Source organism: Stegodyphus dumicola, chromosome 9, assembly GCF_044657685.1.
Source record: "Stegodyphus dumicola isolate Sdum_Otavi_A_Nest chromosome 9, ASM4465768v1".
Taxonomy (NCBI): domain Eukaryota; kingdom Metazoa; phylum Arthropoda; class Arachnida; order Araneae; family Eresidae; genus Stegodyphus; species Stegodyphus dumicola.
Genome location: NC_140776.1, coordinates 70,704,582 through 70,834,056, shown reverse-complemented (window position 1 = coordinate 70,834,056; position 129,475 = coordinate 70,704,582). Strand labels below are relative to the sequence as shown.

Genomic DNA, 129,475 nt, shown 5'->3' with positions numbered 1-129,475 from the left:
TCTTTTTTATCCTACGGAGCGCTTGACCGTGAAATTCGTTCATTATTAATTTAAAAATAAAGGAACCTCTCCAAGCAAGGCAACGTAATTGAACTTCATGCCATTAATAGTCAGTTTTAAAAATAGTTGATGTATAATGGAAGATCTATAGAAATGAAAGAAAAACAAATTTTAAAATAAAGCTTAATTAAAACCTAAATTTTATGACATACCTTTAATATGAATGTGATTTTAGATGATTCAGATTTTTAATAACAATTTAAAAAATTTTCGAGTTTCTGTTTATAAAACTTTCCATTATTCTTAGATTACTAAATTTCATACGGTGGAATTAGAATTATAGAATTAGAAACAAACTCTTTAAATCATCAAAACGTATTTTAAATGCGTATAATGCAAAAGTGTTTTACCTGAATTGTCCATAACGTGATTTTGTTTGGTATTAGGTATAAATGTTACATAAATATGTGAAAAGAGTTTTCCTAACAAGTTTGATAATAAGGTAGTTTTTTATCTTGCGAAATAAATGTGAAGAGAGAAACATAAATTGACATATTAGATATGTGACCCAAATTTCATTTCAAGCATACAAAACTTCAAATTTATGTAAATGCAATATTTGAAAATTTGAATGAATATGTAATTTATTTTTTAAACATTAGTTTTGTAATTACAGGATGGGATACCAATAAGGCATAAAGCAATGCATGTTATAAATAATCCCAGCATATTTGGTATTATATTCGGCATCTTGAAGCCTCTGTTAAGTAAAAAATTGAGAAGTAGAGTAAGTAATCTATATCATGTTTTAAAATATATATATATATATATATGTCTTTTCAGACATCAAATGCATACATGCAATAACTTTTGCTGTCTTTTATTTTCTTTTTTTTCCTGCATTTATGAAGTTAATATTATGGATATGAATTGTAATTGATAAAGATAAATTTTATATGTCTACAAAATGTTTTTTTATTTATAACTATTTTATATAATTTACGAAATGAAGTTATAAGAAATTTTGCTTCACAAAAGTATACAAATATGTAAAAATGTTAACTAAAATTTTATTTATTAATTCTTTACATTTTTGAAAACATAAAAAAAACCTGAACAACCTAAAACATAATAAAATAGTTAGAGAAGGAATTTTTCAAGTTATTTCAGAGCAACTTTTCTCAGAAGTGGATGAAGCATAAAAATATCAGAAAGTTTAGTTTCTGGAAAAAATTTCGAAAGACAACCTTCGCCAAAGAAATCTTCAAAAAATTTTACGTTTACGTTAAATTACGTTTACATCTAAGTTACACTGACGTTATGTCCTATATGTTAAATTTCTAAAATAAATAACATTTGACTTTGAATAATATTTCTATTATTAATAGCAAGTGTGGTAAAATATCAAGCAAAACTGATCGTATGGTTTCAGTATTTACACAAAAATATTAAGAAACTCAAAATAAGGAACACACATGGAAAATAATTTCTGCATTCATAGTAAAAGTTTGAAAGTGCATACACTGTAAAATTCTCCAGTGCATGCAAATATTTGGGTATAGAAGAGAATAAAATATTTCATCATTTATATTTTTTAAACATTTACTTGGTTTAAAATCCTTAGAAATATTTGATAAAAACATATGAAAAATGTAAAAATACAGTATTATAGTTTTGAAAATCGTTAGTGTTCTATTTCATTTAAAAAAGACAAACATTCATTACAAAATGTATAAATCAATGCATGAAACTTTAAAGGAAAGCATTTCTTTAATCATGTTATATGATCAATTTTTTTTTTTTTTTTTTTTTTTTATAAAATGACTTCGATTTATAAATATAGGCTTACACAGATTTTTCCTCTTTAATTTTTCCCTCTTTTTATATACCTTAAATTGTATAATTTAAGTGCATTTTATTTACCTCAAATATTTAACAGTAACAAAACATTTTGCTTTATTAAGCAACAACATCATCAGTTATTTGAGACACCATTATAAGATATCGTTGCGAAATCCCCAGCTGCGGTAAGATAGCTTCCCACAAAGCGGAGTTAAGGTTGCCAGAAAGTGGCAGGGAAAAGCAGAATCGCCAGATTTGTCACCAAACGTTGCCAAATAGGCGATTTTTCGCCAAATCTGCAACTTTAATCTTGCTTTACGAGGAAGCTAACCGCAGCTGGGCATTTCATAACAATATTTACTGCATCAATATGTATACATTAGCATCATGTTAAGTATGTGATACACATCGGAAGCTGTTTATTAAATAGACAGATACCATTGGGTGTTGTACGTATGATAACATTCTTTTCTTTAGCTACCTTGTTTTATATGTGACCGAAATTTTTAAATTATTAGGACATACGGCTGAATTCATGTATATCTTCAAATGCTGCAGGAACGTTTTAACTATTAATTTGTAATCACATTGTAAAACTGATTTCAGTCACATAATATACCTGTCCATTTGAATAAAGTGTTCTATTAGAAAAGACATTCAGGCAAAGCTAATTTTCCCCATATCCATAAAAACAAAAATACAGATCCCATTATCTCAATTAAATAGAAGGTTATGTAAATTATCTTTTATTTTTATGCAATTCCCTCTACATTTGTATCACAAAGAAATAAAAAGAGAAAATAACAGAAAAAGAAAAAAAGAATATAGAAAATTGTTATATATAGAAACATTTTCGTATATAACATAATTTGTTAATAACAAAATCTTTTCACTTTGAACAAAACTCAGATTCTGAATATACTTATCTGATAAAGAATTTGTCTAGATATTGCCTTAGATGAATTTAGTGTAATGTCAGCTAAAATTCTATATCAGATCAGTATACTCAGAGTACTGAAATACAGATCATATTTCAAAAGAACTACAAGGCATCCTAGCTCCGAGTTGTACAGCTGCGAAAGAAAATATTTTTAAAAATTTTAATTAATAAATATATTGTGTTCATTCTGAAAATGATCTGAATTGACATCCGTAGATAGGTTCCTACACGTAGATAGGGTCAAAAGTTTAAAATGCTTTTATAATAAACAGAATAGAAGAGGCTCGTACCTCTGTCTTTCCATTAATCCTACACTGATATGTGATCTTACATTTCTCAAGACAGTTTTGGAAAATTTGCTATTTCTTCGCGAAAACCCCGGCCTGTTAGAGGGCTAACAAATTTTACATCAAATAAAGAGTATAGCATTCAGAATGATCTCATTAATTATGAAAAAATAATTAGTCAACCCATTACTACTAAGAATTCAAACGGCGTCATAACTCATACTAGATTTATCTTCCTTTCAGATTCATCTTCATGGAGACAATTTGAGCAGTTTACATCAGTTTATTCCTCCTGACATATTACCTGAAGAATTTGGTGGAACACAGGGTACATTTGGAAATGAAAACTTTTATCAGAGGTTATTGGCTAGTGAAGAAGAATTCGAAAAACGCCAGAAATATGGATATCATGTTATTAAATAAAGAGGAAGGAGATGTTGAGACTTCACGTGCATGGGATTTGCTTTCTTACTTTTCCTTGTAATGCTTATAATTTTTGAAGTATTAATATGTCTAGCCATACCAGACTTCATTGCGTTGTTACCTGAAGCTCTATCTTCCCGATCCGTAAATGGAAGCTGATATGAACTCAAAAACGCAATAATTTCAACAATTAAGAGAAGCATTATATAAGCAAGGGTGATTAATTTTCTTAGTTGCAACTGTTTATTTATTTTTTAAAGAAAAATTTTGCATTTTAAAATATAGTAACACTCTGATATTAAGTTGTAATTTGTCCCTAAACCAATAACCACAGTCGAAAAAACGTAAGTAGGGCAGTTCTGCAGACACAATGCTGAAATAGAATAGACCGTACAAGATAAATTAATTTTCATTTAAAAAAATAAACAAGGACATATTCATTTATTTATAATGAAGTTTTTAATATGCATAGAATTCAAATTTTTAATAACTGAGTATGATACAAAAATTATTGGTACTCGCGCACATATTTTTTTAGTAACTTTTATTACAATGATGAAATTGTTGTTGTTGCTGTTACTTATGCTCACTTATCTAACAGTAACATCAGTCAAGCCCACGAAATTCCTCGCGGCAAGGAGCCAAAATTACGCCTGTCGTTGGCAACAGCCTTAAGCACCTTACAGGTGACAGTGAGATTTAGCTCAGTTCTGTCCCGAATTTTGATGGAGAGGAGACGGGTCCGAGAGTCTCCCCCTCCCTCTCCCCTTCCACCAAACCGCAGGAAAGGACTTTCGGCTCGCCGCATATTTAGAGTGCCGCCATGCAGCATTGACACTATACATTTACAAAAATCCATGCCTTCTCCGGGACTCGAACACGGGCCCTTCAGTACGACAGTGGGCTTCCCTAACCACTATACCGTCTGGGTGGCATATTGACACTTCTTTATGTGACATATATTTTTCTGCTAAATGAGATTCCAAACATAAGAGAAGTTCTTACAAAAGAATTGGTTTCGAATTACAGTCTAATCATGGAGACAAGTTTACACAAAATATTTCTTTAAAACAATGCAGTAAAATAAATTTTCCATTAAACTTTCATTAATTCCCTTTAAACATTGATATAATAATGTTATGTATTTGGTGTTGAGAAATAATAATACAAATAATGTCTCTGATTGATACCAGATTTGACATCATGTGTATAAAACATTTCATAATTGCAAGAATTTATAAATGGCATGAATGAAATTTGATAGCAGTAAAGTTTGTAATGTAGCACGTTTCTCCTATAATTTCACCCAGTAAAAGAAATAAACTAAAATAAAGAATGAACAACACACAAGATAAATGTCAGCGACGCTAACCATTATACCGACATATACAATACCGGTTGGTCGGCAGGATGAAATTAAATGAACTTGTTGTTTTAAGTCCGAAAAATCCTGTATAGAAATCCGAACTGAAAAAAACTTCATTTTTACTGTAAAAACATCTGATAGAAGAGCTTTCAGCAGGTTCATTATAAGAATTTAGCAGAATTTTTAACAAATTCAAAGCAGGATTTTATCAGACTTCTTTCCCGGTGCTTTTTTTTCTCTAGTCGACGCTCGTCCGAAGCGTTGTCTGCAAAGATGTTCGTTCCAGTATTGCTGGGAAGTAACATTTCGAATAATTTTAAAGATCGCATTTTTTGTTTTTACAAATGAAGAAAAAAGATGGAGGAAAAAGGAATGGGGTCATTTTTCTCAATTACTTCCAGAACATTCTAGTTCTGAAATTCCAGAATCGTTGAACTTCAGTTCTTGAGCCTTGTAAAAATTATTTCCGAATATTTCTAATCTGAAAACTAATTCTAAAAACTAATTGTAAGTCTTCTTACAGTCAACCTAAGGACGGGATCCTGTAATTCAAAGCAACGTATGCTGAGATATTATCAGATTAAAAATAATAATGTTTCTCTTTATATATTCTTGAACGAGAGTAAGTATAAAAATCCAAAATTTCAGCTATCCAGAAAATGACAACTATCCAGAATCTGCATTAAAAATTACAAAACCACGTCGTAAGAGTCTCTGGCATCAGCCTTGTTTTAAAAATACTGACATGGAATGCTTTCAAACTTCAGTGAAGATTTTAATAGTATGAACTCTTTTGCCAAAGGAAGCATTTTTTGGTTGGACTTCTACCAGTGTTGTTACTACAAATTTTACGCCAATGAATGAATAACTTGAAACGCTATGCATTACACATTGCGAAAATAACTTGGAGGTAAAAAAAAATCAGGAAGCAAAAAATCAAAATTATTTAATACAGGGAAAGAATATTTTTCATGAAATACCGATAGTTTGAAATAGCAGAATGGCTCAGAAAAATTTTGTTGAAGCAAAATTTTCAAATGGGTTACTTAAAAACTTATTTTTCAGTTAATATTATTACTAACTTCTCAAAATACTTTAGGTACTGAAGTTAAATTTTTCAGCAATATTTTGTTGGTTACCGACTGTGTTTTTAACTAGATGATAAGCTCTACAAATTAATTTCAAGGATTTTACAAGTATTTCTATATAAAATAATGAGTGTATTTTTTTAAATTTTTTTTAAAAATTAGCTTTTTTTCATATCATTTGAATAATTTCATTAAATTTTGAAAATATCATCAAATGTGTAGTTCATTACTTATATAATTATTCTGATCGTATGGTGTTTTGAAGGAAATTAAAATACATTCATTTGAACTGAGCACAGTGTGCCGACATAAACATCAAATTTTATTAAATATTGGCAAAATGTTTTCCCTTTTTTAATTTTTCAAATTGTGCTAAACTTGTACTTATTTTAGTGACTTTGTAAGTTTAAAAATATTTATAGTTAATTAATATTCTATATTTTCAAAAAAGATACTCCGAAAATAATCAAACTCTTTAAAGAAGGAAAAAGGCTTACATTTTTTAATGTAAAAATATATATTATATGTAATAAATCATACATCAGTGAATACTTTTTAAGTAAGATTTTGTATATATATGTTATATAATAAATTCATACATCATTCAATGTTTTCATTCTTTTTGAAACATTAAAGGCAAACAAAAAATATCTTAATTTTTTACAGTTTCAGAAACGTAAAAATAGTTATTTTATTTTCTACACGGTTACAGTTATTTTTCTTCATGATGTGTCTTATTCACTTTATATCCTCTGTTATTCCCTAGAGCTTATTTCTGAATTTTTAAGCCAATATTAAACTCTGGTATTATTATTTCTTATTTACATTTATCAACAGATTCTGGAAACGGTAGTGGCTTCTTTTCATAGTTCCTTTACCTACAGTACTCTCTTTTTAAGGATTAAGTTCCAGTCATCGTGTCGCTCTCCTTTCTAGCTGCGTTGTAATGCCATAGCACTTTCACAGAAAAACACTAAGTAGCAAAACATCAAAAGTATAAATAATTTACAGGGAATTCTTTTCTAACTTAAGAGGGGACGAATATTGATATACTACTGTGTTGTGACTTATCTCACCTGTCTGAGAGTAACATTAGAACAAGCCCACGAAACTCATCGTGGTGTGGAGAGGAAGACTGCGCCTGTCGTTGGCAAGAGGTTTGAGCACCCTACTACTTTTCTCAGTTCCGCCCCCAATTTTGATAAGAGCACTTCACGGGGGAGGGTCCCGAGGGCCTCCCAATCCTCTTTCCCCTACCACCAATCCTTCGAGAAGACTTTTCGGCTCCCCATATATTTATAATGCCCCCATTCCGCAAAGACACTATACATTTACAAGAATCCATGCCTTCTCCAGGATTCGAACACAAGCCCTTCGGTACGACAGTAGGCTCCCCTAACCACGATACCGTTTGGACGGCATATTGTTATACTTCTTTATGAGACATACATTTTTCTGCTAAATGAGATTCCAAGGCATAAAAGAAGTTTTTACAAAAGAATTGGTTTAGAATTAGAGTCATGGAGACAAGTTTACACAAAATGTTTCTTCAAAACAATGCAGTATTTGGTGTTGAGAAATAATAATATAAAGAATGTCTCTGATTGATACCAGATTTGATATCATGTGTATAAAACGTTTCATAATTGCAAGAATTCATAAATGGCATGAATGACATTTGATAGTAGTAAAGTTTGTAATGTAGCACGTTTCTCCTATAATGTCACCCAATAAAAGAAATAAACTAAAATAAAGAATGAACAACACACAAGATAAATGTAAATTAAGACGTAAGAATATAAACTAAAATTGAAATTATTTAGTGACCAATTTAAGATAACTTAAAATAACATATAAAAACGCTTCTTTGTTAAAAACAAGTTAAAGTTTCAATTTAAAAAAAGATATCTTTGTTTTATGCATATTTCCATGATATTTTTCTGTACATTGAACAAATTATAAAAGCATTACGATCTATAAAACATGTTTTAATCAAATTTGTAATACTGAAATTGCTATTAAATTTCAGAAATATATTACGCCAAATCATTTTTTTTCCAATTTCTCTTATAAGTATTCACCATTATTTTAAGCTTTAAATTAGGCTTTGTCCGTGAAGGACTATTGTTTTAATATCAAATTTATTTCTCTCACATTCATTTTTATAGTTTGGGCTGGCTATTAAGACGAAAAAATAAAATTTTAAGAAGTAATTTTTAAAAAAATGAGTATTTCAAGCACAGAAATTGTTTAAAGAATTAAATTACAGAATAGCATTAAAATGGTCACAAAAGTAAGAAATTGGATCTCTATATGTTGTTTTCAAAAGTAATTGAATAAAACCTAACTTTATTGGCTGATAAATAAGGTCTGCCTCACGTGTTGGGATACAGTGCCTTTAGTCCGACGATAATCATAATGATGAACTTTTCAGTTCCCTTCTGTTACTAAGCCTATTTTTAGATTTTACTGTAGTCCATTAAGAACACTTTCCTCTAAGAATGCATTCTTAATCAAGTAACCAATTATTTTAACATTTAAGAATGATGTCTTTGTGCGTTTATATATAAAACAATTAACACATTTGTCGTCTAAAATTATAAATGTATCATTCTGATATACATTTCCTGGCAATCTGAGAATCGCAATCATTACGGGGTTTTTCGTTATTTAAATTTTAACATCTGTGTTTAAAGTTAATATTAGTCAGATCAGTAAATAAGAAATAAATCCTCATTTTGAAACATTTTATTTACCCCAAAAAATAATGCTGGGCATTAATTTTCTTTTCGCAGCGCAAATTATATCAGAAATATCGCTATTAGGTTACATTAGTTACTAGATTTCTTTCAACAAGATCTTTCCACGAGAATATAGCTCTTACCCTCTACATGACAGTACTTCCCGCACTCTGCATCTATGCCATATATATATATGTTAACGTGAAAGACCGAAATTGGAGAATGTCGACTTTCACCGGAGAATGTTAACATTCACCAAATACGTTGGTGAAAGATCGAATATTGCACTACATTCTTGTATATTCGGACCCTCACCGGTGTATGTCGACAATCACAGATATGCTCTGGTGTAAGTCGAAAAGAGAGGTCATGAAGTGCCATAATAGTTTAAGTTGTTGCAATAAATAAGATTTGAATCACATAATTTAGTAAGTTTTTTATTACTTTTATTTTATTTTCTCATTTAGAACGTACTGTATAATTAAATAAGTTTTTAACTTCTATTGTTTTCCTTTCTCATTTTGAATGTATTGTGTGTTTTAGGTTCTCATGTTCTTAAGTTCTTATTTCAAGTCTCAAGTGCGTTTATTCGCGACTGAATTACGGACAAGAAAATATAATATTGTTATATGTTCAACATTCACCACTAGTACATGGTGAATGTCGACATTGACCGGTGTAAGTCAGAAATAAGAGTATTTGGAAAATATTTCGGACATACACCAAGAGACTATGTGAATGTTGACATTCACCGGTGAAAGAAAACATTCTCCAGATTTCGGTGTTTCACCGTAACATATATATATATATATATCAGACTCATAACATTGTATACAACGCAGATACACATTCACAGGTGTCATCTAGAATAATCTTAATTTAATATACTCATAAGTGCATGCAGACCGAATGCAAAATCTGAAAACAGCTAATAGACATTAATTTTTGTGACAAAATAATGTTTTTCAGCAAAATAAAAATATTTTAATTAAATTTTAAATTTGGCTCCTAAATATTTATTAAAACAATAATTTATAAAAACAATTAACAGTGATAATAACAATAAATCAAAGGAAAAGTTCAAATTTGTAATTATTTTCTATATGAAATCTGAAGGGCTGCAGGAACATTTGTTAGTTACATATTGTGTAATGCAAATATACTGACAGCTAAAAACTGAATTTGCAGCTGACATCAATTTCAGTAATTCAAATTATTAAGTGTTTAATTCAATAACCTTAACCACTAAAAAATTCCCTTTTTAAATGAATTTAGATTTAAATGAATGAACGACTTCTAAAAATTCTCCAAGTTTCCTGAAAAATCTTTCCAATTAGCACAAAACTTAAGAATAAATAATAACAATCTATTCTAATTTTTAACTTTTTAAATATTGCAGACATAAAAAATACATATGATGATATGTAAAGGATTGCAAACTTCCTTATTTCTAACAAGATGCTAACATTTGATGCCATTCCGATTTTGATAAATTTTGTAGTCTTCTAGAAAAAACATGCAATTTCTTTCAGATTATTACGAATAAAATATACTGTTTTAGTGCCAACATTTATTACAAAGGTCCATTATTTCTATTTGTCTTGAAAAACAACTTGATTTACATTTGTCTTGGAACACGCCTTTCCCCATTTATCCTATTTTAAGGCACAGCTTGGGGAGTTAAATTTCTTAAATAAAATTACTATTCTAATTTTAATTGCAACTTTAACTTCAACAAAATGAATTTTCGCATGAAAAAAAAAACATTCAAAGATTATAAACAATTCAAAAAAGGAGGTATTTATATAAGCTCTATCCACATCTCTAAAACTAATAAGTTTAGTATTTATACAAAAATGAACTGTATTCGTGGCCCGTGAAAAATTATTTCGAAGACGCTATTCTGAGACCATTGCATTAATATACTGTGATTCAAGTTCTATAACTTTTCAACAGTTTTTATTTAAGTATAAATATTATGAACAGACAATAATACTTTTTATTGCGCTTTATAAAACTTCGTATTAAACGTATACTCTTTGGAAAAGTTAATACATGCCTCTGTTTTTTATTATTCATTAAACATTTTGATTTAATAATTTTAAATTGATTATAATTTTGCCTAATTAGAAAATTATTTTTTAGAACAGTCATCGTTAATCTCAAGAAGATAAAAACGATATTTGTTTTTCGAATTTCCCTTTAAAGTATCATTGTTTTTCTTAAGAATACTTCTTAATAATCCTTTTCAATCAAAGTTAAAAAGTAAATAAGTAAATATACTTTGCAGTCTAAAAATTTCATACTATAGATAAAGACCTCAAAGAAAATTTTATCAAAACTCTTTCAAGAAATTGGCAAATACAAAAAATTAAATAAATTCAACTTAAGGCTGATATTATGAAAGCAATTCAATATTTTAAGTTACATTAATAAATTTTGCGTTTAATATACTCGACTTAGTAGTCAATGATCTAAACACTCTTAACATTAAATTTTAGGTGTATTTAATTAATTATGGCAAAGCACACTAGGGCTATCTGCCTAAGGAGAGGGATGCCTTCGTGGAGGACTTTCTAAGGGAAACTAGCTGGTGTACACGTTACACATGGGGAAAACCACGAAAACACCCATGCAGCCAGCCCGTTCGCGGGATTCGAACCTCGGACCGAACTACTAGTGTTCAGCGTCTTTACCGCTCGGTCGCTGGTGAGCCTCTGTGACTTCTAACGGAGAAAATGTTATGTATTCCTTGGCCAAATAACTAGTCATCAAATTCTTTCTTTCTAATCTACATTAATTCTTTCTCCATAAGACGTTCTGAATGAATTGGTGGGTGCATTTTTGGAAGACTTGGAGAAGCAAATCGTGCTGTTTATGCAGTGCCGGAAATTCATAAAATAATAGTAGGGGTATCGATTTTGAAGGGTTAGGCTTTTTAACTGATATAGCTCTGTCATCAAGGCATTCTTAGGCCCCTTCAGTGCACTGAGTTTAAACAGGCCATATTAAAATTATTCGGTGAAGAAAAGGATCAAGTTAGAAACTGAGTTGCAGAACAAATTTCATTTGGAAAGGAGAGGTAAATAAGTAACTCAATTCATTTTACGGAAAATGAAGCTCTGTAAATTTTTGTATGGCGATGACAGAACATATATCCAGTGGTGCCCTCTACTTCAACATGACGATGAAGAATGTTAGTTTCCGATGTGCGTTTCTTTCGTTGCTTGCATACGGATATAATTATAAGTAAAAGTGGGATTCATCAGACAAGACGACATTACGTCACTGATGTTTCTGGAACGTTGTTTAATGCTCCATTGTAGCTTCTGAGCCCTGTGCTATAGCATCAATGGAAGCAAAATAATGATCGCCGTACAGACCATCCGTGGCGTGTCAAACTTTGTCGCACCGTGCGAGAAGATATTTTGTGCTGCATCTAGTATTTCTCAGTTTCCTATCCCAACCCTCCAGTAAAATCCCCAACAGTAATGAGAATAAAATGCCAGTACTTGCAAGAACTGGTGAATGAGGCCTTTAAGATTCCGCACATCGCTCAGTGTCGCCCTGTTTGCATTTAGTTTTCGAATTTTTATAACGATCTGTGGATCACGACCAACACAAGCAGCAGATGCACGGTCCGATAATCCTCAGTCTCGCTAGCCTGTGAAGTTTTTAAAGCGCTAGTATGAATTAAGTCTTCTTATACGAGGACACAATTTCCTTCACAAAAAGACAATGACTAAAATGCTCCTCTGCATATTCCAGCATGTCTAACTCTCAGACAGATTTTAGATTTGTTATACTGTTACTTCGTGTCACAGCAATTTTATTGACCAACTGTCATTTTAAAGAAATGGAATAACTAGGTATCTTAAAATTTGGACAAGAGTATGTACTATTGCGAAATTTCCAGCTGCGGTCATATAGCTTTTTCCGCAAAGCGGGTGTAGGGTTGCCAAAAAACGGTAAGGCATGGTCGCCATATTTGGCGAGGAATCGCCCATTTGGCGAAATAATTGGCGATATGCTATAGACGGATGAAAAACCTTCTAGAACAAATTCTTACCGGTTTGTACCAGAAGGTTCTCGAAGGCAGCCCAAAAGCTATATAAGCACTGCCTGTAATCAGTCAGTGCCTCATTTAGAAAGCTGATCGTCAGTCTAGTGTCGAGCGGGTCGTCGAGAGTATCGTGAGTCTATGGAGTGTCTTGTGGTCTACCGATTTGATCGTCAGTCTAGTGTCGAGTTGCTCGTCGACTGTATCGCAAGTTGGTCCATGGAGAATGTGCATCGTTGAGGCTATCCAGTGTATTGTCGAGTGCATCGCGAGTTGTAGCGTGGAGAGTCTCCAGAGTACAAAGAGTTCCGAGAACGACCGAACCGAGTCGGGACCTGTACTCTGGTGCTTTGCCGTGAAGCTGTCTTCACCGTTATAGCTGATAGCCTGAAGGTTGTGTTGCTGATTATTTCAGCATGTTTGTCGTAGTTTTTCGAAATACTGAAGTTTGGGTAATAAATTGTCTTTCATTCTTCATCAAGTGTTGTCGTTAATCACTCCAGATCCACGAACCCGTAAGAACGTAACGGTACTGTCTTTCATTCATATAGTTGATTCGCATGTGATAGCTTCGTTTGTATTTCTCGTTCGTATGGTTGAAGTTGTGTTTAGCCATTAAAATATTGACTTTAAGGTGATAAATGTGTTGAACTTGAATGTAATTCTTTTTACGATGATTAAAGCTTATAAATTGGGAATTCAGTATAAGTGGTAAAAACGTTAGAAAAAAAGTCTTTCAGTATAAAAATAACAATGTTTAGATCAGTAGTAAACTGTCATTGATGATTTGGAAATATGTTTCGAAATACAATTTATTTACATTAGCATGATTATTATTATTCTGGAGAGGTTCACGAGGAAATCGCGTAAGGAAACTTTTCAGTCATTATATTGATCGTATCATTTGAGTAGGGATTGGTTGTAGTGAATTTCTGGTGGTAGCTCGTTTTCCGTAAAATTTTCCAAATTACTACCATGTGTATTGTTTCATAACTCTCGTTATCATAAATAAATATATCAGCTCACTGCTTTTATTTTCACTCTGAATTTGAAACGAAGATTTCTGATAAGATTTCTTATATATGGTTGTAACGTAGTGCCAGTGTATCAGTATGTTATCTCCTACTGCTGACCGTCTAATACCAGGAAAAGATTTTGCTGTTAGCGTTTTCAGCTGCCAAAACAAATTGGAAAAAAAAAATGAAAGAAAAAAAAAAAGTAGAGACTTTTGTTTAAACATAAAATTCTAAAGGGCGACTATTCAGATATCAGCAGCAAAGCCAACTAAATGTAAAGAGTGAGTAGCACAAGGGATGCAGGTCGCACTCAAACTGTAGTATTTGATGTGAGCCTGTAATCCTGAGTACTTTTTTTTATAAGTTCTTTTTATTTTAATATATTTACCTTCAACAAAATTTAACGTCTGTGCCTATTTTTTAAATGAAAGTAATTGTTGTTCCAAGTATAATGCTGTATGTGTTTTAACCGGCATGGGACCTAGAAATTTTTTATATATCACATTTGGCATTACCTACTTACAAAAGAGTGTGCTCATAAGTAAGTGAAATATGAAGTATTCAGTTGAATATAAGATTTTAATAATTTGAATATTTAATTTCTTCTATGGTATATGCAGTTAAATGTTTGGTGATGATAATCTTACTGGAAGTATTACGTGGCAAATAATTAACATTTCCTTATCCTCAGTTACTTGCCATATTAATTTAAGTATTTATAGCATGTAAAAATATTTCCTTTTTTATTTAAATTTTAACTTTCATCGTGATTTTCATCTGCTAGCCCTAATCTATGGGGTAATAATTTTGTTGATATTATTCTTCTCAGCTCAGTTGTCCAATAATTATTTTCATGTTCGTTCTTGTGTTGCAACAAATCTATATCGATTATATTAAAAACTGAATATAGCTTATAAAGCAAATGTGCTTTATATAAACTACACTCAATTTCAATAATCATATCTGTTCTCTTGAGCTTTCACTGTCAAACAAAGTTGCTACAGATTTATAAATTGTTGGAATTCATAAGCAAATCATAATTTATGGATATACAACTTTATGAGATTCCGAACTCTACCAGCTTTGATAAAATAGAAACTGACAAATATTTCTCTCTTTTTAAACAGGAATAATACTGATTCTTGTCTAATAAAAATAGTTCTTGGTGTTTAAATTTAAGTTTAAAGTATCTATACGCTAGTATTTTTCAAATGGTTTTCGCAATCCTTTGTGTTTGAAAAGTAGCTTAGACATTAAAAGTAAAAGCTATGGGAGCTATGTTCACGTTTAGAAGATGACATATGATGTTATTTGGTTGACCTTGATCAATTGTTCTACTGACAATTAGACTAGTTATTAAACTTTTCCATTTTTCAAAACAAGCTTCATGTTGTTCTTAGGTTTCATTGCTGGAAACTAAAGGACTAATTTAAGCTTGAAAATGAGCAATAAATACAGATGTATTACTCAAACTTGCATTTGTGCTAAAAGTCTTAGAACACCAGAAGCAGTACAAGGTTTGCTTTTTATTTAAATATGCTCTCAGAATTCTCAGAATCCAGGCTCTCAGAATTTTCTCATCATTTGCCTGGCTAATACAGAACCAATCAGATTTTAACTATCGTCCGGAAAGCGACTGGACTTCCAAAACTTCTGTTCTTTATTTTATTCTTTGCTGTGTTTCACTTAGATGATGTCGCTTCATGGTTGTATTAGAATATGGAAGCATTCGGGCCCACTGAGTGAACATAAATTCAATTTATGGTCAAAAATCGCTGCAGCGGCAGCAACACTAAAGCAAATGTAAAGATAAGAGAAAATAAAGAAAACAAAGGCAAAAAGAGATGTTATGAAATAAAATAAAACAGAATGAAAAAAATATAATCACGAACCTTCACATATTATACTTGCATCCTGGTTGTATATTTGAAATATGAAAAATTCCAGCCTGTAAATATTCAACCTGTACATTAACCAAATCATCACTTTGGTAACCTATTAATTATAAATAACCATCCTTTTTAATTAGTTTTTAAATCTTTAAAAATTTGAATCGCCGTCACAATCTTCTTCCAAGTTATGGGAAAATGCTATCGTATTCCGATTATCAAAAGCAAGTTTTTCTTTTGTAAGCATTCAATCAGGACGGCATTTAGGGTAGTCTTTAATTCTGTGTTAAATAAATAAAATTTTAGAAGAAGCATTTTTATCTATAAACCGTTCAAAAATCAATATTTTCCATAAAATATAATTTTAGTGATAAACTATTTCTGTTTCTTTTTTTTAACTTAATTCTTCAATTTTTCTTCATGTACACAGGCGTATTATTTTATTCTACATGATGAAAATTATTTCATAGACTTTCAACTAAGATGTAGGACGTAAGCAGAACTGTGTAAAATTTAATACATGTATTATTTTTTAAATATTGGAAAACTGCCAATAAAACGCAGAAAAATAATTAATTAGCAACTCGGTTTGATAAATGTAATGGAATAGTTAAATTTTTGTTTTTTGGAGTGCTGTCAAAAACTGTTTCAAGTATAAGCTGTAATAAATAATTAATGCTCTAATATTTTTGAAGACTACAGATAATATTGAAAATTAATTAAAAACGCAGAAATACGTCAGCAAAGATGTATTTACCATTTGACTGATTTTGATTAAAAGTTGTTCATCCGTACCATTAATGTGGAATTTAAATATAAAATTTCATGCAATTCATTTTCCTGTTCTAGCTGTACACTTGCGAAGGGTCAAATGGATGGACCGAGAGGCGTCATTTTAAAACATCATGATTCTTTTTCTTCTCATGATCTGATCATGTTTGACTTCTGAATTAGTATCATGATTCTTGTTAGAAGACATCTAAATTTGAGCTTATTTGACGATGCCCATGGAAGTTAGAATACGCTATGGAGTGTGTAACATGTAAACCGGAGCAACCAGCTCTGAAAATGGATGGCACTCCAGCGTCGAGCCCACACCAGGCCGCTATGGTAGAGCCGCGCTTAGTCGGAGGCTTAAGTCGTAGTGGAAGGTCGCAGCGAAGTAGCCGGGCGTGAGCCCGCCTGGAGTCGCCGCTGGTGCAGATCTTGGTGGTAGTAGCAAATACTCAAGTGAGAACCTTGAGGATTGAAGTTGGAGAAGGATTCCATTTGAACAGCAGTTGAACGTAGGTCAGTCGGTCCTAAGCGATCGGATAAATCCATTCCGAATAAAAACCGATATTTAAAATCCGCAGAACGGATGAAAAGTTTAAAGCTGGATCTAAAACAATTTTCAATTATATTTCTGCAGAAATAAAATATATATTATATATAAAATCATTCATTTTAGTCAATAAGAAAAACTACTCCTGGCTAAAAAGAGAACACTAATAAAAAAAACTGCTATGTAAAACAAAGTAAATCTATTTGACCTAAATAGTCAAACAAAAGTCGAAAACTATTCTGGAAAGACCACCGCATCCAAGCATGTGTTACTGCTACCCAGCGAATGTTACATGATTTAACGTTATTAACCGCCGTGTCATTGTGGTAAGCACATTCAACCGACTACAGAACCTCAACTTGAAGAAAACTATAATTTATTATATTTAAAATAGGAACACTCAATCCCCCCCTTCAAAAAAATAATCTATAATGATTTTGTTGAAATCAGAGCTTCTCAGAAGAGCCATATATTTCTTGCAAACTTGTATTTTATTCTAGAGACGTAACTATTCTATATCAAAATCTGAAAGTTTTCAGATTTTAACTTTCATCCGAAACGTAAGGTTTCTTACACTCTCCCTGAGATCGAAGTCTACCAATCTGTTGTTACACTCACTCCTATTAGCCCTTTTTTTTTATCTTTTCACCTCTATCATTAAGCATCATTTTCTTCGCACTTACGCCATATATTCAGTTCAACAGAAAAATTACAAATATTTTAAAGCATACATTTTTCTGTTTTTATTGTCTTTTCTTAGTTCATCATACAAACGTTCAGTTTTCTCACTAAGACTTAAAAAACTTTTTTATTGTTTTTTATTATTAATAGTTCGTTTGTTTACTTTGTTTATTCAATTTCACGTTAATCCTCATAAAATTCGATTCAACAGCAAAATCACAAAATATTTAAAAACAGCCTATCTTTAGAATTTCCGATAGACAATCTTGCGCGCTGGACTACGTTATTCAAAATTTGATGGCTCTAGATACCATTGTTTTTTCATAATGCGAGAAATATGCATACATTCATGCAGATTATTCATTATTTAATTTCTTTAAATATTTTGCAGGGCGATTTGTTGGCAACAATTTGGAAACTCACATGTTGTTTCTAGTGGGTTAATGTAAAGTGCCGTTTAGAGATTAATATCCCATTCCGGACTAATATTCCCTCTAGTGCTAAAAACAAAATGGGACATTTCTGTATCTCATGTTCTACTGGGTCGATTAATGAAATATAGCTTGTGTTTTTCGTGTCTCGAAAGCATGATTTAGCGTGTATATTAGATTTATACTGAGTTGTTCTAACATACGTATTTTGGCGCAGAATCAAACATCTTCTGAAATGACATACCAATTTGTCTTTTCATGTTTCAAATCTAAACTCTAATTGTGCTTAAAAAAATAAATTTTGCAAACCTTGGTGGGGAATGTAATCAGCAATTCAGAAATTTACCTTGGGGCACTTTTCTACTTTCTAGCAAGAACAGTTCACTTGGCGAACTTCTCACTTTATGGCAACTTATTTCGATTTCCTTTTCACTCTGTGCGAGCGGAAAAGAGCTATCCGTTTTTCTTTTCTTGCATATTTTTTTACTTTATATTATACTGATCAAACACTTCAAACATTCCAACAAAAATTCGTATATATGTACCCTTTAAATGTTTGAGAGGAACAGTTTTTGGCCCGCACCAACACGAACGAGTTAAAATCTAACGCGTTACATAACTTGCGCTGTTTGTGCCTGAGAATATAAAGAGTCTGTTATGGTTGCTATTTTAACTGAAGACTAGAAATAAAATCATGCAGACCCTACTATACAGATATCGCGACGTTTCGAACAACTGAGAAAATACAGAAGAAGGTTTAAATAACCTTTTTTTATTTTACTCTAAATTTGAATATAAAAGCCCAACTTGTACTACAGCCGAAATTTTCACAGTTTTATGGATGTTTTAAATTAATAAAATAGACAATGAAATTCGAATGTCGATAACGTAGTCTAAGACTACACATTAAATAGAATAAGCTGCTCGTATATTTTACCGGCGCGTATTAAAAGCATTGACTAGCAAAAACCAAAATATAGTAAATATATATATATTCCGTCTATAGTTTCCGGAATATAGTTTTAAACAGAGCTGACTAAAAATATTAGCAGCAAAAGCAATTGCCAGAAACTCTCTCAATTAAACATTCAAAACCTCAGCTTAACTACATACAAAATTAATTTATTTTCTGGTGAAGAACACGTAAAGAAAAAGTTATATTAAAGACCTAAATTTTTATAATAACTGATGAAATAATATAAGATACTTTACAAATCTAATAAACTGTTAAACTGTTAATTTAAGTGGTGGCTCAGCTTTTAATTTAAACGCTGGCTGATATCGGTTCAAGACTGCTGATAATTTGTCCCGAAAATCAACCCAGGCGAATGAGTTGGCAGCGTAGGTTTCCCCACGTGCAACACTAATATAAGCCACTTTTTCTTAGAAAGGTCCTCCATGAAGGCGTTCTTTCCTTAGGTAGATAGACTCCATGGACTTTGCTACATTTAAATAATCAACCAACCTAGTATATGCACGATTTCTAAACTGAGAAAACAGAAACTCATCGAAGCCTAGTGTAATGAATAGAATTCAAGTCTTAACAAATCACAGTTTGCCTTTCAAAAATGTGTTCATTCTAAATCCTATATTTACATGAAAAACATTTTTGCTTTGAAGAAAAAGGGCTTTTGATTATAGTTAAGAGTCTTTTCAAACGTTAACAACGTTTACGAAAGACGTTAAAAGTTTAAGAAATTCATCATGCAATAAAGGCCAGGAAATCTCTTTGGATATGAAAGATCTTCAAAACCCTTATTTGTTGCCTTTGCTACAGAAAAGAAGATACAAATTTTAAATTCTTTTAAATTTTGCCACTTTCAGGCATTTTTGTAGCAGAAGACAGTATGTTTTATTTATATTTTTGATGTATTGTTTGACGCATTCCGAAGTCTTGAATGTGTATATGATGCACAATTTTCAAATCAGCAAAATAAATTTTGTTGCATATAAAATGAAGTTAAGAAAAATAGCAAAGATAAAATGATTTAGGTAAACATTTACTCTTATGAAACACAAAAGAAAAAATCTGATATGTACACCACATGACTTCCTTGTACGGAATATTAAATTATACGCATTTTTTCCTGCATTTCATTTAAACTTATTAAATTGAATTAAATTTACTGCTTCGATAGCTCATAAACCACAGTAGAATAAATGTGTTTTTTAAAAATTCACTGTTTTTATTTACCATAGTGTTAATCTGGCGCTAGGTTCATTTAAAAGCGTTACCTCCCATTCATTTTATAACTCAAAATACAAAAACATCATAACGTCAGAAGAATTATCTAATCGTTGCCACATATTCTATTCAAATACTATAATAAATCGAAAACGATGTATAAAAGAAATTAAACAAACAAAAAAGAAACAGTTTTTCACAGACGAATCAGCGCTGCTTGCCTAATGCGCACGAGCTACTCGTAAACATTCTGTTCTGTCCGAAACAGACTGGCAACAGTATTTTTCTCGAATTTCATTACAGGTGTATTTCTCATTCATTTAATTCAGTTCTCACTTCGCGGCAAGGCAAAAGTAATAAAAACACAAAATGTCTTCATTAAAAGTATAAAGATATAGAAAAACATAAAACACCAAATACAGTTAAAAAATTAATAAAACTATTTTTACAATTAAAATTACAGTTTCAACGCAAAAACAAGCAATTCGGTCAGTGCGCAAGAAGACAGATTTTTCGGCGTACAAACTGAAAGTTTAATTTGTCTCACTCAGCAAAAAGACACGGAAGGCGTAGAAACTGACTCAATTTGTTATGGAAGCTATGCTGAGTTAATATATGGGATAATTTTATAACTTAAATGATAATTCCAGATTGGATTAAGCATAATTTAATTCGCAATGATAAAAGATGTTACTTTGTTGTTGTGAAGCTTAGTTTCTGTATATTGGACAGAAATCCACTATTCTGCTAAGTTTCAAATGTAAACAAGTATGGCTGCTATGGCAAAAAAATTAGGCTCAGCCGCACTTAAACAACTTTTAAATTGTTGACAATTCTACAACTATAACATGTAGGTTAACTAAAGGCATAACCGGAAGATAAGAACCTTAACCGGAAGATAAGAACCTTAACCGGAAGATAAGAACAACATAATTGAATCATTTTTAAAGCAAAAAATGCACTGTTTACAAGCATAAACAAACTAAGCTCACTCAGCCGAATACAGTGATGGCCAAAATTGTGGACACTTTTGGAAATTTTTATGTTTTTGAACTTTGTATGCTTATAGAAAACGTTACGTTTCACAAAATGCAATCTTGTATATATCATTTTAAAGAGAATTTATTACTGAATTCAATACAAAACACAAAATTCAATTATTTGCAATACAAAAAAAGTTAAGCTATAATAGTTATCGATATGCATTAGATAGTGATGATTGCAGTGAGTTATCAGTACTTGGTACCCTTTATTTTTGATTACAGCTTCACATCGACGTTTCATTGAGCTGACAAGAGTTTTAAGCTCTTCTTTCGTTATTACATGATGCCAGGAAACAATTATAGCTTCAATCAGTTCCCTTTTATTTGATGGGCGTCTCATTCGGACAAGAGTTTTCAAACGGTGCCACAAATTTTCGATAGGATTGAGTCAGGCCTGTTTCCTGGCCATGACAACAATTTAATGCTCTTTGCACGAAACCACTCTTTTGATATATTGGCCGTGTGGCAAGGAGCAGAATTCTGCTGAAAAATAAACGAAGCATTGTTGGGAAAAAGATCTCTGATGGAAGGTAGAAATTTTGGTTCTAGAATAGTGTCATTGTATTTTCTGGCATTCAGTGTCCCATCGATGACATGAAGGCGACCAATACCATCTGCTGACATGCATGACCAAATCATAACACTAACTGGGTTCTTCACAGTTGCTTGAATGCAGCCAGGATTTAGTTCTTCTCCTATTCTACATCTTACATATTTTCGCCCATCACTACCGAACAACGATATCTTAGCTTCGTCACCCCATATAACTTGTGACCACTGATCATCTGTCCAATTAATGTGTTCCTTTGCCCACTGCAGTCTTTTTTTCGTTGCTGAAAATTAAGATAAGACTTTTTTCGTGGAATTCTACCTCTCAGTCCAACATCTGTTAATCTTCTCCTGATTGTTCTTGAACTGACAGAAACACCAGTTCAAGAAACTTAACATTTTCTATAAGCATACAAAGTTCAAAAACATAAAAATTTCCAACCACAATTTTGGCCACCACTGTATATATATATATATATATAACTTCCTTGAGAAAAATAAAGAATATATAAAAGATTAAATTAGCAACGTAAATTTCCCTTCTCTATTCTAAAAATAGTAACCCCTCTTTGCAGTGCGTCATTTCGTGAAAAAATCCATGTCATATGACTCTTACGTAATTCTGATGGTGTAAAAGGAGCTAAAACTCAACCAGACAATAGTAATTTTACAGCAATGATAACTATCCAATCAAAATGCTTTGAAAACCAAAAGTAACTTAGTCTGACTTGAGATTTCATCCTGAACATTATGCACTTGCTTTCCACGCTTTGGCCTAGGTGCACTGCTGTCTGTCTGTCTGCTGCTTTCTTTCTTATTGAAAATTTATCTAAAATATAAAATCTCTTGGAATAGGCACAATTAATGTGCCAACTGGATTGCGGCCACATCATGTTTACTGCAATAAAATTTGAATTAAATATACTTTGACTGCCAAATTTCCTATTCATTGTGGATCGTCGTTTCTGCCTTTTAGAACATCAAAATTCCTCCTCCTGCTCTTCAGTTACTTCTGACTTTGTTTTTATATATATACATGTTTATATATTTATATTTGTATATATATATATACAAATGTTTATATATGTTTGCTGTGGCCGATTGCAACCAAAATACGAGGTGCACATTTACATGTTATGGCAGTCCTATGTACAATTTTAACTTTCTAAGGCTACTCGTTGAGTTATGCGAGATACATACATACATACATACGTACGTACGTACAGACGCCATGAAAAAAATATGTTCAGACCAGTTATATGTATTTTTTGGGGGAAACGAGTCCTTTATTCTATAGTTACGTACAGATGTCACGCTAAAACATCGTTAAATAGCATTCGATAGCGGTCAAAATGGATATTTTCGTCGAAATATGATACCCGAAATTTTTCGCAATTGCAATACTTCCTAAAAAGGTCTTCAAACGTTTGATGAATATTCTTTTTGGGAATTTAAAGGGTCAAAATAACTGTTGTAATTCATTGAAGATTAAAACCAAGTGCATAAACCACATTTGGCCTTCTTGTCGTTTATTATAATAAATATGCCAAATTTCAAAACGCTCCAATAATATAATTTCACGGGCGTCTTTTAAAATTTTGGGGAAAAAAATATTTTTTGCACGTAAGAAAGCCTATAAATACATCTGCTTTAAGACGATGGCAAGAATTTTTATAGGTTATAATTAAAAATGTTTTCTGAAAAATTTATAAAAATTATTTAAAAATACAAATTTAAAAAAAAACTTATAAAAAATGAGCGTATTTTATTTGGATTGAAGCTAAATTTTGTATTCTGAAGGAAGGAATCAAGTACGTTTAATAAAAAAGCGGTATTAATATTCCAAATTTAATTAACATACCTCTGCAATTTTTACGAAACTTCACACTTTGGCACAATTTGAAGCAAGAAATCGAAACAGAGAAAAAAAACTGTATGTCATTTCAGATGAAGTCCGATTTTATGTCAACATACCTACATTAGAACACAGTTATGTATAAATATAATATATATACGAAGTCACGCTTTCAAGACATGAAAAACGCAACGTTAATTTCATTAATCAGCCCAGTTGAATTGGAGATACAGAACTGCCCCTCTCCTTTTTTTAGATACGTTATTCATACATAAAGATAGACTTTGATAAAAAGAATCTTTTGAGCTCAGGAAACCCCCAAAATGGAAATTCTCCATACTAAAAAAAAATCTCAATTTTTGTACGATCACAATACTTTCTCTATAATAGTGTCTAGTGACTAGTAAGAAAATAACAAATAAAGAATTATTTCATTTTACAAACATAAATTCTCTATTTACCATAAAATAAAATAATAAGAGCACAAAAACCTTCATAACACATTCAAGTCGTATGAATAGCGTGATGGATGAAAAATTATGTTAAAAATCTGCCGCCCTGGACAAAATACTTCAAATTAAAATCACTGGTATCAATTTCGATGATTTAAATCCTGTGTAAGAATAATTTTCGTCCACTAGCTAATTTATGGATAAAACGCGTCGTGTGCATGGAACAAATTGCATGCACAAACGCAGTGGCTTCCCCGTCATCGTTTTTTATGATTCCAACAGCACAAAAATGATATATACTCCCTGCCGCCCTGGGCATTTTCCCTGTTTGCCCTCCTCTCTAAATCGGACCTGTCAACCTGTTCCATAGAAAGTGAAATTTTTTTGTCCCTATCTGAGAGCTGATACCCGGTGCGGACTGTACTCTCCACATCCACCTACTTACGCTACTGACCACTAGTTTTCGATATTCATCACATACATATCGATCCAAGCTTTTTCAAGAACAATTTTAAGGGACACGTTGAGTGTTATTGAGTATTGACATAGTTTTCGCATAAAATGTCCTAGACATCAATATTATTATGAAACCTCCACTGACTTGAAGTCACTGATTTAAGGCATAGTGCTTTATTGGGTTAAAATTTGACCCTGTCTATATTGTATCACCGAATAATTTACATAAGAATGTTTGTATAATTGTTTCAAGAATAGCGTTAATTCCATGAGATTTTTCCCCACTGTCGGATTTCGATTAAGTTCTGCAGAGAGAAGGTTTACCAATTCATTTTATACTAAAATCATTATCTTACTGTTTTAACTTCTGTTTTATTTTTGCATTTGCCTACGTTATATGTTATTCAACTGAACGCAGCCAGATGACATAGCAAGCAAACTATAGATTTCTTTGAAGGCAGTTAAACGTAAAACGTCAATTAATGATTAAAAAAAAAAAAAAGAAAGAAAGAAAGAAATGCAAAATTTGGCAGGGAAAAAACGGACAACGGGAAAAAACGGAAACAAAAACACCATGCATTTACAAGCATGTAAAAAGGAAAAAAATGCTTACTGTGAGATTCGAAAGCGAGCACATGGCTATGGCAATGATGCCACCATGCCAAAAGGCCGATCTCAGATGTATTTATTAGGGAGAAGAATATTTTTAGACTAATATTTTGTGATTTTTTTAAATTTTTTTGTTCAATGGTAAAATACTTGGACAAACACATATCTTTCTTATAATTGTTGTTTGTATCTATCTATTTATCTACACTAGCCATGGCCAAGTGATTGCCGTTATATTTAAGTATTAAAAATAATTACTTTTCTAAGTTTTTTTCCTCTTATCGTTTTTAAACAGCATAAAACGGTAATATGTAATGGGTAATTCGAACAAAGAAAATAAATAACAGCCGATCTAATGTATGTTATTACGTTAATTAATAATTACATTAATATTTAAATATGTTAATCAAGACCTTCTAATTTCATAGAAACATGCGAGAAAATTGCATTACTTTAGCAACATTATTGTTTTCTTCTGTATTTTTATGAACGACCATTTAGTATGAAGTCTTTTTAAAACTTTTAAAATGTATAGCATAGGTTACATTTTACATATATGTTGATAAATTAAAGATTTATTTTTCATTTATAGATAATCTAGATATCCTGATAAATTGCCTGAAGGCTATGGTTCTAATTATATTATTATAACATTATAATTACGCATTGATGTCAAATGTTTTTCAAGCTATCTAGGTTGAATTCGGGTTATGTATTTTTAAACAGAGATTCTCACTATAGTGTGTTACTTTCAAATAGGTATTTCAAGGCCTTTTCGACTTCCCCCATTTACGATCGTAACGTATGTCATTATCACTGCTCAGCACTTATTTAACAATTCATTTGAGAATGTAGTTCAGGTTTCATTCATGCGTTTTCTTACGAAACGAAGCACTCTAAACATAAACAAACTAAGAAAGAAAAACAGTTAAGGGATAACGCTCTGCTTCAGTTGCCGCTATCATAATTACGAATCAAAGTGGGCGGGAAAAATGCCTTGAAATGCCTACACTAAAGTAATAGTCATAATAGGCTAAACTATTGAAAGCAGAATTTTTTCCCTCGTATATTCTCATTAAATTTGAACTTGCAATTTTAAATTATTATAAAGGTTATTTTTTCTCTAAAGACATCACAATCAATTATAGGTAATAGTGCACCTTCTACTTTGAGATGGGATCCAATATTCCAACTGATGTTTCAGCATTCATACCTTTAGAGTTCAAGTTTCTGACAGAACAAATGATTCGTAAAGCAGAAGAAGAGCTCGGAGAGACAGAGAAAAGACGAAAAGAATGCCTGGAGGAATTTAAAAATATGATCAAAAGTAAAATTTTATAAATAAATTTACATTTGAACATGATAGTCTGATAGATGATATGCGCCAAATATTTTAATTTAAAAACTACAAACAGTGTGCATTTTTACAAAAGTGATATTCCAGTATATTTCAACCTATTGATAGCAAAATTTTTATAGTATTATCTTAAGAATTATGCATAAACTGATGACAAGATTCTTATAGAATTATGCATTAATTTGAATTAAAATCTGAGCGTGCAATGAATTCTTTTTAAAATTTCGAATGCTATTAAAACAACATATTACATTCAAATACTTTCAAAATTCTTTCATGCATAGATATACTCTTCTAACCTCATGAATGATGAAAGGTCCCTCTTTTCTCCTTTTCATTATAAATAGAATTTCATGGTTGCGAATCTCCTGTTCAATATCTTCAGTCCGAATAGATAACATTGAAATAATGTATAAGATTATTTACATTCATTCAAGTTCCTTTTAAAAAATTTGACTTAGACTTTGACTTTCAAAATTGTGACTTTCGTCTTTCAAAATTTTGACTCTCATTTTTTCTTTATTAGCAGTTTCATGATTTTGTATTTTAGTCATATATAATCAAGAATTGTGAAATAGCTTAAAAATTATTTTTTTCATTCTTATTGAATTTTATTCAAATTATATAACTTAATTATACATATATATGCTTACTTGCCTAAACATGCAGTCCATTTCTATTTCAAATAAAATAAAAATAATGACTTTGTTAATACGCGTTCAAACTAAATACATAACTGCCATTTTAGTTTTACTGAACTCAAAATTACACAAAAGAATATTACCATGGTGTCCGCCGAAAACATCACCGACGGAAACGTCGCGAAGAAAACAACGCAAGGCGAAAACGTCATGGTACAAAACATCATGGAAGAAAAGAAAAGCAAAGAGAAAACATCGCATTTCTAAAACATCGTGGTGCAAAATATCTTGGTCGAAAGTAAAACGGTTCAAAAACATCGTCGTCGAAAATATCGTGCTAAAAAATGAAGTACCTACAAATCATCGCATAACAATAACATCGCACACAATGAGTTTTCAGGTTCTAAAAGTTGTAAATGCATGTTCGCATGATGATTTGGGAGCGCAAGAAGGAAAGAGGGATTCTTTTGCTTCTATATTTTAGATTTTTGAATGAACTAATAATTCTTTGCTGAAAAATAAGAAGGAAACTTAAGAATTTAAAAATGGAAAATGCGTACAAAATTAATGCAACTTATAGAACTTAATAGAATTTTTAATTTACATAGTTAATTAACAAAGGTCATTAATAAATCAACCTCTTTTTTTAAAGTTTTATTGCTAATGTTTTTATGAGAAATACAGTCTGAAAATGCTTAAGAAAGGGAGAATAAATAACTGCATGACGTTAACCCTATATAAATTGCTTAGTTAATTATCAAATTATTTTCTTTCACATTTCTTAATGCGATATTGTTTTAGTGAAAATTTATATTTTGTTTTGTTTCCGTATATTCTTAAAGTGTCGTTGACATTTTCATGTATAGCCTAAAATCAATTTTTTGGATGTCGATTTGTTAGTTATGACGAAAGTCAGTTACATGATTGAAAAACGCATGTGTGCGATGATTTGTAGGTACTTTATTTTTTCCTACGATATTTTCGACGACGATGTTTTTAAACTGCGAAGTTTTTTAACCGCTTTATTTTCGACTACGATATTTTGTATCTTGATGTTTTAGAACTGCTATGTTTTCTCTTCGCTTTCTTTTCTCCTATGATGTTTTGTATCAACACGTTTTCGCCTTGCGTTGTTTTCTCCGCGATGTTTTCGTCCGCGATGTTTTTGCTGCAATTTTTTTGCTATAACTATCACCATTATTTGCGTAAAACAAAATGAAGGACCTCTTTTTCTTATCCTGCACTCTTACTAGCTATATTGCACTCACCATCTGCATTTGCCGTACAACTCACTGCACCTGTCTGCATGATTCAATTTAATGCCATTGCTTATCACTCCACAATTTTTATGATGAACGCCTACTTTAAATATCATAAGTATTAAGATATGCCTGATCACGCAGCTGAATTTTCTTCGCCCACGGGTGTTGGTACTTCCCTAGCACCATTTATTTAAAAATATCTTTGCCTAGTGCACTTTAATGCGATCTACTGGCGAAAACTCTTTAATAGTTAATGACCAGAAAAAAGTTAGTTATAAGTCATAAGTCAATTAACTAAGTCTAAACTGTGTTAAATTCTTATGTCTTTTTTGTTTGTTTGTTTGTTTTTTGTTTTTGTTTTTGTTTGCTGTTGCTGTTGTATATGTTATAACTATGTAATGACTCTTAAAGTCAAAAATCAAAAGTTAATATTCATATGATCACTACTGTTCTGGTGCATAACTGCTTATTTTATACACTTTATGAGCTGAATATTTACTAAATGATATTTGAGGACATATCATTAAAAAGGATATAGGGTAAGGTTGCGCAAGTCGCACCGTTCAAAATTAGACGTAATATCACACCAGCTGCGCTTATTCCGGCAAAACGAGTTACCTCCTAGTCAACCAAATTGTTTCACATTGTGTTCGTCTCTCTGTAATATTTGTGAGGAAGGTCAAGAAGAGATTATGATCCATTGCCTGAAATCCAAAGGATGGGTACACGACTTATGTGTTGGAGTTGACAAGAAAATGGAAAAAAAAATGTCTTTGTGATCGTTGATGTAATTATATGTATAAATAAATTACTTAAGATAAAGAAAGTTTTATTCCAATTGTCTAATTTTAAGCGTAGTACGACTTAAGGTTCAGGTGGTATGACTTGCAATACTGATTGTTTGAGTAATATCAAGTTCGTGTTCATAACTTTTTTTTAAATTTTATCCAAGAGAGTAAGACTATATAGAATTTTATTGTAATAAATATCAGTAACTATAACATAAGATATTATTACCATACAAAATTTTTATTTTTTTTCCTAAATCCTACGATTTATAGAGATTTTTTCTTAGGGTAAACGACTTACGCAGCATTACCCTGCATAATCGAAGTGTTATGTGATAACATATTATCGATATGCGATAACATGATATTGAATAAAGAGATATGCATGTGTATTACAAGTTTGTTTATATTATAAGGCAAGTGGATAAATATATTTTACACAATCACTTAAATTACTTTAATGTATTGTAAATAACATACATTTTTTATACTATGTTTTACCACTTTATATCACTTATAGCAAATAAAAGAATTAAAAACTCATAAATAAACTAACAAGCTTATATTTGCGTGACATTAATAGAAAAACAAAGTTAATACGAATAGTTGAAGTTCTGGTTTATTGATTTTTTATTTTGCTAGAGAAAATGATGGTTTTGACATCGAACTTATCTTCGAAAACAGTTTTCATGGCTACAATCGTGTTTTGTAGTTAAAACTAATTATAATTTCTTCGTTTCTGGAACCGAATTTCTCAAGTATTTCTGAAGTAAAAAACGTACGTTCCCTGCACTGACTCTGAAATTTTTACTCGATTACTGGCATAATAATTTTTCAAATATTTTTCTTGATCTAAAACTTATCAATATCCTTTAGTTAATAGTCTTCAAATGCTAACGAGTACTTTTATTACAGGGGAAAAGAATTTGAATGCCAATACATGTGACGAATTCCTCTTGATATTTTTGAGAGGAAAAAAATTCAGACTTGAAGCAGCATTTAAAGTTCTGAAGAAATATTATTTAAATAGAAAGACTTATTCAAGTTTGTACCAGAAATTTTCTCCTGAACACTGCAGGGAAGCTTTACTGGCAAACTTTTTGAACTTTCTACCCTTAAGAACACCTGAAGGAGAATCAGTCTGGGTGCCAAGAATAGGCAAATAATCTTCATGCATTACTTTGATAAATGCTTTTATTGTAATTGTCTTTATGCATTGTTTCTTAAATACACGCTTTATTTTTAATAACTGTAATACATAATTTAAATACATACTTTAAATTAATCATTGTAATAGCGTTATCACTTATCTATCTAAGTATTTCTTAGCCAAAGTGGTAGTCTTTATATTGCATTCCGAAAATATTTGTATTATAAATAATTAGCTGAAAAGCAAAAAATACAAAGGAGCAGAAAGAAAGGAAAAAAAGGGATAATATGAAAATCTCTTCTTCAAATTTCAGTCGATAAAAGTTTTTTAAAGAAGTATATGACAGATCTGCACATTTTGTAAATTTATTACATGCACTTGCTATGTTAAACAGTTAAAGTACAATAAATAATCTACAGGAACAGAAAAAAATTACAGTTATTTTAATAACCTTCAAACAGCCGAATGGAAATGACACTATTTATCTTAGTTTCACTCAGCTAGTGCTAAAAAAATAGTAATAAATGTAACATGATAACTGTGTTTTTGAGATTTAATAAAATGACTATTTGAAGATTAGTCAAAAAAAAGATAGCATAACAATAGATCCTTTCATAATTAAAAAGGATATAGATCATCTTTGACTAAAGTCTCTAAAATTTGAAGCAGATCAGGATTAGATTTTCATTTCTCTGATATCTTTTAACAAACTTTCCATGTAATCTTGCTTCTGCTTGAAATTGATTTGAATATTTATTTTTTAATTTATTATATTTTGCTACTTAATTGCTTACGAATAATTAAAAATACTTTTAATTATTATTTATTAAAATCCCTAGGAATATTTTACATCAATTTTTTTAATTAATATTCTTTTTCTTACACCTTTATTTTTCGGATCGGAGAATGCACTCAAGTTTATATTCTACACAGTAATATTCTAATCTTATTTTTAGGTAACCACACCTTACGAATAACTTGCTCTTTGAAAATTTCGCAGTAACGGGCACTGTACACCTTTTAAAGGCTTGAAAATTTCTCTCGTCAAACAACAACGGGCCAAGATTGAAGTCAGGATTAAACCACACTACATAGTCATGTAATCAGAATGCGTAGATTGCTCATGCATAATATTGGAAACTGCAGTATCTCGTATTCGACAATTCTGAATATTCCTTTGCTTCGTTTAGGGCAAAATGCACTTCATCTGACCACAAAATATTCCAAAGACATGAATTATCAACAGCTTGCCCAAAACCAGCAAAGATAATCAAAATGCGTTGATGTGGGTCTTGACATGTAGCTTTCGCTCTATGTAGATCTTGTAAGGATAACACATTAAAACGGATTGCAGAGTCTGTCATACCGTAGACCATGGAATAGACAAATCGGGAGACACTGATCGAGCACATGTCAAAGAATATGGGAAAGAGCAAAGAAATAACGACTTCCTTCCTCGCAATCTCGTTTGAAATCTATTTCCTTTCTATTCCTGGAAGCACACTTAACGCCCAATTTGATAAAAATCTCTCATCATTCTCGCAGTTCAGCTAACTTATTACTGCAATTCTGATAAAACAACTTGATCAGTAAACTTTAATCTTTCTTCTCTCACTGAATACCGTTAGTTTAAAGACCTCCTAATTTGCCTAACGTCCTTTCTATATTACATGAAGAACGTCATCTCATGGTTGATATGTGAAAGAAATGTATTATTTACTGCAGCTATCTTTTCTCCGTATCCATATAATGTACATCCAAGTTTCAATAAAACATGTAATTATAACGGTTTCTACATAGGTCTGAATAGGGTCACGTTAATTATAACCACACCACCCTAGGTGACTATCGCTAATTATGACGACTATATCAAGTAAGAAAAAAATAAGATTGCATTGCGTTATTTCTCAGTTTAACAAAGGACTTCATTATCTCAACAGAAAGTAAAAGACTGATTTACATTACAGTAAATTCACAATTAACTGAACTTCACGTAACAAAAACTTGGCATAGTGTAAGTAACTGGGAAAAATAATTTTGAATAAGTAAGATCGAAAATAAGTCATTTTCATTTTTTTAATTAGTTTTTTTTTTTTTTTTTTTTTTTTTTTTTTTTTTTTTTTTTGTTGCTGCGTTATTTCGAGATATTTAAGATAAATAGGAGCGTAATTTTAAAATACAGTCTTAAGTTTTTAAATATAGAAGTATTAGAATATTCGAAATATTTAAACTGATGCATTTATAACATAGAAAGTAAACTTCTGTGTTAAATTTATGAAATATTACTTTGCTTGCGTTTGCTTTTACGTTTGTTTTTTATTGTAAAAAACGCTTCTAAGACACACAATAATTTTTCTGTTTTATTAGCGAATTTAACAACATTAATCCTTTTATTCCTTATTTTAGGTTCTTGGGATACTAAAATATTTACTCCTGAAGAAATTACCAGAGTTGGTTTAATCTGCCTGGAAATGGAGATGAAAAATCCAGTAACTCAAATTTGTGGCATGGTTGTTCTCCTAGATCTCAAAGGGTTTTCTTGTTCTCATATGTTCCAAATTACCTCGACTTCTTTAATGTGTTTCATGAATACTGTTCAGGTGGGATAGGTTTCTTTTATCTGAAACTACGTGTAGCATTTTCTTTAGTTGTAAAAAGAAGCTACGCATAAAATAATGTCTAGTAAATATATGAAAATTACACGAGTTTAAGTAATGTTAATGTCAGTAAAATTACATAACCGGTTGCCAAAATAAATGTAGAATATACCAGACTTAAAGGCAGTTTATGAAACATTTCTGAGGTTAGACAGAAATGAAAAATTTGTAAATGGAAATATTTATAATTACAAAGAGTTACGAAAGCAATATATCAAGTAGCGAAAACTGGCATGACATGTTTCACTGCAATGCCAAAAACATTTAATTTACAAAAAATTGATTTTGTACCAATAATATATTGCATTTTTTATGTTAAAATCATAGATGAAATTTTTAAGCTTTGAAATGATACAAAAAAAATGCAACAAACTCTGCCTCACATTTAATGTGCAATAAAACTTCGTGTTCGTATAAATAGTTATTATCATACTGAAGTGCACGGGTAATAAATATGACAATCGATACATTAACGGACACTAGAAACTTGCTTTATCTAATTCTCTTTTTATATTAAATAATATTTCTAGAATCCCTTTTGAAATACAGTGTTACAGTAACTTCTTAAATGATTGACCTCTTTAGGTTGATAACCAATGCATTTTTAAAATATCGAAGGTAAATAAACTACTTTATGCAGCATCGATTAACAATAAAACGTGTTCTTGAGTTTCTGATCTTTATTTCTAACGGACAGTATTTTATCGGTAACTGCACAAATTAAATATAATAACACATTTTCGTGAAATTCACAAGAAAAAAATAAAACTGATTTATTTTTAATAAAAATTTAAAAAATATTTAAAGATAAAAATTAGATAATAAATGAAATAAACAATTAAGTATGAACTACGTAACTAGTACTATGAATAAATAAATAGTATTTTAGAATTTATAAAAACAGAAATGCACAAACTCTAAGGTCGCATCACCAAGGTAGATATTAATTTTTTGACTATATAAAAATGCTGTATGGTCTTATTTTACATGAAATTTCATTTCGCAGAATCCGATTGCTATGCAAATCATATGAAATCACTAGCGGGCAACGGCCAAAGTAATATGTATAAGTTCTATATAATGAAAAACTGAAACTAAAATGAACTATTAATTTAATGTACTATACACAAAATTGCTAGCTGCGACCAAAGCAAAATTTATGAATTCTATGTACACCTGAAAAGAAAGTGCAGAAAAACATTTCAATATGAATGAAGTCAGTTCGTGCTTTCCAAGCAACAACCATTTCGTAAATGATTTTTTGTTGCTAAACCAGGAAGAGAAATCTTTGGACATTTCAGGTTAATATGTATCATGATTAATATTTAATGTAATATAACAACTTTTTCTCAATATCAATAAAAGAATTAATGGGGCAATAACATACCGTGTCGAATGCCATATCTTGTTAATCTGAAGCAAAACAGTTGCCCAAAACAGCTATGTATTTAAAATGCTGTCATTAACGAAACTTTTTCGACATACAGTGACATCACATGAAATCGAGTGCTTTCTTCAACATCAGAACATGACCTTACATAATAATAATATGTTTAATGTTTAGCAATGCGATTTTTATGTCATGTTTTGTAAAACTTAACAATTTTTTACTGACAAATTATATGATTTGAAAATGAGCAGTGACAACACTTATCAAAATAAAGCAATTATATCCAGCGTGCGAGACTGTTGCCACTCGTAAACATGAGAGTGCATAAATTAGAGTTTTTAGAGTTTTTAATTAATATCTCGGTTCATTAATGTCGTACTAGGATGGGATGGTCGAAATGGCTTCACACGAGTTGTTGAAATCCGGGGGGGGGTACCTCTCTCGAAATTCAACTACCGGCCATTCCGGAGGAGATAATGCCACAAATAGACAGACGCGAACAGATTTTAATACCATACATAAATGAAAATAATTTTCCATTATTGATATTGTGGATATTGTTTCTGATGTACAGGGTGTTTATAAAGTCCCGGACCCATTTTGATGTTTAATAACTCATAAAATAATAAATATAGATTAAAATTAATAACATAAATGGTTAGACAGACTCAAAAAGTTTCATGACCCTTGTCAATGAACTTCCACGTGTGGCCCCCTTCGTCGCCCGGAGAATATCAATTTCAGGGCAGGTACCGGCAAGCATGTCGACATCCACAGAGGCTATTGCGGTTGTAATTCTGGCTTTTAGGTCATCAATGTTCGACACTCTTCTCCTGTAAACATTTCCCTTTACAAATCCCCAAAGTAAAAAGTCCAGCGGCATTATATCAGATGATCTGGGTGGCCAAGGAATTGGACCACCTCGCCCAATCCATTTTCCTGTAAAATGGTCATTTAAAGAGCTACGATCGATGGTACCCCAATGAAGTGGAGCACCATCTTGCTGCAAAAAGACATGTGGCTGAAACTCTTCTAGTTGTGGAAATACGAAGTTTTCCAACATGTCTAAGTATACGACTTATGAGACCGTCTTTTCTGTAAAAATGAAAGGCCAGTGACTCGGTCGTGCATTAGTCCACACCACACATTAACCTTTGGGGAATCCCTTTGTGCCTCACGATATTCATGGGGTTTTCAGATCCTCATATGCGCACATTATGGCGATTAACAATGCCAGAAAGATGAAAGGATGCTTCGTCAGAGAACATTATGCGTTTCAAAAATTCAGCATCATCTTCTATCCTCCTTAGCATATCTGTTGCAAAGGCCATCCTCCTAGGCCTATCGTCCGGTTCCAAAACTTGAACAATTTGAACTTTGTATGCATGCAGTCTTAATTTTTTCTTAATAACCTTGTACACCATCGAAATTGGCATATCCAATTCTCTTGCCGCTGATCTCACAGATCTTCTAGGACTGTGTAAAAATGTGTCTTTGACACGCTCAACATCAAAATCACTTGTGCAGGGACGTCCGGAACGTTTCTTATCTGCGATATTTCCAGTTTCTAGAAAATTCTTTTTCCACCGCAAAATACTGCTTTTGGATGGAGGATCTTTTTGGTAAATTCTTCTGCAATTTCTCTGTGTTTTCATTATAGATTTCGTTTCTATGAACCACCATAGAATCTGTGCTTTGTCTTGTGGTGTATGCATTCTCCTTAATATCCGGTCGAATAAAACATCACATAGAAAAGTACTAGAACAAACACATCAAAAGTAAACATAACATTGCAATAGTTTCCAAAAAAAGAAAGAAAAATGCAATTAATAAGCAGACGATATTTAGAAAAGTAGAGATATTTAGACTGGAAAATGAAATTATCTGAAATTAACCACACGCGCAGACGATATTTACAAAACTAAAGATATTCAATCCTGAAAAGGAAAATATATATGTTATTCCATCAATAAATGCCATAAGTTTGTTTATATCTTCATTATTTTATGAGTTATTAAACATCAAAATGTGTCCGGGACTTTATAAACACCCTGTATAATAGTTTTATCTGCGTAATTAAATGGTTTTAATGCTTAATATTTTTTAAGTATGAAAACTTTGCAAAACTGATTACTTTTATGATTTTATGGTCTTTTTCCATGCATTACAGAAATTACTACTAGATTGAATGTGAAGATAATATAAAAAACCAAATCTATGCTTTTCCATTTTATATAATTTTTCTATAATTAGAATTTCTTTATAATTAACGTTTTTAAATTATAATTTACTAGCTATTCATTAACAATCAATAGCCGTTCAAGAATCTCTAAAGTGAACGTAAATAAATTAATATTATTTTTCCTGCAAATATAATACAATGTTTGTATAGCTTCCCCTCAGAACTGAATAAAAAAGTAAGTTTAATAATCCATACCTTCCTAATAGGATGGCTTACCACTGCGTCTTACGGCACTGCATGTTATTAATAACCCCAGTATATTTGGTGCAGTATTCAAAACCGTGAAGCCCCTTTTAAATGCAAAAATAAAAAAGAGGGTAAGTACTTGCGTTTCCTTTCTTTAAAATGAATGTTCGATGTAATATAATTCTATTATTTCTTTCAATTTGACGTTGTTATTTTCAACAAACTTTTACATTAAAGTCACGTAATTCATTAAAGTCACGTAATATAAGCGCAATAATGTAATCGATATCTAATAAGCCATTCTGAAAATTTGTGAGGGCGTTAAAAATAGAACCAGATTTTATTTGTTTGAAAGTTTAGTATTATTATTTTATAACACAAAATTATGTTATACATCGCCTGAGAAGGAATAGGAGACAGTTTATACTCATGTTGTTCTAATGTTCACTTTTCTTACTGCTAGATGGATCAAATACGCAAGATGTCTGTGTACAGTTCTGTTACCTTCCATAGTCTCCAGAAGACTCAAAGTGTTATTATTTATTAAATTCAAAAATTATTGGTCACTAAATTTAACTATCATTATTTGTTGCAATTATTAATTAAATTACAAATTATAGAAATTTTGTTATTACATATTGGTTATAAAAAATATATTGTTAAATGAAATTTTAAAATATTTATATTATTCTGCAAAAATAAAATAAAAGGAAAAAGCATGAAAGCCGGGACTGTGAGTACAAATATACATGCGGCATTCGAATTCATTTATTTAGATTAATCGCATGCAGTAAATGGCGGCAGTCCGCGATGAAGAAATAATAGTTTCCACGTTCCTCTGAGTTTCCCCGTTAACACCCAGTACAGCAGATTTCTAACTCTAGTAACTAAAAAGTTATCGCTGAAAAGTTACCAGGAGCTGTGGCTCCAAGAAATAGTTCAACGCAGTATTTTTTTAAATATTAACATGGAAGTATTTGTTAAAATATTAACATGGAAAGGTGAAAAAAGAGCTTACACGCGAAATAAAATATAGAACATAAAACTGTTAAAATCTATTGTTGGAAACATGTGAATGCACAAAAAAGAGCAAAACTTATCGATGTGGTATGTGAAAAGTTAACACATATAAAAAACTGATCGACGGAACAAGTTAAAATAAAATTGAAACATAATAATTAAAACATAAATTGCAAAAATTATAAAAATTATAAAAATTACAAAGCGGAAAATGGTAAATTAGCCCAATTGGACCTCCAACTAGGCTTTTCAAGGAAAATTTAGTTGAATGTCGAACTAAGCTACCACCATTACGCTTTTCGCCGAAACAGACAATTGAAGCTCTTGTTTGACGAAAAAAAAAAAAATTTTTTTTAAATAATATGAATTGTCCCGAAAAAATCTTTTGGAGCTTCAATTCTCTGTTCCAATTTCCCGACGCGTCCGCAGAAAAACACATTAAGGTGTAAGATAAAGTAAATGCAACTCCGAACAAAACAAAATTAAAATAAAATAAATAGCGGTCTGCTATTAGTCAAATTATACAATAACGTACGGCCTGGTCCTGCTAGCTTAAAGAATAAAACCTTTATAAATATTATGGTTCTGAAATCAAATTCTAATGAAATTAAATACTAATGAAAACAAACGCCGTGGGTCTTGTTAAGACCAAGAAAAAGATTAAAAAAAAAAAAACATAAAAAACAGACCTGTGGCTGAGCCGTCCTTTTGATCGCGAAACACTTTTGAAAAGAGGTGTAATCCCCTCCGCATCTTACAAAGCCATCCCTTTCGTCGTGTGACGTAGGCGGGTGAAACAATGTCATTTCGTATCAGCCAATGCGCTAGATTGTACTTTGGCGGGAACTCGTATCCCCCCGTGTTAAAGAGGGGTTGAAAGACTCGGAAAGACATGGAAAGAATTCAAAATGGCGTCAGTCAAGTTGTTAGAAGAAAAAAACAGTTTCAAAATGTGAAAATGGCTAATTCAGCAAAGATTACTCAACATGGCCACAAAAGTAAAAGTAAAATGGAAAAAAAGTCATTTGTTAATAAAAGTCGTAATTCTTCAAGCTAGAGGGCGATCAAGCTACAATGAAAAATGAAAAGGCCTGATTTGTTAATAAAAGTAGAATTTTGGCCATCTAAGTAATTCTAAACTATTAAAACAATAGTATTAAAGTATTGTGCCAAAATCTTGTAGGAAAGAAAAAGTAGTGGCAAGAATTATCTGTACCTTTTTACGTTAGATTTTCTGAATCACCATCCACTTTATACCGTCCCATTGGGCTTTAAGTATAAAACTTCATTATCTAAATCAAATTATCTAAAAACTGGTAAGGCTAATGCCAGCTTTTTTAAGGTATTTTTAATTATTTTATGAGGAATTAGGTTATTTTTCAAAATTGTCACGAAGTAAAGTATTTCTACTTGAAGGTGTTCTGTTGCTAAGTAGCTGTGAAAAAATTGTGTTTATTATGATTCTTTTTATGATATATATATATAAAGTGTAAGATAAAAAATATATAAATATCAAGACTATAATTTAAACTAGCAATAGCCTTTAGGAATATGTAAGATAAAAATTATGTAAATCTCAAAATTAAAATTTAAACCCTTAATTCACCCTCTCTATTTTAAAAATAGCAATAACTTTTCTGGACTGCGTCATTTCTAGGTCAGTCTATGTCACATGGCTTGCATAACGCTCATGACGTAGCTAATTCGGAACCTAAACTCAAAATTTCGAGAACTGAAATCTTTCTTTTTATAGGCTACCATATTTAATAATTGCGAAAGTTTGCTTTTAGCTCTTTTATTGCTGCTAAGACGCTGGTGTACTGCTTCTTTTCCTGTCACAATATCATCAAAAATGTAAATTTTCTTTAATGGTCATGATTAGAGTGCCAAATAAATTGTGGCTGCAGATGTCAATCGAAATAAATTTGAATATTTAATATGTCAATCGAAATAAATCTGAATATTTATTAATACTGCATTTACTTTAACTGGATTTGGAGGCGGTTATAGTTCATTCTACACCCTCGAAAAGAAAGCTCTAAAACCAATTGCTGAAGTTCTATAGATGTAAAAAACAAAAAAGAAATAATTTTTAATCACCAAAGGGGCAAACCTTCTCTAGGATTTGCTGCAAAAAGTATAAAACATTTATAAAATGTATTTTTAGGTTTCTAAAAGAATGTTTTCTGTATATTGCTACCGTTCTAGACATTTTAGAAATTAACTGTAGGCATGATTTCATTATTGAAACTTTGGTCTTTTTTTTTTTTTTTTTTTTTTTTTTTTTTTTTACATTTAGTCTCACAGGTTCATTGCTGCACTCATTTATTGATAGATTTTCTTTTAAATTTTGAATTTTACTTTTGTTTATTTTTATGCTTAATTTCTGTGTTAAATGCACTGTGTTAAAGTAAAACTTCATTCTGAATGAATAAAATGCATACGTTTTTATAATTTAAGTAAATAAATGTCATTTACGAATCTAGTAGATGCATTACGCCCGATAGAGGATTACTTTTCATTTATTTATAACGTGCTCTACCATTAATCACTACACGGCAAGCAAGAGATGCCCCGTAGAGGACTTTTTAAGGAAAACTAGTTCGTATTTACATTACACATGGCTCAAACCACGAAAACGTCCTTGCAATCTGCCTGTTCTTAGGCACTCAACCCCGGACCCAACTACCAGTGTTCAGCGGCTTTTATCACTCGGCTGCTGGTAGGTCCCAATAGAAGGATTAAGAATTTTTTATAGCATTTTTAGATCCAGAACATACTTGCACGACTTTCGGCGTGAAAAACATTGCAGACTGTTTTTTTAAGTTAATTATAATCGAATTCCTTGCGCTTTATTTATGTTATCTTATATATATTCACTTAATGCAAGTTGCTGCCACCTGTATTTTAACGTGCAATCAACTTGAATGCAGTCTAAAACTTAGAGAAACATAAATTTAGAATTTTAATTCTAAACTGTATCTTTATTTATGATATAGGTACATATATAATATGGTTTAGATATTTTTAATACCATTTAACAGACAAGTTAAATTAACAGAGTTTATCCAAGAAGATATTAACTGAGAAATCTGATTTTTGAGATTTTAAAACAATATGAAAGTCCAAGCGAAATTACAGTAGACCAAGTAAGACGAAAAATCCTCAACTCATCAGCTGAACAGAATTTCTCTGAAAGCGAATTAAAAGTTTCATCAAATAATTTTTAAAAAAATCTTATGTGTACACCACATGACTTCCTTGTACGGAATATTATATTATACGCATTTTTTGATGCATTTCATTTAAACTTATTTTCTCGAATTTCATTAGAGATAGATATCTCATTCAATTAATTCAGTTCTTAAAATTCGAGGCAAGGCAAAAATACATTAAACCTCAAAATATCTTCATTAAAAACTCAAAGAGATAGAAAAACATAAAACACAAAATACAGTTAAAACACTTTAAAAGATAATTTTTTTTAATTAAAATTAGAGTTTCTACGCAAAAACAAACAATTCGGCCAGCGGGCAAGAAGGCACATTTTCCGATACACAAAACTAAAAGTTTTCTTTTGGTCCCACTTGACAAAAAGACACTGAATTGGCGCAGAAACTGAGTTAATTCACTATTCTGCTAAGTTTCAGATGTAAACAAATATGGCTGCTGTGGTAAACAAGTACTTAAACAACTTTTAAACTGTTGTTAATTCTGCAGCTATTGCATACATATTACCTAAAGGCATAAAAACCTTAACCGGAAGATAAGACTAACATAATTCAATCATTTTTAAAGCAAAAAATGCAAAATTTAATGACCATATTAAAAAAACGGAGCTCACTGAACCGTGTAACAGAGTGTGTATATATATATAGAGAGAGAGAGAGTACAAACACAATTATCCGAACTCCGACTATCCGAATCGCTTTCAGAATTTCTCAGAATCAACTGAAGAAGAAAAGGAAATGAGGAAAAGGAAAAAGAAGCTAAAGAAAAGGAAATGTGAGAGACAGAAGAAGATGAGGATAGCGTGTCACTTGAGGAACATTCTTTTGAAAATTACCTTAATAATGAAGTTGAAGTAGACACAGGACCATCATCTAATGAAGCGTTTGCCGGCCTTGAAACTGCTTTGAAGTGGCTTGAGTGCGACCACATGCAGCTTCTCACTGTCAAGCGGATGCGCGACTTGGCTGCCAAAAACGGACGAAGACACTCAAACAGTCTTACTTTGACCGTTATGTACGTTACTTTGACCGAGATGTTCAGGAAGCAATGACTTTCAGCACTTGTAAGTACTGTACAGTACGCTATATAACATGTACGTAAAAGTGTTGCCTTTACATTTTAATTACTTAAAGCCTCTTTTTCTTTCTGATAGCCAGCCGAAGTTACATCACAAAGGCACGCGGTAAGGAGGGAGAAAATACCTTACGTTCCCCCACTGAAAGAGCGACTAGGGAGGAGGGACCCAATTACCAGGGTGTCACTATAGATTCATTAGGTTTTTTTAAGTAGGAAAGGTGAGAAATAAGCATTCCCCTGGCAGGGATTTGGTTTTCGGACATCTTAATTGCCAGCTGGATGTGCTTCTAATTACACTATGAAGGCACGTGGTAAAGAGAAAGACAATACCTTACAAATACGAGCCACAGTCTTTAGGTAATCCTCCACAGGAACCTCTTTTAAATATATAGCCCTCCTGTGCTTTAGCATGTTAAATTATCCTAACCTAACCAAAGAGTGGCTACCTAAGTACTTACAATAACCATGCATTTAAATAAAAGTGCTTACTGATCAGCATTACTTCGGGATCAACAGGGCCTACAGTGTGCCGGATAAGTAAATTTTCCGCATTATTGATTAGTTACAGTACTGAAATGACATCTGTCAAACTCTTCCAGTTGCAATTGTCTTTTTCCTGAAATCAGAACAGTAGAAAAGAGTTCGGTATAAAAAATAAACATTGCAATTTATTTCAAAAACTAGGAACTTGTTATCATTTGTTTTACTTCTGTTCTCTAGTTAATAAATTTATTTAAATAGATGTGTTCTCTACAGTTTACTGTTAATGCATTTTTCCTTAATCAACGAACCTATTAATTGGTGACCGCGTTCGTTATTGATTGATTGCAGTCTAGAACCAAGAATGCGGGTACAGCATCGAAGAGATTAGCAATTGCCAGGATAAGTCTAAAAATTCCTCCTTTTCGGAAAACCAATCGAAAAATATGTGTTTTTGAGATCGAACTACAATCCCGCAGCGATAGAATAATTACGGCTCATCAAACAAAATACGATTATGTAATTAGTTCGAACGAAGCAGTAATATTGTCATAAGTCGCTTATATCCTCGTCAAACCACCAGACGACGGCAAATATTATTTCATTGAAAATAGGCTTATTAAAAATTTTGCCGATTCTGAATAGCAGAAAACTCAGGACAAGAAGCACCCCACATTCTCTGAAAAATGCGCAACTTGCTGACGGAGCAGGTGTCGGATGAATTTTTGAAAACATTTGTGGATTAAACGACTACCGCTTAATATGCGGAGCATTTTCTCTGTGAGCAGCGATGATCTGTCCAAACTATCGACAAAAGCTGACAAGGTATAGGAATTAAATCCCAGTGCACCTCATGTACCTCGTATTGCTTATCCACCATCTGATAATAATATCACCCAAGATCTATACACGGTAAAAAAAAAAAAAAAAGTTCGCTCTTTACAGGCAAAAGTTTTGTAAAGTTACAGAAATCAAAAAGTTACAGAATAATTTCCTGTAATGGTAACAGGTTGAAAGCAAACTGTAGCGGTAACAGCTGATTTGCTTGTAGCATTACAGATAATGTTTCAGTAGCCGCGCGGAAGAATCACGTGACTGACTGGAAATTAGCCAATCAGGAGAAAAGTGTTTGAAAGCTAGTTGCAGAAAAAAACATGGCTGAATGCATGTTGGTTGTATAGCGCAGGTAAGTAAGAAAATGTTTACAATTACTACTTGAAATATTTTTTGTTCATTTTATGCAGATTATTCTCATGCACTTTGCACTGTTATATGTAGTGAGTAAGTATTTAAACGTTTAAGCTTTGCGATTAATTAGTATCAGTGTTCGTAATGTCTAATGAGTTGAAAGAGTGCAAAATATTTATTCCAAATGCAGATCTAATAGTAGTATTTTGTCATTGTGCATCCGATAAATTACGCCTTAAATTGCCCGTATTATTATTTAAAACTAATTATTCCAAAATTTAATCACTGTTTGTGGTATTTAATTGAAATGGTAATGTGGTTGTTGAAAACAAAACTAATCATGTTAGCGTTCTTTTCCAATCGTCTGACCAAAGAACGTTTGACATCTTTTTCCCGGCAGGCCTTGCGAGAAACGTTTATATAAACATTTAGAATTCTGAATGTAATGTATATATTTTTTTGCTTACTAAGTTTAGTTTATTCTTTTTCTAGGATTATTATAATTAGTTATACCTGGTTTATAATTCAGTCTAATATGTTTATGTACGAGTGTGTTATGAAGTAAAATTACAAAAACTTGAACAACGCGGTCGAGAATCTCGTTTATTCCTTTAGTGTAATAATATTTTTTTCAATGGTATTAATTTCTTACGAAAATATTATAATTCCAAAATGAAGTAATTATATTGATTAAAAATATGCTGTGTCATACTTTTCGTAATGTTTTGTTTTACTAACTAGATGCAACTTAATTATTCCATATATTTTAATATACCAATATCAACAGGGGGAAAATGGAAATGACCTAAAATATTTTTCTAACAATTCGTTAAACTAATTATAAAACAAAACTAAAATTTTGTGCATTATTTCCAAAAATATCATTTCATTAATATTTTATAAATGACAACATATATTATATTGTATATATAACTACCATTGCATACTTATAAGTTTTTAAACATTTAATGTAGAATTTATGTTGATTTTATTTTGCCCAGTTTTAATACAGTTTTGAAGTATGATAGTCTTGTTACTAGGATAGCATGAATCTGCTAATACAAGTTTAATACATTTCTTGACAAATGTTTCTCTTATTCATGTAATATAATATATAAATCATAAAATAAGTTTTCTTAAAAATAAATTATTATTGTTTATTGGAATTTAAAACAATTCTGTATCTGTATGTTGTATTAAAAATAAAATAATAATGAATTTTTAATGAAGCATTGATTTTAGCATTAACAATGTAAATATATATATATATATATATATATACATGAATAAATGGAAATGCAAGCTACTTTTCCTTACAAAACCGCCCATGAATATATACGTCCCTTTAGGCTGATAGCCTTTGCATGCTTTTGCCATATTCAATCAATGATGCAAATATGCAGAAAATTTTACTTTCTTTGAAAGTTAATACCGGAAATAAAATTCAGTGCATTTGTAAACTACATTAGTTCTCTTATAGCTTGGCATTTAATTGCCCAATGATTTACTAGTCCAAACAAAGGCAGAGTTCAGATATCGTTCAAATAAAAGAAAATTAATAAGGTCTGATTTTTAGACGTATATATGAAGATTTATTTTTTTAAATATTATTTTAAGTCAACCAAATTAATTTCAAATTTAAGTAAGTATTCATGCCTTTCAGTAGCATTATTTTTGATATCTTAAATTAAATAACTGAATGCAATATTTCTTGTTGATAAAAGAAAAGCAATGTTATGAAAGACTAGCGAAGTGGATTTGCAAGTTCTAATTACGAAAGGTCCCATGCTTTAAGGGGTCATTTTTAAAAATACTTAATTAAAAAAAAAACATTTAACGTAAAACTTCCAAACTTCACACATGTGGAATATTAATTCTATATATTTTATCTCATTCTTATTTTATTAATTAATTTCATAGCATTTCGTGTGACACTAGTAGTAATTATTAATTAAATTTTATGCTGTTTCTGATCTATGTTTTCATTTTGTTATTAATTACGTTAGTTTACATAAGATTTAAAATTATGTAAGGTACAAAAACCTTCTGCATCTATTAATATATGCTGAAGTGAATGAAATTATGCCAGTGAAATTTTTTAAAATCAAAAACAAATTTCTGTGGAAAATTAAAGTTATAAATTCTAAATGCAAACAAAGGAGTGAATTTGAAAGTTATCAAATAAGCCAAAGTGTTGGTCATTTTTTCAGTTTTGCAAAAGAATTTTTGTACTTTGCAGAATGGGAATATGATGTTTGGTTTTGTTAGTATTAATTATTACAACTGAATTATTGCAACTTACACTGCAACACGTAATTTAGCTTAAAATTTATTTGAACTTAATTTTATAATTTATTTTGATCATGTATATTTCACGTGTCATAAGTCTTTTAAATGAACTTAATTCTCATCCTATTTATTTACACAATTTTTTAAAGAAGAAAAAGTCACATTTGTTTTGCTTAGTTGCACACGAAGATACATGTCTATATATAGAGAGAGAAAGAGGAGTTATGTTTACTTGCAGACTTTTTTCCTCCTTTTATATTATAGTATGAAAATCAAGGGGGAAATTAAGCAATCAATTTAATTTTGAAGGATGTGATTACAATAAGATCATAACCAATCAAAAATATTCATGAATGAACTACTGGTAACTATCATAGTATTATTATTTAAAAGAAACCTACATTCCAATAAGAACGCTTAGTAACATAACCATTTAAGTTATCTGATAAAAGTAATTTTCATTCCTACTTCCTTATACCTTGAATTTCACTCTTAGTATTGCCCACTGCTACTCCCTAGACCTCAAAGCATTTAATGCATCTGGAACTGCAATTTGTGTCTTCTTCTACAGCATGCAAGTTATCACCGTTTAGTTTGTACTGCCACGAGCAATGATCTTCAGAATTACCGTATTGCGTTGCATATTCCACCCCACCCAGCTTTAGAACCAGATTCTGAAAATTTAAAAAATATTTACATAATTTTCCCCCTTTTAATGCATTCAGAAAATGAATATCCCAAGATTTTAAAATGGATTTATCAACATAATAATTGTTTTCGTCATACTAACAAAGGTAAACTTTTGCACACTTAAGGCCCCGTTGAATCTTTCTCTTCTAACTGTTGAATATTATGTTATCCTAATACAAACAATGATCTATGATAGTGAAAGCAAATACCAACTGCCATTCACTGTGCAATTTTGCCATATCAGCTGAATGTTCACCCTAGCAAGCATCGGACCACAACCTTCTCTAATTATTTATGTATGATCTGAGGCCTAAGGATTTGCAAGAACAACAATGAGAATGACAGAAGTTCAAATTATAAAGAAGAAATGAGATAACTTATTAGACGTTGCAATTATGTGTATTCTTATTGAAATAGAGGTTTCTTTTAAATAAATAATATTGTGATAGTAGTAGTTTATCCATGATTACTTGTTACATTTGTTATATTCCTACTGTGACTGTATCCTTTGGAAATTAAATTATTCGTTTAATTTTTCCCTCTTAATTTTCGGAAGATAAAATTAGTAAAAATAAGTGGGAATATGGCATCAAGAGCATTAGATATCCCCATTTTCTTGAAACTGTTCACTATTATTGTTTCATCAATGATAGGCCATGCACCCAAAATCCACTAGCAAATCAGTTAGTAAGATGAAAATGACCACTATACGGACAAAACATTTAGGGTAACTTGTTTTGTGAGCGCCTTAAGGAAGACAAACATTACCTAAATCTTTAAAACATATTCAGAATCCTGTGCTAAAAGAAAGCTAGGGGGAAAATGCTGTCCGAGTTCCAGTGATTCCTTTGGACGAATATGTAATATTGTTTTAGAAATTTAAGGTAATAAATATAATATTTTTCGAATGCTAAAACAGTTCGAGAAATTTATTCAAGTTCTGAATTCTGAATATAAGTATACTGTACATTATATTTAATAACTATGGTGGCTTCATTTATGAAAATATTTGAATATTGGCTGTTTTTGTACAATGAACCTTCTCTAAGCTAATACGTAATTCCTGAAAATTTTGATCTTTAAATGATAGTGGGCATCCTAGAGAAGTTATGTTTACTAATTAGTTATTTTTTGAGGAATGGTGGTTAAATTTAAAAAGTGATTGACTGAGGTAGCTTGTCGTAATGAGAAGGTTCACTGTAATCCAATTTTTTAAAGAATTTAAGCTGTTCTTAATTAATTAAGATATTATAAAGAAATATGATTAAAAGTGTTATATAAGCACATGTTTAAAAAATCTATTAAAATAATTTTATAAGCTTTTTAAGAGCATGATTATGATTTTAAAAGAAATGTTTTTTTCTTTATTTAGGAGACATGGTTTACAAAGAGGGGAAAAACCATTCATTTTTTCCAAGCAGTCGAAACGAATTTTTATGAAATGTTTATTAAATTATATTATGTTATTTTTTTAATTAATTCTTTTTTTTAGGTTTTATGTAAAGTTTATGAATTAAGTAATAAATTATTTTTACTTCTGTATTTTAATTAGCATATTATTTGCTTCATAGTGTTACACAATAAAATTATAAATTCAATAAACTTCTTAATTAACATGCTGTAATATAGAGAGAGCATAAAGTTTGTTTTCTGTTGTCACATGTTTATTTCACAATTTTGTATATGCGAATCTCGAAATTTATAATAACTAGGAATACGTTTTTAGTATCACTTTCGAAATGGTAAATATTAAGCTTAGATTTATTACATATTATGTTTGTAAAAAATTATAGGTAAAATTAAAATGCATTAAATTTTAAGCTAAACTGAAGTATTAATTTTAGAAATAAATTTCTTAAAGGCATAATTGTATTAAAAATTTTAAGGGAAACAAGGCTTTAAAAATTAAGGTCAGTTGGCAAAGTTTTATGCTTATTCAAAAAGCATGACATTAGGTTTTTAATGAAAGACTTCTATCTGTTAATTCAAAGGAAATTATTTGAAGGTAAGTAAAAACGTTATGCATTATTTCAAACAATAGCAGACTGTTGACAAACACTGAGTGCAGATAAGAATAAAAAGATTAGTTAGACGTTGTAATTCAAGCGTATGAACAAAATTTGAATTCCTTGTAGTAACAAAATGAAGTTCATTGCTATGTTGAATTCTTTAATTTATTGAAAATGTCATTTTTTAGAAGGAGAGAATATATTTTTGAAATATGAAGAACAGCTGTTCTGAGTTCTTCATAGAAATATTTCACAAAATGTCTTTTACTGTAATAATATGATCATATCAACATGCAACACGTTTACTCATATAAGTTAAATCTAAAGCAACATATGTCTATTTTAGCTAAAATTACTAAAAAGAAAGTTCTAGAACATATTTTATTAACTGACATTAAAACATGCAAATAAAACATACTATTTTTTTCAGCTATTTTACAGGGCAAATATAAGGAGTAGCATATCAATTTGAACTTTTAAATTAATCAAAATGATAATATGAAAGACCTTTCAATAATATCAGACATAAGTTTCTCTTCATAAAACAAAAATACTCTGCAACAGACTAATGTTACTTTTTGAAAAAAGAACATTGCTGTTGAAAGCATAAATTAATGCTAATCTGAGGTCAAATTGACTAATTTAAAAAGCCAAACTATTATGCTTCACTTGCATATATCTGTATAATGATATACACATGCAGATATTGTTTTACTCAAAACATCTTGATTTCAATATATTTTATTATAATAAGCATCATTTTAGACCAAAAAATCTATTACTTTTATAGACATATCCTTTAGTATTATCTATGAAAAATATATTTTACACACATAATTACTTAATGGGATATTAGAAGGAAATAATCTGAAACCTTTAAAGATACAACCATTGGAATTTTACGTAAGAAAAGTATCTTCTACTCACATAATAACTTGCTATAATAATAATAGCAAATAACGTGTAACGGTTACAGATATATCTGTTGAGATTTTACATGAGAAAAACATGTTCTTTTTACATAATTATTTGCTGTAATATTACACGCAAATAATCTGTAACCATTACAGATATATCGTTTGGGAATTTACATGAGAAAAATATGTTCTACTTACATAACTATATGCTGTGATATTACAAGAAAAAGATCTGTAACCATTACAGGCAAAAACTCTTGTAATGTTACAAAGAAAACACCTGTTTCTGTTACTCAAATAACCCATGGCATCCCAGTTTCCATGAGTTTTCTTAGTAACCTTACAGATTTTTTTTACAGTGATAAAAACAGATATCAAACTTAAGCTCAGATAGCAGAAATGAGTAGACGTACAGATACCAGTCCCCAAAGATGAAGATACAAACTGAATTCAAGAAATCGTTCTCAAAATAACAGTGACCCAAATAATTGTTATTTTCACCAATAATTTGGTTTGGTTTTCACCAATGGTTTAAGTGCACACCACCATGTAAATATCTGGATGCATAACAGGAAAAGTAAATCCACGGCTTTCATTGACGATCGAAAGTGAAGGGGTCCAGCTGAGTGGTCTGTATATTTGTGAAAACGCATCTGCACTTCATCTTTTAGTTGATACTGGAGTGGAAATATCGATTATCCCACCATGGCCATCGGAAACGAGAACTATGTCTAAGCTCCAGCTATTTGTAGGTAACGGTCCAACAATCAAAAAGTATAGCAAAAAATTGTTAGAATTGGTTTTACAGCTATGCAGATCTTTCAGATAGCCTTTTATAATTGCATATCTCAATAAACCTATCGTCGGATAATACTTTCTTTCACATTTTTAACTTATCAGTCGACAGTAAAAATAGGAAATTAATCTACGGTATCACCTCATTGTCGAATATAGGTATTCTATGTAACAACGGTGTCATTCCTAAATTTATTGTTAACACTTTCCAGAACCAATATAGAACCATTTTCAATAAATCCCCTAGCATACTTAAACCCGATATTAAAAATTATAAAATTAAAGAGTATAATGTGCATCGTTTCGTCGACACAGAAGGAAACCTCATATTCTCTAAAGTCAGAAGAAGTTCTCAAGAAAAGTTGCTTACTCCGAAAAAGTAATTCGATTATATGCTTCTGGAAATTTTCTGCAGACCATCTAAAAGCAGCTGGTCGAATCCATTACATCTCACTTTAAAAGAATCCAGTGACCGTAGATCGTGCGATGAATACCATGCATTTGATGCAAACACGTTAACAGGTCGTTAGCCACTACCATTTCTAACGGACTGTAGATAAATAAATTCATAAATACTTGGCTGTTTACTAAGAAGTGAAGTTGCAATAAAAAATGAATTTATTTATTTATTTATTCTTTATCACTTAGAACGTTTTTGGCATGTAAAAAAATCTCTTTCGACCAGCCTGTATTGTTAGTTCCTAAATAAAAGCACATACTTGTCTAATCTATTGGAATACTTAAGTTTTTAAATTTTAAATTTCTAAGTTCTAGTATTTTACTAAATTATACTCTTTTGTTTGCTCTTAAATTGCGTAAATATAAATAAATAGACTATTAATACGTCTTCATTACAAATATTATTATCTTATAAATATTTAATGCCTGTTAAGTTCATTTTCCTTCATTGTCAGGTATACTTCCATGGGAATGACTTGAGTAGTTTGCATCAGTTCCTTCCTAAAGAAATGCTACCTGAAGAATTTGGTGGAACGCAAGGTCCATTTGGAAATGCAAGATTTTATCAAAGTTTACTAGACAATGAGGAAGAATATAAAAAATGTCAACAGTACGGATATGGCGTCGTCAGAATGTAAATAAATATATGATTGTCAAAGTATATGTATACATGTGTATGTATTACATTTTTACATGTAAATGAATTACATTTTTACAGTCTTTCGTATAACTTTAAGGATCACCTTTTTCTTCCTCCTGCCCAACCCATCAAAAAACAAAAATTAGGTCAGTTTTATCAAGAACCTTTTGAATCTGAAATTTCAGAATATTGTGGAATGCGAGTTCTTCATTCTCGAGAAAAACTCCCTTCAAATACTCCTTAACTGTATGTCAGAATATTACTCAATATAAAAATGCTTATAATGTTTTATTTATATATTTCTGAGAAAGACTGAAAAAATTCAATATGTTTAAGATATCTGTTAGATTAAAAAGTATCATTTTATAGGTATAAAAAGTATACTTTTATATAAAAAAGTAGACTTCAGTACCAGGCTTTACTTTCAGGATTCTACAAAGTCAAACCTAATTTAGAAAACAGGAAGTTATATTTTAAAAGAACGAAAAGGACATTTAAAAGGTCAGAAGAAAGCTGAATTATCCATGACATTCTTACTTTTTATTAAAATAATATTTTAATTGTATATTAATTCTGCTTGCTTCTGACAACATTTAATTGATGTCACTGGGGGCATTTCTTTTTGAAGAAAATTATAAAAGAGAAAAAAGAAACATATGGTAAAGTGAAGTTTATTGGCAGATTGCAAAGTAATTACGACGCTGCTGTTCACAACAAATTCGCGTACAACTTACATTGCAGGATAATGAAATATTCTTATAATGCCCCAGCTACGAAAAGGTTATGCATGGACAAAGTCAACAAAGTTAGATAGTCAGTGCAAATACTCAAGTTCAAGTTCAACTCAAGTTCAAGAGTTCAATTCTGAACTTGAAATTTAATATAAATCTCTTAGCGATGGAAAATCTGTATTAAAAATTATAAAACCAAGTTACATATATGAGTTTCTATCATCGGGTTTATTTTTTAAATATGGCACGGCTGTAAACTTCAATGAAAACTTTAGTAATGTGATATGAACTGTTTCATCAATGGAAACGTTTTTGATTGCATTTCTAACAATTTTGTTATATGCATATAACTACAACGTTAACCCTTTAGTTCCTGTTATTTTGAGGTAATAGTTATGTATATTTGACACTCGCGAATATCAGCTAAGTAATTCGTATATTATTCAATTAGATTCATGGCGATTAGTTAACTTGGAACCGACAATGAATGAATAAATTGAAGCACCATTCGTCATTCATTCTGAAAATAACAGAAAATAAAGAAAGATTGGCATTTAAATGTGGATAGTTTTGAGTATGAGCACTGCGCAAAAATAAAGTTTTAAAGCAAATTCTTGAAATGCATTTATTCCAAAATTAATTTTTCAATCAATTTTGCACTAACTACTCAATCCAGTTTAGATATTTCATTAAAATTTAACAACAACATCATTATGCGTTACTGACTGTACTTTAAAAGAGAAGTTAAGGTTTATGTAATTGAGTTAAATATTTTACAAGTGTTTCTGTATAAAATAAAAAGAACATTTTAATTCAATCTACTTTTCCATATTATTTAACTTATTTTGGTAAATTTTGAAAATACCATACAATAATTTATTACTTAGATAAATATTCTAATAATATATAGTTTCAAGGAAATAAAAATACATAAATCTGAACTGAGAGTAGAGTGTTAGAATAAACTTTAAAGTTTTTAAAAATTATAGACCCTCTCTCTTTTTGGAATATAAAGTAGAGAACTCTACAAAGACGTAAGCGACTTATCGCTATGTCTTGGAAATTACAACAGAGACGTGGGAAGGATGCAAAGGACCCTTTTAACTCAGATAAAAGGTAGCAAAAGGCACTGCGCGTTCTTACAGAACCAGCCAGCATTTATGGTGTAAATCAAAAACGTAATTAATTGAAATTAAAAGAAGTTAATCGTAAGCTAGCCGAAAAGGCTACACAGACAAAATGTTCACAAAGTGGCTCACAAACCTAAAGTCGGCGTGACAAGCCTAAAGGCAAGAATAACACAACGCCGCAGATAAACAGCTCTCGCGACAATCAACTAGCAACGGTGCCTTCATCGAGTGGAAAATTCTGCTATCTAAAACCTTCCTTTCAATACTATCCCTATGCTATCTCATTTGAATATATGCGAAATAGAAATAAGCATTCTGGTAGAAAAATGGAAAGCGCGAAAAACAGAAAAGCTAATTAACGTAAAATAACCGGTTAATAAAAATTAATTCATACTTTACAAAACAGTTGCAAAATACTGTCCCTTTTTTTAAATGTTTCCAAAAATAATAGTTATTTTCGTAAATTTTTTTATTTTACATTTTAGTTTAAAAAATTTATATTGTTAGTCAACAGTCTGTATTCGGCAAAATACTTCGATGATAGGCAAACTCCTTTAACTACTACGAATTCAACGTTTTAAAAACAACTTTTATTATGATTTTGCATATATATTATATGTATTAAAACATATATCATTCAATGTTCTTACTCTTTATTTTTACAGCACCAGAACAAAGAATTTCGTAAGCATTAATATAATTATTCACTAAGAAAACCTTAAATGCATGGTTGCGATAATAATTTTGCATCATTGTGTTTGCTTTTCGTTTTACGTGATTTGTCAGTTCCTTGAACTTACTTCTGAATTTTAACCCCATTTCAGAACCCTGATGTTATTCTTCATTCATATCTCACGACAGATTTGGCAAACAAGCAATGCCTCATTTTTATTGTTCTTTTACCTACAGATATTCCATCTTTAACAGCCATCTTATTTTTTAACCATCTTTCCATCTTTAACAGCCATTTTATTTTCTTTAACAGCCATCTTATTTTTTTTAACAGCCATGTCACATTTGTTTTTAAATGCGTTTGAAACCAGACCGTTATCAACAAAACCACTGAGTTACAAAGCATCAAAGTATCAATTATTTTTACAAAAAACCTTAAATTTTCAAACAATAACAGGATGAATATTGATGCATTTCCTTTGTGTCAGAAGATAGCGGTATATTTCTTGGTGAAATTAAATCCGAAAAAAAAAAAAAAAAACATGTAAAGTGCTTAAAAGAGAACTGCTTCAAAATTACAGCCTAATTATAGATACACATTTAACACAACATTTTTTCCCATAAGAAGCCGTAAATTAAATTTTCGATTAGACCTTCATGATAAAATAAAGATATATACACTGAAAAGCCAAAACATTATGAACATCAACTCAATAATGCGTTGCGCGAGATACCACTAGTTTTTGGTAAATGACTGGGGACAGGTTGCACCAAATGCCTAAGCGGTGGTGGCTATGTGTAATTCCTCTGACATGGTGGTGTTTAAGCTCTGAGATGCCGCTCCATGACATCCCAAATGTGCTCTATCGAGAGCGAGCTTAGTGGCCTGGACATTAATTTGAATTCATCCTTAGGCTCCTTGGACCACTCCAACACAATTCGAGGCCATGTGACATGGGCCGTTGGCCTGCTGGAAGATTCCATTTCAAGTTGGAAAGACAGACGCCATATAGGGGTGCGACTGATCCATATTCATGTTCAGATAGTTCGAGCTTTAATGGTTCAAAACGTCCTCCAAAGCATAATGCCAGCACCACCAGCTTGTGTATAACCTTCTGTACGGGTGGGAAGAAACCGTTCATCTGAAAGACGACGTACCCTGACACGAGTATCGATGTGGTGAACGAGAAATCGTGATTCATCCCACGAGGCAACTGTTCTTCCACTTATCCGTGGCCTAATCTCCTGTGCTTAGCGAAAAGAAAAGAAAGAAGTCTAAAAGATGGTTCCGACTGTAGTTCCCACTGTAGGCGTAGTTAACAATGGCGCTTGGTCAACAGAAACACACGAGCGGGACGTCTGCTGCGCAGTCCCTTATCCAACAGTGTCCGCTGAACTGTGTGTTCCGAAACACTTGCACTTAGACCTCCACTGTATTGGTCTGTCAGTTGAGTCACTGTCTGGCGTCGATTTTGCTGAAAGAAGCGGGCCAGTCTCTGAGGTCCTTTTCCTTTGATGGCGCATGGTCGTCCCAACACCTTGACGTCTATTGCTGGTTTCATTTTCATTTATCCCCTTTGCATAAATACTAACAACAGCAGATCGTGAACAACATACCATTCATAAAGTTTCGGAGATATTCGTTCCCAATCTTTGGGCCATGATAATCTGCCCTTTATAAAATTCGCTTAGATCCGTAGCTTTTCTCATAACTCGCGAAAGTAAGTGCAAGAATGATTCCTTATCTTCTCAAGCAACAGTTAAATACCATTCCCACTTAATCACAAGTCCTCCACGTCATCTAGACGAGTTTATTGAAAAGTTTGGGAACGTTCATTATGTTTTGGCTTGTCAGTGTATGATTAATGCTAAGAAATATTAATGCAAAGAATGTTTCTGAGTTGAGACTTTACTTTGTATAATGAAACTTTCATAATTATAAAACATTATAAACTGCATGAATGAAATTCGATAACAATGAAATTTGCAATGTAATACGTTTCTTCTGTAATTCCACAAAATAAAAGGAAAAAACTAATACAAAGAAACGAATAACACCAAACATACATTTAAACTGAAAGACAAAAAGAACTGAAATTATATAGTGACCAATTTATGATAATAAAAAAGCGAATAAACAAAATTGTTTCTTTGTTGAAAACAAGTTACATAAAAAGCATGTAATTTTAAAAAACTACGTGCTTAATTTTTTCTATCTTTTCATGATTCTGTTTTTTGGGTATAAAGCTAAAAATATAACTATTTGCAAAATATCCTTTAGATTGTAATACTGATATTTCTTTTAACTGTTAGAATGCCTTTGATTACTTGAACTTAACACCTTTTATTACGTTTTTCCATTATTTTTCATTTTTCATTTTTTAAATATCAAATGACTTTCTGTCGGGGGGGGTTCTTACAGTTTATGCTTACTGTACATATATTAAAGTGTAAAAATTTGTAAAAATTATAGACCCTTCCTTGATAACATAAAGTAGAGAACTCTACAGAGATGTAAGCGACTTATCGCTGTGTCTTGGAAATTAGGGGAAATTTTAAAGAAAAATGTTTCACATAGAGACTTTTTTTTTTTTTTTTTTGAAAAATTAAACAACAAAATAGCAGAAATTGCCCAAAAAAATGTACGAATGAATCTATATATGTTGTTTTTTCAAAAGTAATTGAAAATAAGCGAACCTTTTTGGAATATAGATTAACAAAAAATGTGTCTACATAAGCTGCAGGCTGCAGGTGTCGAGGCATTGTACTTTATATCTGAAAACTTATCAAAACGATAGACTTTGAATCTCTTTCTATTACAAGGCTATAAGCTTGTTTTTCAGTTTTACTTTAACCCATCCAGTCATCTTCTTCGAGCTCTTTCATAATAAATTAACTAACCGTTTATAAATTTATGTTTCTATGCGGTTTATAAATACGACAGAACCTAACAGCTAAAGGTATGGATACATCATTTAACTTGAGTTTACCCTAAGTTCCGAGAGAGAATTACATTCATTGCTGAGTTTCTTTGTAATTTTCATTTGATCATCTGTATACTTAAGTAATATTATGAAAGTTCATTAAATAAAAATCATCATCGTTTTAGAATATATTTTATTTATGTCAAAAAAGTAATTTTCGACACAGCTTTTCTGTTCGCAATGCCAATAGCCCAATGCCCCAATATGCATTAATGATAAATCCAATAGTCACGTTGATAACTGAAGATCTTTTCATAAGAATAAATTATATTGCCCTCCATACAGTGCTTCCTCATATGCACTGTGTTTGTGTAACATATTCGCATATCAAAATTATAAAAGTTATACAGCTCACTCACTCACAGACACACTTTCACAACTATCACAGAATATCAATACATTGATTTATTAGAATTAAAGATCAATAAATTTTGAAATTTTTTTTTATTTTAGGTTGGATATAAATGTTGTGAATAGAAAATAACACCTTCTTTTGCACGTTATAATACTTCCCATCAAACTTAAACTGTTTTGAAAAATTACTAGACTTATATATATTTTTATTTAATAATTTAAAACTTATCCCTTATTTTAATTTAAAAAGTTATTTTTTAAAATATTCATCATTAATTCCAAAGTTTTATAACTAGAGGCGACATTTATTTTTCAAATTTCACTTTAAGTATGATTGTCTTCCTAAGAATGTATTTAGAAGAAATACCTATTCACTCAAAGTCGAAAAATAAATAAATAAATTATTAGTTGCAATCTGAGAAATTCAGAATACAGCTTAACTTTTCACAGAAAATTTATCTTAAAAACTTTTAATAAATTTGAAAACAAAAAGAATTTTAAACGGATACTAGTAAAATAATAGTTTTTAAGCTAGTCTTTTAATTTTTTAACTTTATTTTCATGAATTTGAATCACTTTAATTTCAGTTATATTTCGACTAATACATTTAACCAGTTGTCGAGAATCGAAAGACTTCAATCAAATATTTGCAGTTTCTTTATTGAAATTAAAATATGCTGTTATTATATTAAAATATTTGGCCTACAGTATAATATACAAAATTAGAAACTATTCAAAATAAATTATCAGCAAGAAAATGATTAAACTCATTTTAAGCTTCGAGACAACCAAAAAGAATAGAAATTTGTTTACTCGAGAATGGAATGAAACTTTCACTTGCCGACAGAAAAGAATTAAGAAATACTGCATCCTGAAACGCATATTAAATAAATAAATAAAAAAGTATGAACTATATATTTTGCTAAACGCGTTATTTACCTAGACGTTATCAATTTTTTAACGATTCATAATTCAAATGAACCTCTCTGGTATTCGCATATAAAATTATCACTATTGCTTACGCAAAATTCACTTTCTGTTGATAAGATTTTTAAAAGAAGATGCTAAACGTTCAAGGGCAGCAGATGTCTTATCAAACTTTTACGCCAAACGCATAATACCCATAATGATCCGAATATATCAACACCACCAGTCCTTTTTTTCGTTACGAGTTTTAAAGGTACCAACATGCGCTGAATGTCAAAGTTAAAGTTAAAATAGCTACTTTTCTTTGTTCAAAGAAACGAAATTCTGCTGTGTACTAGTGAAAACAGGAGAAATGAAATTCTTTGCTTTTGATTTCTTCTAGATGTAAGAAAAATCTCTGCAAAAATCATAAGACGTTATAAGGTACATTCTCCCTTCTTTCAGCATGATTTCGTGGCATAACGGTCGCACACTCGGCGCGTATCCTAGAGGTCCAGGTTCGACTTTCAGCGAGGGCATTGCACATTTTTCATGTACTCCTGCTTCAAAATAAGCCCAACGACTCTACAGTGGCGCCCGAAGTAAAAGGTAGTGAAAATTAATTGGTCACCACAAGGATCTGGTGACTGGATCCCGTAATTCCTAGTCGCCCTTTAAAAAAAGAGTATATAAAGCAGTTTCTCCTTTCTTTCCGCATACCTTAATGGTGTAAGTGGAAGCATACGCGATGCGTATTCGAAAGGTACAGGGTTTGACGGTTGCGAGGGCACTGCACATTTTCACGTCTCTTGATTCGTAAAAAAACTAATGACTCTATCGTGGCGTTCGAACTAAAAAGGTGGTGTACAATAATAAAAGAGAAACATATTGAAATATTAAAAAAATATATTACCGCCTGGACAGAATTTAAACTTGGTTCAAATGGTAGTATGTATACCTTTGCGAAATAATTGTTCGAGATACTTGCACGTGATACTTATAAGAGATTCTTGTAAATGATTTCCATTTTGAAGGTTAAAAAATAAGTTAAGGAAATGTGAAAGACGTGAGAAAAAGTACACGAGATCTGATGTTTAATATAAGTAACTGTTACGAATGACGCAAAGCCTTTTGTTTAACTTCCGCCTTCGTTCGCTCCGGACTAAACTGCTCTTTGAATATCAGACAACTGAAATTCCAAACAAAAATATAATTTTCCTGTTAATCATTCGTGGAGAATTTCAGAACTTGATAAAAATCTTTGATGAAAGAAGAAATTGCAGTTAGTCCTTGAAGGAAAATTTGACTTCTAATTTTATGTTTTTTACTTCTTCGTACGAAGTAAAGGAAGTATTATAATCGCGAAAAATTTCGGGTGTCATATTTAAAGGAAAATATCCATTTCAACAGCTCTCAAAACCATTTGAACGATGTTTTTGCGTGGCATCTGTACGCAAAGACATAATAAAGGACTGTTGACTGTTTTTGACAAAAAGGATTGTAAAATGGATTCAGAAGAGATTTTTTTCCTCGCGACTGTATACGTATGTACGTACGTATGCATCTGGCATAATTCAAGACAAGTAGCCGTAGAACGTTGAAATTTTGTACATGGCACTGTTATAACATATAGTTGTGCATCTCCCTTTTTTGATGCAATTGGCTGCACCTAACATATATAAATATATACATTCCCATTCTATGTGGTTTTTATGTTCCAATTAAGTTTTTTATACCTTTAGTTAATCTGCATGCAATAGTGGTAGAATTTTCAACAATTTAGAAGTTGAAGTGGCGAGTATAATTTTATAATTTAATAATTAAGTGCCGATAATTATTTTGTATGTCTAATGAACCGCCATTTGTTTACATTTGAAACTCAGAAGAATAGTGAATTCAGTCAGTTTCTGCATCTTCGGTGTCTTTTTGCCAAGTGGAACCAAAAGTAAACTTTCAGTTTTATGCGCCGAAAAATCTGCCTTCTTGTCTGCTGGCCGAACTACTTGTTTTTGCGTAGAAACGCTAATTTTAATTGTACTTTTTTTTAACTGTTTTAACTGTATTTGGTATTTTATGTTTTTCTGTATTTTACAATTTTTAATTAAGATATTTTGAGTTTGTATGTATTTTTGCCTTGCCACGAAATGAGAGCTAAACTAACTGAATAAGAAATGTATTTCTAATGAAATTCGAGGAAATAAGTTTAAATGAAATGCAGCAAAAAATGCGTATAATTTAATATTCCGTACAAGGAAGTCATGTGGTGTACACATCAGATATTTTTGTTCTTCTATCTTTATAAATATCTGACCAGAAGTTATTGCTTTCATTTAGCGACTTTTATCTCTGGAACTTAAACAGCAAACAACTTTTTCCCAGTCAATGAGGTCTAAAATTTTTCCTTTATGTTATATAAATATGTTTCTATGTTATAAAAGGATTTTGCTGATAAATCATTTAAAAAGTAATTTTATTCGAAATTCTAGAGAACATTTTGTAATAACCGTTTACAGTCATTATAACATACCAAATACGCTTTTAGCATCTATAATATGACGATTTTAAATTCTTAATCCTAGTTCTTGTGCACATTATTGTCTTAATTAAGATGATTTTTTGCATTAATTTATACACGAAAATTTTCCCTAAGTATACTTTACTTGAATAATAATCTAAAACGTTTTCACACAATAATATACTTTTTAATATTTCGATGTTTATACTGCTTATGTTCAAAACAAGCAGAAACGCCACACCTTTCAGAATTAAAATAAAGTTTTAATTTTATTTTACAGGCAATACTTAATTTTATCAAATGGAAGTTCTATACTTCCTAGCAAAATACATTTTATAGATACTATTGTGCTCAAAAATTGACAGACAATAAAAGAAAAGAACTCAGCAAGAACACATCATTTACTCTCTCAGGCAAGCATTGCCCATTGAGACGAAATATAGTCTTCGTCTTCAACTTATTCTCGTATATATCCGAATCTCAGAGTAAAGCTCGGTGATAATATCCTTCATCATTCACCATTTTTTCACATTTTCTTCAATATAACTGCTGCCGTAATTTATCTGAAGTTAACGCCTTAAGAAATTAAGATTAGATAGAGACTGCCTCATTAAGAAATCGGATAATTGTGGTTTTGGTAATATCTAGAGATAAGTTTAGTATTATCTAGAGATCTTGTGTAAGAAGTTGAATGATTGTATTTGAGTATCATTGGTGCCTTTAGTAGTGTTTTATTATTTGATAATTATTTTGTATGCCTGTATGTTATTTTTTTCATTTTTACTATGTGCATTGCGAAAAAAATGGTGCAGTTCTATATCTCCCTTTCTTTTGGGCCGATTGCCGAAATTGAACTTGCGTTTTTTCTGTCTCCAAAGCGCGACTTAGGATATATATTAGATTTATATATAGCACTGTTATAACATAGGTATTTTGACACAAAATCGAACTTTTTCTAAAATAACATACCAGTTTTTTTACATATTTCGATTCTACGATTCAAATTATGCCTAAATATTAAATTTTGTAAAATTTGGTGCGAAATTTATGGAGCAATTTAAAATTTTATCTAGGCAAATTTTTTTTTCAGTTTGCGCCAGGAATAGTTCACTTGTTGAATTTCTTAATATATAGCAACCTATTTTCCTTTCCTTTCCATTTTGCCAGAGGGAGAAAAAAGTCACATTGCTCCTACCTTTTTAGATTGTTGCATGAGCGGAAAAAAGTCACGTCGTTCCTACTTTCAAATAATTTTAACAAAGTGCGTAAACCGTATTAGATTTTATTATCGCTTTCAACAAATATGCCAAATTTCAAAACGTGGTAATATATAAATTCACGCATATTTTCGGAAATTTGGAAGGTCTAATTTTTTGCAGGTATATTTAGAAATACATCTACTTTAAGGTGACGGTAAAACTTTTATAAAGTATAATTCAATTTTTTTTCCAAAAATTTATAAAAATATTTAAAAATAAGTCATAAAAATATAGTTGAATTTTATTTGGAATGAACCTAAATTTCCAACTGTGAAAGAAGGAATCAAGTATGTGTAATAAAAAAGAGACATACCAAATTGAATTAACATTGAGGAGCTAAAATTTTGAGAGCTAATTGTTTAAAAAATACTCGTGCGATTTTTACAAAACTTGGCAGTTTGGGATAATTTGAGTCGTAGAATCAAAATATGGAAACAAACATTGGCATGTCATTTTAGAAAAAGTCCAATTTCGTGTCAAAATACCTATATTAGAACAATGCTATATATAAATATAATACATACCCTAAGTCGCACTTTCGAGACATGGAAAATGCAATTTGAATTTCATCAATCGGACCAGTAGAACGGAAGATGTAGAACTGTCCCCCCCCTTTTTTTTGCGCAGTATACTTCTGATTATTAACAAATTTTATAATTAATAGCGAAAAATGAAACGTTATGTTAATTTTCTGAATCATCGGAATGGAAATACATTGCTATGAAAGTGGAACTTTCTATCATTTATCGGTATGTTACTGCAAACTATGCAATCAAAAGTTTACGATCTTGACGATAGCAAACTTCTGTTTCATTATCAAAAATCACCCATATCAGCTGAAAACACTATTAGATGGCTTCTGGAGCGAAAGAATATTCATTTACATTCAGATACATCGTGAGAAAATTAAATTATTTATCTGATTACAGTCACACGCAAGGTCCTTGTCTCGGCCTGTACTTGTAATGGTTTTAATTGTTTTTATTAAGAAGAAAAGCAATTTCTCACTTGATAAATATGTGCATGTCTTCATGATTGTGATGAATATCTGCCTTTTCAAGTACAAAGATCATCGGAATGGAAATACATTGCTATGAAAGTGGAACTTTCTATCATTTATCGGTATGTTACTGCAAACTATGCAATCAAAAGTTTACGATCTTGACGATAGCAAACTTCTGTTTCATTATCAAAAATCACCCATATCAGCTGAAAACACTATTAGATGGCTTCTGGAGCGAAAGAATATTCATTTACATTCAGATACATCGTGAGAAAATTAAATTATTTATCTGATTACAGTCACACGCAAGGTCCTTGTCTCGGCCTGTACTTGTAATGGTTTTAATTGTTTTTATTAAGAAGAAAAGCAATTTCTCACTTGATAAATATGTGCATGTCTTCATGATTGTGATGAATATCTGCCTTTTCAAGTACAAAGATAAGCAACTACAGCTGATACTGAAGATGGTGCACTCTTAGAAAGGGGTGAAATTGTATTGTTAATTTCTCTATCTTTAGGTAATTTCATGGAGCCATACATGATGTAATCAAGGCTGAATACCAAACAAAATCTTGTCCTATGATTTCCGGCATTAAGTTATGATCTATTGTTATGTTATGTCTGTGACGATTTGATTTTGCTTTAACTAAGAAGTTATTTTAAATATTTTATTTAATTGACTGATACATCGTGAGCCCTTTTTTCCTTCAGTCTAACATGTGCTGTTAGTCAGTTACTTACATTTTTCCTTCAGTCACGCAACTCGTTCTTTCCAGAAAGTAGATTTTTAAGTGACAATCGTAGGTATATAAAATTCTTAATCGAACCACAGATGTGAGTGAGCGAACGAGAAACTTCTGAGTATCGAATTAGCTGTTGACGAACGTCTCGCAGTAAAAGCTGTTTCGTACTGAATAGGTTGTAAAGATTATGTTAATTTTATTAACAATTAAATTTTGAGTTAAACTTCCTTTCCTATGCCTTCTTAATTTCAACTTGCCACTTCCGGCCAGAACCTAGTTTTAGAATCACGTCTGAATGCTGATGAGGAAAAGCGGTATTTAACCGGGAAGTTCTACTGTCTTAGTAAGAGAGATACATGATATTCTGCCTAGCACGCGTCCGCCTTTTTAGGCTACTCTCTCGTAAGGTATTATTACGCTCGGCCGTACTTTAGACCCTTCATACTTCGCAGTCAATTAGCGTTAAGAGGAAAACTCTGTTAGAGTTTTGATAGCTTCGACTATATGTTTTTTAGTTAAGATTAGTTAAGTTTATTCCTTAGTATCTTAAGTTGAAGCCCGAATGTCGGCTTTATTGTGCAACTCCACGGCGGAGTTTTGTTAAACTTTAGTTGGAATTATAAAGGGTTATTTCACCCTTCTCCCTTGTTGTTTTCTACCTCACGAACTCGAGAGATTATTCGCTTACTAGTTAAAATTCTTCACATTCATCTGTAACTTAGTAGTACACAATGGAAAATCCTACAAGGCATCCAAATGATAAATTGTAATTGAACTTTTAAACACTTTAGTATTTCCTAGGAATAGTGCATTTGCTATTAATCTGAACCCCGAATCTCATTGAGCTTAAATTTTATTCTACATTCAGTTACTAGTCAAGTTACTTTTGCCTTTCTAGTTAAGACTTCAAGTAGAGACTTCGAAAATTTAATTTGATTTTATTCAGTGTTTTATTCTGAATGAACTTCCTTACCACTCCCTTCATGAAATTTTGTGATACTGGATCTGTTTCACACCTGTTAGAATTCAGGCATACCTATAAAGTGATTTTGCTGTGCACAAGTTACATCAAATTTTAAGGTGGGTCAAATTTTAAGGGTTTAAGTCTTGCAATTATAATTATGCGCGAAATATAGGACTTCCTGCAATTTAATGAAAAATATCTCCACATTATTTATAATGTAAGATTTACTGCAATGAGTGCAGGAAATCAGGTTTCCAGAAACTTAGTTGTAAGTGACTTTGGGCACCTTATTTGCTCTATAATAATTCCTACAAAACACTTTTTACAGTCTTAATATGAGTATTTAGATTTGAAAATTCATTATCTCCAAGGCAATAAGTGAGCACTATCTTGGTATTTACCAGATGGATGGTGCATATGAAAAAGCGAAGAAGAAATGACAATTTTTTTTAAAGCAGTTCCTCAAAGGAATGTTTGTAAGTGGTTAACATGCGCGAATATATTATCCAAAGTAGACTGCAAATCACTCTTCTTCATTTAAATGTCTAAAACAATGCAGCAGTTATTAGACTAATATTATACTTCATAAGACTACGTTAAATTTGCCAACCCATGACATAGTGATATGTAATATCATACTGAATCTGTTTTGTTTCATATACGAAAAACTATTTTATTTATTTAATAAAACATAGAAGTTCTTGTGCATACTATACTTGATTCTCCATAAGAGCATTTAAGTTGTTCACTGATAATAGGTGCATTTAGCTAACAAACGAAATGTGTTTCTAAAGCTGCATTTTTTATAACTGGTATGGAATCATGTTTCTCTTAATTTTCATAATGGTATATATTTTTTAGTTTTCATTTGCAAACTCTTTATCAAGGTTTTAGATTGAAATCTGATCATCTAGTCTTGCAATTTCTTTCACTTAATGGTACATTCCTCCCTGACGTGTTAGCCTGTAATATGATGTTTTCAGAACGCAAGGTTTCCTCCTCCCTCCTTCCCGTTGTTGTTACTATTCCTCCCGCTTGAAATCTTCTCGCTATGCGTGTGTCTGATAATTCCGAAAAAGGGAGTCAACAGCAACATTAGTCTAGGAATCATAATGAACAACAGCAGAATTTAAATCGTGAAAGAATTAACACACTTGGGATTTAGGATATGTATATACTGACTTCGATACCTAAGACTGACTTCGATTCACCACGTAAAGAACTCAAGCAATGTACTAGTCACACTGCCTATAAACTTCCAAGGAAACAATTGGGGACTAAATTCGCACATTTAAGACTCTCTATTCAACTGTCATAGAAAGAGTCGTTACATATGCTGCTCCATTCTGGTTTTTTTTTTTTTTTTTTTTTTTTTTTTAATAAAAACATAGCACACAGCATTTTAAACATAACAGCACATCTTGTGGTTAACAAAAAAAGGTACCACATGTGACGCTGAATTTAAAGTAATAGTCAAATTTAAATTAAAGCGTAGGTTAGTATTCTAAGACTACATAACTATATTTATATTTAAGTTGACTCCAATATTCTCACCGGAGTAACAATTTAAATGGCGGCAGCTATAACACAAAGCCGAATGACTATAATCTTATCAGAACTGTCAAAACTAAGTAGCGTGGCTTCGAGAGGCAGAACACGCTCTGCCTTACAATCCAGAAAATCTCACCCTAAATATTCCCTAAAACCATTCACATTTCTGGTGAGAAAAGGGAAAGAAGTAAAGACTGAAATTATAAATAACTTGTTAATTTAAAAAATAAATGCTACCTTCTCACATGATCTCATTTTATTACTGAATGTTCTAAGAAAACGTTTTAGTTCCTAATTCGAAAACTTTTTATGCTATTTATTTAAAAACCCTAAAGAAAATATGGATTACAGTAAGTATTCTATTAATAAGTCTTTGGACAGTGATTTAACATTTCTGATATTGTGAAGCCTGTAATTTAAAAACAAACACAGGATTTTCAATTTAATTTTCAATACATTTAGAATCGTCTGTTCCTAGAATTACTGATCTTAGCAAACAAACATTTAAATTCAGCAAAGTATACAGCAGGATAGCGTATAAGTTACTATCTAAGTGTCCCTTTTAACTTTTAGTGTTGTTTTGTGTAACTTTTAGCTAGATGACATCTTTTTAAGCTTAAAACATTAAATAACCAATACATTAATGAACGGTTAAACGTAAAATGTTAACAAACGATTAAAGAGCGTAATATATGCAAACTTCGTCAGAAGTAGGAATTTCACAAACAGGATCTTGGCGAGTATTAACTCAGCTGCTAGAAAATAGGAAGAGTTTACGTCAAATCTTTTTTTTTTTTTTTCCTTCTTTCTTTTAGTCTTCAGAACTGATTATGTAACATCTTGACGCTGAAGCTGTAAACCAGTCACTGAAACAACTTTGCTTACGCAAGGACTTTCTCCTCGACATTTCAGCTGATAGTGAGTTAATATCAAAGTGATCTTTGTTTCTTTTTTGCAAAACTTTTTATTCATCTTTTTATTTAAATTCATGTTTATCATTATATGTTTATCTTCACTACGCCATTTGATATATATAATGAAATATGATTTTAAAAGACGTTTGTTACCTAACAGATGAAGTAATAATACGTGCGCTTCTAAAGAAAACGGTAAGTAAGTAAAAGTTATTTTGTCCGCTTTTAGAGGATGTACTCTATGGTTATTATTAGAGAAATAGTTTACCATGATTTTTAAAATAATTTTTGATGATCAATATTGCATACCTGATCTATAGATGCGAAAGTGAAATTAAATATGCAAATATAGCTGTATTATTGAAAATACTTAATATCAGTGCAAATGTACTTACTAAGGAATACACAAATAATTTTTTCATATGTTTTTGTTTAATGCTAAAAATATTTGAACAGGCATAGAATTCTTTTTTATCACTTTTTGCATCTCTACATCTGAACTTTCTTATCATTCCTTTTATCTTCATCAGTAATGGCCAGCTGATGCCCTATCATTATATTTATAACTACTAATCATTAATTTTTTTTTAAATCTTTGGTTGCTTTTTCCCCTTTTTCTTGTCATTGTCAAATATTACTAAATATATATATATAATAAATTCAATAAAGAAAGTGAATAACATTCTGCCAAATACATCAATCATTACGGTAGATAAAAGCTGCGTGTCATTTTAATTGCGTTGATTAATTATTTATATACTTTATTTGAAAGAAACATCCAATAAAAGTGCAGTAATCCTTTGATTCCAATATTATTTTCTGCCATACATTTACAAATAACCATTTCTAAAACTTCTATAATGCATAGCATAGATTACTATTCATCGAATCACTATTGATATATTAAAGCTGTATTTTTCATTCAGAGAAAATCTAAGCATCTCGATAAATCACTTCAGATTACATTGTTTAGCCATTATCATTACACCTTTTAGAATATAGTCAACAAATATGCTTCAAGTTATCTCAGATAATATTTAGTTTATGTACTTTCAGCTACAAAATCTCTCTAATGGATTAACTTATAAAAAACTGTTATTTTTCCGTGGTATAAATATACTAACATCCTATAAAATGATGTTAAACTTTTACTTCATTATAAAGAATTTTTATTATATTATTTTTTAGAAAGAAGAAGCATTTTTTTAACATTGCTTGAAATAAATTTTAGGTATTGTGTGCCTTCCACTTTGAAATGGAATCCAGCACTTTACCTGACGATTCAGCATTCTTCCCGCTAGAGCTCAACATTTTGACGGAAAAAATGATTCATAAAGCAAAAGACGAGCTCGGAGAGACAAAGCAAAAGAGAGAGGAATGTCTGGAAGAATTTAAGAAAATGATCAGAAGTAAGATTTTATAAATAAACTTGCATATGAATATGATACATTCTTTTATTAGAAATAATGCTGCAAAATATGCTGTATTCCATTAAGCTTATAAACCGCAAATATACTTTCTCTAACACATACATGTCAGCGCTGTCTCAAGTTGTTTAAATCCCTGCCTATTAATGGCAAGATTCATAATGTAATATGCATAAATTGAATCAAAATCTAACATGTTAAATTTGTTTATATCTACGAGTATTGTTAAAATTGCGCATAAATATTCAAACACTTTCGAAGTTTTTCTTTCAGGGTTATTTGAGCAAATACTTTATTTTTATTTTATGAATATTGAAAAGTTTTATTTCTCTGTAAGATTTGCATGCTTTCCAATTTCCTGTTCATTACCATCTTTTTCCTTTTCGTAACTTCAAATAAAAAAAAAGAAATTCAAATTGTGAAATTCAGTAAAATTTTACTTTTAATTTTTTATTGTCAGTCTTCCTTTACGAATTCTAAAAAAAATTATATTTACTTTTAGAATTTTTGTTTGCGTTACTTAATATTTGCTCGTAAAATGTAATATATAGAATATATTTGGCATCTGTAAATTTAAATGACTTTGCTCGTTCAAAGGTTTGCTAAACGGACATTTAGTAGCTCTGAAATAGCTATTAACATAGAAATGTATTTTATTGAAATATAAAAGTTTAAAGCTACGTATGGTGAGGTTTCGCCTAGCTAATGGATTCATCTAGATTTCGAGTCAATGACTACTTCTAGTCAGCAAGTTTCCATATTCTTTCCTAGACTAGTCTACTACTATATTTTGTTATCTATTTTCCTTCTAAAAACAGTATTTCATAGCACATATATAGGTAGGAAAATATATAGTGTATTAAGTCACATCTTCTACTGCTCTCTATTAAATCAAAACTTGTACTATTTTCTGTCAATATAACTCTTTTAAAATTCACTTTTAATTAAAATACTGCATAAATAAATGGAGACATAAATAAAAGTAAAACATAAGTACACATCTACAGTGATACCTTTCTTCATAATTAACAATCAGTATAATTGATTGTAGTTAATCTAATGAGCAAGCTTGACTGCGTAATGATTGTGTTTAGCTTATGTTTCACTAAATTAAATTCCGTTTTGCAACTAAATCTCGATTTTTATCTTGATATTTCTGTTTTTGTATACTACTTAGACTTTTAAATCGTATCAAGTTTTTAATACTTTTTTATATTTTATATTTATATACAGTTTATCTTTTTATTTTAGCTTACTTCACTAAAACGCATACTTTTACCTTGAAATTTCGTCGACACTTAGAGCAAAATTGCTTGCAGATTTTATTTCTGTTATAGAATAACTTATATTTTAAGTGCAATAGAACTCCAGATATCTAAATCCTTCACACTCAACGGATTTTCATTTCGGCCCGCATACATACGTCTGCTAAGTTATACAGGCCGCAACTTGGTATAACATACCTCATAGTTTAATAATATAAAAAGAGAAAATAAATTTTAATGTTTCCAAATATTTATATTAATATGAATGTGAGGTTTGTGTGAGTTTTGTAACTGGGACTAACGTTTTGCTGTTTTTGACGAATCACGTTCTTCGAGCTAGTCTTAACACATGAAGATGAAAATCAGTAAACCGATTTCTATATAAACGCTTCGTATATTTTATTTTAGAACAGAATTGATTCCCAAATATATGTTGATGTAAAACTCGTGAGCCACTATGTACTCATTTTTATACAATCTGTTATTTTTGCGGGCTTCTAAAATTAAATATATTACTCTTCTTTCTTCTTTCAAAATATCCACCAAATTTGTATCACTTTTGAGCTCAATGATTCCTAAAATAACGTTTCATAATCTTACCAAAATATATATAGTTTTGTAATAATTGTTATTTATACCTTCAGGATTTTCTATTGACAACAGGCAGTTCTTAATACTTCTTAATTTTGAAATCTCTTCGTAAATTTTTTGGATAAAGCATCTAAACAGTTTCAAATAATTGAAAAATGTTCTGGAGATATTTGAATAATATCTTCTTGAATTTTTATTATGGTTGCAAAAACATGCAGTATTTGCGTTTTGTTTTTCCTCGTAATAAATAATTAATTTATCTTCAAAAGCAAATATTTTTTGCCATCTGCGAACCAATTTTATTTTCACCCTATAAATTTTGGCTTCATCCGTTAATTTTTTCTGAATGTGGCGTAGAAAAGCTAAAAGACGCGACCAGACATCGTTTTTAAATTTACTATACACTTTGTTGTTTTCTTATAAAAGTAAAATAATTTGTCGGCGCAAAGAAAAAATCTGGTGTGGGCACCATGTGACTTTCTTGTACGACCTATTAAATTGCACACATTTGTCGTGCGGAATACAAATTTCTTATAATTTTATTTTTTCATAACGAATATAAAACGTTCCAAAATATAAGTATAGAAACCGTGAAATCACATTCAAAGTTAGATTTCATTATTTGTCCAATTTGTTTTTAATATGACATCTGGCACAATTCGCAACAAATGGGATAAGCTTCATCTGGAACTCGCTAATTCATATCCAAAATTCACTGCTCTTGAGCAAAAGTCTTGGTCTAGAACGGAGAATGCAGTAAACCGTCATAAAAACACCCTTGCAGTTAAATTCGAAAAACTTCTTTTACAGTTTTCCAGTTCAAGTAGTTCCAAAAATCTTCCCATTGTAAACATTAAGCCAATAGTTAATATTTCTAATGTTAGTTTATCAGAAGAACAAGAGAGAATTCTAAAATATAATTTTAACTTCTAACAAACCTCTAAACCTTCGATTTCAAAGATTTTTGCTCCTATCGAGAAAGCTTTCAAGTTCAGTAAAGTTTCAGATTCACAGAAAGAAATGATCAGGCATCTTATCGCTCATAATGTGAAATTCAATAATAAACCTTTGAAACCAAATCTAACTGCGAGAGAAAGAGCTACAATGCGCGAAATTCATTCTAACCCGGATATTATCATTTCAAAGGCCGACAAAGGTGGCCAGATAGTCGTCATGGATAAGAACGCTTACATCGATGGTGTCATTAAACTCTTAAACGAAGGACCATATAATCCGATCCCTAAAGATCCTTCACCTTCGAACCTGTCAAAAATAAAAACTGCGATCAAATCTTCACAAATCTTTTCAAGCAACTTAAAACATTCGCTTATCCCATTTGTTGCGAATTGTGCCAGATTATATGCTCTTCCCAAAATTCATAAAAGTGGTATTCCTTTTCGCCCTATTGTATCAAATTTAGGTAGTGCCTCGTATCCATTAGCTAAATATTTAGTTTCTAGATTTTCAACTCTATTAGACAATAGCATTTACACCATAAAAAATTCATTAGAGTTTGTAAAAAAGGTTAAAAACATTTCTCCTAGAAATTTACTCATGGTTTCTTTTGATGTAAAATCCTTATTCACCAATGTTCCAATGGAGGGTGCATTAAGATGTCTAGAAACCAGACTTCGCGAATTTCATTTCTCTTGCATTGAAATTGATGAGCTAATTTCTTTCACTCAACTCTGTTTGAAACAAACGCATTTTGCTTTCAAAAATAAATATTACAAGCAAACTGAGGGATTAGCCATGGGAAGCCCCCTCAGTCCCATTCTGGATGATATCTACATGCATTATTACGAATCAAAATTGTTTGATACTTTAAACTTCCCGTTATGGTTCCGCTAAGTAGACTACACTTTTACCCTGTTTGAAAGTAATAAAGATGATTTAATTAAAGTTCCTTTAACAATGAATTCCATTGATCCTGTTATTCAGTTCACTTTTAAATTTGAGACCTGCAATTATCTTCCATTTCTCGGCATTCTGGTCACAACTTCAGTACTACGGTTTACCGTAAACCATCCAACTTCAGTACTACGGTTTACAGTAAACCATCATCGGTTTGCCTTCCACCACACTTTAAATCATGTCATCCGACAAAATAAAAGTTAGCTTCATTTTATTCCTACGTTTTCCGTGCTCTTTAAGTTTGCTCCACCAAACTATCCCTTGATGAAGAACTAAATTATTTAAAAGAAATAGCTATTGACAGGGGCTTTTCACCCAACATTATTATTTAAAAGTAATAGCTATTGACAGGGGCTTTTCACCCAACATTATTAATCAAGCAGTTAAAAAATTCTCATCTCAACACACTGAAAGGCACACTCTTGTTTTAGGAGATTATAAAAATTCTGTTGTCATTCCCTTCTTTCCATCAATTAGCTATAAAGTTGCACATATTTTGCAGAAATTTAACTTTCGGCTCGTTTATTCTTCCAGCAATAATATTCCAAGGTTCATACTCAAGGACCCCATTCCGGATATGAATTCCTGGGGTATTTACATGATTCCTCGCCAGTGTGGCTTAATTTACATTGGCCAAATTAAAACAGCCTTAAAATTTCTCATTAAGGAACATGACGTATATGTTAGAAAAAAGGAAAAACAGAGATCTTCTGTTGCCCAACATTGTTGGTCCGAAAATCACACTTTCAATTTTTCTGCTGCCAAAATTATTCAAAAACATCTTCAGTTGGTTAACTGGATTTTCTAGAGGCATTTCACATTCAAAAAAATCTTTCTGTTCTATTTAACGACCCTAATTCCAATCCATCTTTGCCTTCAGCCTTTAAAGAAATTATGTTTTAGTTCTGGTTTCATCAACAGATGGCGCCAGTGGCTTACCTCCTATCCAGGCTTCCTTATCTTATCTTATCTAATCATTATATCTTATCTTGTTCATTTGCGCTTTTGCAGCTGAGGATGATGGTTCGGTAAAACCGTCGAAACTAGTCCTGTGAAAATTTAAAAATATAACGCTGATTTTCGTTGTTTGACTTCTAAATTAATATTTGTTCGGCGTGTATCTTAATCGGTCTCTGGTTAGCGCAGCATATATATATATATATATATATATATATATATATATAGTTTTGTTGCTCGCAATTGCAATACAAAAGGGAGGTGCACAACTAGACGTTATAGCAGTCCCATATACAAAATTTCAAAGTTCTACTGATAATCATTTTTGAGTTGTACGAGATATATGCGTACGCACAGATGTCACGAAAAAATACATTTCACATCCATTTTGGAAAAGTCCTTTATGCTGTCAATAGAGACAGAACTCTAGACATAGATCCGCCTCAAGGATTTTTAAACAAATGACTCTCGCGGTTGTGATATCTATGGTCCAATGGCCCTCGTCCAAGCAAGCGCAACCTCTGCAATCCTCGCTCGGCTTTATACAAAGCATTGGGCAAAGCTATAAAAACGAAGAGAATTTGATTACGCTAGTCATCTTGCCTCCGGCCACCACTTCATCGGCAACATACTCTATAGGGTGCTCTGTCCCCGTCACGAGAACCGAATGGAATCAAACACTCTAGGACTTGGTCGGTGATCTCCGATCTAGCTCCACAACAGCCAAAGGAACGGACACGACGGTATCAGTACAGTCCCTGCCAAGGACGGTACCAGTACGGTCCCTGCCAAGCCTGAACCAATCTTCGAATGAACTTATGCTCTAGTCCTGTGAAGGCTGATTATATACCCCTGCGGTTGAGACTGCCTAAGTACAAATCCTAGTTAGTACTTCCCAGGAATTCTGAGTCAATCCCCGGAGATCGTCAGTAGGGACAGTCGTTAGGAAAAAAAAAAAAAAAAAAACAGTCAAAATGGAATCAGGAACGGTTAAAATGGATATTTCCGTCGAAATATGATACCCGAAATTTTTTCGCTATTGCAATACTTTCTATAAAGAAGTAAAAAAAAAAAAAAAAAGAGCCAGAACTTCCGATTATCCATTTCATTAAGGGATTAAGGTATTCAAAAGAAAGTCGCTCTAATTACTGTTGACTTCTAAAACGTTTTTAAATTTTCTGTGATTCAGTTCTAATCTAACGTAAATAAATTCACAGTATTTTATTACATGTGTCGTCACAGTTTCTAAATCAGGCACACAGACACGTGCTATGGACTTTGTGAATGGTGAATAAGAGATTTGTTAAATCATATTTTGCTTTTAATAAGGAAATAAATCCATTTTCCCCATCATTAATGAAAACTCATATATGCGCACACGCACACTAATTTCTTACACCAATAGAATTCTTTTTCAGAAATCTATTAATAGTTTTGAACCTTTGGAGTGATGCTTTATCGAAAGAAATTTTAAAAAAAAACTTTCTTGAACATTGCTCACAATAGCGTGTAACGAAATAAAAAAACACTTGTAATAAATTTCATAAAAAATAAAAACATGCAATAAATTTCATTCATTTCTTGTCACCGCTATACACTGGTGTGCAAAAATTAAAGACGAAGTCGAAAAATTAGCATATCAGCTGAACGAAGAGGCAGAGCGGACAGAAAGACCAATCAGGAGATTAAGTAAGGTGATGTACGGTAGCACATGCGCAGATATGCAGGTAGACGTAATGGGGGAGTGTCTGAGTAGTATAAAGCATGTTGTCGGTGTAAGATCAGTATTTCTGGCAAAGAGATTGCACGCCATATAGCAGTTAAAATCACACCGAGTTGCTGCCTCAGCGAGAAATGGCGAATAATCAATCTGTTAGACGACATCTGGATGCTTTTACCCGAGGTCGAATCATTGGGAAGTTGGAGGAAGGCCGCAGTGTGACAAGTGTGGCTGCAGAGTTCGGAATTGCTCACGGCATCGTTTCACGACTTTGGAGACAATTTCAAACTACAGGAACAACTATCCGGGGGTTTAGTAGTGGTCGTCCACGAGGAACCACACCCGCAGATGACCGGTATATTGCCTTACAGGCCAGAAGAAACAAGCGGAAGACAGCGGGAGAAATCTCTAGACACACGACACAGGCGACTGGACGACCGATATCGCGTTTTACCGAGGCCAGAAGACTGCACGGTGGTGGTCTGTTTGCACGACGCCCTGTACGGTGTGTACCTCTAACGCCTGCCCATCGGAGAAGGCGTTCTCTGTGGTGCCGGGAACACCGGAATTGGAGAGACAATGAATGGAGACGAGTACTCTTTACAGATGAGAGCAGATTCAGTCTGAGTAGCGATTCTCATCGCATACTCATCTGGAGAGAGAGGGGAAGCCGCAATCATCCCTCGAACATCATTGAAAGGGACAGGTATGGAGGTGGCAGTGTTTTCGTTTGGGGAGGCAGTTCCTTTTCATGGACGACAATGCACCATGTCATCGCACAGTAGCTGCCGAACAGCTCTTAGAGAGTGAGGATATTGAACGTATGGATTGGCCGGCACGATCTCCGGACCTCAATCCCATCGAGCATGTATGGGATTTTCTAGGCAGACGCTTGGCAGCTCGTACCTTACCACCAGTAACGATTCCGGAGCTTCGATTGGCGCTGCAAGACGAATGGGCAGCAATGCCTCAACAACTCATTGACACCCTCATTCTCAGCATGGGCAGACGCTGTGAAACCTGCCTAGCCAGTCAGGGGAAATCATATCCGTGCTACTTTTTCAATAAAGCTTCTTTTTATCCCTCTGATTTCTCTTTTAGTAAGTGTTGCTTACATTACTCATGTCATTACGTATTGGGGATCTTACGGTATTAAATGTGTTGATTTGGAAAGCTTTTGTACAAAGTTATATTGAAAAAACCGTCTCGTCCTTAATTTTTGCACACCAGTGTATGTCGTGAAATTGACATCTATTATATTTTAATTACACATCGTATTTATCACTTATAAGATTTTTTAAGAAAGTTAATTTTTCATTGCTTATCAAAGACTTGCTAGGAAAAGTGTCAATAATGATTTATGTTTCATTCACAGTAAAATAATAGAAATTAGAGTAATGTAAGTGCTAAACATAGACGTAACAACACATTTGTAATTGATCGTACAAGATTAATTCGGATCTTGACAACATGAATCGTGTATCCACATTCATGTATTCGGCATTGATCAGTATTTTAATAGTTGTACCAGGAGCGTCAAAAAATTAAAACTTTTCAAGATACATAAAACCTGAGCATGCGTTTGAGAAACTGAAAACTTTTCTATAGCGCATGCCACTCGCAATATTTGCGTCCATAAACTGTACTTAAATTTCGTTTGGGGATGCATATATAAGCTCATATACAAATAATTATGTTGTTGTTTTATCTGTAAGACAAATGCGTATTTATTATGATGCAAGCAAAAGGAATTACTTTTTTCTTCATTTTTGGCTCATCCTATTTTGTTTCAATAAGAATATACATTCAAAAAGAATAAAATATTTGTATTTCCGTTGAATAAAATGCAAAATGGACTTATTTCAAAAATTTAAATTATGAAATTATGTTTACAAACCTTCATTTGACTTTGTCCCTCTGTGAGGGATTACCCCTCTCCGGGAGTATGTTTTGTTTTTTGTTTGGACCAAATCTTAAAATCAAATATTGACTAGCTTCTATTGAACAGATTTTTTTTTATTTTGCACAAACTTGTTTACAATGAAAAAACAGTATTTTTCGGAAGTTCGTTTTGTCAATGTAATGCAGAATTTTTAATGGCAAAATTTTCACGTGTGTATTTGTTTAATGATCAGATCCATCATCGCAGTGTTTCAATTCTTTCGTTATCGGAGAGACTATAAAACAACCTTCCAGCTGAAATTTATTGATAATTTTTAGAGCAATTTATAAATTCTTAGCTTTTTTTTTTCAAAACTGATTAACGGTGGTCTGCTTACAATGATGGAATTTAAATCTAAACTGTCCAAGAAATATTTAAACGCATTATATATAATCTTACACCATTGTATAGATCGCAAGACCTGAATAGAAAGGTGTCATCACGTCTTCGTTAGTACTGATTAGGGAAATAGTTTTCCTATGATTTCAGGTAGCGGTTGCCTTTCTTTATTACTTTTTATTCCTTCTATGGTAAATTGTTTAAATAAAGAACAAAAAAATTCATTCATTTAGATCATTATGTCTCATATTTTAGTTATCAAAATATGTCACTGTGACTAAAAATAAAACCGAGAGGCGTCTAAAAAGTAAATATTTTTGGATATTAACAGAATTTTAAGGAACAAGAGAACTGTACCATGATAGAGACATGCTTGTATTCATTTCATCTAAATTTCTTTTGAAAGTATTGATTTAAATCCAGAATTGTTACCAGTTTCATATTTAATCATACATGACTAAGAGTATTGTGATAGTTAGGAAAACTATTTTATACTTTTGCTTCAAATAGAGTAGCCTAATTTTTTTATATTTATGTTTATTTAGGTAAAGATAGGATCCAGTTCTATTTTGAGCAAAATAAAAAAATTATTTTATATTAAGTGTCTCAAAATTAAAATTAATTCTATTTTTATATTTATTGAAATCAAAGTATACAAGAAAATTACTTTTTATAAAAATCGGAGTAAATCAATACTTCGAACTTATTTCTTTTTATCTAAAATTAAATAAACTGTTTGTTAACCGTGTTTGTTTAGTGTGTTTTAAAAAGGCTGCATTTTGTGGCTATACAATGACTCGCAGTGTCAAGAAATATATGCATACATACGAGCATAACCGCTTTTCTTTCAATGGTTATATAAGCAAATGATATATGGTGACATGTTATTTTAAACCTGCATCTTTCTTAAACAATATACACTTTATATTATTTTATCTTCTGTGCATTACTTAAATAAATTTAAAAGATTAAAGTGCATAACGAAATATCATGTTCCTGTCTTGCAGATTCCTTTATGCTTCAAACTTCCATGCTTTCGTGCAGTTATTATCCCTTTCTTCCCCTTCTTTCAAAACTAAAATCGGCTTTCTGGCCTTCTTTTCTGGAAGGAAAGTTTTCCGAATATTGCTGCATTAAAAACAACAGTCTCGCTACAGTGATTCTCAAAATTTGACTCTTTTACTGTACACAATAATATTAAATTATTTCTCTGGCGTAAATCTTGTCAATGTTTGGATATTTATCAACGCTTTCCTTGCAGAGGAAAAGAATTTGAATGCCAACACATGTAACGAATTCCTCCTGATTTTTTTGAGGGCAAAAAAGTTCAGGCTTGATGCGGCGTTTAAAGTTTTGAAAAAATATTACTTAAACAGGAAGACCTATTTAAGCCTATACGAGAAATTTTCACCTGAGCATTGTCGTGAAGTTCTACAAGCCAATTTTTTGAACTTTTTGCCTTTAAGATCACCTGAAGGAGCATCTGTCTGGGTACCAAGAATAGGTAAGGGATAGAGGTATACAGTTTATTACAGTATAGTTATTATAGTTATATACTTTATTTATAGTTACTGTATTATCGTTATGTATTGCTTGTCTCCATCAATATTTCGTAACCAAAATTATAGTCTCTGTTGCAATTAGAAAATATTTGTTGCGTAAATAATCCAGTAAAAATAAAAATAAAAAGATAACGTAGAAAAGAGCGATAATGAAAAAAAAAAAAAAAAAGAAACTTGCATGTTGGGTCTTCAAATTTTAGTTTATAAATACTGTTGTTGAAGAAATATATATAAATTCTGCAGATATTGTCAATGTATCGTAGGCATTTAGTATTTAAATAATGCAGACACAATTAGTAATACTGAAATCATTTCAGTGTCGGATTAAGCATTTAGCGGGCTCTAGAAGAAATTTAAATTGAGGTTCCATTTAGGTATGTTTTTACTTCCTTGTACGAAGTAAAAAGGAAGTATTGTATTCGCAAAAAGTTTCAGGCAGCATATTTCAACGAAAATATCCATTTTGACCGCTATCGAATGCAATTTAACGATGTTTTTGCGTGATATCTGTACGTAAGGACAGAATAAAATACTCTTTTCCTTCAAAAAAATTATAAAACTGCTTTAAAAATTAATTCTGAAGAGAATTTTTCGTGGCGTCTGTACGAACGTATGTACGTACGTGTCTCGCATAACTCAAAAACGAGTTTTGTATATAGGACTGCTATAACATGCAGATGTGCACCTCGTATTCTGGTTGCAATCGGCCGCACCAAACGTATATAAATATGTTTATATATATACGTTTTACTGTTACCCGGCTCAGTGATCTCAGTTTCTTTACTATTATATGTTTGTGAATTGTACATTTTTTGCTTTAAAAATGATTGTGTTATGTTATTTTTATCTTCCGGTTAAGGTTTTTATGCCTTTAGTAAATCTGCATGGAATATTTTTAGAATTATCAACAATTTTAAAGTTGTCTAAGTGCCGCTAAGCCTTTTTTTTTTTATGGCTGCCATTGATGTTTACATTTGAAACTGGAGACTAGTGGATTTGTTGCTAATCTAGAGAAACTTAACTTTGCAACAATAAAGATAACGCATTCATTTATTATTGCCAATTAAATCATGCTTAATTCTTTCTGGAATTTTTTCGAGGAAATAAGTGTTTCGGATTTACTTCGTAATTTTTAATGTAGATATTTTGAATTTTATGTATTTTTGCCTTCTCGCGAAGTGAGAACTGAATTAATTAAATGAGAAATACTCAATCGTCTGTGAAAAACTGTTTCTTTTTTGTTTTGTTTGCTTAATTTCTTTTATACATCATTCTAGCTTTATTATAGTATTTGAATAGAACATGTGGCAACAATTAGATAATTCTATTCTTTAAATGATATAAAATTTGTGCCTTATGAGTTATAATATGAACGAAATATATAAGTTAACTGTTATATAATTATTGGATTATATAACAGTTAACTTAGTTTCCGTTATATAATTATTATATAAGTTAACTGTTATATAATTATTAATACTGTTAAGTGAATCTATGGTAAACAAATACTAGAGTGAATTTTAAAGAATGCATTTATTCTATTGTGGTTTATGCGCTGTCGGCGAAGTAGATTTAATTCAATCCAATAAGTTTAAATGAAATGCAAGAAAAAATACGTATAATTTAATATTCCGTACAAGGAAGTCATGTGGTGTACACATCAGATTTTTTCTAAATCAATGTTAAATGTCACTTAATATTTTTTAATTATACAGAATATAAACACCGATGTATTAATAATATTAATTAATATATTAGTTTTTAATGATTTTGACTCCTTTTAAAACAGAGAAAGATCTCTCTCCTGTTGCATTATTCAAAGATATAATTTAAGTCAATTCTTGACACTATTTCAGCTTTCGGAAAAGACGAAACAATGCTGCTACTTTTTATGAACTTATAAATAATCGTTCGGACTGCTCAAATTTTATTTTCGCGCCATTAAAATAAATTATTGCTGTCTAAACGTTCAGCACGAATGTCACTGTTTTATGGCTCTTCCTACGACAGATTATTACCTTTTTAATTCTTGTTTTAATAAGATATTACTTCTCGGTTAATAATTATTTTAGTAGTATAAGACATGAGTTTAAAAGGTTTGTAAATTTGAATTTTTGTATTAGTAAATTACATATTTTAGCATTATACCTTAACTTTGAAAAAGCGAATGTATTTAATTTGAAATTTATATTTTTTAGTAATTTTATTATTTTTTCGTATAACTTTTTTTTTTTTTTTTTTTTTTATTACTGAATATGAAAGGAAAATGACTGTGTAGAAGAGCCACTCACAATCAGACTCAACTGAATCAGATTTTAACTGTATTCCTTTTCCGTTTTTTTATGTCAAGCCTTTGAATGGGTTGGATCAAAATTATTTACTCTGTTAGTCTTTAATTAATTAATAATTTTTCAGTAGCATTTTGCGCAGAAATAATTTTAAGATCTTTTTGTTTAAAAATTTCTACAATACATATATATATATATATGAATTCTAATTCTACATTTTTAAGTTTTTTGAAATTTTTTATTTGAATTTCAATTTTTGGTGTTTGGGAAAAATTGGTTCTAAATTTCTTTATATATATATATTTACATATTTGAACTATTTTGTCAAAGTCTTGCTATTTCATGTATTTCGTATCCATTTTGCTACAAATTTTATCATAAATAATATAGAATTAATTTATTTCAAAATCTACTTCACCAGTTAAATTAGTATTTTCACCTTTTTGGTTTCCATCAAAAAACATTTACATTTTATAGGTCGTTTTTGAATATTAACGTAAAATATGACATCATATTTTAATGGTACCTTATTTTCAGTTTTGTTATATTTTCCCTTTTAAAATAAGGTATGCATTACAATGAACTTTGTAACAAATTGTTAAATTATTACTATGACCATGTATGGATTTGCTAGGTATATTCATCTTTCTCAACACTATGTCCAAACAGCAATCATTAGAGCAGATTCCATTTTGCAATTGAAAATAATTATTTTGAAAAATTATGCTGCGGTGTAGAGAGCTGCATGGGCACCAAAACAAAAGTATTTAAATGCTACAAATTAATTATTCATAGTCATTAGCTTTGTTAATGAACTGTTTCCAGCACTGAAATCTTTTCCATGGGATAATGGTTAAAATTTTGAAATCCTAATCGCTGTTTATTTGCTGTTCTTTGTAGAGCACATTATTCATCAGAAAATCTAATGAATGGGAACGTAATTTTAAAATATAATCTTTGGCTTTTAAAATGAATGTACAGAAACTTTAGAATATTTCAAATAATTAAATTGATGCATTTATAAGTATAGAAAGTAACATTTTCTAGTGTTTGTGTTATGTATGCAAAAATTACGTTTGCTTGTTCTTGTTGTGCGAAAACTAACTTAAAACAGATAATATTTTTCCTTATGTGTTGATGAATTATTAATAAGACTTTATTAATAATTAATCTTTTTGTTTCTTATAGGCTCTTGGGATACTAAAATGTTTACTCCTGAAGAAATTACTAGAACTGGCCTAGTCTGCCTAGAAAAGGAGATTAAAAATCCAGTAACTCAAGTGTGTGGCATGGTTGTTCTCATAGATCTCAAAGGGTTTTCGTGGTCTCATATGTCTCAGATTACTCTGAAAAGTCTCAAGTGCTTTATCGACACTGTTCAGGTGATATAGGTTTCTTTTAATCCGCATATAAAAACATAATTTTCAGAAATTATATAAAGGAGCCACGCTTAAAACAACCGTTAAGCAATATATAAATTTTTTGACTTTATGTAATATTACCGAACACAAAATTGCATCAAGCGGTTGCCAAAACTAAGGGGAATGTATGCACATTTGTCTAGTTTTGTACAATATGAGATTATACAGTGTAAGGATTATGTTAATTTTATTAACAGTTAAATTTCCTTTCCTATCGCTTCTTAATTTCAACTTACCATTTCCGGCGGGAACGTAGTTTTAGAATCACGTCTGAATACTAATGAGGAAAAGAGGTATTTAACCGCGAGGTTCTACTGTCTTAGAGATACAAGATATTCTGGCTAGCACGCGTCCGCCTTTTTAGGCTACTCTTTCTTAAGCTATTATTACGCTCGGCCGTACTTTAGACCCTTCATACTTCGCAGTCAATTAGCGTTAAGGGCCCAACTCCGTTAGAATCTTGATAGCTTCGGCTACATCTTTTTAATTAAGATTAGTTAAATTTTAATTCTTAGTTTCCTAAGTTCAAGCCCGAGCGTCGGCTTTATTGTAAAACTCCAAGACGGAGTTCTGTTAAATCTTATTTGAATTAAAAAAGGGTCTTTTAATCCTTTCCAAGTTTAATTATTGTCTCACGAACTCAAGCGATTATTCGCTTACTAGTTCTTAAGATTCTTCACATGCAACTGTAACTTAAACACACAGTGCAGAATCTTTGCAACAGAAATAAGGGAATTATGGTTGAAGTTACGGAATTATGGAAAAAAATAATTGGAACAGCATCCTGAAACTAATACCTTACTCTAAATGTTGCGAAAATGAAACATTAGCAAAACCTTTCATGCAGAATAATTTTTTCTTGCTAAAGACAAGTGTAACATTTAAAACTTTCGTATTTGTGCACCTATTTACTTTCTAATTGCTATAATGTATTTGGCAATCGATGTACTAAATCCTGTTAGAAGCGTATTTTATCTCTTTACCACTATTGTATAAAGCAGCACTTGTTGCAAATGTTAAGTAAGGATAAGTAATTTTTAAATGACTGACATTCTTAGGCATTTTGGTAATATCAAAGATTTTGTAAAAATTATGCCTTGTCTATGGATAATAAAGTTTTGTTGTGCTTCAGATCTGTAACTGTACCAGATAGAATTTTATGGTTAACTAATGTAAGTGAAAACAAATTATACGTCTTTAAGAAATTAATAAATAAAAAAACAGCAATGAATTTTAATGCAAGTAAATTAAACCATTAATGAGAAAAGTAAATAAAAAGAATGAAGAATTAAGTGTTAAAGTACCATACATAAATAAATATTTTAGTATACATAGAAAAACAAAAATGCAGTAGTATGTATATCCCTCAAAAAATACAGTTATTAGTTTCTTAAAAGTACCAAATAAAAGTGCGTACTTATTTTTTATGAATTATTATACTACAGAATCCAGTTGCTTTGAGAATTACATGAAATTGTAAATGAAAATTATTTATCATTAATGACACTATTTCTGGATTCTATTTGTGATGTATAAATTTTTCCTCTGAGTGATTAATTCGTTCTAATATTCAATAGTGTTTAGTAATTGCACATGCATTACTTTCATGTTTTTAAGATCCTCTTGCGAGTAATATTTAAATGACTAATTAAGTTAATGCAAACTTTACTAAAAAATTGCTATATTACTTAAAATATTAGGCTGTTACTTGTTACTCAGTCTAATCTTACATAAACATTGTAAAGAACGCTCCTGAACTCTCTACTAGAAAGACCTATGATGCTCTTGACTAGAGAGAACGTCGTTAGCAAACTCCTCACACTACGAGTACTATAATTCATTTTAACACCTTATTTAAAGAACTGTGAATGGCAACGACTTAACTGAGAATTACGCATGCGTAAAGAGATGAGATTTCGGTGAGACGCCTGTCAGAGAAGAGAGAGTTTGGGAAGCTCCGCCAGCGAGATGAGGTGTGGAGACTTTGTTTGTCGAGTGATGACGAGTACCATCTTCGTCAACGTCTCTGATCGTGTCACCAGCTCGGATATCTACTAAAGTTTTCTAAATGTATTAATGTTGTATCTGTGATATGCTGTGTTATTAAAAAGTGATGCATCACCACTATCAGTGTTGATTCTGTTCCCACTGAAGCATCCACGACGTCACAGACGAAAAGAAATAAAAAAAATTGGAGGTTCCACCGAGATTTGTGTGACAAGAGACCAGGTATGTGTTCTCCACAATATTCATTTCCAGGCCTGAAGTGTATAATGTAGTTATTTATTACTTATTCGGGAAATCAATTCCCAAAGCAGAAGTAGCACATCAGTGCATAAGAGTTTTAAACACTCAATGTGTTTGGTTTATAGTATATCTAACAAGATATTTTCCTTTTGTGGTATATTCGGGAAAACATTTTCCCATTAACACGTAGCACATCAGTGCATTTTATAGCACGTCAGTGCATAAGAGTTTTTAAAACAATCAAAGTGTTACATTTATATATCTAACGAGATATTTTTCTTTTGTATGATAATGGGAAAAATCCATTCCCGTAAATAAACAGCACATCAGTGTATTTATGTTTAACGTTTCGCTATAAATTGGTGTGATAGAATCTGAACTGTTTATTTTGTGTATATGTGAAAGCACATCAGTGCAATACTGCAATTTTCATTTCTAAGTCATTAGAAGAAAATTTATGTTAAATTCTTATGAAAGAAATAAGTTGTTGAATATATTAAAAACTTGTTACTTTTGTTTTCTCATGAAAGCACACCAGTGCTGTATTTTAATAGGATGCGTATTTTCTGAGAAGTAGAATGTTAAATTTTATCATTTCATTTTACATTTTAAAGCTTTGAGCAGTAAAGAAAAGTTCTAATAGTGTTCTGATTTAAACCTGCGCCTATCGAATTTACGTAGTATTTGCGTTGGCCATGTGGTTGCTAACAGAAGTATCTGAAACGATAGTTAATTAAAGGTGTTTATATTTATTGGCGCCACTCTGGTTTTTTTTCTGTCTGGCTGTACCAAATGAAAAGAATTTGTTATTATTTTTTTTATACGAAGTATTCAGTAAGGTTGTTTATTCGTTTTATGTTTGAATGGAAATAAATCCAAAATGATTAATGTTTTTATTAACCTTTTATTTTTATTTGCTTAATTTTGTAAGAAAGAAGAAAGTGTTTTTTATGTGTATGATATATTTTTATGTGGTCTGATATATTTTTATGTGTATTATTTGTGAATAACTATGTAAGTTCTTATTTGTTTTGAGCAATTACTTTTGTGAAAATGGCATTTTTGGGAAAAGCTAAGAAAATGGATCTATTCCTTGTCGCTTCAGAACTTGGGGAAATAGCTTTAGAAGATGTGAAAGTGATAGATTTAAAACAATTAATAACGAATAGTAAAAATTATGAGGAAGAATTTGTTAAAAATTTGTTAGAAAGTATTATGACTGATAGGATAGAAAAGGAAAACTTAGAGAAGCAAACAAGAGCGAAAGAATTACAGTTAGAACAGGAAGCTAGGGAGAGGGAATTTCAGATACTACAACAAAATAAAGAAATTGAAAAGCAACAGTTAGAACTAGAATGCCTTAAAGCAAAACAGAACACTGAATCTGCTAAACCTGGAGGTGAAACGGTATTTAATCAGAATTTTCAGAAACTAATGCCCAAGTTTAATTTAAAAACTGATGATATCAGTTTATTCTTAGAACTTTTTGAGAGGCAAGCTAAAGTTCTAAAATTGCCCACGGATCAATGGCTGTCATATCTCATTGGTGTCCTTCCGGTTGAGGTAAATAATATAATTGCTAGGGAACCTGAAGAACAGGCTAGAGATTACCAACATATTAAAAAATTACTACTTAAAAGATTTAAATTAAGTGCGGAGAAGTTTCGGCAACTTCTTGTTAAGACTCAGAAAAATTCGGATTCTACGTGGTACGATTTTTATCACGAAATTAAGACATTTTTAGATGGGTGGCTCAAGGGATTAAAAATCGAAACATTTGAGCAACTCAAGGATTTAATGTTGGTAGATCAGATTAAAAGGCGCACGCCTAATGAGTTTAAGGAACATTTTATAGATGAATGGGCCACGATCACTTCACCAAAACAGTTGGTGGGTAAAATAGAGGAATTTGAAGATGCGAAAAAGACGATGGTTGGGAAAACGAAATTGGGTGAACTGAAAACGAAAATATCAGGTAGACAAATGGGTGTTTTCAGTCCACTGGTAACGTTTTCAAAAATAAAAAAAAAAACTCTCAAGGCACACAATTTAAAAAAGATGATGATGCACGCAATGTTGGGAAAAAGTCGGACTCGAATTTTGATAGAAGAAAAAGACTCCAGTGCTATGAATGTGGATCTTTAGATCATTTACGTCCTCAGTGCCCTAATTTTAAAACTAAAAAGGCAGATTTGTATCGGATAAGCGGGAGATCAGAAAAGAATCTGTTAGATCCCTATACGTTAAATGGAAGAGTAAATGGTTTTGAAGTACCTATTCTAAGAGATACAGGAGCAACGGTAGATATTATTTGTCAGAAATATGTAGACAGAGATAGAATGAAGGGAGAACATGTATGGGTTCGACATTTGTTGGATGATCATATGACTTGTTTACCTGTTGCTGAAGTAGATATTGAATGCGATTTGGGTACAGTAACCACCAAAGCAGCTGTTATAGGAGACCACTTAGACCAAGGACGATATATATTAGGCAACCAGACAGCGGCTCTTCTCAGAGGAACTGAGAAAAATTATTCGTCGTATGTCGGTAATGTTAATGCGGTCGTTACTCGATCTCAAGCACGACAATTTAAGGAAGCGGAAAATTTAAGTGAGACGAATCAAAATTCTGAGCAGAATGAGTTAGAATTGGAAGAGGAGGACGATGCTCATGAGAGGTCTGAAAACAGAGAGATATTACCTTCTGTCAACCTTTGTGTCCCCACAAGTCCTGCGATTCAAATAGACTCAAGTACTTTTATTGATGAACAACAAAAAAGTAAAGAACTTGCGCCTTTATTAAAACTAGTAAAAAGCGGAACAAGTTATGGGATTAAAAATGGGGTTTTAGTAAAAAAGAAGGTAAATAAGTTAGGAGGAGAAGAACATTTAATTGTTGTCCCAGAAAACCTCAGAGAGCAAATTAAAGCAACTTGTCATGAAGGAACTTCAGGTCACTTAGGAGTGCTGAAAACAAAAGACCGGTTACTAAGATATTTTTTCTGGCCAAATTATTATAAAGACATTGAGGAATTCGTTAAAACATGCGACTCCTGTCAACGTGTAGGAAAAGCAAGTGACAAAAAGAAAGCACCGTTGGTAATGGTACCTGTGATATCTGAAGTCTTTAGTAAGGTTAATGTAGATGCTTGCGGGCCTATGCCTACATCTACTGAAGGTAATAAATATCTTATTACAGTTATGTGCTTAGCATCTAAATATCCTGGCGCCGTCCCGGTACCGGATATAACGTCGAAATCTGTTGTAAGTGCACTCTTGCAGGTATTTAGTCGGATGGGTTTTCCAAGGGAGGTTCAAACTGATCAAGGAAAATCTTTCATGAGTCGCTTAACCGTTGAATTTTTGAAGAGGTTTGGTATAAAAATTTCCAGAAGTTCGGTTTACCACCCCCAGAGCAATCCTGTAGAACGGTTCCATAGGTCAATAAAAAGGGTCTTAAAGGTATTATGTATTGAAGCTGCCCCAAATTGGGAGGTACAATTACCTGCCGCTCTCTTTGCCCTGCGAACAGTAACGCATGATAGTACAGGATTTAGTCCAGCTGAATTAGTGTACGGGACCAACCTCAGAACACCTGTCGCATTATTGTATGAGAAATGGTTAGATCCTCAGGAAAAAGAAGATACCGTAATAGAATATGTTTTCGAATTAATCAATAGGTTAAAGAAAAGTAGAGAATTAGCTACAGAAAAAATGGAAGAGGTGAGGGACAAAAGGAAGAAATGGTATGACAAAAATGCCGTGAAAAGGGAATTCCAGCCAGGAGATTCCGTATTAGTATTAGCAGTGAATCAACCACATAAACTCGCTCCTCAATGGAAAGGGCCGGGAAAAATAGAGAAAAGATTATCAGAAACAAACTATGTGGTTAGTTTTGAAGGGAATCAGGAAGGGAATAAAGTGTATCATATCAATATGTTAAAACCTTATCATAAGAGACCTGAACTTTTGAATATGGTGCTCCTTGACAACGAGGAGATAGTTGAACCCTCGGAATTAGAGGAGGATTTTCCTTATATGTTAACCGACCCCAATGTGTTTGATTTTAATGAAATAATAGCAAAAGATAATCTTAAAGAAAGACTTAGTGATGAACAAATCTTGCAGTTGGGAAAGTTGTTGGTAAAGTTTTCTGCTATATTTTCGAATATTCCAGGGAAAACAAATTTAGTCGAACATGATATCGAACTAATCAGTGACAAACGCGTACAGCATAAGCCTTATAGAATGACAAATCGACAGAACGAAATTCTTAAAGTCGAGATTGAAAAAATGTTAAAATACAAGATTATTGAACCAGGACCCTCTGAGTATACTTCACCCATGATCCTTGTTGAAGCACCAGGTAGGGATCCTAGGCCGTGTATTGATTACAGAAAGTTAAACGAAATAACTCGTACTGAGTTCTATCCGATCCTCAATATAGAGCAACGTGTCGAAACTATTGCAGCAGCCAAATTTATCACCTTGATAGACTTAACTAAAGGTTATTGGCAAATTCCGCTGACCCCTAGGGCTCAGAAAATCGCTGCATTTGCTACAAATTTTGGCGTATATAGGCCTTTGCGCATGCCATTTGGGCTTAAAAATGCTCCTTATTATTTTAGTAAAATGATGAGCGAAATATTGTGCGGATGTGAGAAATATGCTACCCCTTATTTAGATAATATTGCTATTTTTTCTGAAACGTGGAAGGAACATTTACAACATTTACATGAAATTTTAGAAAGAATCAGAAAAGCCAATTTAACTATTAAACCCTCTAAGTGCAAGTTTGCACAAGAAGAAGTGCAATATATCTGTCACATAGTAGGTCGAGGAAAACGTTCTCCAGCAGAACTAAAAATCGAAGCGGTTCAAAATTTTCCTGTTCCCACAACTAAAACTGAGATTAGAGCTTTCTTAGGGTTAGCTGGATACTACAGACAATATATACCATGTTTTCTGCTATAGCCGCACCTTTGACAGATTTGTTAAAAGGGAATAACAAAAGGGGTAAAATTGTTTGGAATGATGAATGTAATGAATCATTCAAATCGTTAAAAGAAAAGCTATCTAGTAGGCCTGTGCTACATGCACCCGATTTTTCTAAACCATTTATACTACAGACAGACGCGTCAGATCAAGGATATGGTGTTGTTTTAGCCCAGAAGGATGATAAAGGAAAAGAACATCCCATATTGTATCTCAGTAAAAAATTTACTGATAGTGAGTGGAAGTATTCCACCACTGAAAAAGAGTGTGCCGCAATTCTGTATGGAATAAAAAAATTGAAAGGGTATATAGATGAGCAGACTAAATTTTCAATTCAAACGGACCATAATCCACTAGTATGGCTAAAAAATAATGCAGGTAGAAATGGTCGATTATTACGCTGGGCCTTAGCCTTACAATCTTATAATTTTACGATACATCATAAAAAGGGAAGTGACAACTTAAATGTAGACTGCTTAAGTAGAAACTCTGTACATGCCAGTTAAATAGACTAGTTATCATTTCTTTTAAGTTGTCTTGTTATTTGATTATGTATATTGTATTTTTTTTAATTCATACTATATAGTAAATTGTTAGCTTTATTCTTAAAGACAAAACTTTTTGTTTTGGTTTTTCATATATTGTATGTGTATTTTTAAATGTGTTTTTTTTTTATGATGGCCTGGTTATGAGAGTGGAGAGCCTTTGTAACAGTGTAGTTTAAAATGAACTGGTAAAATGTTGGACAATCTGTATTGAAACCAGAAACTGTGAACTGTGAAGGTTTACTTCTCCTGTGTCTGGAGAAACAAAAACTGGAGGCGGAAGGTGTTTGTTTGTAGCGAACGCCTGCCTGAACTTGTATTTTATCCTACAAATAATGTTTTGTTTCCTCTGTGTCCGAGGAAAACAAAATCTGGAGGCGGAAGGAGTTAGTCTGTAAAGAACGCTCCTGAACTCTCTACTAGAAAGACCTATGATGCTCTTGACTAGAGAGAACGTCGTTAGCAAATTCCTCACACTACGAGTACTATAATTCATTTTAACACCTTATTTAAAGAACTGTGAATGGCAACGACTTAACTGAGAATTACGCATGCGTAAAGAGATGAGATTTCGGTGAGACGCCTGTCAGAGAAGAGAGAGTTTGGGAAGCTCCGCCAGCGAGATGAGGTGTGGAGACTTTGTTTGTCGAGTGATGACGAGTACCATCTTCGTTAACGTCTCTGATCGTGTCACCAGCTCGGATATCTACTAAAGTTTTCTAAATGTATTAATGTTGTATCTGTGATATGTTGTGTTATTAAGAAGTGATGCATCACCACTATCAGTGTTGATTCTGTTCCCACTGAAGCATCCACGACGTCACAGACATTTACTTATTCTTTTCCACTTCACATAAACTGTCTTGCCTCCAAATGTCATTCTAAAATATACTTTTAGAATTATCATATTCTGCGTTATTTAAATCTTTAAGTTGAATAAAAATGATATTTCAATAAAAATCTTTATCTTGCAAATAGGATGGCTTACCAGTGCGACATAAGGCAATGCATATTATCAACAATCCCAGTATATTTGGTACAATATTCAACACCGTAAAACCCTTTTTAAGTGAAAAAATAAAAAAGAGGGTAAGTATTTATGTTTCCCAGCTTTAAATCAGTACTTTATAATAAATACAATTTTTCTTCACTCTTTTCCGGTTTAAATTATGTTTATTTACAACACATTTTTGCATTAAAATCCTGCAATATAAATGTATTAATGTGATGTATTTATTATTAACCTTTCTGAAAAACTTTTTGCATGTAAGATCACGTTATACATCAGAAAGAAAAGAAGAAAAATTATGTTCTCAAATTTAATTACGCTTAAGTAGGGAAGTCAGTTACTTTCATGTACATTGCAAAAAGGTTACTGTCCCTCACCATTGGACCGAACGAAGTGCGCAAGATGACTATGTATCGGACTAGCAGATTCCAAGGCTTCCGGATCAATTCTATATTTTTTTTCCTTCTCAGTTATTAAACTTAAAGGTGATACATTTAAAAGTTCTTAGCTAGGAAATTTAAACGGTATTAATTGCTACATTTATAAATTAGATTATTAATTACAAAATTACGCTGCTATTAATTAATTATAAAAATTTTATTCTTAAATGCAATACAAAAATGATTAAATAATTCAGAAAAAAAATTAATATAACAAAGCAAAATAAATATTTAACCTCAAGGATTAGGATTAGAATTATTTAGAATATAGCAAAGCACTCAAAAGGTAAGACACAATAACACGCCGAATAAATACTAATTCAGAAGTCAAACAACAAAAATCAGCGTTATATTTTCAAAATTTTCTAAGGACTAGTTTCGATGGCTTTACCGAACCACCATCCTCAGCTGCAAAACCGCAAAAAAATGTCACTCAAAAGTTATCTGTCAAAGAAAAAATAATCCTTTGTGGAAGGCCTTTTTAATGGAAATTGCTTTTATATAAACATTACGCAAGGCGGAAGACCACGAAAACTCTCACGCACCGAACCCGTTCACCAGTATTCGATCGAGCTACCAGTATTCAGCGAGTGTACCGGCCAGTCACTCGTAAATTGTCTGACTACAGAAGCTATAATCTTGAGAATAAACATACATATATCGTTCATCTGTACAGCTGACGGCTGCAATTCGAAAGGAGATCCTTTGACTTCCCTTTGAGATCCTTTGACTTATGATTAGCGCATACCAACATGGATTTCTAGCTAGCAACTCTGTTGAACGAGTCAAAGTCTTCGAGGAGAATGCCGACTAAGATTGCATTAACGGTGATCAAACATTAGTATTTTTAACTGCTTGAAAAAGAGGGACCCATAAAAGTTTCCACTAAAGGATCATTCTACTTCCAAGATTGGATCTCTCCTTATTTTATCTTTTATAAATTATGCTTAATGATGTTAGATCTAAGTATAACAAACTAAATAGCTTTAAATATACAGGGAAAATATTCAGCAGTTAGTTATTTGCTTAATTTAAAATGCTGTGGAAATTTTTAACTTTTAATATCTGTTAACCGTTCAGTATTTTGTTATTACTACTTCATAAGGACTGAGAGAGTCCAGTGAACATAATAAATATCAAAACATATAAAACAATAAATAAAAATAATTTTTCGAAAATCCATTTAAGGTAGTTTACAAATATGAATTTTTTTTTCTCACCATGTTCGGAATAAAAGATAAAAGTACTATTTTAAAGAATAAAGTTTTGTATTGTGAGAAAAGTACAGAAAGTTTGTATTATGAGAAAATTACAGCAAGCATACAGAAAATTTTCCGATAACGACAAAAGTTGTTAATTTGATTATTCATTATCATATTTTATTAATATACAGCAGTATTTAAAATTTTGTGCAGAATTATGCAAGAGATTTTTAAATAAATCTTTGTGCTAACGATATTTTGTTAGCATTGTGCTTTGTTGTATTCGATTTAACTAAACATAAAATGGATTCAGAAGAGATTTATTCTTGACTTCTTTACATACATGTATATGTATGCGTCTGCTATAATATCTAGTTGTGCATCTCATTTTTTATTGCAATTGGCAATATCAAACATTATATAAAGTACTTACCTGGCCTTTACTTTCGAAATGGTTAGTCGTAGTCATATACTTCCAGTTACAGAAGTGCTTTAAATGACGAAAATATTCATTTTTTGACAATGTCAAATTTTAAAAAAAAATTCATTTTCAGCAAATAACGAAATCTAACCACATATATAATAAGGATTATATAGGTAGTTCGTGTAACAAAAAATATCTAACAATGCTTAATATCAATTTATTGTTGCAGCAAGAAATGTATCTAATTTAATAAGCCTTACAAAGAAGTCGTGTGACACTAGATTTTTTATTTATGATATGATGGCTAGAGACAGTTTTAGATTTATTTCAGATATTGTCTGTTTACTGTATATAACCATAAGAAAGCTAAAGCACTGCGACAAATTTTCAATGGTTTGCAACATTGTTAACTCTTTATCTTGAGCATTTGTCTATATTCTATCGTGTACTAGAAAATTTTTGTTATCGACTGTCCATATCTGGCGATGTTGGGTAGATGTTTATCTTTATCTTTTTTTATCTTGTTCATAACGATAATGACCTCGAAACTAATAGATAATCAAAATTTCCCTGGGTATAGTTTCCCTAATTATTTGTTTAAATATATAATAAAAAATTACTCCGTAAATATGTTTACAAAATTTTAATTTTTCCTTTTCTTGCTAGCTCTCTGCCCGTTTAGCAAGATTTTCTGTAACTGAACGTTTTTGATTTAGAATTTCAATCCCATCTAAGAAAAAAATGTAACCGAATGAGTAAAATTTCTTACGATGAGAAATTTAAGCTATTGATCTGTAATGAAAAGATAAATTGAATGCATTTAAAGTACACTCTTTTGCTAAAAAATCGAAGCACCATGAAGGAAGTGGTTGTTTTCGGTGAAATTGAATATATGCATAGTTCATACACAGATAATAAAATAATTAAAAAATCAAGACCATAGTACCTGTTCACGGCTCACAATCACCCATTGAGTGTTCAAATTAGTAGTTGGTTGAACTTCCCCTGGCGGCAATGCATGCTTGAATTCGTCGAGGCAAGGAGTGGTAGAGGTTCCTAATGTCATCCTGCGACACATTCTGCCAAGCATTCATCAGTTGTCGCCCAGATGAGCATAGAGCACAAAGATATCTTCCCTATAGTTTGCAACAGGCAGTGAACCTCTATCAGACATGAAGGCTTTGCGCGCCTGTCGAATATGATGCCTGCCAGTATCATCAAACCTCCGCTGCCACACTGGTCTCTTTTTCGAGAAAAGATAGCGAATATATGCTTCTCTCCAAATGAAGATACGTCAAGAATCAGTGGTTGGACTAGATGGGATTCATCTGTGAAGAGAACTGTTCTCCACTTATGCTTGGTCTAAAGTCGCTTGATCTCAACACCATGATTTCTTGTGCGCAGAAGTGAACAGCAAACTTACCTGCAGATAGACACGATAGATAGACAAGCCATAAGTTCGGCTTCTCAGGCGTATCGTTAACTCTCAGTTCATTTTTATGGGAAAACAACGCTTGTACACATAGAGTTAATCTTGTGGATGGTTTTCTGGAATGTGAGGATATTAACTGGATGGTTTGGCCAGCTAGATCTCCAAATCTAGAACATGCCTAGGATACTCTTGGAAGGGCAATTAAAATTTGCCTTCTTCTTTGAAACTTCTAGGACCTGAAACAGCTTTTTGCTAGAACAGAACCAAATGCCATAGAGATTCACAAATCCCTTCATTTCCAGGATAAAATCACATTAAGAAAGCTGTATGATTCTTATAGGGAACCATAGCCCCTTACTGGCTTTTTTTTTATCTTTCAAACTCTGTTTTTGACCTTCCTGCGCCGATGAATCTTACGCACGATCATTCATGTATACTATGACTGTTATCCAGCGTATTTTTTGTATTATTTTAACCTATGCCCATACCCAATTTCGTTAACTCTATCCATCCTTTTTAAAGATAATTAAAAAAAATGTGAAAAATCTAGTAATTTTCAACACTAGAGTAAATAAATGAGCTATTAAATTACTCCATTTCGAACATTCTTTCCTTATAAATATTTAATTTATCTGTTAATTAACTTCCCTTTCCTTTACTTAGGTATATTTCTATGGAGATGGCCTGAGTAGTTTGCATCAGTTCCTTCCTCCAGAAATGCTACCTGAAGAATTTGGTGGAACACAAGGTCCATTTGGAAATGAAAGATTTTATCAGAGTTTACTAGATAGTGAAGAAGAATATAAAAAGTGTCAACAGTACGGATATGATGCCGTCAAAATGTAAAAAACAAAATGATTACTAAACTATATGTATATTTAGAATCAACTATATTTTAATCATATTCTTTCGAACATACTAAAGAAAGTTCCAAAATATTTATATAAACTGATCTTCTTATTCTAATTTTCCGATGACTTTAAATGACTATATCATCTTGTAAATATGTAATAATACTCTAAATTAATTTCGCTATGTTATTACCTCAATAACCAGAAACTTTTATAATAGTAATTGGATGGAATGTACTGAATGTGCCATTTTGTTATTATTCCAGGTCTTTCTAGCAAGAACTGTATATAACCATTGATTACATAGAAAGATATCTATGTAAATATAACTAACTCAAACTATTACAAAATTTCACTTTCATTAAAAAATCTTTTAATATGTATATTTTGCATTCTGTATATAATAAATTATATATTTCTAAGTGTTTTTCTTTCTTCTTTATGATTTTACGAAAATAAAAAACTTAGTAAATCTTTTACAAGCAATATTGCAGACTTTAAGTTTTACAAGCAATATGAAAAAATATCATAATTCTTTTTTCTAAAAAATTTTATTATTTGTAAGACATAATTAAATGAATGTAAGATTACAAATTTCTACTAGAACTTCAATACTCATTTAGTTGAGGTCGTTGCTTTCAACTATCTGTTTCTAGATGTGTCTCTTTTCTGTATAGTGATAATTTAAAGGAAAACATCTAACATAAAAGTTTATTCTTAAAATCAGAAAAAAAGTGCTAACTGAAATTACAAAGCAGTTTTCTCACGTCCACAAAAGTAAACCAACACAGCCAATCTTAGACCCCCAAATTCTTACACCTGCAATAAATTATATCTATAATAACGAAATGTTATATTTCAAAAAATATGCACTCACCAAACACCAGCTGTAGGTGTAACTCAACAACTTGTTTCAACAGTTGCAAGGAGTCGCTTTACAACAGACAAGGATGCTGCCAATGAAAGCTAACTTAAACTACTTACGCTTAGTTTTATCTACATTCTCCCGAAGGCCAGCGAAGGCTATTCATTATAATGAATAGCCATTTAAAAATGTAGCTTTACACAATTATATTATATTAATACTATTTAAGTAAATTTTCTTAGTTCAAAAAATGCAGTACTTTTTTTTTTATATTAAGTGTTTTGGAATAAAACGAAGATCATTTGTTAATTTTCAAAATATCTTATAGCCCACAAGGAATATTACAAGATGAAGCTCAAATTTTGTGTTAAAAAGACTTCATACAAGTTAAGTACTACCTATAAAATTTGTTATTATAATTATTTAAAACAACGACACTTCTTGTTATTAATAAGAAAAATAAAATTTATCGTTCTAGTTATACGAGTTGTATTTTAAAATAATGACACATGAGTAAATAAAGATTGAAACCAACATTTTTGAACGTATAAAAGAACTTAAAAAAGACTTACTATTTTGATATTAAATGAAAAGCATACAACTAGAATTTATGGCATAAAATATCGTTAATACGCGGTTTCTGTTTAATGCCAATAATCAATTTTGATTGCATGTTCCTCAAATGAATATGAAGTATATACTTCATACATTTCTTTCAAACAAATGGTTCTTTACATTTGTTAATATATTACATAGTCTCCTGTATACGATAAACTGAAGACAAACTGCATTTCGGAGAACATAAGTAAATGTCGATATTGATAATTATTATATCATTTTCTGATACACCTTAGCGCAATCTAGACAATAACGTATGATTAACGTGATTATTAAAAATATATAATTTGGCTATCGGACTAAAATATTTTATGAACTTAATAAATGAAGAAGTTACACTTTTAGCTCTTATTACAGTAAAACTATTTTTATGGAAAACGGTAGTTAATCATTTCTGAGTAATTAATTTTTTCCTTTTGTTAGCGTGGTATAATTTACCATATAGGCTTGATTTGGCGGTTATGATATCGCATTTTTGCGTAAGTTATCACATTCCTAAACTGTTTGAAAGATTTTTTTTACTTCTTGTCTACGCAGCTACTGCTATTTAACAAAAATCGCCAAGGTAGCAATAAAATATCTTTTTCCTTTTCATTCCCTATTGAGATGAATTTCATAATCTCTCACTTTACTGAAATAAATCCAAAAATAGGTTCTTCCAAATGAATTAATTTTTTTATTTTACTAACAAATTTTATTCAGGCATTAAATAGCCCAAATATAAAACTTCGCTACCTTAATCAAAGCTTCTCGTACAGCTTTTTATTAAATCCTTCGAATGTTATAATGTAGCCATTCCGAAAATGCATAACTCTTTTATCATCTATGAAAAGTTATTTTCATTTTAAATTCACAGAATTATAGACACGAACTTATCGCTTGAAGAAGACCATCCTTCGCTTTCAGGGACTATGCTGCTGATATGCTGAACTTTTCAGAAGTCTAAACAACAAAAATCAGTGTTATACCTACAAAATTTTCACAGGACTAGTTTCGATGGTTTTACCGAACCATCATCTTCAGCTGCAAAACCGCAAATGAACAAGATAGGAAATAATGATTAGATAAGATAAGAAAGCCTGGACAAGGATAAGCAAGTGGCGCCATCTGTTGGCGAAACCAGAACTAAAACATAATTTCTCTAAAAGCCGAAGGCAAATTTGGATTGGAATTAGAATCGTTAACTAGAACAGAAAGATTTTTATGAATGTGAAATGCCTCTAGAAAATCCAGTTCTCCAATGGAAGATGTTTTTTGAATAATTTTGGCAGCAGAAAAATTGAAAGTGTGATTTTCAGACCAACAATGTTGAGCAACAGAAGACTTCTGTGTTTCCTTTTTTCTAACATATGCCTCATGTTCTTTGACGCGAAATTTTAAGGCTCTCTTAGTTTCGCCAATGTAAATTAAACCACACTGGCAAGGAATCCTATAAATACCCCAGGAATTCATATCCGGAATGGGGTCCTTGAGTAAAGAAGTTGGAATTTTATTGATGGGAGAATAAACAACCCGAAAGTTAAATTTCTGCAAAATATGTGCAACTTTATAGCTAATTGATGGAAAGAAGGGAATGACAACAGAATTTTTATAATCTCCTAAAATAAGAGTGTGGCTTTTAGTGTGTTGAGATGAGAATTTTTTAACTGCTTGATTAATAATGTTGGGTGAAAAGCTCCTGTCAATAGCTATTGCTTTTAAATAATTTAGTTCTTCATCAAGGGCTAGTTTGGAGGAGCAAACTTGAAGAGCACGGAAAACATAGGAATAAAATGAAGCTAACTTTTGTTTAGTCGGATGACATGATTTAAAGTGTGGTGGAAGGCAAACCGATGAAGGTTTACGGTAAACTGTAGTACTGAAGTTGGATGTATTACGTGTGACCAGAATGTCGAGAAACGGTTGTCCGTTTCTCGACATTCTGGTCACACGTAACACATCCAACTTCAGTACTACAGTTTACCGTAAACCTTCATCGGTTTGCCTTCCACCACACTTTAAATCATGTCATCCGACTAAACAAAAGTTAGCTTCATTTTATTCCTATGTTTTCCGTGCTCTTCAAGTTTGCTCCTCCAAACTAGCCCTTGATGAAGAACTAAATTATTTAAAAGCAATAGCTATTGACAGGAGCTTTTCACCCAACATTATTAATCAAGCAGTTAAAAAATTCTCATCTCAACACACTAAAAGCCACACTCTTATTTTAGGAGATTATAAAAATTCTGTTGTCATTCCCTTCTTTCCATCAATTAGCTATAAAGTTGCACATATTTTGCAGAAATTTAACTTTCGGGTTGTTTATTCTCCCATCAATAAAATTCCAACTTCTTTACTCAAGGACCCCATTCCGGATATGAATTCCTGGGGTATTTATAGGATTCCTTGCCAGTGTGGTTTAATTTACATTGGCCAAACTAAGAGAGCCTTAAAATTTCGCGTCAAAGAACATGAGGCATATGTTAGAAAAAGGAAACACAGAAGTCTTCTGTTGCTCAACATTGTTGGTCTGAAAATCACACTTTCAATTTTTCTGCTGCCAAAATTATTCAAAAAACATCTTCCATTGGAGAACTGGATTTTCTAGAGGCATTTCACATTCATAAAAATCTTTCTGTTCTAGTTAACGATCCTAATTCCAATCCAAATTTGCCTTCGGCTTTTAGAGAAATTATGTTTTAGTTCTGGTTTCGCCAACAGATGGCGCCACTTGCTTATTCTTGTCCAGGCTTTCTTATCTTATCTAAACATTATTTCCTATCTTGTTCATTTGCGGTTTTGCAGCTGAAGATGATGGTTCGGTAAAACCATCGAAACTAGTCCTGTGAAAATTTTGTAGGTATAACGCTGATTTTTGTTGTTTAGACTTCTGAATTAGTATTTATTCGGCGTGTTATTGTGTCTTAATTATGCTGAACTTTCTTTCTTTTCGCCATCGACGGAACAGCTGGCCCACTGGGTTAGGTGCTTTTCAGCCTGTTGGATCCAGTCGATGGGATTAAAAATAAATACATGAATAAATATAAATAAAGAGTTTAGTAATGTGTCCTCCGGTGATTGGCCGCTAAACGGCATACATTGAAATAAGAACCAGAACATGGAAAGAAGGTGCATGGTGGGGACTGCTGAGACTAAGCGGAACAAATTTCACTATTACGGTACATGTTAGGCATACAGTTATATTAAGGATGTGCTATAATAATCAGGTACAGATGTAAACATGATCAAATATATTACAAATTGTGGAATACATTAAATGAGTTCTGGAATAACCATAATATTAAATATAATTAAAATTATCAAAAAAAATACATTAAGTAAATTAATATATGCACGGAACGGGATGCTGACGGAATGGTGTCCAAGGAAAGGAGTCAAGTACTACCATTGACTCCAGGGCTGTCAGCAATGGCTTTTAGCAATGGTAGTGCAGTCTTAAAAATATGCTGAACTATTACATACTGTATAAGGAAGCAATAAGAAAAACCTAGTGAGTGCTAAAAGAAATGCATGCTTTCCCAAGAACAAACAGCAAAGGCACATTTTACCTAATATGATGTATTCCGGCATGACCAAACTGTGATTTGCTAGCCGCATGCAGCTCTTCGATACTTTACCAACAGCTAATCAAGTTCTTGAGGCGCTTTGGTCTCTTAAACGCGATTTGTTTTTCGAACAGTTCGAGGTACGGAATTTAAATATAAATAATTCGCGAGATCTAAAGATTCGAATGTCCAACCTTAGAAAAACCAAAATGTGTTTTATAACCCAGCCCACATCTGAAAAAATAATTCCAATATTTAAAGCTAGATTTGATTTCAGTATGTTTGTCACCTATAACATATGTAAAAAATATGTATAAAACATATGTATAAAAGCTGTGTTGCACGCGCGATATATTTTTTTGAGCACTGACATATTGGAATACCGATATTCTTATCTTTGGCACAGATGTTTCAGACACAGTTTGTGTAAAATGAATTGCATTTTTAAAATTCGCTTGATGCACTTGCATTGAAATGAGCTTTATTTAATATATAGGCTTTGATGTACTTCTTACGGTTTTCTTTTTCGTCAAACACAACTCGCGCTAATAAAATTGTGCGTTTGAAATTACTCGATATGGATGTACCATTCATTAAAATAAATCTGAAATAAAATTCATGCTTTGAAGAAAATCGAAATTAACACAACTATGTAAAACGTTATATGCGTTAACCTTTAAAATGTTTCAATAAGCTAAAACAAAATAAATATTTACCAAGAAGCTCTGTTCTAAAGTACTGATGTGAAATATTAAATACGATTTAAATTAACATGTATCAATACCAAGATGGGGATCAAGCATTTAAAATAATGTTGACCTTTTAAAATCACCAATCCTGTCGAACATTTCTCCAGGAAAGTTTCGTACTCCGCTTCATTGCATACTAAGATGAAGTTCATCTTAATCAGAGTTTCCCGTACAATTTTTAAGCAAATATTGCCATTCCGGCAATTCGTAATTCTTTCATCGTCTGAGAAAGGTTTTAGCCTAAAGAGCGTTAGCTCAAAACGGCTATTAATTTCGTTTTGGCATTTTGCGTCGAAAACATTAAATGTCCGTTTACCTTTTCAAATCGTTGCCACAAAATATTATCGCCCTGTGTTATATTTAAAGAAATTAAATAATGAAGAATCTGCATAAATGTATGTATGTTTCTTGAATTGTGATAAAACAACGGTATCTAGAGCCATCAAAGTTTGAATAACGTAATCCTCCACCGAATATTGGCATCTGGAAGTCCTAATTTGGAATCTGGAATTTGTTTTATCATCTATTTCATATTTTGTCAGACATTAAAGAATTTTTTATTAACAAACTCAACGATTTCAAAACGAATCAATGGCAATACAGTACAGGAGAAAAAAACATTTTTATCTCCAGGACGCGAAACTGTGTATCGGAAATTCTAAAGGTGTGCTCTAAATGTTTTGTGATATTGCTTTTGAATTGAATTTTATGGGTTAAGTGCGAAGAACATGATATTTAATAAGTAAAGGTAACACACAAAACATTAGAAAACGCCTCCTTGTGCGTAATATAAAATCTGAAGGCTTTCGAAATTTGTTTTAACCCAAAGGAGCGTTAGCTCAGAAGAGCTATTAATTTCATTTTGGCATTTTGCGTCGATTCACTTTTCAAACTGTTGCCACCAAATATTATCGCCCTGTGTTATATATAAAGAGATTAAATATCTGCATAACTGTATGTATGTTTCTTGCACTGTGATAAAACAACGGTACCTAGAGCCATCAACTTTTGAATAACGTAATCCTACTCCGAATATGGGCACCTGGAAGCCCAAATTTGGAATTTGTTTTATTATCTATTTCATATTTTCTAAAGCATTTATGAGTTTTTGATTAAGAAACTCAAAGCGAGTACTCAAAACTCAAAGCGAGCAATGATAACTCTGTACGGGAAAAAAAAAAACATTTTTATCTTCATCGCGCGAGACTGTGTATCGGAAATTCTAAAGATATGCTCATTTTAAAATTATTTTGCGATATTGCTTTTGAAGGGAATTTTATGGTTTAAGTGCGAAGAACTTGATATTTAATAAACAAAGGTAACACACAAAATGTAAAAAAAAAAGCCTGTGTTGGGCGTAATATAAAATCTGAAAGCTTTCAGAATTTTTTTTTTTTTTTTTTTTTCTTTAAATTTTTAAATTCACAGAACTGAGCAGTAGCTCATTTCTACTTTTTAATAATTTCTTTAGATTAAGCTGTTTCAGTAACCTTAAAGTGTCTTCAAAACAATCTGTGAAAGCATTAACTTTAGAGGAGTGTTTAAAGTTTTTGGGATTACTGCTGTCGACAGTCCACATAGAAGTTATCAGAAAAGTAGGTAAATGGTTGATGAAAATGATACGGCGTTTGAAATACTTTTTTTTGCTGTTATTAAATTGGCTTTAGTTCAACACTCACGATCTGCATCTCTTACTTTAAAATGATATTCACTTACGATTATTCTCAAAATTAAGAATAAGACAATTATTCTAATGTTTTTGGGGAGGGCTACATTACTCCCTCTCTTTAATTAATTTCAGTTTTGTTAATATTTGTATCATTAAATCAATTATGCTCCTTTCCGTTTCTGTATTTTTCATAAATAGTAAATCTTGACATCCATTATGCTTATCAGTAATTATTGCAACCGATACTCATCCTCTATAAAATGATCACCTCCACAAAAGATCCAAATCCCTGAAATCATGATGATCCTCTTACAAAGAGTTTACAGCAGTTTTCTCCGTTTTTATGAATCGATTAAGAAGAAAAAGCGCACATCTAAAACTTTTTTCATTCATATCACGAGCTGCATAATTTACATAGTACTTTTTTTTATCAAATTGGCTTTGGTTTGACGTCAATTCGTACCAGAGATCAAATGAACCGTAGATACAATACAATTGATAGAACAGATAATGCAGTTGACATAGTCCAGGGACGTTCTTTGATATGCATGCAAATCAACGCAAGAGTTTATGTAATAGAAGGAAAAAAGGAATAGAAAAACAACGGAACAGGAAGAGACTAGAATCAATTACGTTTTAAATCTCCAATTCTCTCTCCCATTAGCATGTATATATTTAATACAACAGAAGCTTTTGTCTTGATATTCGCAAAGAAGAAAAGTTCTTAATAAGATTTCCTTGCACGAAAGAAATTCTTATAGGTGTAAACGGCTTATTTCCTTTTTTTATATGCACCAGTGAATGGCATCCTATTTATTGAAGAACTACAGGTAAATAAGAAGTTAAAGCAGCAACTGATCACTGATTAATAAGCAGCAACTGATCACTGAGTAAGCATAATTGTATTTATTTGAATTTTAGTATTTGCTTTCGAATGAATATGATTTTCGTTACTGTCTGAGTTTATATGCCAACGAGAAAAAATTTTAAAGAGTACTTTTAAATTTCCAAATTAATTTTAAAAGTATTCAATTTCATATTTCATTTCAGTTTCATTTTTCATTTTTCATATTTCATTTCATCATTCTCTGATGCTAATATCAGTATTATTCTTAATTTAAATGATAATGTATATATTTTTGTAGTAATGTTGTTATATATGCATGTTGTAATGATAATGATGCTGAGCCAATTACAATGATTCATATGAAAATTCAAGTAAATATTCTCAGTCAAGGAAGGACTATAATTCGATATTTTTAAAACTTTATTGTAACAATTTCCACTGGCGTTACGCTTTAGTTAAATCTGACTCTCACTACTATACAGCCCTTCAGCTGTTATAAGTAAAAAAATTACTTCAGTTTGTTGAGTTATTAAAAATTATCATGAGGCTGTTTTAATTTAATATTAAATTTTTGATTACTTAAGTAATTAATTTTATTGCACTGTATTTCGATAGAAATCTCATATGAGTATGAAAATATATAAATAAATAAAGATTTTTAACACAATTTAAGTTAAAAGTGTAATATTTTGTTAATTAATTTTTTGCAGTATTTGTGTATTAATTTGTATAATATTTTGTTAATTAAGTGTTTGTAATATTTTGTTAATTAATTAATTAATTTTTGCTAAGTGACAAGAATATATTCTAAAGGCTTAAAATCCATAGCTCAAAATCAAAAAAAAAAGATTCCTATGGGCTCCACAAAGTCTAGAATTAATAATCAAATATCCACCTGTCATTTTTCACATTAAAATTTGATTTTGGTTTATAATTCCATCATGAAAAATAAATGCAAAGGAGGTATCTTTTCATTATTACAAATTCCCATTTCTATGTACGTAACAAATGTCTTCACGGCGACCTTAAGATCGAACCGCTGGCTAAGTTTCTCAGAAAACTCAATGAATGCTTCTATCAGGAAGCACAAGAATGTAATATAATGAGCCACTTTAAACTTTTCAAGCTACATGATTCTTCAAGAGAGCCGCCATCTGCGCCCTTTTGTAGCTTTCATGCTCAGCGATAACCAAAATTTTCCTACATAAAGATTAAATATGCTTTCGCATCTGCTCTGTCCAAAATCTCAGCTGAATCTGTGTATATAGCATGCTTTGGACACCCTCATCACTCATTTAATGCAAAGCAAATGGTTGTAAATATTGTGTACATAGTCTTCCATTTTATGAGAAAAATTTATATTTTTATGTATTATATCTTGTCTCCTAGACTCACTTAGGCATTTCTGTCCTTGCATCGCTACATGAAGCAACCTACTGAAGATAGCTGGTATACAGCTTGCATCTTTGCAAGCTAGACTCAGCGACAACAGCAAACGAAACGGATGAAAAATCAAATAAAAGTATCGTAAATAATTGGTGTGGTCTTCTCCCCTTCAAGAAAGCGCAAGTGAATTCAATCAAATCTCTGCTGTCATTATATAGCAAAATTAGTTGCTTCAATTTTGATTTAGTCACAGTTCAAATGGCAAGCAATAAAATATATTTATCTTTTCCCGCTCACGTCATTTCTGTAATTCTGCCTTTTCTAATCTCAAAACTTATAATCACACTTGTTAGGGCGAGGAAATTTAGTCACAGTTAAAAGCGATGTTGTCTCCGCTACAAAGGGATAATATCAATATTCGATTGAAATTTCTCACTAAACTTTAACTGTCTTCATCCTATTAATTATACTCAAAAAAAGCCCAAACCCGTTATTTGTACTGGGCTGATTTTCCATCTCAGATGAGACCCTAAATAATTGAAAATTCGTATTTATATATTTTTAATGTAAAGTACTGGCAAATATACTGACCATGATTTAGCAAGAAAGGATTAGCTGAGATAAAAAGCGAATGTACGAGTATGTCATTCATGTCTATGCCCATCTTTAAAAAGGTTAACAGTTCATTGTTGCAACATATATAATATCAAAATATTCCTTGCAATAAAATAATTTATTCAAAATGTGTTGACAACAATTTTGATGAGATGTTGTGCAGATGTGTTTCTTGCCTTAATATTTTCTGGTGAATGAAAATACAAGCGTTATTGTATGCATTTGTAACTTAGTACTCATGGGCGTATCCAGCGGGGTGCAGGGAAGTGCACTTGGCACCCGCCTGAATAAATGCAATCATTTGTTTTTGGTGGGGGCTAAGATTAACCAGCCCCCAAAAGTTCCGACAAATTTGTTCTGTTTCTTATTATTCTGTTGAACTATATTACTGCAAATGCTCAAAGGTTGCCGGACCGGTAGTCTTTTCCTGACTTCAGAGCTTGTCTTGAAATAACCAGTAGTCGGTCTGTCACTTGAGATAGCCTTTTATCTAGGCTCATTTTAAAATATACAAATGAGTAGCAGGTAAACTGGTTGGTATTTCAGCGACCGTTGATTGCACTACTGTTGTTAGCATTACCGCAGTAATCGGTATAATGGTTAGCGACGTTGCCTGACGTACCGATGGACCAGTATTCAATTTCCGAAGAAGGAATGGTTGGTTGTAATTCTATAATGTTGTTGATTAAATTATTTAAGAAATTCAACAACATAATAAAAATTAAGGTCTTTAGTACTCTTGAATAGCTAGATTGAGAAGATATCATTTATGTTTTCTGAAAACGAAATACAAAAAATTCTGAAAGCTTTCAGATTTTACATTACCCTCAAAGAGGCGTTTTTTAACGTTTTCTGTGTTACCTTTATTTAATAAATATGATTTTCTTCGCACTTAAACCATAAAATTCAATTCAGCAGCAATATCGGAAAATAATTTTTAAATGAGCATATCTTCACAATTTCTGATACACAGTCTCGCACGACGGAGATAAAAACGTGTGTTTTTTTTTTTTTTTTTTTTTTTTTTTTTTTTTTTTTTTCCGTACGGTGTTGCCATTGCTCGCTTTGAAATTGTTGAGTTTGTTGACCAAAAATTCGTTGTGTTACAAAATATGATATTGATAATAAAACAAATTCTAAATTCCAAATTATTAGTGCTTGTATTCTTTATTATTAATAAAAATTTGAAGTGGCATATTTAACATTTCATTAGAATCAATCTTTATATGCCAGATCCCCAATTTAAATTTTGTTTAGGGTTCCAGCACTATTGATAACTAAGACAGTTAAGTCTAATCTAAAAAGTGGCAAGTGCTGAGATGAATACATTTGACGACAGAAATATTTTTAGCATATCTCAAGCCTATTCCTGTAACAGCAGAAGAATTCTACTTTAGTTTTAAATTTTTGCCTATCCAGGGAAACGACAATTATTCATTAGAGGAGTATTGTTTTAACTAGCCTACTGAAGTTAATTTCTTCTCTGTCTAGGATCTAGGATCGAATTTAGATTAGATCCTAGATGCTTTACATTTTGTATTCGCAACCGATCAAATCGTATGGTTATTTATATGTTGTTGTTGTCTTGTCCCTCTACTTCATGGTAGAGTGGTTGCCGGAGCTTCAAGAAGGTTGGACTTCCATTCTCCCTCCCCAGTTTTTAAGAATAGCACCCCGGAGGTGATCCGAGGTTCTTTCACCCCACTCCCTTACCACCAAACCACTCCTGAGGACTTTCAGCTAGCTGTATGTTTAGAGCACCCCCATGCCGCAAAGACACTCTACATTTACAAACATCTATGCTTTCTCCGGGATTTGAACTCGGCACTTCGGTACCGCAGTAGAGTCCTCTAACCACTATACCATCTGAGCGTCTAACAATGTATATAAAAACTTCAAAATTAAATTGTAAATTCTCGAAAAGTATTTACTTTTTAATAGAATATTAAATTAATATTTACACAGTCAGTAACAGTCAGTTATTACAGTTTATATGCGTTACCATGTAATTTTTACATTGCCTTAATGAAATACCCAATTTCTTAACAGAGGAAAAAATGTGTATGAAATTTCATTTACCTTACTTCAAATCATCGTTGTTAGATTAACAGTAGAAAAAAATCGATTTACTTTTTTCTCTGCTTTTCCAGAACGTCCATTATATATACACATATATATGTTAATAATTCAATAATATTAATAATTTTAATTTTTCTCGTCCATTAGATTCACCTTAAGCAAGACACAAGGTGGGTCGGTAAATAAAAACAAAGGATGGAGAAGAGATACCTTCTTATTGGACATTCTAAGGAAAACTCGTTCTTATTTGCGTTAAAAATTGGCAAAAACTACGAAATCTCATATGCAACTCTATCCTTCCGACACCGGGAATCAAATTTGAGAAGCAATGAGCTAGTATTCCGCGCTTTATGTAATCCATCATTTTATCAAACAAATAGGTAATTATAATATTTTTTTAGAAAATTAGGTATCATTATAGTAAGGTACTCAAAACAATGTCGGTTAAATGGTAATTAACTTACCATTTAACAAACAATGTTTTCATTATATTTCTGAAATTTTGAAAATTAGTTAATAGTAGTATAGGATTTATTAAAAGTAAGCATCGAATGGCTTTTTTTTTTTTTTTTTTTTTTTTTTTTTTTTTTTCCATCAGCGGTGGTTGCAGATTACGATAAAAGTCAAAGAAGTCTAACACTAAAGAAGATCCAATGTGCCATAGAAGAAACATGATAACAATATAACCTATTTTTCATATAACCTAATTTACCTATAATCGAAGAACTGCAGGGTTAAAAATAGACGAATTTTTATACTAAGACATTGGAGCTCATGTTTTGCGAGATTGTGAATTTTTTAAACGACAGCATTTCTCGGTGTTGGATGGATTCAGGTTACAGTGATGAAAATATGATTTTATTATATTGGAGAAGAATAAAATCTGCGGTGGTGCATTATAATGGCTCACATTAGCTCAACAGTTAAGTTCTTTGTCAAAATCAATGCCCTCACATACCATAAATGTCCGAAACAGCAGAAAAGCTCTGAATCTATCTTGCTTCATCTACCTTCACCTCCTGTGTTCCATAATACCCGGTGCAGGACCAGTGTGGCGGTGCATAACTCAGCTGTTCAGCATCCTTTCTCCACGGTGTCTCCAGACTCGAATCCGACCATAGTGGTGTTGCAGACAGAAGAGTGACTTGTCAGCAAAGACAATTTCATTCCATTCTGCCGTCCATATCCTTCTTTCATCCCACCATTGGCGGCGGAGACGTCTGTGGCTCTGCGTCAAGGGTAGATGAAGCAATGGACGTCTTGCGGACAGACCACTCTGCTGTAAACGGCGTCGAATGGTACGCGCAGACATTGGATGATGCGTTACAGACTGAATGTGCTGGGCTATGGTTCGTGATGTGACTGAGCGATCCGACACTGCCATGCGCACAATGTTCCTGTCATCGCGTGAAGTGGTGCACTGAGGTGGATGCGATCGAACACGTCGGTCCGTCGTACCCTCCTGCATCCAACGGTCACATATCCGCATTACAGTTGTTTGGTTTCGTCCAACACGACTACCGATTTCCCTGAAAAATAATCCACACTCTCGGTAGGCCACTATCCTTCCTCTGTCGAACTCGGTTACTTGATCAAACGATGATCGCTGTTTAATACGAGGCATAATTGATCGTTTTTTTTTTTTTTTTTTTTTTTTTTTTTGGAAAAAAACACAAGAAAAACACAATTACCGAACTTGAAATCGTCGAAAACTCCAAGCCTTAAATAGCGCTTTGAAGTGGCGCCACAGGCGTGCGTGATGTGCGTCTGCGCTGAAATTCTAATCATTTGCATATCTCACCTCCGCTAATGCATGTTGTATATTTCATGTTATTTCTATGCTTCCTTCAGGGTGTTGAATTTACGGTGGCCAGCAGTATATTTCACGTAACGATGGCATCTAAAGATGCTTTCAGCTTCTGCAGTCGCTCTATGTAATCTTTGAAGAAATACTGGGAAGTCATAAAGAAGTGTCTTTCATTTAATTTATCCATTATTTAATTTAATATTGGCTTCAGTCTGTCGGACTAAACAATCCTGAATACCATTCGTACACCTCGAAGTTCAATAGACACTTCCGACTATGACTATTTACCCCGCTTAATGCTTAAGACCAAAGTTTACTTTCAACCTAGTTTTTTCAACATTTATCCTATAAACCTGAAACTCAGTATGTACTGTAATATATACATATCTATAATAATTTGTTTATTCTCTTATCGTTTTCAAATAACACAAAACGTGAATACATAATGATATAAGGATTTTAGAAAGTACATAACATTCTGCCTATTATACTAATTATTATGCCAATACTATCATTTGTAATTATATCAATTAATAACTTCCCAAAAATGTATAATAAAAGGTAGTATTTATTTAATTACATCATTGTTCTCCCCTTTACTTTCCGAACTATAGTATAATGAGGTAGGATAAAAATAATCATTTCCAAATCTTTTTATGAGTCCTTATTTAATCATAGATAACTAGTGTATCCCGACTAATCGCCTAGTGGTCACATTTCGAGATTATATTTTTATAATGTTATCATTAATGTTTTTTCAGAATAGCACCATCAAATTTGTTTCAAACTGTTATCGCAGATCAAATTTGCTAACTGTTCTTTCAGATGCGGAGTGTCAGAAATGAATTAACATAGAGAAAATAAATGTTTATATTTTCTTCAGTACCTAGAATGTAGTAATCTCGAATAAAATTGGAAATCAAATTTTAAATTAATGTAAATATTTACATCCTTTTTTAAAAGGAAATCATTACTTTATTTCTAAAGCAGATTTTTTTAAATAAATTTTAGGTAATTGTGTAATCTGCATTGCAGTCATTCTCACGATGGGAACAAACCTTCTATGCGACAATTCAGCATTCTTACCTTTAGAGCATAAGATTCTGTCAGAAAAAATGATCCGTAAAGCAGAAGAAGAGCTTGGAGAGACAAAGGAAAAGAGAAAGGAATGTCTGGAGGAATTTAAAAAACAGATCAAAAGTAAGACTTTTATAAATTAACTTGTTAAGTGACATAATCTTTTATTTGAACTTTTGCTTCAAAATGTGCTATGTTCCAAATTTTTAAAAGCTAAAAACCACAAATATGCTTTGAACTGTTTAAATTTCAATCTATTATTAGAAATTAACTTATTGTATTATGCAAGGATTGCATGAAATTCGAGACAAGTAACGATACTTAAGGTTCAGAGTATGGCTTAAATTGCATATTACATTTAAATGCTTCCGAAATCCCACAACAATTATTTACATGTACGAACATGAGTTTTCAAAAATTGTATTTGAATCATATTTTGCTAAATTTTGCTTTCTTTGCAATTAAATCTCCATTTACAAATTTGTAATCATATTTCTGATTTTATGTACTATGAAATTTCGAAGTTGTAAGATAATTTTTGTCTCCTTACTTCGTGTCTTTATGGTGTAATTAGAAGTACTTCTGGCCAGCAAAATGGTCTGTAGTTCTAATCCCGTCAGATACATCACAAATTTTTCATGTTTCCTACTTCGATAAGATCATAACATCTCTACGAAGTCGCATCGAATATTTATAAATATGATTATAATTCACTAAGCAGCATATTTTTAATTCTCTCATTTTTTTCAGTTTTTAAATTTAAATTGTTTATACATGTCAACATTTTTCTTCATAATGTATGGCTGGTTTTCTAAATATAAATTCTAATAATAATTTTTGAAATATAAATATATATTTTTAATTCTCTCATTTTTTTCAATTCTTAAATTTAAATTGTTTATACATGTCTAAATTTTCTTTCATAATGCATGGCTGGTTTTCTAAATATAAAGCAGTGGTTCCCAAAGGGATCTGTTTTGACTCCCTGGGATTAATGAAATATTGAAGGGGATGATTGAAAGTCGATAGCCAAAGCAGTTGATTTTTATAGTCAAGATACCATTGATTACAAAATAATAATAAAGAAAATCTGAAAGCTTTCAGATTTTATATTACGACCAAAATGACGTTTTATTTAACGTTTTGTGTCTTACCTTTATTTATTAAATATTATGTTCTTCGCACTTAAACCACATAAAATTCAATTCAACAGAAATATCTGAAAATATTTAAAAACGGCATATCTTTAGATTTTCCGGTACACAGTCTCGCGCGCTGGAGATAAAAATGCTTGTTATTTTCCGTACAGTGTTGCCATTTCTCATTTTGAAATAATTGAGTTTGTTAATCAAAAATTCATTACAGTTTTACAAAATTTGAAATAGATAATAAAACAAATTCGAAATTCAAAATTCGGCTCCAAATGCCCATGTTCGGTTGGAGGACTACGTTATTCAAACTTGAATGGCTCTAGGTACCGTTGTTTTTTCACAATGCGAGAAATATTCATGCATTCATGCAGATTCTTCATTATTTAGTTTTCTTTAAATATAATACATGGCGATAATATTTAGTGGCAACAGTTTAAAAAGTGAACCAACGCACAAAGTGAAACGATGCAAAATTCAGTTTGGAGACTAATAGTCCTTTGGGCTAATAATAACAATATAACTGATAATTTATTTTTATTGATATAAAGCTGTATGATGTAGTCAGGAGCAAACCATATAAAATAAATATAAGGGAGAAATGAGAAAAAACTTCGTACTATGTTTTTTTAAATCAATAATATTTTGGTTAAACATATAAGTTTTTTGCAATAAATGCAATATGAAAAAAAGTAAAAAGCGGGAACACAAAAAACAAACATACGAAAAACACAAAACTAGAAGGGAAAACAAAAGTTATGTTGAATATTTTTAAACGAGGTGATTTAAAATTAAAATAAGTAGTTTTATGCAAAATGTTAAAAAACATTGCATCAATACAATAAGCACAGTCATCATATTATTTAAAATAACTTTTATGCAATTAGAATCTGTGATTTTGTTTCTGAAAGTTATTTACATTTGTGAAATTAATAATAATGCATGGTCTTATTAAATAGGTGTGCAGCTATAACATACATGATCCGAACCTAACCAATGTAAAGATTCCCTCCCCCAATTCAACAAGTCGTCTTCAGCATCTGAATAAAAGCATTACTGCTATTTTGAAGAGGTCTTCCCAAGCGACTTCTGAAAAGGAGATGGAAACGCCAACTTGGGGTGTTTGATGCAATAAAAGCTATCGCCGCCGCATCCTGGAAATTCGTGTCATCTCAACACACGCAGAACTCTTTCAGCAGAGTCTGGAGACATAAAGACACGTTGGCTCATTAGATGATGATAACGATACCACTTCACCTGAAGAATAGAATATTCTACAAGACATAGCGAACCCTAATGTAAATTTTGAGGAGTTTGTTAATGTAGATGACGATGTTGCCGCGTGTGCTCCATTGGAATGTGATGTACAAGCAATTGTATCTGAGGTGCAAAAAATGTCATCAGAAGAAAGTGAGGAAGACCCCGCTAGAGAGTGTAGTTACAGGTGAAAACATCGTGGACGAAAACGTCGCGGAGAAAATAACGCAAGCGGGGCGAAAACGTCGTCGCACAAAACATCGTGGTACAAAACATCATTGTCGAAAATAAAGCGATTCAGAAACTTCCCAAATTAAAAACATCGTCGTAGAAAATAGAGTGGTAAAAAATAAAGCGCCTACAAATCATCGCATGACGATAACATCGTAGACATGTGTTTTCCAGGCTTTAAAGTTTGTAAATGCATATTCGCATAATGATTTGTGAGCGTAAAACAGAATCAGGAAAATTTTTATTTTTATATTTTGTAACTAACTTGTAGAGACATTAGGCATTTTGGAAGCCGGAGAGATGAAAAATTAGCAACGCGTTCGCCAGGAATCGAACCTCGGACCTCTGAAAGACCGGCTCAGTGTGCTGACCACTACATTACGAAGGCACGCTAGGAAGGCGGGAGAAATACCTTATAAACTAATAAATTTTTGCTGAAAATTTTAGAAGTAAACTTAAGCATTCAAGAACTGAAAAAGAGTAGAAAATTAATGATACTTATAGCAATTAACATAATTTTATGATATGACAATTAATTAAACAATTTTAATAGAGATAACCACATTCATTTACTCATCTTCCTTTTTTCTAATCTACATGAAGAACATAGTACATATAAAAAATTACAAAAAAATTATAATTAATTAATTAATAATAATTAATGGCCTTTATTAGTTAACAATAAAAGTTTAAAATTCCATTAAATGCTATACCTAGAATTATTTTTCTACTCAATTCCAATCTTTGAATACTTAAGTTTCCTTCTTATTTTTCCAGCAAAAACGCATAATTCAAAAATATAAAATTATGAAAGTAAAAACATTCCTCATTCCTTCTTGCGCTCACAAATCATTATGCCAACATGCGAAGGTTTAAAGTTTGAAAACGCATGTAGGCGACACTATCGTTATGCGATGATTTGTGGGTGCTTTATTTTTTACCATGGTATTTTCGACGACGATGTTTTCAAACTGCGCAGTTTTAACTGCTTTATTATTTATGGCGATATTTTGCACGACAATATTTTAGAACTGTATTATTTTCTTCTTGCTTTCTTTCCACCCACGATGTTTTGTTCGACGACGTTTTAGCCTTAGCCTTCCGATGTTGTTTCAGCGACGTTACCGTCCGCCATGTTTTCGGCGGACACCCTGAGTGTTACACACATTGGGCATTTTAGAACGTTTTGCTCCAACATCCGAATTGACCGCTAGTTTTACATTAGTGCAGTTGGCCGTGAAATTACCTGGAACAGTACAATATATAGAAATGTTTTTCCAGAAAAAGATCTGTGACATTTTCTCAAATTACGGGACAGTAATTAATGCAATATTATAGTGTTTTCTGCGACGACATACATCATATATTGTAGTAATTATCTAACTACTATCGAAAGTACCCGATCTAGTTACGTTAGATTGAGAGTAATGTATCTAACAACAGAGAGAACAATACCGCTGTAATCCCTCTCTAATGACGATGCAAAAAATATGATTCATTAGTCATACATTTTTCAGTATGATGCGATATGGAACACATAAAAAATTTCGACAGGAAAATAAACTAATTCTCTCTCATTATATCAGCAACAATGGCACGCAGTTTTCCATGAGTTTCGTCTTCCTAATCAAATGGTCGTAAAAGCTCAAGTTCCATCCAATATTTCACCTATATTCAATTTCAATAGATTAAATGTGGCAAAAAATTGATCAGAAATCAATAACGCCGGCAAATTCACAAACAGGCATTCTTTTTTATTGTAGATTTTGTAAAACTCACAAATTTTTTATTAACAAACTCTACGATTTGAAAGTGAGCAGTAGCAAAACTTTTCGAAATAAAGCATTTTTTATCTCCAACACGCTAGATTGTTGACATTCGGAAAAATGAGAGCGAAAATTAGTGTTTTCAGAGTTTTTGATTAATATCTCGGCTGATTAAAGTCGTACAAAGATAGGAATAGTCGAAATAGCTTCCCACGAATTTTTAGAATAGAGAATAATGCATTTAATCTTTAGTAATGCTATTTTTATTAAATTGTAAAGCTTAGAAATTTTTTATTAACAAACTCTACGATTTGAAAGCGAGCAGTGGCAAATACTTCTCAAAATAAAGCAAATTTTTATCTCCAGCGTGCGAAACTGTTGCCACTCGGAAAAATGAGGGCGAAAATTAGCGTTTTGAGAGTTTTTAACTAATATCTCTAATTTTAGCTATTTTTTTCGGAAAAAAGTGAAAGTCGAGCTTCCCCAGGACCCAGGAAAGAATTGTAAAAAGTTTGGTGAAAATAGCTATAGTAGTGCCTTAGTTAACCGCTAACAAACACACAAACAGAAATTCTTCTTTATATATATAGACAGATATACTGTAAATGCTTAATGTGTAGAAAAAAGTTTCCCCAATTAACGCGAATTTTCTGAACATGAAATCTTGATTTTTCAATTTTGGGCAATTTTCCAATTTAATCCAATTCCTTGGGATTTGCGTTAACAAGAGTCTACTGTATATGATGAAAAGTGATTGAATTAAATAAGATTAATGTGTATGACAGTTTATTGGCTTGCTGTAAATCATTTTTGCAAGCTAATAGATACGTGACGCCCGCTCATATAAATCAATAACTTTAAAAAAAATTACAGTTTAATCTTTTTTTGCGTTACTTAAATCGATGGAAAAAATTTATACAGGAGAGTAAATTGAGAACATCTATAAATTTGCATGGACCCGAAAGAAGAGCAAGTGATTCACGTAACTGGAGTTCCGAATAAATTGAATACAGATAGATAAATGAAGTTCTGCTGTAGCAAGGAAATAGGTAACTTTGCTATGGAATTTAACTTGGGCAGAAGGGTTTGATATGACGTTATTATCATAGCTGCCTTCATTCATTAATAAAACCAGTTATAACGCTATATTTTCTTAAACCAAATTTTCCAGCTTTTTTTTTTTTTTTTTTTTTTTTTTTTTTTTTTTTTTTTTTTCAGAATTAAATAGTTAAATTTCTGAACTGAAGTGTTCTGTGTACTACAAGGATAAAACTTATAAAATTTTACCTTTTTAGTACACAAAATAAATCTCAAACATTTTCTTTGAAGTAAAACTTTTAACTCAAAACCTGCTCTTTTTGTAGAGGAAAAGAACTTGAATGCCAACACTTCTGATGAATTCCTTTTGATGTTTCTGAGGGCTAAAAAGTTTCGACTTGATGCAGCGTTTAAAGTTTTGAAGAGATATTACTTAAACAGAAAAACTTACTCAAATCTGTACCAGAAATTTTCTCCCGAGAACTGTCGTAAGGTTTTACAAGCGAATATTTTAAATTTTCTGCCCTTAAGGACACCTGACGGTGCATCAGTTTGGGTGCCAAGGTTAGGTAAGTATACTTTATTGCAGCTAATGCAATGCCTTTATGCCTTTCTTATGTGTCTCAATATTTTGTACTCAAAAGTGCACGAAATTCATGCAGATAAACATGCATAAACATGCAGAAAATCATGCAGATAAACTTTTATGCACAGTTGATATTTGTCGTATAAATAATTAATTGGAAAACAAGAGTGAAAAAAACCTGCTATACGGTAAATTTCAAATATTAAGAAATCATAAAGACCACACTAAAATCCATTTGCCTTGGAAACTTTTCACTGTGCTGTCTTTTGTTCTGAAAAAAATGGGTAGTGGTAGTACATTCTAGGTAGCGATATACGCTCGCTGTTTTATCAACATTACAGAGCTCCTATACAATTCCCAACAAACTTCTGAACAGATTTTCTGTGTCTTTTCACCTTGCCGATATAATATTAAGTCAGTACTTCCCATTCCGTGCCCTGAGAAGTTTCTGCATTAACGTATCAAACAAAGCTCTACAGAAAGTGATTTTGCATATTTACCGTGAAACAATTAATGGATTTTATTTTGAGACAAACTGTGCCAGACTGTCAAAACTTGCAGTAATCATTTTATTAGAAAATTTGCTATACATTTGGGGTGAATCCATTAATTAGTGTTATTATAAAATTATCTGAATAAATTATCAACGCCTGAAAACATAGTTAAATAAACCTAGTCTCGAAATTTAGTCTACTGTTTCCACTTTATAATGAAAAAGCAAAAGCCATTTTTTATCAGAGCGATAAAAACTTAATAATTTTGCTCTTGAATTATATGCAGCGTAATTGCGAAGAAAACTGTGCCAGGTAATAAATCTAAAAAGACAAAAAAAATTTTTTTAATGTGGTTTAGCAGGTGTGAGAGCAAGAGCAGTCTGGTAAACAGCGACTTCAGTAAGAGCGTAAAGAACTTTAACAAACCTTTTTGGGCGATCGTTAAAATTGTTAACCTATCGTTAACCTTTCAGACATTTTAAAATTTTTCTTATTTAATAATATATTTGATCAAATTTTTTAAATTTATTTATTTATTATTTTTTCTGCGTTTTCTTTTTTCTCGAGACGCAGTTACACAGGTTCTGCGACATACTTTTTAAGAATCATTGTTTTAACGTAAGATCCTACGGAAGGTTTACTGTAAGTGTTGCGAGACTTTCTGAATTTCATTCATTCAGTCTGTTCTCCAATGAAAAAGTAATCAAAATAAAGAAGCAATAAATCTAAGTAATCAAACAAAACAGGCAATCCACCTTAGTGTGAAAACATGGAGCATTTTCGCCCTTCTTTTAATATTTTTCACATAACATTAAAAAATAAACCGTTGCCTAACCATTAAAAATAACATTAATGAAAATTACGTTCACATAACTGTAGTGTAGCTTGCGAAAGTAAGGTAACAAACGCTTGGCTAAAGCCCGCGAACGGGCTGGCTGCATGGGTGTTTTCGTGGTTTCCCCATGTGTAACGTGTATACGAGCCAGTTCCCCTTAGAAAGTCCTCCACGAAGGCATCCCTCCCCTTAGGCAGATAGCCCTAGTGTGCTTTGCCATAATTAAATGCACCAACACCACCTTACGCAGATAGCCCTACTGTGCTTTGCCATAATAAACTAAACCAAAAAGCAAACCCAGAGGTAAATCCTGAATGTTAAAGCTACCGAATTCTTAATGTGTAGTCAACTAAAATCAATATATAAAACGATTTTACCATTAAGAATAACAGTCATATAAGAGTCAGTAAAAATTTGCGAAAAAAGAATAATACCGATCTCCTTACACACATCCACTGAAAGCCACATTAACAATAATTATTATTTCAGATATTCAAACAAATGTATATTCAAATAAAAAAAATTATTTCAAATGGCAGGGAAATAATTCATGAAAAATTGGGCATTTTGATGCAACAATATTAAAACAGAAAGTAATCTGCTCTGCTAATAAGTAATCTTTTTTTTTTTTTTTTTTTTTTTTTTTATGTAGGGGCTTGGGATACGAAATCATTTTCTATTGAAGAAATCACCAGAACTGGTTTAGTATGCGTAGAAAAGGAGATGAAAAATCCAGTAACTCAAGTGTGTGGCATGGTAGTCCTCATAGATCTCAAAGGGTTTTGTTGGTCCCATATGTCTCAAATTACCCTGAGTAGTCTTAAATGCTTCATCAACACCGTTCAGGTAAGATAAATTTCTCTTAATCTGAAATCCCTGCATTATTTTCTTTAATTTAAAAACGTATAAAATAAACTTCCGACAAATACACGAATTACGAGATTTTACGCGTAATTTTAATAAACTTATTATATTAACTAAAAACTTAAAAGGTTATACTTGATTTGGTACTGCTAATTAGTAGTTCTGTTACCCTAACAGATGTGAAGCGATTTATCGCTATGTTTGAGATAAACGACAAAATTTTACTAAAGATATAAACTACTTTTTTATTTAAACAGAACTGTGAACATAAAAGCCCAACTTTGTGCTACAATAACGACAGTATGTAAAAATGCAAATTTTAAAAAAAATCTTAAAGGTTTCAGATTTTAAATTACGTCCAAAGGGGCGCTTTTTTAACGTTTTGTGCGTTACCTTTATTTATTAAATATCATGTTCTTTGCACTTAAACCATAAAATTCAGTTCAATAGCAATGTCGCAAAATAATTTTAAAATTAGCATATTGTTAGAATTTCCGACATGCAGCTCCGCGCGCTAGAAATATAAAGATCTTTTTTTCCCCCGTAGAGTGTTGCGATTGCTCGCTTTTAAATCGTTGAGTTTGTTACTCAAAAATTCGTTTAAGTTTTAGAAAATATGAAATCGATAATAAAACAAAATCCAAATTTCAAATTTGGTCTTCCACATGCCCATATTCGTAGGAGGATACGTCATTCAAAATTTGATGGTTCGACATACCGTTGTTTTATCACAATGCGAGAAATATACATTCATGCATGTTTTTCATTATTTAATTTATTCAAACATAATGCAGGACTCTAACATTTTGTGGCAACAGTTTGAAAAGTGAAACGGACATTTATAATGATTGAACGCAAAATCGCAAAACGAAAACAATAGTCCTTCAGGGACAAAGCCCCTTTGGACTAATAAGAACAATTAATAAATTTAAACGTTGAGTAGTAGTATAAGACTGCACAATTAATTACAAAATTAGAAGCTAATAATTTACCGGTGCATCAGATTAAAGTATTAGTGACGAGAGAAACGTAGAATCAAATAATTACAACTGCTACAGCTGGCAGAATCTACCCACGTAAGGATTAAAACACTCACTCTCGAGATCCAGAAAACTCAGCTTAAATACTCAAACAATTAATTTGCATTCTGTTGAAGAATACGGAAAGTAAAATATTGAAGAATAAGATCCTAATAACTGGTCAATTAACATAAGATACTCTACAAGTTGTTTAAGTAGAACAGTTACATATGCTTTTTGCAGTAGTGCATAAATTTGCAAGGAGCTGTATCATCTGGCTACCATTGCCAAGAGAGCATGTGAATGCAATGCAGTAGTTATACGCACAGTATACATATAATTTGTATGGTAAACAGATGAATGTGCTTTATTGGTGCATTGCATTTTTGTCCATTAGGGAGAGTTATAAAAGGATATTATCAAAGTTGGTTGCTGCATACTAAATGCACATTATAACGAAATGTATGTACGCGGTGGTCAACAAAATAACAAATTAAATAATTTATAAATTATTAATAAAACCAAAATTAACATAAGGAGAATTTCTATTCTGAGAACTCTTAAGCTTGTTCCTACGTGTTCCTTTTTTAAATTTTGCATTCAAATTACGACATAAATAGAAAATGCATGGCATAAGTACAAAAACATCAAAGCATTAAAAAAAGACTTATTATCGTTTGAATAAAATAAAAAAAAGCTTAAAATTTATAGGTTGCTGCAAAATGTCAGCATCAAGATTCAATTTGGTATTGAACAAAGACTTAATGTACAAGACTTCAAGTTAGAACATTTGCAATGGAGGTATTACAGAAAGCCATAAGAAAGTATTTTATTAATTATACTTTTTATATAAAACAACTTAAAATATTCTTAAGTAATTTTTAAATTGGGTTACATTCTTATAATTCGAAGATAAATTAAATATTTTAAGTGTCGTTGATTGGAAACAAACTGCTCTCTTATTCTTGATATTTATTTGTAACGAATTGGATTTTGCGCTCATGAAATCCTATAGCACATTTGTGAGGAATTAATAAATAAATAAATAGCTCTGATTTAATACTGATAAAATCTTAAATAAACAAGGGAAAAATAAATGAATGATGGGATAAATAATATAATGCAGAAATCAATATTTTAGAATGTATGGAAAAATACAAATGTTGTAAGGGAAACTTTCCACAAGAAATGCAGAAATTAAATTCCTAACTTATAATCTGTTTGCTCTGCGTATTAGCATATACGCGTATAACTTTTCAAATTGTTGCCAGCAAATATTATCTCCCTGTATTCCATTTAAAGAAACTAAATTATGGAGAATCTACATGAATGTACGTATGTACTTCGCATTGTGAAAAAACAATGATATCTAGAGCCATTAAATTCTGAATAACATAATCCTCCACCCGAACATATGACCTAGAAGTCGGAATTTTATATTTCATATTTTGTAAAACTTTAATGCATTTTTGATTAACAGATTCAAAGATTTGGAAATGAGCAGCGGCAATATTATACGGAATAACATATTTTTATCTACAGCGTGCAAAATTGTCTGTCGGAAATTCTAAAATTATGCTGCTTATAAATATTTTGTGATTTTGCTGTTCAATTTTATACGGCCTATGTGTTAAGAATATGATATTTAATAACTAGCGTTAACACACAAAACATTAATAATTAAAATACAAAAAAAGTGTTGCAAGCCATCTTACTAACAAAACATTCAACATTGATTTGGTGAACTGAGAGAAGACTTGAAAAAAAAAAAAAAAAAAAATTAGAAAAAGGTATGCCAACACTTAACACTCAATCGAAAATTCTAAACATAAGCTGCTATGCTCCTTTCAAAATTTTTGTGATTTTGCTGTTGAATTGTATATGGCATAAGTGCGAAGAAAATGGTGCTTAATAATAAAACTAACAAGAGTTAGTGCACCAGCCACGCTGGTAGACTACGAGCTCAGCGAAAGCTTATAAAACCTTAATAAATTCTTTTTGGGCTACCGTTAAAGTCTAACACCTTTCAGTTTTTTTTTTTTTTTTTTTAATTTTTATACATATATTTATATTTAAACCTTTTTTTAAAGTGTTTATATTGAGCCTAATTAATTTTGTTACGAATTTCTTTTATTTTTCCGTGTAAAATGTTATATGCTTGTGCAGTTTCTACAAAGCTGAGTGAAAATATGATTTTAATAATCTTATAATCTTGAAATTAGGATGGCTTGCCAGTGCGTCATAAGGCAATGCATATTATCAACAATCCCAGAATATTCGGTTTTGTGTTCGACACCGTGAAGCCCCTCTTAAGTGAGAAAATAAAGAAAAGGGTAAATATCTTTGTCTTCTTTTTTAAAATAAGTGCTTGTACAAGATGAATTTTCTATTCTTTCTTTTCTTGTTTAAATACTGTTATTTACAACAAATCTTTAGACATATATATATGAGTATACTGGTAAAAGAAATCCTGATTATCCTATCTGACGCAAAAGCGTAAAAAATATATGTGTAAAATTTTAAAGCAGACAAAATGTCAAGTTAAGCTGTTTGTGCGAGAATATGAAACAAGTCAGTAGTATAATTTTTTTTAAATTAAAACTGAAATAACCATAAAAATAGTAGTGAAAAAGCAAAGTAATGTAAAAACAAAAGAAGCAAAGTGATGTAAAAACAAAATATTAATCTCCCTGTTTACTGTTTCACACAAAACTTGTCAAAGCGAAGTATTTGAAACACTAAACCTGGTCGATTAATGAATTTCGAGTAACATGTTTCCTTCCTCTGAACAATTTGACAACAACTAATAAATGATGTACAAATTGCAACAAAGAAAAATGGTAGGAATGTACATAAAATTTAGAAAATTTCGTCAAATTTACACATACACACAAGTAATTTAACACTTTACGTAAAGTGAATTTATAAATAATTATAGGACTGTCTCGAAAACTTGTAGTCTTATCTTTTTTTAATAAAAATTGCAATGGATTAAAATGGAAAAAGTATTTTTAAATTGATTTGGTATTTTAAACAAAAGAAGCTAAACAATAAATCAGAAAATAAAATGAAACATAAAAAGAATAGTCATATTTGTAGAATCGAGCCATGCTCTTCAAAATAGCAAAATTAAACAGTAATACAAGTACAAAGGCAGATTGCCAAAATCTATATTTGGAATACATCATGTCCGGTTTGCCACATCGTGAAACTTGAAACAACCGTTGAAAAAAGAAGATGGTCACAAGTACGAGCTCCAAGGCAATAAAAACTGATGTTTCCAGAGCGGTGCAATTTGGCTGGCTCTTGACTGAAATAATCTTCCTCAAATCGCATAGAAGTGTTAAAAAGAGGTGGGGGTAGGTCAGTTACAGAGTGTAGTCTATCACATCCTTATTCCTGGGTTGCGAGTATTTATTGGTTCCTCCCTGAGCGTGCTCTATTTACTGGCTTTTCCCTCTCGCTCATTGTTCCCCCAGTGCTGCAACACAGGAGAGATTTTACCTGATTTTCTTCAATAAATTTTTGTTTTGGTTTTTCTGTTGACAAAAATGCAGTACATTTAACTTTCTCTGTATATTTTTAAACAGTCTGTTATAAATAAAACACTGAATACAACTATTTAATTAAAAGTCTAATTTAGCAACATCACTTGCTTTTTTTTAATCTGCTTCCTCAATTTGAAAGTAAATTTATCGAGGTTAAATACATTCGGAAATAATCAGTAATTTATTCGCCATAATATAATTATCAGAAAATTAGACCTCATAAATAGTTTAATAGATAGCAACGCTATTGTTCATTTGATAGCATACTGATTCATAACAGTATTTAGTCATTTCACGCGTTCAAAGTATGAATACTTGTTGTTTTATTTCGAAACCTTATAATTACTGTGGCCAGTTTTTAATTCAGATTTAAAATTAGGTTTTTTTTTAGTTTATAGTTATGAATTCTTTGGTACAAGCTTGTTAATCATAAAAAAACAATATAATAAATATTTTAGCTATTTTTTATTTGAACGTTAAGTAATGTTACTTTTTAAACATTTATTTTTTTTCACATTAAGTGCAAGCTTTAATCACAGTTCATTTATGTTTCTAAATAAATGTACGGGTTGACCATCTCTATTACAGTATCACTTCGAGTTATAGGGTTCTTGATAAGTAAACCTGCCAGATTACAGATGGTTACTTTATATTATACGTAACTGAGCTACTAACCCTTTCATCTTGCCTTTTAAATGTCCTGTAAATCACATTATGTTGGTTGATAAAGAAAAAAGAAAAGTTAACTAAAAATCATGTCTAATTTTGATGAAATACGCGTGAAATGAAGATTACAACTCTCTTTCTTACTTGCATCTAAGATTTAATTACTGTAATTTTCAAACTGAGAATTAGACAGTCACGTATGTTATTCTGTAATACTTAAAGTGCCCTAAGATTTGGCTCACCACAGAAGCTGCATTTTTTTCCCTAGACGTGATACTGGACCTGATTTGATTTAATTCAAGACGATAAGCTATAATAACAACATAACGTAATTTTGCAACTTATATTTGCATAACTTGTATTAGAATATCTATTTTCTTTATTTCGGACGATGACTGAAATATTAGGAACTGATGATGATGTCAGTTCATCTGGGAGAACACATGCTGGAATTTGTCATTAGCTTAGAGAACTGGGGTTTTCGTAGCAAGAAAAATTCTCAAATCATTCCAGTGTCAGTTGTTTCTGCTCTTAGTCTCAAGAAACAGTGACATACATTCTGGAATATAAACTTTTACCTATAATCAATAATTTACATTGGTTTATCTCTATGACATTTAAAACACCCTAGCTCATTCTAAAGATACGTTCTTTTACTCTAATACTTCACAACTTATAAGCGGTTGCATCTCAAATAGTCAGAACTTCATCTTGAAGTATGCTTTGAGAACAACGCAGTTCCATCTAAATTTTAAACCTTTTCTTGCACTTAATCTTTATTTTACACTAACTTGGCTAATATAATAACAAATTCAATGTATAGTATGCAAAATTTTAAATCATATCGGTGTCTGAAATGCGCAAGCCAGCTTTCAGTGTAATGGCATTCGTAATATAGACCAATTCTTCATAAAAAGTTCTGGCTGTTTCCTTCCTCAGAGCCCCCAAATATTTCAACATTTTTAACTTTGATATTAAGTAAACTACATCATAACAGCCTTATCTAGGTTTTGCAATTTTTATTTTATTCGATGTTTTTCTTATATGCATTTATTCCTTTGAATCACTCTCAGCAAAAACCTTAAATAATTTCTTCTCTTTTTCTTTTAACATACACTGGAGATAAGCCGATTCTGTATTAAAGCATAAAGCCTCATATAGATATGTAACTGTCAATTTTTCAGACAATCTACTTCATCTATTGCAGACAGTATAATGTATTTCTTTGCATTTTTAAATCATTCTTTCAAAATTTTAGAACGGTGTTGTGTTTGTCTTATTGTCTCTAAGCTCATATAGTAATGATTAACCTTGGAGAATAACAAAACATATCAAGTTCAATTTGTCGAAAAGTTACGATTTTTTAGCATCTTGAAAACATAGTCGTACTTGACACTTTATTTTACGTAGAAACGCATAACTATGTTACTAACTTTTAATCTCCCTTTCTGTTAAAGTCCGAATATTCACAGAAAATTCCTTTTCATATGCTCAAAAGGAATTAAAAGCAAAATTATAGAACTAATAAGAGTAGCAGAAAGCAGATTGCAACAACAAATATTGGATATCTTAGTGCAAGGTTTCGAATTCTGGAACCGAACGGTTTAGTTTGGTTTATTCGATTATGGCAAAGAACTTGAGGGTTATCTGCCTGAAGGGAAGGATGCCCTTCTTGGAGGACTTTCTAAGGGAGACCGGCTCGTATACACTTGGACACCAATGCAGCCAGTCGAAAGCTCGGTCTGAACTACCGGTGCTCAGTGACGGTGCTTCGGTCGCTGGTGGTCGTAACTGAACGTCTTACGATGACATAAAACAACAGTCTACTGATCTATTTCCTGTTTACACGATAAAGTTAATAACTCTCTTACACTCTGTTTTAGTAATTTTAATAATAAAATGCAAAGCAATTCCCTTTCCGTTTCTCTGACAAGGCGCCAAATTATCTCATTCTCTCACTATTGAAACAAAACACCAACCCCCCCCCACGTAAACAGATACTACACTTTAATACCTAAGATCAAAGTGTAGTGTTTGTTTTTATCAGCTTAATATATCATTTCAGAGCCAAAGTGTTAAATTCTTCCTTTCTCCTAGCGCTGCATAGTTTAAATATGATTTTAACTTCATCTAGAAAAAAGCTTCGAATTAAAACCTGTCAGATATAAGTGAAAAAGGAAGAACAAATGTCTAATACGTTAGTAACATAAACGATAATAAGAAGTAGTTAATTATAAATTTGTAAATAACTGCGGCAGAATGAATTTGCAGTTCCATGTTCACCATAGAATCCTTCTTTGGATTCTCACCATAACATAGCCATCACATAACCATGTTCACCTTAGAATCCTTCTTTGGTTTCAAGTGTAGTATAGTTAAAAAGACACGTGTATTTAAGTCGACTTAGATTTCTTGTGCATAATATTCGCAAGCCCAGGAGTTCCAAAAGAGAGATTTTTGCTTCAAAAGCCAGAATTTAAATGAACATTTCCAATTGTCCCCGAACCCCATAATATTTACAAAACTTTTGTGGGACCCCATAAGTATTGCGCAAATCTGACACACGCGTGAGTGAAACTGTCATTTTTTTCACTTGTACTGTAATATACTGTTGCAGTTTCAGGTCATTAACTTTAATTTCTAATTTTAAGACATAGAACAATGTGAAAATTTTAATCAAGTAACAGCGTCCCGTGCAAAGCACGGAAAGTGAACGCTTACATTATAAAAAGAATGTGTCGAAACGTTTTCGTTCTTTTCTTTGTCTGTATTGTCTTATCTTTATCTATTTTCAGATACATCGTGTAAAAATATTTGGTAATTGTAAAATTATTATCGTAAGTTAAAGAAATACCAAAACTGCTAAAATTTTTGGCGACCCCCTGCTGCAGGGTCCCGCGACCCCCTTGGAGGTCGTGACCTAGAGTTTAAGAAACCCTGGTTTAGAGAGCTGCTTCTTTCATAGCAAAAGGGTGATAGTCTTTCCTTTTTCTCATACATTTTCGCTCTACATATTTACGCGCGATTAACAGCAAATCAAACATTTTCAATAAAGTAAAAACAACCACGTAATATTAAGTAACTGGAATAACTAAATCTTGTTTCTCAAAGCATTCTTAAAACTGCATCAATAGCTTGGTTAGGATAAATAGATTGTTATTTACTGAGCTTTTTACCAAGAAGTAAAATTTTCAATCAAAATTTCATTTGGTTTTTATTACTAATAATTCTGTATTATAATATATAAAAATCTATTTGTAAGCCATTTATTCTCAGCCTTTAAATTGGAATACTTTTGGTAAACCTATTCGAATGCTAACATTTGTAAATATGTAAGCTTCTTAAGTTTCAACATTTTACCAGCTTATGCTTCCTTGTTCTCTTTTAGATTGTACATATGTAAATAAATAGATTATTAATATGAGGGCATTTCGAATATTGTCTCATAAATATTTCACCTTTTCTATTTGTTAAGTTCTCTTTCCTTCTCTCTTAGGTATACTTCCATGGAAATGACTTGAGTAGTTTACATCAGTTCCTTCCTCCAGAAATGCTGCCTGAAGAATTTGGTGGAAAACAGGGCCCATTTGGAAATGAAAGATTTTATAAAAGCTTACTGGACAGTGAAGAGGAATACAAAATCTATCAACAGTATGGATATAGTGCCATCAGAATGTAAAAACAGAAATGCTTGCCAAACTGTACATACATCATAGAATCAGCTGTGATCAAGCTTAAGATTTGAAATTTGTATAAAATATAACATATTTTGTGAGATCTTCAAATGACTATATCATCTTGTAAATACGTAACCGAGAGATGAATTCATTTCCCTCATCCCCATTGGGAGATTCTGACCCCAACATTCAGTAACTTCTATAACATAAATTGGAAGGAATGTACTTAATTAAAATTATAGAGATATGTTATAAAAGTAATTCATTCTTGATTATACAGAAAGAAATCTGTATACTGTGTATATTTTTATTGTGTATATAATAAATTGCATATCGCTGAGTGTTTTTCTTATCCTTCACATTTTTTTCGAACCAAAGATTTAAAGTAAACATTTACAAAGAGTAATATTGGTTTTAACATTAACATTTTGTTTCGTAGGAGCTTTATCATTCATAATGCTTTCTTGTGATAGATAAACTTAGAGTGTGTTAAAAATTAGAGTGTCTACTATTGTATTTCTTGACTTAAAATAGACTCGTGATTGATGAAATCGGCCAGACGGAAGTTATTAACAACATAAGTGTTGAGACTTATCATCTGCACTGTAAATAAGAATTTACTAAATAAATATGTAACAATTTAAAGCTCAGTAATACCTACAACATGTGATTCAATTTAAAGATACTGTCTACGGTAAAAATCTAACTAATTTTTGTGTTTCCTGCTCTAAAAGCCTAATAGACCCTCATAACACTACTTGACACACAAAGTTACAAAAGGCTAATTGTTTTCATAATGATTAAAATCTGACAGTTCAATGTAAGTAGGCCCACAGAACTTTTTTCTCTGAACCTAAATCATTACTTTTCTATTTACATCAAGAGTGGTTTTCATAACCATGGCTGATAGTAGATCGGGAACAACCTCGATTCAACGACGTGAGCTGACAATCGCCTGGAATTCAGCAGACTGAAATGCAGTTAAGAAAGTGCTGTATTTAACCTCGCTCTTTGGTGACTCAGATTTGCGTAAAGTTCTAGATTGGACGAAATTTATAACGATGGAGCCAAGCAGAAACACGAAT

At 31.6% G+C, this 129,475-nt stretch overlaps 4 protein-coding genes across 20 annotated transcripts in view; all 4 read left to right on the top strand.

Moving 5' to 3' along the window:
* LOC118198104 (alpha-tocopherol transfer protein-like) overlaps positions 1-3,517 on the top strand; it is a 14,565-nt gene extending 11,048 nt beyond the window's left edge. For 3 of the 4 annotated variants that reach the window (XM_035369702.2, XM_035369700.2, XM_035369701.2), the window contains exons 5-6: positions 677-787; positions 3,313-3,517. In XM_035369702.2, coding sequence (XP_035225593.1) covers positions 677-787; positions 3,313-3,492 — 291 coding nt within the window. In that variant the 3' untranslated portion in view covers positions 3,493-3,517. Of the gene's footprint in view, positions 1-676; positions 788-3,295 lie in introns of all 4 variants that reach the window. The other variant, XM_035369703.2, reaches the window with a different exon arrangement.
* A 10,266-nt stretch (positions 3,518-13,783) lies between these two features.
* On the top strand, positions 13,784-51,726 carry LOC118198105 (alpha-tocopherol transfer protein-like). 4 transcript variants are annotated; one of them, XM_035369705.2, is made up of 6 exons: positions 13,784-14,044; positions 26,386-26,564; positions 30,201-30,443; positions 32,842-33,035; positions 36,931-37,041; positions 51,521-51,726. In XM_035369705.2, the coding sequence occupies exons 2-6, from the start codon at positions 26,411-26,413 to the stop codon at positions 51,701-51,703; spliced, it is 885 nt and encodes a 294-aa protein (XP_035225596.1). In that variant the 5' UTR covers positions 13,784-14,044; positions 26,386-26,410; the 3' UTR covers positions 51,704-51,726. The 4 variants fall into 4 exon arrangements, with proteins under 4 accessions (XP_035225596.1, XP_035225599.1, XP_035225600.1 ...); XM_035369706.2 differs by lacking the exon at positions 13,784-14,044 and adding an exon at positions 14,051-14,304; XM_035369708.2 differs by lacking the exon at positions 36,931-37,041 and having other exon boundaries at positions 13,786-14,044.
* Positions 51,727-67,330: 15,604 nt separating this feature from the next.
* Positions 67,331-96,431, top strand: LOC118198100 (alpha-tocopherol transfer protein-like). 7 transcript variants are annotated; one of them, XM_035369696.2, is made up of 7 exons: positions 67,344-67,435; positions 67,592-67,626; positions 68,663-68,840; positions 78,848-79,090; positions 82,625-82,818; positions 91,625-91,735; positions 95,817-96,431. In XM_035369696.2, the coding sequence occupies exons 3-7, from the start codon at positions 68,687-68,689 to the stop codon at positions 95,997-95,999; spliced, it is 885 nt and encodes a 294-aa protein (XP_035225587.1). In that variant the 5' UTR covers positions 67,344-67,435; positions 67,592-67,626; positions 68,663-68,686; the 3' UTR covers positions 96,000-96,431. The 7 variants fall into 7 exon arrangements, with proteins under 7 accessions (XP_085679715.1, XP_035225587.1, XP_085679716.1 ...); XM_085823589.1 differs by lacking the exon at positions 67,592-67,626 and having other exon boundaries at positions 67,331-67,435; XM_085823586.1 differs by lacking the exon at positions 67,344-67,435 and having other exon boundaries at positions 67,464-67,626.
* Positions 96,432-104,011: 7,580 nt separating this feature from the next.
* On the top strand, positions 104,012-128,735 carry LOC118198099 (alpha-tocopherol transfer protein-like). 5 transcript variants are annotated; one of them, XM_085823582.1, is made up of 7 exons: positions 104,012-104,340; positions 108,525-108,757; positions 111,196-111,384; positions 117,028-117,270; positions 119,269-119,462; positions 122,722-122,832; positions 128,210-128,735. In XM_085823582.1, the coding sequence occupies exons 3-7, from the start codon at positions 111,231-111,233 to the stop codon at positions 128,390-128,392; spliced, it is 885 nt and encodes a 294-aa protein (XP_085679708.1). In that variant the 5' UTR covers positions 104,012-104,340; positions 108,525-108,757; positions 111,196-111,230; the 3' UTR covers positions 128,393-128,735. The 5 variants fall into 5 exon arrangements, with proteins under 5 accessions (XP_085679708.1, XP_085679711.1, XP_085679707.1 ...); XM_085823585.1 differs by lacking the exon at positions 108,525-108,757 and having other exon boundaries at positions 111,220-111,384; XM_085823581.1 differs by lacking the exon at positions 108,525-108,757.
* Positions 128,736-129,475: the final 740 nt, after the last annotated feature.

Coding starts and splice junctions, on each gene's coding strand:
- LOC118198105 (XM_035369705.2), top strand. CDS start 26,411: ATGGGATCCAATATTCCAACTGATGTTTCAGCATTCATACCTTTAGAG. Junction 33,036..36,930: donor GTTTCATGAATACTGTTCAG/GTGGGATAGGTT, acceptor CCTTCCTAATAG/GATGGCTTACCACTGCGTCT. Junction 37,042..51,520: donor ATGCAAAAATAAAAAAGAGG/GTAAGTACTTGC, acceptor CTTCATTGTCAG/GTATACTTCCATGGGAATGA.
- LOC118198100 (XM_085823586.1), top strand. CDS start 67,561: ATGATTTTAAAAGACGTTTGTTACCTAACAGATGAAGTAATAATACGT. Junction 68,841..78,847: donor ATTTAAGAAAATGATCAGAA/GTAAGATTTTAT, acceptor CTTTCCTTGCAG/AGGAAAAGAATTTGAATGCC. Junction 91,736..95,816: donor GTGAAAAAATAAAAAAGAGG/GTAAGTATTTAT, acceptor TCCTTTACTTAG/GTATATTTCTATGGAGATGG.
- LOC118198099 (XM_085823585.1), top strand. CDS start 111,231: ATGGGAACAAACCTTCTATGCGACAATTCAGCATTCTTACCTTTAGAG. Junction 119,463..122,721: donor GCTTCATCAACACCGTTCAG/GTAAGATAAATT, acceptor TCTTGAAATTAG/GATGGCTTGCCAGTGCGTCA. Junction 122,833..128,209: donor GTGAGAAAATAAAGAAAAGG/GTAAATATCTTT, acceptor CTTCTCTCTTAG/GTATACTTCCATGGAAATGA.